Source organism: Micromys minutus (assembly GCF_963924665.1).
Source record: "Micromys minutus genome assembly, chromosome: 2".
Classification (NCBI taxonomy): domain Eukaryota; kingdom Metazoa; phylum Chordata; class Mammalia; order Rodentia; family Muridae; genus Micromys; species Micromys minutus.
The window spans coordinates 75,690,251-75,833,786 of record NC_137971.1 but is presented as its reverse complement, the minus strand read 5'-3'; the positions used below and the strand labels follow the sequence as shown (position 1 = coordinate 75,833,786).

Here is a 143,536-nt window from a genome sequence, read left to right as displayed (position 1 = left end):
CTAATGAACTAAGAACGGAACAACTCAACAGCTGTGCTTAATATTGACTTCATCCACCTTAGGACCATGTATAAAGCAAAGAATTTTTCACAATGGGCACCTTAACCAGAGAGGAAAACAGCATGGAGTTTCTTTTGATTGACTTTATAAAAGAGACAACACCTTGTTATGTAGCTCGCCTGTCCTAGAACTCACTATATAGTCTGTCTGGCCTTTGCCTCATAATCTTCTACCTCAGCCTCTTAAAGTGCTGGGGTTACAGACATGCACCACTTCTGGTTTGATTGCCCAAGAATTCTCTTTCATCAAAATGTTCTGGTTTGTACTGGCTTTAGTTTTCTGATTCTCCAATTCACTTTCTTTGTCTCTCCCTCCTCCCTCTGTCCCTGTCTCTGTCCATGTCTCTGTCTCTGTGTCTCTGTCTCTCTCTTTCTGTCTGTCTGTATGTCTCTCCTTCCCTCTCTCCTCCCTGGCTCCTCCTCCCTGTGTTTATGTGTGTGGAGACAGGGTCTCATTTAGCCCATCTCAAACTTGCTGTGTAGCCAAGGATAACCCTAAATTTTGTGGGTGTGGCTGCAGGTTCTGTGCATGTTCCTGGAGGTCAGGGAACAACCTTGGGTGTTATTATTCAAACACAAGTGTCATCTGCCCTTTTGTTTTGTTTAAGATTTATTTATTTATTTATTTATTTATTTATTTATTTATATTGAGTACGCTGTAGCTGTCTTCAGACACACCAGAAGCGGTCATCAGATCTCATTACAGATGGTTGTGAGCCACCATGTGGTTTCAGGGAATTGAACTCAGTCAGGACCTCTGAAAGAGCAGTCAGTGTGCTTAACGGCTGAGCCATCTCTCCAGCCCCCTTGTTTTTGTTTTTTTAAGATGTGGTCACAAACTGACCTAGGACCAGTATCTCTGTTTCTCTAGTGATGAATTTACAAGCATTTTCTAAAATGTTGGTTCTGGGGATCAGGTTTAATGTTTCACTATAGCAAGGAAAACACTCACTATCTTCTCAGTGTGACTGTGATCTCCTTATCCTCTTGCCTTCCTCTTCTGAGTGCTGGGATTACAGGTATGCACTACCATGTCTGGTATATGTAGTGCTGAGGTGCTAAAGCAGGACTTCATGTATGCTGGGCAAGCACTGAGTGACATTCCTAGCCATGCTCAGTTTATATTGAGGACTGCATCTTACACTTCATGCACGCTTGCCGAGATCTGTATCAGCTGAGTTACGGCTCCAACTAAGCCTCCTCCGGCCCCATTCTCCCTCAGCTCCACAGTGGGTTGCACTCACATCAAGTATGAGGAAGATCCTAGGCATAACTATAAAACAAGCCCAGATTATATGTGGCTATTTAAAAAGTGAATCAGTTTCCTTCAGAGAAGAGAGATAATTCTGTCTGATTTCTTGGTAGGTGGATTGCCCAAGTATCCTCTTTCATCAAAATGTTCTTCCTTATTTTTGACCACTTTATAGTTGTGCAAAAATAAAGCAGTGGCCTCATTCATGCCAGTGGCTATTTAGCTGCACAATGCACAAACTTTTCTAGGTAACTTTGTTTATGTACATGCATATTTGTTCTACTTGAAAATATTTAGATTTTAAAAATCTTTTAAAAGTATTCTCATGGTCCAGGGCAATGTTTTTTATGTTTCATATAAAACAGAAGTTTGAATGTTTTATAGTCACAAAATAAGGTTTTATAGTTTCAAAGTAAGTGTATCAAAATGAGGCATCATAAAGTTATATTGTGAATTGGGTGGAGAGGGAGCAATCGCTCATAAGACTAAACCCACATGTGTATGGGAGAGAGCAATTAAGAGGCCAAGCATAAGGGTTGCTTTGAAAGTGCATTTAAAAAAAAGATGAAAGAGCTCTGGACCTTTGAAAATGCCCCCAGAAACAGACAACAAGAGCTTTCTCCTTTTATCAGACTTCTGACTCATAAACTTACTTGAAAGATCCATATTTACTGCGTATGTGCATGTGTGTGTGTGCAAACCACATGTATCCCTTCAAGCTGATCACCATGAGCTACATAGTGAGACACTATCCAAAAACCAAGGCTGAGGATGTTGGCCAATGGTAGAGCACTTGCCTAGTATGCACACAACTCTGGATTTCACCTCTTGTGCTGCCAAAAGCAAGTCTCAGAAGCAGTCTCACAGGATATGGATTACATACAGATGTGGATCTTGTACTCCTGATCTTCCTGCCTCTACCTTCCAAGGACCAGGATTACAAGCTTGTACCACAATGCCTAGCTCCTTCTGAGATTAAAACAAAAACTACATAAGATGGAATAAGCTTGAAGGAATACATCTGGCATGCACTCGTGCACTCACACCCACAGCCTCACACACACACACACACACACACACACACATACACCCCCCCCCACACACACACACTGGACCTTCCAAGTGGCTAAGTACCAGGCAAATCTTTCCTTTCTTCCTGTTTCTGTCAAGCATTTTGTCATAACAATGAGCAAAATATTGTGATCTTGTACTCTTGATCATCCCTGGTACTGCTTAAGTACCTTGTCCAAGGACAGTGGGGGGGGGGGTGATTTTTAGATGTTTCAACACTAATCATCACTACCATTTGATTGCTGACTGAATGTAGGGCATGGTGCTAACATTAATGGTTTTCTTAAAAATTCTGACCATGATCTCTCACATTCTAAAAGGTTGTGGGAAACACCCCATTTCTGCTTGTGTAATCATTCAGGGTACACCTATAGTCCAGCAGGAACTTAGGCAACTTGGCAGCTTAGAGGATGTCTAAGGGAGGGCCACAAAGTCATATTTCTTTGGAGCAGCTTGCCCCGATAAGTCCCACTTCCCACTCCCACTTAGACTGTGTTTTTCTAAAGCTAACAATATACAATTCAATTTTAATATTCATTTCATAATTATCCTTTATTTCATGGTTACTGGTTGGTTCTGCCTGCACACCAGAAAGAAAACTTGAGGGATGTGAATTCCTATGCTTGTTAGAAGTTCAAGTCCTCCAGTCCAGGGTCTGACATGCTACTGTGCTCAACAAACATTACTGAGTGTGTGGACATTTCCTTTCTTTGTAGCTTCTACTGATATTGTTAATGTAAACTCAGGTAGTATCAGATTGTCATTTGGGGTGGGGGAGCTTTACCAGTTTAGAACTTTCTGGAAATAGGTGAACTATCATCCCTGCTACAGAGGCAAAAAAGATGAATTAGGTGGGAAAATTTATACAAGCCAGAGAGCAGGAGGTTTCCTCACTGAAGAGACCAGCATCTCTGAGAAGTGAGTTACTTGAGTTTGCTGCCTGAATTTGTGATGCTGTTTGAATGTTTTATGGTTTTGAATTTTGTATTTCTTATGCCCTGCCCTCATCTTCATCCCCCTAGGAGAAGATATCATAAGATTAGATATCTCAATATTTTGCTCATTGTTATGACAAAATGCTTGACAGAAACAGGAAGGGAGGAAAGGTTTGTTCTGAGTTTTGATCTTCCATCCATCACGGCAGAGAAGGCATGGCAGCTTTCCGTGAGGCGGTGACTAGCTGTTCACAGTGTGGCTGACCAGAAAACAGAAAACTAGACCTAAACGAGGGCTGGGCTCTAACCTTCAGAGATTGCCTCTGATTATACTTTTGCCAGCCAGGCCCCATCTCTCAGAGGCTCCATGGTCATCATCCCCAGTACCCCCAAGTCCTTACCACAGATAGCATCATCAACCTGACAACAAGCATTCAAATACTGGCATAGCTATGGGAACATCCTAGACATGTTAGTTAAAGAAAACAACCATTTTAGGTCTTAGGAAAATAATTCTTGAAGAGACAAAGATCACATTAGGATCATCATAGCTATGTGAGTGCTATTTTATAGCCAAAAAGGATTTCAGATCATCTGGTTATCACAGACAAATTGTAAAATTGGTCAGCTATAGGCAAGGAAAAGGCATCTGAGGGAAAGATGATTCAACCAAGCTAAAGACCATAGCAGAGCCAGTTCTTTGCACGTGTTGAAGTGTTTTAATAAGCCGTCCATATTTGAAAGAGACAGACATAGGGAGGCCAAGTGATTTGCCTCAAATCACACAAGCAAGAAGACACACTCGGACACCATGTAGTGTCTCAGGGGCACAGATGCTAAATGGTGCAAAGCCCAAGTGAGCAGGCCTGGGAGGTCTCCAGGGATGCACACTTTGACATTTTCGTTGTTCCTGTAGGCCTTCAGGTGTTTAGGTTGCTATTTTGATTTAAGTTAAATTGTATGTGCATGGGTGTTTTGCCTGCATGCAGGTGTGTACCCTCTGTCTGTTGCTGGTTGAGGTCAGGAGAGGGTGTCATATTCCCTGGAAATGGATTTATAGATATTTGTGAACCACCATGTGGACTCTGGAAATGAAACCCAGATCCTTTGGAAGAGCTGAAAATGTTCTTGACCACTGAGTCCTCTCTCTAACTCCAGCAGCTATTAAAAACCAAACCAAACCAAACAAACAAACAAACAAACAAACAAAAAAAACCAACCTGTTTTCAGTTTCACCTTGACTTTGAATTTATCCGAGATCAGAATGGTTCCACTGCAAATGACTAAAGTTTCTAGAAAATAAATAACCTGTCACATTTACTAATGAAAAGAAAGTTTGAGTATCATGTTTGTCATGGTCCCATTCTTGTGATAAAACATTGAGGACGTTAACAGAGAAAAAGGTTTGTTTTAATCCTTGGGCACTTAGTTTTGTTGTTTTGTGGCAAGAATACCACGATGGGGTGTATGGAGAGCAAAATTTCTCACCTAATCATGGCCAGGGAGAGAGGTTGGAGAAGCAGAGAGAAGGGGGAGAGAGGAAGGGAGGGGAAGAGAGAGGGAGAGAGAAAGGGAAGAAAGAAGGGGAGAAATGCACATCTCGTCCCCCCCCCCCATACTCACACATACAAAACACATACTACTGGCCTAACTTCCTCCCAGGTCTCCTCTCTAAAAGGTTCTAAAGCCTCCTGGTAGCACCAAAGGGTAGCGACAAATCCTTTTTTACATGGACCTTAGTGTAGGCATACATTTTTTGCAACTTACCTTCAATAAGGGTTCAAGCTCTCCTCTAGCCCACCACCCAGCAGAGGCAGTGGAACTGAAGAGTTGTCAGCATGTGGGGGAAGTGGACCTGTTCAGCAAAAGTTCTTTGGGGACGAGCTCCATCTTCTTTCTCAGCAGTTCAGTCCTATAGCAAACACCAAATATGACTCAGCGGCTGCAGACCAGTCCTCTAGGCAGCAGACAGCACACACGAACTGGCGGCTCCAGTCCAGTCCTTCTGGCAGGGAGACACCAAGGCAGCTGCCGTTCAATCCTGAAGAAACCGCAAGGCTTGCAATAGGGCTGAGGTGAGGCCTCAGAAGTGGCAAACTACTGCAGGAACCTCACAAGCAGTTTTTTGGTAAGTCTCTTTTAATGTAGTTGTCACCACAAGTTGATCTCAATAATGCTGTGTAAGGTGAACCAATACATTCATGTAGTTAGCAAAGAATAGTGAGGCAGAGCAAACCAAACCAAAGCTCAGTGCTAGCCTCCCACTGGCAGTGAGGTCATAGTTAAACTCTTTCAGCATGGGTCCTTTTACCTGTCTGCTCCAGCAAAACATTTTTTCACCTGTGTCTGCTTCAGGAAAACATTTTTTTCACACATCTGCTTTATTAAGGCATCCTTTCTCCTGTGTGCCCCGGCAAAGTATCATTTGACATACTAATTTTTAGAAGAAACTAGAAGTTTCCACTTCACTTTAGAGAGATCCAAATCACAAACTGGGTGGTGATGGTACACCATTAATCCCAGAATTCTGGAAGCAGAGGCAGGTAGATCTCTGAATTCTAGGGCAACCTGGTCTTTACAGACTGAATTCCAGGTTAGCCAGGTCTATACAGAAAAACCCTGTCTCAAAAACCAAAAATGAAACAAAAGTTCTGAAACATAAGAAATGATTTGCTAATCTTAGTTTTTAGAGGTGTTTGAAACCACATTTTTTCTTTGAAACAGGGTCTGTCTCAATTTAATACACATTTAATTTAATATGTTGGGCCAAACATACCTTTTTCAGAAGGTATACCAAATATTAAGAAGCTTAAAAACATTTATCTATGGGCTAGAGAAGTAGCTCTGTGGGTAAAGTGACCCTCTGCTCAAGATTAAGACCTGAATTTAGATTCCCAGCATTGGTATGCTAGAGAATGTATGTAACACTGTGTGTGTGTGTGTGTGTGTGTGTGAGTGTGTGTGTGTGTAACTCTACTGTGGGGGTGTTGGAGTATGGCAGATCACCAGAGCTTGCTGATCAGCCTGGGTTACCCAACTCATGTGTGCTGGGTTCAGTGACAAACCATGTCTTAAAAATGTTGGAGAATGACAATGGAATGTGGCTGTTCTTTCGGTTACTTTGTGAGTTTGTCTTTTACCCTTTCAACTTCCTAACAGAACCGATGAAAGAAGAAAGGGTAGAGGGGAAAGGGATGATACTATCATTAGAATACTTCCTGCTAGTTAGGGGACTCAAGTTTGATCTTCCCGTCAGGATATTTACTTTGTTCTTGTTGTTTCTTCTTTGTGCCCGGCTAATTAGAAGACTGCAACCAACAGCAACCAACCCAACAACTCATCTAGTAGGGCTCTAGCATTACAATACCCTCTGACCAGTTCTCGGAATTCCAAATGTCACACAGTCACAGAAACTATCTGTGACTAAGCTGGTAAAACCATGCCCCTGCTAGAGTACGAGGCAAATCATAGCTGCTGCGGACAGTCTGAAGCAGCCCCATATCCCACACATGGGTTTAAAACAAAACATATTTCCATAATATTTGTATTCTTTTTATAGAAACCAACATTCTCACTACAGGGGCGGACACCTGAAGTCAACCTCTTGGCTTTCACACGTGCATACACGTGCACCCACATGCATATGTACATGTACATAAAAAATTAGATAAACATTAAATTACAGGAGTTCTTTTAGACCATTAGCTCCACAAGGAGGCTACAATGATTTTAAGTCTTCTGCAAATCCATGTCTCTCTCTATATATCTTTCTGTGTTTTTTTTTTCACACTGTACTTTGAAATTGAAAAGCAAATATGAAGTTAGGAGTGGCAGCACATTCTTGTGATACCTGTGTTTGTGAGGCATAGTCAGGATGATTGTGAGTTCAAGGCCAGCTTAGCCTGTATAACAAGGTCTGAAGAAAAGGAAAGCAGGGTTAAAGAGAGGAGATGAAGGGGAGGGGGAGGTAAGGGAAGAGTTGGGGGAAGTTGCTTAAGAAACAAGACGCTTGCCTGGATATTTGTAAAGTAACCCAGCCACAATTTCTGCTAACAGAATAGAAACCCAGACAAGACACTCAAGGTCAGCAGGCACAAGATAGCAGGTATGTGACTCCTGAGTGTCACTGCCTACATTTCAAAGCCACATTGGAAAGAATATTGGCTCATATTTGGCTTTCTGTATTTGGGGTGCCTCTTGCTAGTCCCATCCCGGATAACTGAGGTTTTAATGTGCAGTAGTGACATTCTAGTAGGGCAATCTGAACTTCTGTTTAGTATATTTACTCTTGCATCTTTCCTTTCTCCCGATTTGTATTCAGGGGGCTGAGAGACGGCCAGGCTTCTTGGATGGATCAAACAGCCAGGAGCTGGGATACTACCCTCTATGAAAAGGTTTGCTATCATATTTGCTTATTTGCTTATGCTGTGCTTTGCTTTCTTCCTGTGCTTCCTAAATGTAAATCACACCTACACAAGTAGTTTGTGATTACAGAGTAGTTTGAATGTGAGGGTAATTTTTTTTTTCTATATGAGCTGCTCAGGCATAAAGCGAAATTTGGTAGCCTTTTTAGCTGTCAGTTGACCCCAAATTCTTCAGATCCTATCAGATGTATCTTTGCTTCTTGTTTAGAGGACATTTTAAGGTCTTGGAGCTGTGATTAAGCAAGCTTAATCTATAGTTAGGGTACAGCTTTCTGTATTCTTTTTCTTTAGAAATGAAATATGCCTGGTTATGCACTCTTGTTGCCTTACATCTCCTTTTTATTTTAAAAAAAATGACGACTCTGGTTTGGTACAGAAGAGCTTTATTGGAACTCAAAGAGGTGACATAATAGTCATTTGCACTCACTATTACAGCTTCCTTTAAGTATGTACTTCTAGAAAGTTGAGCACAATTTAGTAAGGTATAGTATTTGGTTTTATAGCCAACAGGGAGATGTCAGGGAATATACCAGAATGAGAGGATATAAAGTATTTTGTTATATTTTATGCACATTAGGTAAAAAAATATTCTTATAAAGGAGAGAAGACAGAGATTCTTTAATACCTAAAGAGTTTGTGGTAAAGAATGACATTTCTCATCTATGGGTCACTATTTCATAAATGGAAATCTCTTTACTGTAGTGTGATGAAATTTATGTAAAGATTTGTTTTATATTAAAGTTAATGTACAGGACTGTTGGTGCTGTCAAATGAAAATTATGTTCTAATAAACCTAGGGAGGTGTGAGTAGCTGGGCTAGGAAATATGTCATTCTCTATTTGTAGCTTAGTAGCAACAGGAAGTTGAGACACAGGAACTCCTTATGACCCTCAGTTTAGAAACATTGGGCTTCCTGCTATAAATGATCTAAGAAACATATGGCTAAATCTTCCCAGATCAAGCTTATTTTAAGAATGCCTGGTCCAACTCAAGGAAACATGGCAGCCAGGGCTAACTTGTGGCCTTTGTTGTCGAGCAGGAGCTATTTTCCATCACATTTCATTGAGCGCTCCAGCAGCATCAGCCTCCAACAAAGGCAGAGCTTTCATTCATGAGGGCTTCATTAGACCCGTGACAGCAGCTCCTCAGGCTTGGGAACGCTGGGGCTGGGAGTAGCGGTGGGATCCTTGCCCCCTAGTTTCTCAGCTACCGGGTGGCTTTTGGAGTTGGGAGTCAGGTTCACTGACCCCAGATGAAAATTATTAAATAGACAATCAAGACTGTAGCAAGAAGGGCAGCGCTGGCCTATCCAATAACCCTGGGTCTGAGTGTGTCAGGACTGGGGAAAGGGATGAGGTCACTTCTTCCTCGAGTCAGTGTGAACATTTAGGTCAAACGTGTAGTCGAGGGGCCCGCAGGGTAGTTACTACTAAGGAAAGGAAAGACCGGAAGTCCTGCAGGCCCCTCCTCGGAGCCGCAAGACTCCCATAATCCCTTTAGGAAGCCTCCCCCGATCTTCCGCCATTATGAGTCCAGGCGGAGCCACGGAGCACGTGCACGCCCTTTCTTCCACCTCCCGGGCCTCTCCGCCTCCGCTCATTGGGCAGGGAGAACGCCCCTCCTGCGTTTGTACGTCCACCGGGTGGAAACCGGAGCTGGAGTCGTTGGCGTTCCGCGCCAGGAAGGGCCCTCGGGGGACGTGAGAAGGCCGCGCGCCCGCCGCTCCTCCCACCCCCCGCCTCGGCCCCGAAGGGGGCTGCACGGGCGACTTGGCGGCGATGGCTCGAGCTCGGGCGGCGACGACGGTGGCCGGAGGCGGCGGCTCCTCCTCCTCCTGGGCTTGGGCCCGGCGGTGATCCGAGCTGGCGGCCGCGGCCCCCCGATGAGACTGTTGGCGGGCTGGCTGTGCCTGAGCCTGGCGTCCGTGTGGCTGGCGCGGAGGATGTGGACGCTGCGGAGCCCGCTCTCCCGCTCCCTGTACGTGAACATGACGAGCGGCCCTGGCGGGCCAGCGGCGGCCGCGGGCGGCGGGAAGGACACGCACCAGGTACTGGGCCGCGGCCCTGCGGAGCGGGGGCGTGGCGCTCGGCCTTCCCGCGCTCGGCCGGGCCATTGTGCGGGGCGGCGCGCGCGGGCCTCGGCCCCGGCCTCTCACAAACTTTTCCGGGCCCGGGCGCTGGCCCCGCGGCGCCTTTTGTTTGGCGGCGCGGGCCGGGGACAGCCTTTGCTGCCTGGCTCCCCAGGCCCCAGTGTGGGCTCCCCGAAGCCCTGCATTGTTCCCAAGCCGTCGGCGGCGTCCGCGCCCGGCCTCGGGACGGGAGCAACTTTGGGGCGGAGTACCGGGCTGGCACTGGGGCCCGAGCAGAAACCCGCCCCAGCCATCACCGGACTAGCCTTCCTCTACCCCCGACCCCCCCCGCGAGGAACAAAACCGAAAGCCGGTCTCTTTTTGTCTAGCCGACTCTGGATATACAAAGGGTTATAAAGACGTTTAGCTGGGCCTCGTGAACATTTCGGCTGACATTTTCCCCAAGCACTTAAAAAAATGTGTTTGACAGGTCTGGGCGCCCAGCCTAGGAACCCTCCTCCCCCTCTGCCTATGAGACGTGTCCTTTAAACTTGGGTTTAGTTAGCTGACCAGAAAGGTTGGAATGAGGAGGAAGATGATGCAAGCTTTAAAAGGAGAGGTTTTAAAAATCTGAACTTTACAGCTGTGAATTCTTGTAGTTAATGAATGGATTATGAGCCTTGGGGGAGGGGGGGTTCCTACCGGTTGAACGGGGTTGGATGGTCTTTTTATTAACTATTTCTACCACTTAAATATACATGGGGCAGCTATTGAATTAAGAAAGAGATATTTCGTATTTGACCATACGTAGTTTGTGGTTAACCTTGAAGTCACAGAAGAGTTGCTTTTGAATTTAGACAAACTTTGGTCTTCTAAAAGCCCGACTTTAGTACATCTTGCTTTTACAGAGAGATGTAAGGAATTATTCCTCATGTCATTTCGACCTCACCTTTTTAATGTGTAAAAGTAGCGTTTAGATTTTATTTGCTATTTACTGGTTTTTTTTTTTTTTTTTTTTTTTTTTTTTATGATGTTCGGATGAAACTCAGGTCCTGGAAACTGTTCTACTCTTGATGGATACTCATACCTCGTTTTCTATTCTGGAATGGATCCTAGATTTACATTATTTAAATTCCCTAGTGATTGCGGTGTTTTAGATGACCATTTGTGTGGTATTGTTAGGAGTGCATAGAAACTTAGTGTACAGCCTTAAGCTGTACACCATGCTTATTTTATGTTGGCTCAGTGTCATAGAGACAACTCTGAAGTACTACACTGTTAATTATACAGGATCAGATGCCTCATGCCCATGTGGAACAAGGACTTGGAAATGCTGAGTTTAACAAGGAGTGGATAGAAAATAAAAAGATTATTCCCTATGATGAGGAATTATGGTCGAGTCTCCCCGTTGTTGGTATTTATGATAACACTTGTGGTTACTGCAATGTCTTGATTTAAGTGCTCATAAAAATTGTGCTTATGGGATGGCTCGGTAGTTAAGAGAATGTGCTGTCCAATTTTCAGTACCCACATCAGACAGCTCACAACTCTTCACTCCACCTCCTGCAGGATTGGATCTCTCTGGACTTCTTCAGCACACGGGTGTGTGCACGTATATACACACACAACATTTTTAAAAAATCTTTTAAAATTGAACTTATTTTAAAAGCTGAAAAATTGGTTACCGTAGGGCCCAGGAAGAATGATGGCAGTGGGCACTATCAGTGATTCCCAGTGGAGAGCATTTCTAACTGCATACATTTATTTCTGTGCTGCTGAGGGTCAAACTCAGGACCTGTACGTGCTAGGCAAGTACTGTACCACTGAGCCACATCCATAGTCAGTCAGTCAGCCAGCCTGTCTGTCTGTCTGTAATTTTGAGACAGGGCCTTGTAGTTCTGGCTGTCCTAGTACTGCTATGTAGTCCAGGTTGGCTTTGAACTCAATCTTCCTGCCTCAGTTTCCAGAATGCTAGGATTACAGGTGTTCCCTGACCATGTCTGGCTTGTTCTTTGGCTGCTTGCTTATTTTATTTTTTTCTGGATAGTGTTTCTCTGTGTAGCCCTGGCTGTCCTGGAACTCAATCTGTAGATGAGGCTGATACTGAACTCAGAGATCTGCCTGCTTCTGCCTCATGTGTGCTAGGATTAAAGGCATGTACCACCTGGCTACCCTTAGTTTTTTGATACAGGGTTTGTGTAGTTGAGGATGATCTCAGATTCAGAATCCTTCTACTTTGGCCTCCTGAGTACCGGGGTTATTTTAAGTGTGCATCACTCACTATACTCTGCCAGACATCATGTTTGAGGTGAATATATTTGTTACTAAAATAAGTGTCTGTGAGTAAAGATGAAAATGACCAGGACGACAGAAGTATGTGCCTAGAAGCCACCATGAACTAACGCAGGGTGGGAGACTGACTGTCCTTCCCTTCTGCACTCCAGCAGAGTGTATGGTTTATTTTTTTATATTCTAGAATCCTGGTTTGCTGCATAACTTGCTTGTGAAGTAGCTTTAATGGCTTCCCCTTTTCAAATTAATAGTTTTATAGAGGTTTTCTGGTGTTCATTTGGGTGTGTGGGTTCCAAGGCCAGCCGCATCTGGTTCTTTTGGAGTTTCATGAAAGAAGAATTATGGGCTAAACCATACTTAAGCACAGGTTTTTTGGTAGTGTTTTATGAAGGACTTATGGTGCAGGGTTCTTTGGTTAAAAGAAAGATTTGGGGTAATGTTTACTCATTAAAAATTGCTGTGAAGTAGTTAGAGCTAGACATCAAGGCTCAAGTTAAGCTAAGGGCTGAGTACCTCAGTCCAGTTTACTAACTTCGGAACTGAATTAAGCTTTACCTTGGTAAGAAGCAAGGGCTTCTTTTGGAGAAAGGGGCATGACCAGCAGGCCAAACGAGTCTCACTGACTTGAGTAGCCTGTGAAATAAGAAGTCTCATGTTTTTAAATGGTTAACAGTGGGTGTGGAAAATAATGTTTTGTAACATGAGAATTTCACATGAAATTCAAGTGTCAGAGTTTTTGTTGAAACAGTCACCACATTGGTTCAGCTATGGTCTGTACCACTGAGTGTGTGTGCAGGGTGAAGACATAAGAGTTGAGTAATCAGTGACCAACAGTATTTTCTCTGGTCTTTTAAAAATATATAGCTCTTTAAAGTCTGTTTATTCTCCTCAAGAGAAAATTCCCAGCGTCATTGGTCACCTGTGCATTCTCAGTGGCAGGATGGGAGGACGGACTCACTTGGAGAGAGTGGCAAGAGCTGGATGTCACTCATTGTCAGTCCACAGAACACAAACAGAACAGCACACCACCTTTGGATGTAGTGCTTACAGTTAAGGAGCTATTATGGAGCCATTGAAACTTGAAAGGCTCCTCAAGACTCCAGTTACTAGATTCTTGGTAATAACAGTCATCCACAGCCTCTCAATTGATGGATCGAAAGGTTGTTATAAAACGTGCTGGCACCGAACCATTGCTGTTTCCTCAGGTGAAAAATTTCAATTTTTTTCCACATATATCATTTAATAACTGGAATTATTTAGAGGTCACTTAAAACTGCAAGTTATGTGTATACCTGGTATTCATTATTATTTTTACCTTCTTATATACGCTTTGAATGTGCTGTGGATTCATTGTAGAATTGGAATATATATATTTCTAAATTAAAAAAATACTTGAATGTCAGAGTTGGAGTCAAATGTACTAAAGGACAGATTGAGTTTCCTGTCCTTTTATTTCTCATTTACTTTGTGAGATTGGCAGAAGTCAGGCATGAGTTAACCATGCTTCAGGGTGCCAACCAGCTAGCCAGACAGACTGTGATGGATTGGTGTCTCTGCCTTCTAGTCTGGAAGCCTTTTCAACTGAATACTAAAGACTCTGGAGACGGTTTCTTTCTTCTTTGTACCCTGTGCAGATGAACACTAAGATCACTTCCTTCCCTGAATGTGCCATGGGTCATCATGTTGCCCTTTGAAAATGTTCTAGAGGACCCTGTAACCTCTACTAAAAGGTGTTGGTTGGCCCATCATAAGTTTTGTTAAAGTCTTAGGATTATAAAATACTAACCATGAGTGAACATTTGGAATGAGGACCGCCAGTTACATCTTTATTAAGTTAAAACTAAAACAACTTGTTGTAATCTGTATAAATGGTTCTTCACTATGAATAGGAGGACACCTTTCATTGTGTGGCTTGTTACTGAAATCTAATGTTTATACTGTACAGAAACCTGGATATAGAAATTGATAGAAGGACATAGGATTATTTACAAGTTTTGGCCAGTACTGGAGAGAGGGAAATCCGCACTCTTGTCTTGCCAAGTGTTGTAATTTATAGAAAAGCTGCACCAAAAGCTGGGAATCCATATGTGTATTGAATTATGGGCCTAAATTACCAGAATTGGGTGCTAAGTCTTTCTCCTAGTGCATGGGCCAGGGCTTTGGGGGCTAGCTTCTTTGACTCATTGTTGATGTATCTTGGAGAAATCCTAATTCTGGCTAAGGCTCCATTACACATCTCAAGTAAAGAGATACTGACTTGCTACAGTTTTCTAGAAAAATGTTAAGTAAAACTACAAACTAGTTTTACTCCTGAGCTTTCTTTAGGTAAAAAACAAACAAAACCATGGCAGTCATGAAATGTGAAACTGCTTAGATTATACTGTAGAATCTGGGAAGGGAATTTTTGAGTACTTAACTTCCAAGTTTATAGTTCATGGGCTTTTTCTAACCACCTCTTTAATTGGAACGACTGTGCTTAGTCATTAAATTTATGGGTACTCTTCCCCCTCCCCCTTTTCCTGAGAATGACTCGGGTGCCCAGACTGGTCTCCTTGAACTAGTCTTGTTTTGTTTTTCAGATCATTCAGCCTTTTTCTTTTGACATATGAACTAGGCTTTGACATATGAACTATGTTACTAGGCTTTTATTGTGCACCTGCATTTTAAGTTATGATTTTTAGTCCTTGTAATAGCTCTTCATAGGTGGTGCCACACCCACTTTACAGATTGAAGATTGAGCTACAAAAGACTCGTGAAAGGGCAGAGTCAGTTGTTGGGTAGAGTTGGGTTTGAATCCAGCTTTGTCTCCGTCAAAGGGCCAAACATTTCCCATTACTTCATGTAGCTCTTTCTAGGAACCATGTGTTCTCTGAAGGCTGTATGAAAGTGGACTTGCCTTCTTAATAGAAAATTGCACCCACTCCAGTGGGCCTCCGTGCAGGTACTAAAATCAGGGTAGTGTATATAAAGTAGTCAATGATTTGTGGCTTGTGGTTAGACAGTGGTAGGACCACCACTTGACGTTCTGGCTATTCAGTCTGACCATGCTTTGGTAAAGCTTAAAGCAACAAGACAGGGGTCAAGGCTTAAGTCACAGGTTTTAGGGCTGAGTCCTCCCAGGATTGCCACTTCAGAGGCCAGCAGCAAGTTCCAGGTCCCCAGGCTGTCATCACCTTTCCTCAGCTTGGCTCAATGTTCAGAGGTTTCTGCAACCCCACCCCCTAGGTTGCATAATTTGCTATAATGATTCCCAGGTTAGGCATAATGGATTGAGTTATTGGCCATAGATGACCAATCTCAATCTTTAGTTTTTTTCCCTGTTCTTAGGTACATAGGATAGGGCAGAAAGTTCCAGCTTTCTAGTCATAACTTTTCTTTCTTTCCACTTTGGAAATCATTTACAAACAAAAAACATTCTTCTTAATTTTAAAAAAGATTTATGTTTATTTTATGTGTATGAGTGCATGTGTGGGCACCATATGCATACCTAGTTCCCAAGGAGGCCAGAAGAGGGCATTGGATGCCCTAAACTGGTTGTGAGCCACCTTGTAGGTTCTGGGAATCAAGCCCTGCTTCTCTGGAAGTGCAGTAAGTGCTCTTAACTCCCGAGCCATCTCTCTGGTCCCCTAAAGACATTGTTATCACCTCGAAGGTTTTCCCGAAGTTTTAGGAGCTCTGTAGCAGAAATACGGGGTAAAGACTATTATGTCATACTATGTAAGGTCAATAAGCTGTGTTTACAAGTTTCAAGTCTACTGGTGTGCTTAATTCTGTTGTATTTGTGTTTTGAAAGAAAAGTCTATTCGTTGTGCAACATATGGTTGACTGGTGGTGAAGCTGTAAAAATAACATTAAAGAAACTTTTAACTGTGTCTCAGCCTTTGGCAGTCAGCTGTGGTTTCATAGAAGAGTTGCATTTCTTTCACTCTAAAAGTGACTCGTCAACCAAGGTTAGACAGACATTAAGAAGTGCTCATGTGACTGGTAAAGTTTTTATCTTGTGTGTGTATGCATGTGTGTATTTTATGCAGTCCCTGTGCAGGTGCAGTTGTGGAGGCTAAAAGAGGACATTGGGCATCCTCTATAGCTCTCTGTTTTATTTGCTTGAGATAGACAGGCTCTGTCACTAAACCACAAACTAATGGTTTTGGCTAGGCAGCCTGGCCAGCAAGCTTCCAGAATCCATGTGTTCCCACCCTCTGACACTGGGATAATAGTGTCATTATATCATGCCTGTCTTTTTATGTGTGTGTTTCGGATTTCAACTCAGGTTCTGATGTTTACCTAGCAAATGTTCTTACCCACTGAGCCAGTGTCCAGCCCATGAAGGAGTTTTGATAGACAATGTGACTTCATGTTCCATTACCTTGACTTAGTAATATTGTCAGAGACACTGCCATACTACTGTTACCCGCCCCATTTGGCTCTTTACTGTTTGTCTAGTTATTACTGTCCTTGGAGGCTTGTGTACAATATTGGTAGGTACTATAGTTTTAAAAGGTGTTTATCACAGCCCACTGTGCTTAGCATTGGTAGGTTGGTTGGATTTCAAAGTTTACTTAGTTAATAAGTTTACAGACTTAAAAGAGAATGATAGTGAAGTCATTAAGATGCTTTTTTAGACACTGTTGTCTCCAGCTGAAGAGCTGGCCCAGTGTGGCACTGGTGCCTAGCTCTAAGGGCTTTTCCAACAGGAAATTTAGTAAGTGTAGTATTTTGCTCTTGCCCAGTGCACCCTTGTCTCTGTAGCCTTTGAGGATCATTCATTCAAAGAACTTCTCTGCTGGAAAGTCTATAGGCAGCTTTACCTGGTGCTGTGAGCTGTTGAGCTTTCATTTAAGCCTGGTTAAATTAAGCAGAGCAGTGACTACAGGGGAACCACCCACTGTACGCAGCACTGATTGTCTCTTGTGTGGGATTCTGAGCAGATTTGCTTATTGAGGCTCTAACCAGATCATAGTCTCACTGTTACTGTTTCTTTGGGTTCAGATATTTTCCCTTCTGGAGTCCAAATTCCCTGAGACCAATGAGTCATTCCTTTGATATAATCAGTAGCAGTCTCAGACCAGAGTTAAGCCAAGATACTTAGGAAACACTACTGGCTAAATCTAATTTTTCATATAGATTCTCAAGCAGTAGCAGTTGCTCGATCACCAGGGACAATTTGTGCACTTGGGATGGTGTTACCAGCATCTGATAAGTAAAGGTAATTGATGACAAAGGATTTTCAACCCCAAGATTGAGAAACTCTGTCCTGTGGGAATTCATTGTCTAGACTGGATTATTTTTCCTCAAATGTGTCTAGACCTGTTTCATTGGAGAATAGCCCTATTTTGTTTTCAAGCAGAACTGAATAGAGTGAAGCAAGAATCCTTTAAAAGATGCTCTTGGTGTATATAGTTGCACAAATAGACTCTGGAGCCAGCTGAAGGTACTCAGAGTCAGATGGCCTCTCTGTTTAAAAAAAGAGGCTTAACCCATATGAAGTACCTCATGCCTGTACTTCTAGTACCTGGGAGGCTGAAGCAGGACGATCAGCTTTAGTCAAACCTCCATAGTGAGCTCCTAATCAAATCAGCCTGGGCTACAGGGTAAGACCCTGTCAAAAACCGAACCCAAGAAGTTATGTGGTATAATTGCAACATAAGATCTGCCAGGTGCCTGGTGCTTGCTGTCTCTTCATGTTTGTTCTGCATGGTAATGCAGTTTTGTGATAGGTAGATATCTTTAACCACTGTTTGCAAAGTTAGAGTTAAGCAAGGCCTTGTAGGAACCCTGGAGTTTGAGAATCTGACAAGCCAGTGACAGGATCTCTGTGGTTATCCTTGTTTCCTCCATGAGTTTGTTAAAGATGGCAGATTCTACCCATTTAAACCTCCTTCAGGTCTTAGCAGTGATTCTTTTGAGAGCCAGAGACAAATCATGTCTTTCTCTACCAAGTCTTTATGAATTTTCCTAGTCTTTATGAATCTTTCAGTCTGTGAGGATAGATGCCAAACATGTAATTGTGTAGTCACTATTCAGCTGGCATATATGTTGCCAAGGAGATACATGGGTTGTATGAGGTGGGGGGCTTAGTACAGGGAACCCTAAGCTACTCTGGAACTTCAGGGAAACTGAGGAAATGCTTTATTGGGGCTGTACTAACCAGGAGGGAGCACAGTGGGCAGAACAAACAGCATGTGAAATAGCCATGGGAAAGGAGCCTTTAGGAGAGAGAAAGGGTCCAGGGTCAGGTCAGGGCGGTACATGCTGTGAGGTAAAGCCTTTCGAAACCATGGTGAGCACTCTGACAGTTAGTATATTGTTATATATTACTAAATTTCACATGCTAAGAGGTTTGATGGGTCACTTGTGTTTTCAAAGTGCTTAATTTCTATAGGATCCAACTGCCCACCACATGTAGGTGTGTTTACTATGAAAACAGTGTGGCTGTATGTGTGTGCATGTTTGTGAGTGTACTCAGAATAGCTTCAGTTGTCATTTCTCAGGAGCTGTCCACTTTGTCACTGGCCTGGAACGTGCCAGATAGGTATGGTGAGGCTGGCTGTTCAGGAAGCCCTAGGACTTCATCTTTCTCTACCTTTCCAGCACTGGCCTATAAATTTAATACCACATGCCTGGCTTCTTCATTTACATGGCTCTGGACATTGAGTTAAGGCCCTCATGTTTGCATGGCAAACACTTTACCAACTGAGACATCTCCATGGTCCCCATAAAAAATCAAAATGTATAATTTGATAGATTTTAATATCTTCAGAGTTGTGCGTCACTAATACATGTTTATTAGTAGCCAGTCCCTACTGTCTCTTCGCCCAAGGCCTGTTTGAGCACTGTTCTCTTGTATGCATTCACCACACCTTTTTTACTCATCAGTTGGTTGACAGTTTGGTTTCTGCTTTTTGGTAGTGATGATTAATGCTGTTGTGGACTTGAGGCTTGTATCACATAACTGGTCAGGAGGGACATGGAAACCTTTTACTCCTTTACTCCTTTTTATTCTGCAGCATATTCCATTCCCTAATCAACTTCTGTCACTGTTCTGTTGCTGTGAAGAGACAACACAGCCAAGGCAACTATTATAAAAAAAATATTTAAGGGCTTGTTTACAGTTTCAGAGGTTAGTCCACTATTATCATGGCAGGGAGCATGGCGGCAGGCAGGCACATTATCAGTAGCTGAGAGTTATAAACCGATCTGCAGGCTGAGAGAGGGATGGCCAGGCATGGGCTTTTGAAACCTCAGAGCCCACCCCCAGAGATACACTTTTCCATTTCTGCAAGGTCACACCTAGTCCTTCTAATCCTTTAAAATAGTGCGCCTCCCTGGCAATTAAGCATTCAAATAGAAGAGCCTATGGAGGCCATTTTTATTCAGACATCCCAGAGAACTGTGGCAGAAGTTCAACCACATGTGTTAGTATTTATGAATGGAGAAATATGCTATTAAAATTGAGGGGCTTTCCCTTGGTGCTTAAAAACAATAAATCATAGCAGTTACTGATGCCACTTGTTGCTTACTTCTGGAAGTCAGAATCTATTATTATTCTTGTTGTCCATCTACCCCTGGTTTTCAGATGGATGACTTCTTGTTCATATTAATAGAATGCTCTTGATTTCCTGTTAGCAAGGTACTGGGTTTCAACTTTAGCCATTTCAGAGTATTGTGTGTGTGTGTGTGTGTGTGTGTGTGTGTGTGTGTGTGTGTGTGTGTTTGTAACTCAGTTCAGAATGTACACAAGGTCATGAGTATAATAAAAATGGTTTATGAGCTGTACTGGGGCATAGCTTCAGGCTCAGTAAGTTTTAAGGATTAGTAAATGATTAAGCAAGAGACTATGAGGTTAAGCCATCTTATAGTTTGTCACTATAGGGTAGAGGCAACAAGGAGTTCTAGGTAAAGTCCAGGCAGTTTTGGTAATGGTGGTTAAACAGCAGGTTAGTACAAAGTAGCGTTCAGTTTGGGATACATAGGGTGTATAAAGGATGAGTCATTGACATTTATTGTGATCTTTTGCGTGTTTTTGCTGGCTTATAGTTGGTTTCTTTTAAAGCCAGCGTCAGGAAGATTGATTGCACTCAGCATTTAGTAAGCATAGGTTGACTGTAAAATTGCTTCATTAATTGTGCAGGAAGTTTTGGGACACTTACTGTTGGTAAATGGCCAGGTTTATCAAGGTTAAACAAGTCCCTTGACTGACAGAGTCCTTACTTGGAAAAATTAGTATTTTCCTAACAAATAATGCATTGAGTGATTCCATTGTATTTAATGGGCTGCTTGTTATCTGACTGTGTTAATGGAACCATTACTGCTAACCGCCACAGGTGTCTCACTGTATGCTTTGTGCTGTGCTGAGGAGTTGCCTGTATTATTTTGTTTAATTCTCTACTCTACCAAGATAGGTACTGGTAGCATCAAACTTGTCTGCTAAGGAGTGATAGTCTGAGCTCTTGCTTGTCTGAACTCACATAGGAGTTATAGAGCCAGGACTTCCTCGTGGGTCTGACACTGAAGCTGCCATGCTTTTCACTTTTCTGCTACACTAATGGGAAATGCATTGGGAAGTGAGCTAAATAAATGAATGAATGAAATAAATTATTTTTATTTTATGTGTATGAGTGTTTTGCTTGCATGTATATACACGATCATGTGCATTTAGTACCCATGGAGGACAGAGGAGGGCATTGGATCTCCTAAAACTGGAGTTACAGATGGTTGTGAGGTGCTGTGTGGGTGCTCGAAAACTAATCTGGGTCCTTCGCAAGGTCAGCCAGTGCTCTTAACCACTGAGCCATGAATCTACTAGGTTAACTTTATCTGTAGTTGTGGAGCTTTGTTTTAAAAAATATGTTCTTGCTAGAGCCTATTCCTAGAAATCTTCTGTTACTGTTGGTCTAGACTGCAGAGTGAACTCAAGGCTTCAGCTTTCTTCAGCTTTCCCTGCCTCTGGGTTGCTGGTGAGCATGTTGCTAAAGCAGATCCCTAAGATGTCCAAAGGTCTCTTTCCCTTATACCTCTGAAGAAGACAGGCAACTTGGTGTATTTTCCATAGTACCAATTCATTCTTGCTCATTCTGCTGCTGATTTGGCTGGTGGTTTTGAGGTGTATTATTGGTTTATGTGACATTTTATTTAAACACTATGATACTAGCTGTTAGCTTTGTGATGCTGGGTAAATCTCAGCTAGGGAAGGTATTTTGACTTGACTGTTGTGAGTGAAGCCTTGGGTTAGGCTTCTAAGACCTGGGCTGAGGATCTGGTTCTGTTACCTGCTGTGTTGCATGGCCAGAAAAGCCTCCCTACCCCCACCCACCTAGAGAGCTGGGTGATGAGAATGAAGTGAGAGGTCATGCCTGAGGAAGAATTGTGTACTTGTTGGGTCACATGGGCAGAAAAGATGTTGATTGGCCTCAGAGTTGTGAAATTACATTAGAAGATCTTAGATTATATTTGAATTCTGTTTTTTTTTTGTTACATTTCTTAGGTATTACATCAACTATGTTTAATCTTTTTCTTTCTTTCCTAGTGGTATGTGTGCAACAGAGAGAAATTATGCGAATCACTTCAGTCTGTCTTTGTTCAGAGTTATCTTGACCAAGGAACACAGATCTTCTTAAACAACAGCATTGAGAAATCTGGCTGGCTATTTATCCAACTCTATCATTCTTTTGTATCATCTGTTTTTAGCCTGTTTATGTCTAGAACATCTATTAATGGGTAAGTGAATATGAGAACCCCCACTCCCACCTCCCCGATTTTTTATTTATTTATTTTTATTCTTAGGCTTAAAAAAGAGAAGAGGAATGGGGCCTTGTTGTAGGTGCCACGTCAGCTCCAGCATTTGTACTGTCAAAACCCTTGACAGAAGGCTCACTGTTGGAGCTCTGTGTACTTAGACTTTTAAAATTCACTGCAACCTTGCAAGTAGCTTAAATAGCCTATATTTCTGTGGTCAGAGACTTCATTTAGTGCATTTCCTGCTCTGAAGTACATGGAACCACCAGGAGATGCTATTAAAAGATAGATTATGAGTTGGCTGGTTCTGAGGGTCTGTTTTTTGTTGTTTTGTATTTTATGACAGGGCCTCACCAGGCTGGCTTCAAACTCCTAGAAATCCATGTACCCACAAGTGTACCACTCCACCCAGCTGAGCTGAGGGGTTTTGTTTGTTTGTTTTTGTTTTGTTTTCCAAGATAGGGCTTCTCTGTGTAGCTGGCACAAACTCACAGAGATCCACCCCAGAGTATTGAGATCAAAGGTGTGCACAGCCACCACTGCAACAGGCAACAAAGGTCTGCAGTTTTTACCTAATTCCTGGTAGCAGGCTGTGAGCTGTGGGCTTTGGAGTAGCAAAGACTTGAGAGTAACCCTTCAAGTGGAGATTCTTATGCTAAAGGGGAAGGCCTTGCCTTAGGCTCACATCCTACTGGTTAGGGTTTTTTTTTGGGGGGGGGGGATCGGATTATTTATCCCAACAGTAGGTAACAACTTGTTTTGAAGGGTCTAGTACTTTTAACATAATGTCTAGGAATGCTCACTAGGAAGTTTGTAACTTTAGTGTAGAATTCTCTCCCCTGAGAGTAGTTCCTTCATATACCTACAGAAAATACTTTATAAATATTATTTATTACTTCTTAGTTGAATTTTTAAACATATGCAAGGCCTAGAACGGAGAAAGCCAAATTTTGGCAACCAGTCATGATGCTTAACAGGCCTCCTTGTGCTCTTTTTTTTCTTTCCCCTTGAGGTTTGAAATCAAGTTTTTGCTAAATGTCTGGATCTCCAGTTTGTCATCTGGCCCTTAAATATGTTTTCAGGCACCATAAGCCAACCCTCAAGATTGCTTACTTGATTTCCATCCTTGTTTAAATGAGCTTGGCTTATGTTTGCTTGAGCAAACATTTGTTATTTTGTATTGGGAATTGGGTTTATACAATTTAGGTTGATGTTTTATTCCCAAAATTGGTTGTCTTGAATTTCTGTTCTTTGCCATTCATTCTTTAGAAATCAGGTGAGTCACTCCGGCAGAGATTCTTTATGAGGGTGGGTTCTCTGCCTCTGAGTAATAAAAGGTAGGAATCTTTTCTTTAGAAAGCACTTACATTCAATACTTTATATGATTGCCAGTTCTAAACTAAATTACTTCCCTTTTCTTCTACCTGTTGGAGGAAACCCACTTAAAACTCCTTGCTTTAGAATATAGTAGTTTGATCAAAGAGGCAATATAATTAGTAAGTACTGTTGGCTTCCCTTATAATTCTTCTGCCTCTACCCTTCTGTTTTGATGGAGCCTTGATATGTTGCCCAAATTGGCCTCAAACTCCTGTTTTCCTGAACTCAGTGATATACACCTCTTGCATACTGTCTGCCTTGCTCATTCTACTTTTTTTATTGTATGTGAGCCTGTGTGTGTGTGTGTGTGTGTGTGTGTGTGTGTGTGTGTGTGTGTGTATGTGTATGTGTGTGTATGCATGTGTGTGGGTGCATGTACCTGTGTATATGCCAGGACATACCAGTTGAAGGCAGTGGACAAATTGGGGGGATTGGTTTTCTCCTACCATGTGGGTTGAGGTTGAATTTAGGTAGTCAGATATGGTACCTCTGTCCACTGAGCCATCTCACTGCCTCTCCTCTCCTGTTAAATAATAGTCCTTCTGTCTGCCTTCCTTCTTGCCATATTCTCAACTCAGAACTCAGTTTTGAACACAAATATTTTCTACTATGTAGTGCTACTGACTACAATAGAAATAACTACATAGTTACCATGAAACCTTCTTGAGTTGAGATACTTTATCAAATTTCTTCCTGGAAGAAAGAAGGTCAAGTAAAGTGAGTTGTTTTTTATTCTTTGATTTTGTTTTTTATTTAGGGTCTTGCTATGTGTCTTTGGCTGATCTTGAATTTGTGGCAGCCCTCCTGCCTCTACCTCCTGATTGCTGGGATAACAGACATGTGCCACCACCTCTGGTTTAAAAATATTTTTTTCTTTTTTAAAAATTAGGTGGTACTGGGAATTTAATGCCTGGCATAATTGAGGCAAGGACTTCTATTTACCATTAAGCTATATCCTTGGAGAGACTTGATAGCTTTGTTTACCTTATTGCATAAGAAAGAGACACACTTCCTCTGTAGACTTAGGTCTAAAGAGACTTGACTAGAGAACCCAGGATGATAAAAGGACTAGAGGCAGTGGAGACCATTCTGCCTATATAGAGTGTGTTTCCCAAACCTTGACATCATATTAGGACTGTGTCTTCATATGTACTCTGTGTTTGATTCTGTTGTGCAAGCTAACATTGTAGAAAGTTTAGCTTTTCATGTCTCGCTGAACTTTTTGAAGGGCAAAGTTGTTTTTGGTTAACTAACTGGGCTTGTAGATTTTGACTCTTTATGGAGTCCCCATTGCCCATGTTCTTTGCAGATAGTGTTTTCCTCATTTCTTTTTTGTGCCTTTAAATGTGCACTTTGGTGAGTTAACTTCGTGGGCTCTGACCTCAGGTGACCCTCAGCCCTATAATTTTATAGTATTAGGTCAGGGTTCTTCACATCCCAAGGAGATGGCTTGGAAAACATGTTTTATATAGCTTGGAAAGTTTTCAGCAAAATATTTTGTGGCTTATTTTAGATCTGAACATGAAGTCAGCATCAGGCTATCTGGAGCCCTTCTACTTGATTGGATCCTGCATGGATTTTATATGTCTATTTCAGCAACCACAGTCCCTTTTCGTCCATGTGCTTGCTTTTCCAATAGCAGTGCAAACAGTGGGCATGAGTTATGTGTCTTATGAGATACTACTTTCTTTGGTAAGACGTTGTGGTGCTTAGCAACATGCTTAGCTGTTTCTGGTCTCAGTTCCTATTCCCTGGTCTCAGCATTTGTGTGAGGCAGAAGACTTACTGTAAATATATCATTAAATTTGGCCTTAATGGCAAAAGAAGAGAAGGAATTTATTACATCATCTCCATGGCTTTTGATAGTGTTCTTGAAGCTAGTCCTAATGTGAACATCTTGTTACAAGCATCTTGATAGTCATTGAACAGTAAACCTTTTTTACATTCTGGTTATTTCCAGGAAGTGACAGAATGGTACAGACTTCTGCTTCTTTTACCAGTGTTTTGCAGTCTGTTCTCTAGGATCTGAGGAGTTGCTTCAGAAGCTGCTTCAGCTTGCAGAGAAAATCTTAAAAGTGGGCTGCTGGCAGCTGCAGGTGCTCGGCCTCAGTGCAGTGTAATAGCGCCTTTGATTTGTGCTGTTTGAGTTTTACTTCATTTGAAGAGAAGTTGTTTTCCTTAATGGAAAATTCCTGCCCCAGACAAACCAGGATTTGGGAGCAAGAAGGGAGTAGGGAATATACCTTTTTATGGCTTGTTTGGGATGTACCTGCTTTATTAAGGGAGGGCTCCTTTTGGCCCCATAAAACCTCTGCCAGCTTCTTTATTTTTATTTTTTTCAGTCAACATTATCAGCTTGAAGTGTTTTAGAACCTTTAATAAAGTATAGGTAGGTCTCAGCTAAATATTAACTGACCAGAGTATGAGCCCCCTTTCTTAATGCCTCCTGGCTGATTTTAAATCCATTTTTTTTAGAGTATCTTAAGACTTTTATACTGGGCTGGAGAGATGGCTCAGATTAAGAGCACTGACTACTCTTCCAGAGGTCCTGAGTTCAAATCCCAGCAACCACATGGTGGCTCACAACCATCTGTAATGGGATCCGATGCCCTCTTCTGGTGTGTCTGAAGACAGCTACAGTGTAGTCATTAAAAACAAAACAAAATAAGACTCTTTTATACAAAATTATGTTTTCCTATCACCATTGTTGAATCTATCCTCCTAAAAGGCTTGTTTGGTTCCTGTGCCTAGTGCTACTGTCTGATTGGGTTAGCATGGCGCCTCTGCCATTCCCTCCACCTTTTCTTTGTGAATTTGTATTTTGACCATGAAAGATAAACTTTTAAAATTGTATAGTAATTTCATATAGTCAGAAAACTTTGGTGCTGTTTTCTCTGTGCATGTGGACTTTTTTTTTTTTTTTTTTGGTAGATGTTTTTTAGAGTCATAATTTTCATTACTGTCTTTTTCCCCCACCCCCAGGTTGCTAGGAAGAGGCTCCATGTTTGTGTTCTCACCAGATCAGTTTCAGAGACTGCTTAAAATTAATCCGGACTGGAAAACCCATAGACTTCTTGATTTAGGTGCTGGAGATGGAGAAGTCACAAAAATCATGAGCCCTCATTTTGAAGAAATTTATGCCACTGAGCTTTCTGAAACAATGATCTGGCAGCTCCAGAAGAAGAAATACAGGTACCAGTTCTAGAGGGGTGCTGCGGCTGCTGGGTATTTCTTGGGTTTTGGTGAATTTCTCCTTGAAAGTGTGTATATGTATGTTGTTTTGTTGTTGGTGGTTTTGTTTTTTGTTTTTGTAGCACTGGGGATTGAACACAAGGCCAAGAACTCTACCTCTACATGTATCCTAGTGATAAGAATCAAGAGCAGTTTTCCATGGTAAAGAGTTAAACACAAATCAGTGGGAAAGCAGAGAAAGGGAATTTTCCATGGTAGCATTTTTCTGTAGCAGAGGACTTGGCCTCACAGGGAAGATGGCCACAGTGAGAGACAGCGTGAAGGAGGCAGATGTGAGGACATGTCCTCATCATTGGCAGGTACAGATGTTTTATATGTAATCTAAAATGTATCACTTTAGTCATTTTTTAAGTCTGTAATTAGATCAGCAGTTGTGACATGTTCATGGTATCCATTCTTACAGCTTTTCTTCTTTCCTAACGAGAGTCTCAAATATCATCCTGCGCTCTTCCTTCCTCCAGCCTACAATTTTACAGTAACATTCACTGTTGCACTTTGTGTGTCTCTGACTCTTGTGTACCATGTCTTGGAGGAGTTGTAGGAGGACTTATGAACCCTGTTGACTTAGTGCATACACCCCACACGGTCTGTGTTATGGATGTTTGGGTTGCTTCTGACATTTGTCTTAATTTCTTTTCTTTCTTCTTTTTTTTTTTTTTTTTTTCCCCTTCCATTTCTCTTTCTTCTAAAGGGGGCCAAGATATACCAAGAGGTAGTCTTGGCTGTACTGGAACTCATTTTGTAGACCAGACTGGCCTCGAACTCACAGAGGTCTGCCTGCTTCTGCCTCCTTAGTGCTGGGAGCCATCACCAAATTGTCTTAGTTACTTTTAATTGCTGTACTACCAAGATGTCTTATACAAGAAAGAGCTTATTGGACTCACAGTTTCAGAGGATTAGCCTGTGACCATTGGCAGGGAGTATTGTAACAGGCAGGTATGACACTGGAGCAGTAGCAGAGAGTTTATGCTTTGAGACAACCATGAAGCAGAGAGAGAAGCCTCAAATCCTGTCCCCAGTGATATCACCTTAAACAAGATGTCCTACTCCCTCCTAAATAGTTTTACCAACTGGGGACCAAGTATTCAAATGTATTGGGGGCCATTCTCATTCAAACCACAACAGTCATGCCAAATGAGTAATATAAACGCCTGTTTCAGTCCCTGCTCTCACTTTGGGTTTATGGCTAAAAGTGGAATTGCTAGCTTACATGTTAAGTCTATGGTTTTTGTTTGTTTTGTGTTTTAGATATATTTTATAATTATGTTCTGCCTGCATGTATATTTGTGTACTATGTGTGTGTGTGATGCTCAGAGACTGGAAGAGGGTGTTGGGAATCCCCTATAACTGAAGTTACAGATGTTTGAGACCACCATATCAAACCAACTCTAAGTGCTCCAAACTGCTGAGCTGTCTCTTTACTCCCTTAAGTCCATGTGTAGTTATTCGTTTTTGTTTGGTTTTTATGAGAATTTACTGTACCTTCTCCATAGCACCTATATTATTTACGTCCCCACTGACCAATTTCTTTACATCCTAACTGTAGTTAGATCTTACCCCCCACACACTCAGCTGTCAGTAATGATGGGTGTAAAGGGTCAAGTTCAGGCTGCAGATTGCCTGGTGCTTGAGAGACTTACAAAGAGTATTTATTAGGTATGAAGTCTGGGTTCAGAGACTTCTGAAGAAAATGGAAGAGACATCTCTGTCTTCTTGCTCTTGTTTCCTCTTTGTTTGTAGCTAGTCTTTGCTACTTTGTGGGTTCTTCTGCCCCTCTAACCTTTTTCATCCCCCCATCACGAGGTAGGAGAGAAAGAAGGATAGAGGGGGGAAGGAGAGATCTCTGAATTTAATTTCTTGCTTTTTGTTTGTTCATTGAGCACAACTACTAACAAACCACAATCAACCAACTCCCACCCATACCCACCTATTGGGGCTCTAGTATTTATGTACCTGCTGAGAAAATCCTAGAATTCCAAACATCACATACTTGCAGAAACCATCTGCAGCTCGCAAAACTATGCCTCTGCTAGAGCACGAGGCAAATTATTGTCAATTGTTGTCAGCTGCATTGAAGGAACCCCTATATCCTCACACCTGGGATTAAAATGAAAACATCTTATTATAATATTTCTTTGTTTTTAAAAGAAACCAAAAATTCCAGAATTCTCCGTATAGACTGCTTATATTATGTGGAGGTGGAACCTGACCGTGTGGTATTTGGAAGCCTTGGACAGAGATTTTATGTCCTCACTGACTTCTGTCCGCGTGTTTTTCACTTAGACTAACCTTAGTCAAGCCATCTGTGCAGCTTTGGTGGTGCAGGATCAGATTGAACATTTGGAAAACATGGAGAGTTGTAGTCTAGGGAAGGGGCAGACCAAGGTTGGTATGGTAAGGAAAGACTGCTGTGAAGACCTGGTGAGACTTTAAATGGAAGGAAGGTGAGTGGAGACTGCTGTCAGACACAGCTGGATTCCAGAATCAACCTTTCTCACATCAGTGTAAATAACTGGGACGTTACACTGAAGAGCCTTATGTAGAATTAAGTTTGAATGACCCCATATGGTTTCACCCTCAGTTTCTGTCTTGGTAGACCTACATGGTAATAATTAAAATACATTACCCCTCCAAATAGAAGTTAGTTCGTATTAAAACTTGGAGTGCTTTAGCCTTTGTTATGACAGCTTGTAGGTTTCTAATCTGTCCCCATAGCTTTCTACTTAATTCAAACAAAACCAGGGCTAGTGAGCTGGCTTAGCGAGAAGGCTATGAAGCCTGAGTTTGATCCCGGATACCCATGTGGTGGGAGGAGAGAACTGACTTTGCACATTGTCTTCTGAGTTCCACATGTGTGCAGTGGGACAGACATACACATAAGTATAATAAAAACTAAGAGCAAGTGGCCAGGGAGGGAGGGGGCTAGTCTCTTCATCTGCTTTTCCTAATGAGAGACTCTAGAGGACGGATGTACAGATTCATGCTTAGCTGGGCAGGCTGGCCCCGCTTCTTCAAGGAGTCATCTTCAGGTTTTTCTGCACGTTCCACAGAGAGGGCCAACAGCCTTACCTGAGGAACATATGAGGAAAGGCTCCATTATTCTGAGCTACATTGTGAACTTGGACAAGCCACTCCTTTCATTTTGTCATTAAAGAAAAATTCCAGCAACTCATTAGGATTCCTGGGCAGTTTGAGCACAGCTACTAATGGATCTTGTTATTTTGTTGTCTGGTTTGTTAGGAGAGGGTTTCTCTGTGTAGCCTTGGCTGTCCTGGAACTCACTCTGTAGACCAGGCTGGCCTCAAACTCATGTACATCCACCTGCCTCTGTCTCCTGAGTGTTAGGACTAAAGGCATGTGCCACCACATCTGGCTGCTACTAATGGATCTTAAAGAAGGGACCACGTTTACTTTAGAAGTAAAGACATTAAAAAGAAAGGGTGAGATTGACCGGCTGTCAGCAAAGTTTCACTGATACAACATTAAAACTCTAAGTTTTGGTTCAGAGTGTATTTCTAGTTTCTAAAATTTCTGACACAAAAGCCACTTCCCTGCAGTTGAGTTTTAAGGCGGATTAAGTGAGAGGTTATGTAGTGAAATGTGCTGCTGCTTTGTGTCTAGCTTCTCTTCCGTTGCAGACTTAAGATTATTGTTTTGTTTAGTCAAATGCATAATTTGTGCTTTTAAATTGTTGGGCTAAAGTGTTATACAAGCATTTCTTTGATGGTTTTATTTCATTGTTTAAGAGTGGAGCTGATGACATTTTACTGTGAAAGCAGTCTGCATAGTACACTGTTCCTAAGTGCTTCTGTAAGGAACTGAGCGCAGCTTCTGAGATCGTTAGGCAGTAGTCTCACGGTGATGAAGTGCTTCTTGAAGCTAATGTTAGATCTGTTCAGGAGGCATTTAGTGCTGACAGACACCTTACAGCAAAGGAGTTGCCTGCTTTCTTGGTTTGTTATAAACAGTCAGTGCTGGGAGACAGAAGCAGGAGCTAGTTTCAGGCCAGCCAAGGTTACACAGTAATATCAAAACACAAGTTAGGGAGGGAGAAAGGGAGGGAAAATGCTATAAGGTAAAATATTATGGTCTGGGGATCTAGCTTAGTATAGTATTTGGCAAGCAAGCATGAGGACTTAAATGCAGTGCTCCAGTACCCATGTGAAAAAGTTAAGCATAGTGACATGAACTTATAATCCTAACACTATGGAGACAGATACAGGAGACTCCCTGGGGCCCACTGGCCTGCATTATTGAGTTCTAGGGCCAATTAAAGATCCTGTTTCCAATATATATATACACGCTGGCATTTGAAGAATAATATGATTGACTTCTGTCCTCTACACCTGCCATTTTTTTTCTTCCATGTCCTTTGTATATTGTAAATATACATTATAGGTGCATTTTGAATCCACATTGATTTAGAAGACAGAGCTATTAGCCTTTATTGGCATCTTAGTTTTTATTTTGTTTTTTCAAGACAAGAGTCTCACTCTGTAGTTCTGGCAGTACTGGAACTCACTATGTAGACCAGGCTGGCCTTGAACTCACGGAGATCCACCCAACTGCCTTCCAAGTGCTGGGAATAAGGCATGCACCACTGCTCCCTGCTCATCTTAGTTATTTTAAAGGCTGTCTCTAATGGGAGAAGTATTAATTAAGTTCTTTTGATTTTTTTCCAGAGTGCTTGGTATAAATGAATGGCAGAATACAGGGTTTCAGTATGATGTCATCAGCTGCTTGAATCTGCTGGATCGATGTGATCAGCCCCTGACATTGTTAAAAGATATCAGAAGTGTCTTGGAGCCCACCCAAGGCAGGGTCATTCTGGCCTTGGTTTTGCCATTTCATCCCTATGTGGAAAACGGTAAGTGTGGGCAGCTCTTCTAAGAATGACTGTTGGTATTTGTAATTTTTATCTCATGAACAACTAAACATGGTCTAGTGTTTCTTAGTTACCTGGAATTTAAGATAATACAGTTAGCTTGGTTAATGCTTATTTTTTTTAAATATTTTTTTAATTGAGTATTTTATGTATTTACATTTCAAAAATTTAACATTTGAAATGCTTCTCTTAATACAAATTTTTACAGCATTCTCTACTCCCCTGGCATGGTAATAATCCATACTCAGCTGCACCAGTGCTTCTGTTTCTCTGCCTTTCACGGGAGCTTGAATCACTTATGTAGTGGCTTAGAAGCCAAGTCAAGCAGTAATTCTATCTCTTAATCTGCCAGTAGATGTCTGCTGAATGTCATGGCTGTCTTATTTTACATTTTGTAACTCTTGTCTCAGACTCTAAAAATGATGAATGTTCTGTTTTGAAGACATTCATGTTCTAGTAAGTAACATTTCTTGAGTAACATGCTTCTTTAAACATTTATTATCATTTTTAGAATTGTTTTTGTGTGTTTGTGTATGTGAGTGCAGCATCTGCAGAGGCTGGAAGATGGCCTCTGGGATTGGAGCCCTATATGGGTGCTGGGAACAGAACTTGGGTCCTTTGAAAGACCAGTGCATCCTCTTAACCTTGAAGCCATTTATCTCTCCAACCCTTGGAATACAGTTTTGTAAATTAATGGTGCTGCTCTTCAGCAGTACTGATTGAAGAGTGTACTAGAAGAGACAGGCTCTTTCCTGACAGCTCACTCTGGACCTAACATCACAGTTATTCATGTTCTAAGCTGTAGTTGTTTGCACTTCAGGTCATCTTGAAGATTATGGCTTTAATGCTCTTCTGTATTTTGATAAATTAATGTATATTAATATAAAACTACTTGTTATACATGTTAATATTTTTAAAGTCTTTTGTCTTTTTTTTTTCCTTCCTGAGACAGTCCTTATGTAGCTTAGGCTAGCCTCAAACTTACTATGTAGCCAAAGATGACCTTGAATTTTTCATCCTTCTGCTTCCACCATTCGGTGCTAGGATTTATGTGGTGGTAGAGATTGAGCCCACAGCTTCCTGATGTTTGGCCAACAGTTTACCAATCAAGTTGTATCTGCAGCTCCTAGTGTCATTTTAAAGGAATTTCTTACTATTTTGCAAGTGTTAAGAGTCACAAAAAATATTGTGGAAGCCATATTTTAAGGAATAACGTTCCTGGTTCTTGTGATTGTGGAATACTGTGCACTGTGCAAGCATGCCTCTTCTGTTCTTGACCTTGTATGTAGTTTACCCATAGTCATAGTTCTTCCTTCCTTCTTTTATTTCTCATTTGCTTGGTTGCTTGCTTGTTTTGGAGACCGGTTCCTACAGCTTCAGCTGGTTTGAAACTCATGATCTTCCTGTTTGAGCTTCCCATGTGCTGAGATTTACAGTGGTAGGTCACCATGACAGGGCCTTCCTCTGTACTTAGGAAATTTTCTCTCTCTCTCTCTCTCTCTCTCTCTCTCTCTCTCTCTCTCTCTCTCTCTCTCTCTCTCTCTCTCTCTCTCTCTGTGTGTGTGTGTGTGTGTGAGAGAGAGAGAGTGCAGGCAGAGGTTGACATTAGTTGTCTGTCCCTGTTGCTCTTCATTTTTACTTTTTGAGACAGCATGTCTCTGAACCTGGAACTTACTGCTTTATGTTTGGAGCACCAGATAGTTAGTTGCCTGTTTCCTCCCACTGACATTACAGTTCCATGCTGTTACATCTCTTACGTGGGTGCTAGGGATCGGAAGTCTAGTCTCATGCTTGCATAGCAGTGTTACCCAGGAGTTATTTCCAGAGTCATCTTCTCTGATTTTGTTTTGTTTTGTTTTGTTTCTGTTCTTTGAGGGAGGGCCTCATGTAACCTGATCCTGCTATGTAACTCGGGATGGCTTCAATTCCTGATCTTCTGCTTCTGCCTCTCAAGAAGTGGGTTACAGGTGCTTATTGCCATGCTAGGCTTGAAGATGGAAATCTGTAGGCATGGGAGGGCAGGGAGAAAATGGATGGAATAAGCATCCTCTTCTCCTTGCAGTACATTCCTATTGTTGAATGGCTTTTCACACTGCTCTAAGTGTGAGTGCAATGTATCATATGTGTTTCATGTGTGTGTTACACAGTGAAAAGACTCAGTAAGTGTCCTCTGATCCAACCTTGCTACAGTGCCAGTCTCTGTGATAAAGACTGGACTTCATCTCTGCATTGTACTTACTAGTCATTGAATTGTAAGGTTCTGGCTTCCCATGTCTTGTTGGGCAACCACATGATAGAACTTTAATGCTACTTCCTGGCAGAACAGGAGGTGGAAAAGCAGGAAAAAGAAACATTAATCTAATCACAAATTTCACTTCCTTGTTCTAAGAAAAACTGAAAGGAAGTGAAGCTCTACAAAAGAGAGTCCTTCACTTAGGACTGAGAACAAGTTCCTTGATTGTGGGTGTCAGAGTTGCCTGTGGACTCTGAGGAGTCCGGCCTGTGGCACTGGACAAACTTGAGACAAAGTCCTGTTGCTAGGGATGACCTTTATTGACCTGTAACTTCTTCAGATTGTTTGAAGCACACTGTTACTATGTTACTGCTTCCTTTCTTCCAGGCTCTAGTTAGATGCTGATGATCTCCATGGGATTGGAGAGTGAGCTTCGTCTGCTTGGCCTAATTAATTATTTAACAAAAAGCAGTTATAGGTGAAGTGATTACTTTTGTTTGTTGTTTGTCTTTTGGGCAGGGAGTCAGTGCATTTAACTATAATTTTGTTGTTTAGGCTAACTTAGAAAAAGACTAGTGTGTATCTTTTTAATTGGTTTACTTGGTTCCCTCACCTATGATTTCTTAAGGGTTAGTTATCAGGTGAGACCTATTTAGAGAAAAGGATGTAATTAAGGAGAATTATGTTGTGTCATTGAACATTTAATCATGTGATTAATTTGTTAAAATCATAATTTTATGCAAAATCATTTGTGGTAAAAATTGGGCTGCTTGAAAAAGGGTATGTAATGAAAAATTTTAGGTCACCTTTAACATGCTTCAAATGTTTCTCTACCTGTATGAAGGTAGAAGCCATTAGGTATACTTTAGATGCCTTTCCCCTTAAATATATCTGGGAACACACCTTAGTCATTACCTGGATATCAGCAGTGGCATGATGAGCTGTCTTGGACTGACTCGGATTGCTACATGGAGTGGATTCAGGGAGTGAGCTGTCAAATAGGATTGTTACTGCTTTAGTTCACTGCTTGGTTGGCACACTTGAAAATTCCATTTTATTAAGAGTTCACAAATTGAGGAGTTAGTATTGGGTTTCATATCTGAGTGCTGAGCATCTCTGGAGATGATCACATGGAAAATGCTCTCTTTGGACTGGGGGCCACTCTGGTCTCCCATCTCTACTAAGTGCAGCACTAACCTGTATTTGTGACATCCTAAATTCAAGTGTCAGGAGTGTTAATATTCTTCTTCTTCTTCTTCTTCTTTTTTTGCAGTGCTGGGGATTAGACCCATAGTCTTACATGTGTTACACAGTACTCTTTTCTGAAGTATATCTTCAGCCCTTTACATTTCTTTAAATGTGTTTGTTTGTATGTGTGTTGGGAGGTGTGGTGGTCATAGGACAGCTTGTAGGACCTGGCTCTTTCACTGTGTGGGTCCCAGGAATTGAGGCCTTCAAGCTTGACAACAAGTACCTTTACCTTCTGAACCATATTGCTGGCTCCTAATTTTTAAAAATTGGTTCATGTACAATTTTTTATGTACAATGTATGAATATAGGTTTGTACAGAAGCCAAATATTCCCAAGGAGCGGAGTTATATGGGTGCTGAGAACAAAACTCCTTGTTAGAACAATAACTACTTTTAACATCTTTCCAGTCACACCACATGCCTCTTCATTTTTATTTGAGTTAGGGTCTTACTAGGTTAGCCTTAAACTTAGGATATCCTGCCTTAACCTGAGGAACTAAGATTACAAAGGTGACCACTGTAATTCATAGATAACATTAATATTATTGATAAAGTAATTACCTACAGTTGACCTCTATGTTATTCTGGTTTTATATCATTGTCCTGCTGATTTTGTAGAAAATAATTGGCAAAGTGATTTTCTGTTTTATTCCTTGAATAGCTGTTGATAGAATTATTATTTGAAACTATTTAGGCCTGCGCTTTTGAGGACTAGCCTGTTAGTGACTGTCTTATAAGGTGCTGGTCTGATTAAATTGGACTACTGCTGCTGCTATTGTTGTCTTAGTGTCCTGCTATGTAGTCGTGGTTGGTCTGGAACTTGATATGTAGCTTGGGTTGGCCTCCAATTTATGTTGGTCTTCCTACCTCTGCCTCCCAAATGCTAGTCTTAACCATTATGCCTGGGTAGACATTTAGTCTAAAACTCTCAGGCAGATAGAAAGGAGTTGGACTCATTCAGTTTTGTGGAAGCTGCTTAGTGTCAGAGGGCTAACCCCTGTTTGAATTTGAAATATTGATTAGCATGGCCTCTGATGAATGAGTTTCACCTGCCCAGAGGGGCTAATACCCACCTTGTTGTTTGTTATGAGGGTTAAATCACTCATTGAACAGTGGCCAACTGTAGGGGACTGGATCTTGGTATTTGATCCATGCTAGATTTATTCTAGTCTACCTTACTCTTTCACTGTGTTTTTATTTGTGACTTTATTGGTTATACTTGTTTACAGTTTGTCAGACAGAAGTATTCAAGCTTGTCTTTTCGTCTGCCTTAAACTGCCTTAAACAAAAGCAGTCAGAATCCAAGCTTCATTCTGTTCTTTAACTGCCTCAGAGTATACTCTCTGTTGGTGTGTGTGACTCAACAGCTATATTGCTATTGGTCACAGGTTTGAGATTCTTTACAAAGGTGAAAAAAGGAATGAATTCTTCTTGAAAAACCTATTGTCATGTCTAGGCAGACAGATCTAGGTAGAGGACATAGATAAAGACTTCTGAGTCCATTTGCCTCTTCTGTGTTAAGCCTCTCTACCGTTGTGCTGGATCTAGGAGGTAGGCCCTTTGGGAGGTGATAGGGTTCATGAGGTCTGCCTACTTTGCTACAGGTTTCAGAGCCTGCCCTCCACCATCAGCCGTTTGGAGGAGGTACCGTATTAGAATCCATCATGTGGCATTCTGATTCCACTTCAGCCTCCAGAACTGTGAAAGACATTCCTTCTGTTTCTACAATACTTTGTCATGGCAACGGCAGACTACTAATATGCATCTCATCATTTCCTCATCAATGGTGTGAGAGATTACAGGCATCTTAAATGATTCTAGTCTTAATGGGGGGTTACAGTTTAATCTTTAATAGAGAAAATTCTTTGGATGCCCAGAGAATAAGAAAGGATTTAGCCAGTAGTCTCTGGAAAAGGCCCAGTATGTGTGTGGGGGCTGTTTCTCTTCTCAGTTGAAATGTAAGACATTTTAAAATAGAATTATTGTTCAGTTGTGTTCACACAAAGGTCTTTGAAGGCCTACAATGTGCCAGGAAAAGCCAGGCACTGCAAATACAAAGATACATGAGCCCTTAAGCTTCTGGTTGTGATTCTTGTACAGATTGTAGCTATAACAGGCAATGTTGGGACAGCGGAATAAAAGATGGGGCAAAGTACTGCAGGGACAGAGAAGGAAAGATCATTAATTGGGACTTAGGGAAGGCTTTTGTGTGCATGTCACTGAGCTGTTGTGTTTGTTGTCTTGTTTTTACAGTCTGGGGTTGAACTCAGGGCCTTGCTCATTCTCTTGAGCTGTGTCTTTATAGTATGCTGCAAACTCATACAAGAATGTATGTAAAAGCATGAAGATGTGGACATGGTAGGGTTAGGATAGGGCAGGTTCATCGTAAGCCAAGGACAGAGTACAAGGCAGGCCTTGCAGAGTTGCCAAGTACTCAGGGAGCATTGGGTCCTCTTGCATGTGATATCAGAGATAAAAGGTCCAAATTTCACTTTAAAATCCATCTTTGAGATAGTTCTGCATTTACTTGGAAAACACATTAGAATTCAATCCAATCTCGGGAACAATACTAGAGCACAATCACTAGCAGAAATAAATGGTACATGGACCCAATACTCTGCTCTCCTAAATGCAGTTAGTACTTGCTCCTTTCTGCTATCTGGTTCAAAGTTTATTTTGCCTAAGCTGGTAGTTTCAAAATTAGGGATTTGCCTCCTGGAGTTTCTAGGAGGTTCATTTGGAGTATGGAGCACAAAGATGATGATGAGTTCATAGGCTCCATGAGGCCATGTGTTCAACAGGGAGGGGAGGGGAACTAGAGAGAGGATGGTGGCTAAGAGTGCTGTTCCTTCCCGTCATCTACTCTAGACAGATCACGGTGACCTGTCATTCCAGCTTCAGAGAATCTGAATCCTCATTTGATTTCCATGGCTTTCTGTGAGCACTTATATACAGACCCAGACAAAAGCACATTCATGAATTAACAATAAGATAAAATTTCAAACAACAAATTATCCGACCAAAACACTGCTGTGTATGCCACTGTTTTATTCCTTTTGTGCATGTAAATTGCAAACACACACACACACACACATCTCACATTATGTGTGTGCGTGTATGGAAATAAAACGAGGTTATCACTTCTTCCTCTCCAGTTTTTGGGACACATGCTATCAGGTTAGCAGTGATTTGAGCCACAAGTTTCAGGCTCTTCCAAAGAGACCTTGAAGTGTGTGAAGACTGTATCTGTGTTTTAAGAGCACATGCCATTTACATTTAGTACCTGTGTATAAGCAACTGCACTGATTATACACTGTGCTCGAGTTAGTGAGTAGTGTGTGCTTGTTGGTACTTATATTCAAAGAACAATCGCCCCTCTCCACCCTTCTTTTTTTCTGAGACTTTTTCTGTTTAACAACCCTGGCTGTTCTGAAACTGGATCTATAGACCAGGCTGGCCTTGAACTCAGAGATCCACTTGCCTCTGCCTCCTTAGTGTTAGTATTAAAGGCCTGTGCCATCATGCCTGGCTCAGGTCACCTTAGTGAGACAGTGACTACCTTGCTGGGTCAGGCCCTCCTTTCAAGCTCCCTAGTTCTGCAGTTCTTTGGCACACACTGACATCTAGAGTCAGTTGTCTGCTTTCCTGAGGCATTTTCTCATAGGCTTTGGGTTTTCTCTGTTCATTGTCTTTCTCTAGTCTCTTTTGGTATTGTTCTGTTCTTGGTGCAACCTAAGCTGTTTGTATGCCTCAGCTGGAGAATGTTCATTGCCTGCTGTTCCAAGATACTGTTTGCAATGAGTTTCTCTTATTTAAAAGTTGCTCTTGTCCTCTCTCCTTTTGCCCTTCTCACTTGATTCTAACTGTTCCATCATTTCTACAACTCAGGAACCCCCTCAAAATTGAGATCTGGGGTTTAACTTGAAGCCTTCTTCCAGTCAATGGCCATCACACATCTAGTGTTGGGTGGACTGACAAGACACACGGCATAACAGTATTAAAAACTGTAAGATGAAGGTTTTCTTTAAAATGAGGTTCCTCAGACTGTTCCTGGAAAATGAGAAAAATGGTCTTGCAGTTGAGTTTCCTTGAGGTTTTCATATTCTGTAGTTACCATTAGTGACAGCTACTTCCGCTCTGCTTTCTGCTGTGGCTGGCTGTTGTCCCCCTTGTCCTTTTCTTCTGGTGGTGGCAGTTGTTTTTGAGACAAGATAACGTGTCTCTGACCTCAGGTTTATCCTATCCTCAGGGATGACCTTGAACTTTGGATTCTCTTTATACTTTTTCACTATGGTGGGAATGCAGGCTTGAGTCACTTTGCTGAGTTTATATTGCTGGGGATCAAAGCAGGGACGTTGTGCCTACCAGGCAAGCACTTTGCCAGTTGAGCTACACCCCAGCTCTCTTTGATGTTGTTTTGATTGCTGTATGTCCATTCACACTGCCATAGATTCTGGAGTTGCACTGTCAGTGGTTCAAGTAAAAAGTACCTCTATGGTCTTCCAGGGCCGGGGAGTGCTTTTCTGTTTTCATAAGTGCCATCTTGCTCCTGTGACAGTAAAGGGAGCTGTGTAAGTTACCAGTGGTGTTATCGTACAGCCACATAGGAGCTACTTTGTAATGATGCAGACTTGGTCTTTTTCATGTGTTATATGTGTGTGCACCACGTGCATGCCTGAGCATATATGTGTTTCTGTTTGAATTTTCAGTTTTGTGTAAGCATCTGCACTCCTGCCCTTGGCTTCACTGTTGTGTGTCTTTTGACACAGAATGTCATATAGCCCCCCCTTTGAACTTGCTGGGTAGCTCAGAACCACATTGAGCTTTAGAGTTTTTGCTTTCATTCAGTAAGAACTGAGATTCCAGGTACATGTTACCATGCTCATCTTGATTTTGTTTCTGAAATAAGAAAAAATAAGCCCTAGCTTCAATGGGAAAAATTGTGACTAGGTAGTTTTTGTCTTTCTGCTTTTTTGTACCACAGGAGGCTGAATTTAGTATGTGGATGGTATTCTCTGTGGTTAAAAAGAGGTTAGATTTTATTTTTAAAAACTGAATCTGGGGATAAAACCCAGGGCCTTAATGAAGATTGGGCAGATGCTCTGCCACTGAGCTAAATCCCTGGCTTGTGAATAATTCTCCCTGCTATCCACCCCCTTTAAAAAGGACAAAGAAAATCACACTTTGTAATCATTATCCTGTTGTATTTACCTCTTTTCTAGTCACCAGTTCTTTGTGTACATTGTCATAGAAGGCTTAGCGTTCCTGCCATGCATTGCGGAACAGGTCTACTTAAAGTAGCCTGCCCTGGGGGTTCTGACTGTGGCTAAGAATCACTGTCGGGAACTTATCCAGTCCCAAAGCTTAGCAAGATGCTCCTTTTGTAATACTGGCAAATTAATTTTTCCTTACTGGTAACAAGTGACTTAAAAATACTATTTGATCTATGCAGATATGTAGCACTGACTTAGGGTCTACTGCTTGCAGGGTGCAGTATGAAATGGTTCTTAGTCTGAAAGCCCCTTGCCTGTATTGAAAATGCTGTTTCCATATCACTAACTGTTGAATGTTGTATCAAATGTTCTTTGTCATGCTCTGAGAAAGAGTCTACTGAAGGAGAACTTGATTATCGATAGCTTGTTTGCAGCACTTTTTTCAGGGATACATGCTGGTTTATACTTACTGGTTGAGGCCTTGTTTCCACATATCTCTTATGGTATAATTCTTGAGCAATTTCCTGAAAGATACGCCGAGCACTCTTCTGTAAAATCAAAGTGAAACATTTGTCTTTCAGGAGCCTGAGTTGTCTTCATTGCAGGGGGTTTAGCAGTGGGACTTCTCTACAGCCACACAGTTAGCTCCTTAGCTCTGAGTACATTTAGTAGAATTTATGGCTGAGAACTGTCAGGTTAGGACGGCAGCTTCCTGTCCAGATGATGGCTGAGGATCCCTAACCAGGAATAGGAGCCTCCAGAGTGGAAGTTCTTAACTGTTGTTTTCTGGGTTTTTTAACACAGTTTACCATTGAGCTGGATCCCGCCCGTCACAGTATAAAAACACAAGTACTCTCAGTACCTTTTTTGAGTCTTCCTTGGTTTCTCTGCTTCTCGGACTGTTAGATTTTGACTGCCAAGAACAAGAAAATCTGTGAGCATTTTGTGGTTTGATGCTGAAAGAGGACTGAACTGTCGCAGTGTTTGAGTGACACACCTTAGGTAACTTTCATAACATTTTAGGTGCTTCTAGTTAACAAATGAATTTGACAACTTAAATGGATGTATGTTATAGCATATGAACAAATTTCAATAAATATTTATACCCAGCCTTTTAACATATGCAGACCAAAGATACTCTTGGTACATTTAGTTTTAAATATTTTAAGGCAACTTCTAGTTAATTTCTCATTAACTTTTTCTGCTCTTAAAGATTGCCCTTCAGGTTTTCCCAGATAATAGAAGCCCATCTCCTCCCAAGTCCTCACCCTTGCAGTAAAAATTGACACAGGTTCTTAATCCTCTAGTTCTGGAGTTTAAAGAAGGAATACTATAAATGTTGTCTCTGACTAATAGTTTCATCGATGAAGGAACAAGGTGTCTGTAGCTTTTCTCTGAGGTGGAGGTCCCTGAAGTTGTGAGCCAGGTGTTTGCTGGGCCAGCTATTTCTGAGGTGGACAGATGAAAATAACCTCTTTATGCCAACATTGGAGGTGAGGGTATTTGACTTACTTTGAAGATGGCTATGAAGATCACACACACACCGGTGACGAAGAGTGAGAGCAGTGCTGAGAGCACTATCAGGAGATTGTACACTTCCCTGCTGACAAGTCTTTCTTCATGATGGAAACAAAAAGGGACAGTCCCTGTTGAAACATGTTTCTGCAGATGCCTGTGAAGCATCACTTAAACAACAATCACAGGTGGAGCCTGAACTTGGTGTGCTCGCCCCTCCCAGCAATATCTCCCTGGGGTCCTGTGAGTAAAAGGTGCTCAAGAATATGACAGAATCATTGGTCTTTAAATGTGTTAGACCAGAAATGCTTCTTCATAAAATAAAAATGTTAAGAAGATTAAGTTGAAGAGCAAGGTATAGCGGCCCGCTCTAATGTCAGCACTGGCATGGCAGAAGCAGGTGGGCTCTGAGTTTGAGGCAGGCTGCTTTACATGGTAGGTTCCAGTGTAGCCAGGACTGCATAGTGAGACGGTCTCAAACACAAATTGAGTTGGACGTCTATTGTAATGCTAAGAATCACCTATTGTGTTTTGAATTTTTTCCTTCCTTTCTCATAGTACCATACTGCTGATTGAACCTCACACATGCTTCCACCTTCTACCACTGAGCTACATCAGCCCAGGAGTTGCTTTTTATAAACATTACTTAAATACACGGACATTGAAATTTCCTTTTGTTAGAAGTGATGAACAAGAATCACCAACTCTTTTGGTACAGTGCAGCTATTTTCTTGTGTATTTGTTGGTGCAACTGTTAAAAGCTAACTTGTGCTGTCTGGTAAAAACTCGAAGAGCCCATCCATTGAGGATTATAGAGCCAGCTCCTTGCTTTAAAGGCAGTTGCACTGTGTGACATGTGCTTTTCTTTGTGAAACCCTCCAAGGAGAAATACTGAACCTGTTTTCATATTCTGAATTCTCTCTTTGGGCAGGAAGTAACCTGTGTTCAAAGAGAGGATTAAGTAACATGTGTGCCTTTTAGTACTGATTATGTGAATCATAAAAATACGGTTAGATAGAAAATTATTTTCCATCAACCAATAGTTCTAGCTAAATATCCCATAGTTCCTGTCCCATGGGTTCAGTTTATACAATGCACTTAAAAAATTGTAAAACACTGCAAAATTTTGCTCAGATCTTTAAACCTATATCTCACAAGCATAAATTATGATATAAATCTGGTATTATAATACGTTAACCCCGGCATTGTCTTGATACAAGCTGCTGGTTTTTAGATCCTTCCTAATCGACTCTATCTGGTATCCACAGACACAGAGGCAGTAGTGGGCCTTCTCAGTTTTTTCTCCATCCCCAGCCTTGCTCCTGAGAGCTGAGCCAGCACTCTTCTTTCCTGTGCTGCAGTGTCTAGGCATAACACGGGGAGACCTGTGCGTGCAGCATGTAGCTGGCTATAACACGGGGAGACTGGTGCCGTAGTGTCAGTGCAACACAGGGAGGTGTGTGTGGTATCTAGGTGTAGGGAGACACGTGTGTGCTGTTTTAAAGTGTAAACACAAGAGAACTGTTTATGCAGTATGTGGGTGTAACACAGGGAAACTTATGTGTCTTACTGCTTTCTTAGAAACTGGCTTAGCATTGAACCAGCTAGAAAGATCACTATAAGAGAAGCAGAAATGACCAGTGAAATTTGACTCTGAAAAGATAAACACAAATTTGGAGAGAAAGCATTAGTAGATACTTGGCCATTATCATTCTGCCTGGATATGAGAAGAAAAACTGTTGGCTCTGGCTTCCTGAAAAGATTCCTGACAATCCCTCACTCAAACCCGCCTAAATGCCAGCAGTCATGTCATGAAGCCAACCCTGAGTAGTCTGAGAAAGACATTTCAAAGAGACACATGCCTATGGTGTCAGCTCCTTGGGATACTGAGGCAAGAGGAGCACTTGGGCCAAGAGTTCAAAGCCAGCCTAGAACAGTATAGCAAGAATTGATTTAAAGGTAAAAAATAGTGAATAACAACAAAATTAGAGAAAAGGCTTCACACAATTATGAAACTAACAACTACATACATCTTAACAGATATGATGTAACCCTGTGGACTGACCTCTCACCACCAGTGTAGTCCCGTTTCCAGTCTGTTTGGCTCTTGGTGTCTTTTCGTTGGGAAATGCTATTCCACAGATGTAAATTGCACTGTCATTTGGCGACAGTCTGTTAACAGTGAGGGAGACTCGGTTCTGGTCCAGGGTTTCTTTCACCGTGAACTTGCCTTCCTCACTTCTGCATCCGTCCAGACACAGGGCTTCGGGCTGCTGAGTGCCACAGCGAAACCACAAGCTTTTTGGTTGCACTGGAGCGCATTCAGTTGTAGAAAAGGTACACTCCATGGTGACAGCCTGAGACGTGTGTTCCACTTCTAGGTAACCGGGCTGTAGCACAGACACAGTGCAGGCACCAAGCACACCTGTGAGGAAGCACATGGGCGCTGAGGGGCTGTATACACAGCAGGTGTCCTTGCCTGTGTTAACTCATTGTTGCATTACCTCCTCATGCTCAGAGGTACTCCTGTGATCAGTGTGGCTACTGGAAGGTAGTGTGCCTGAAGCCAGAAGTGCACATAGTGCTGACAAGCGTTCCCTTGATCCCAGGCCACTCTTTAAATCTTGAAGTCTGTCTCCTCCTCTGCGCCCCTTGCTGTGGTATGTGACTGAGCACATGAGCCCTGACAGGTTTTTTGCCTGTTGGGGGCTGGGCTGCCTAGAGATGAATCTGGTATCCATTTGGGAATTAGGGTAACAGGAGGATGTACCTGTGAAAAAATGCAGCTCTGGCTTAGCCCATGGCCGCCCCAACTACCGTAGAGCTGAGGCCAGAGTGTCCCCTGTGCATTGGTTGTACTTATTATATAGTAACAAGGAGATCACAGACTGGAGTTAGAACCACCTCTGTGACTGGGGTTCCTATCATGGTGAGTGGGGATGTTACTCCCCTGTGCAGTTAATGCAGAGTTTAAATGTGTGAGGCCCAAGCCACAGTTTCTAATAGAAAGCAGCTGCTATTGCTGCCTCTGCCTTTCTAAAACTCGCCATTCTGTGGAGGTGCTTGGAGCTTGAGTTTGCATGTTGACCTTCTAGCCCAAGACAGGATGAAAAACCACTCAGGCTTCCTAATGGGAAATCTCCTTAGGCCCTTTTTGGGGCAAGGGACACCACAGGAATAGTGGTATTGGTTGAAGCAGATGTGAGTTTTTAGTTCAACTTCTGCCTAGTTGTATAGGTCAAATGGTCTCAAAAGTAATGGGCCAAATGGTCTTACTTATCCTGAGAATGGGAGAAAATCCATATTCTCTGATGCTTGTATTCATTTAGCAGTGGTTCTCAACCTTCCTAATGAGGCCCTTTGATACAGTTCCTCACGTTGTGCTGATCCCAACCATGAAAATATTTCATTGTAATCTTACTACTGTTAGGAACTGTAATGTAAATATCTGATGCAGGGCATCTGATACTCGATTCCTGTAACCCACAAGTTGAGAACTGCTGATTTAGGGGCCATGGTTCTTTTTCACTTAACATGTTGTCTTGTAGGTTCCCAGCCAGAGCAACAGAGGTAGTAAAGTTAGTCACAGTATTGAGAGTCTGTTCTCACATTTCTCCTTGAGCATTGTGTGCCTTGAGGTAAGCTGAGGCACTGAGCTGACTGGCTGTGAGGAGTTAGGAGTTGTGTGCCAGGAGGTCCAGCCGTGGGGAGTGAACTCACAATAGCCTGTGGACTGTAGCCCTGTTCTGCCCAGGCACAGTTCACTAGAAGTCCAGGGACTGCTCTGCAGACTTGAAGTGGATTGGTCCTGTTGTCCCTACATGCAGACAGAGCCCCAGTCTAAGAGAAAATCAACCTTTAACACAATAAGAAATACTTGCAACTTGGGAATTTCCTCTCACGGTCTCTGTTGGGGAAACTGAACAGGCCAGGGGAGGGGACAGCGTTGTCCCTTCCCCCTCCAGTTGAGCAACATTAGTCAAAAAGAGAAGTCTGGATAGTGTCTCACTAAAGCTCTCTCCTGTGAACTTTTTCTTTTAGAAATTCCTAGGTCCTATAGTTTTTTGTCTTAAATCAATTTCTACTGAAAATGTTGAAAGTTGAGCTCAATGGAGGAAATAAAATCATCCTATTCCTTTTAAAAACTGTTAGGAAATAAGTAGAGAACTTACTTTGGATACCTTGAGCTTATTTTGTATGTGCGCATGTCAGCCTGTTCAAGTGTGTGCACTTAAGTCTGGGCATGCCGGCATGGATGTACAGATGTGTGTGGAGGCCAGAGAACAACCTCACTTGTGTTCTTTGGAATTTACTTTTGTCTGCCCAGCTCTGTCTCCCCACCACTGAGATTACACTGAGATTACCAGGCCTGACTTTATTCATTGTTCTAGTAATCACACGTAGGTCCCTCTGCTTGCATAGCAAGCACTTAACTGAGTTTATCTTCCAACATCTACTATTATTACTGTTAGCATCAGAAGCTAACAATTACTGTTAGTAGTATTAGTATTAGTATAAGTATTATTTGTTCTTTTGAGACAGGGTTTCTCTGTGTAGCCCTGGCTGTCCTGGAACTTGTTCTGCAGACCAGGCTAGCTTCAAACTTACAATCCTCCTGCCTCTGCCTCCCAAGTGCTGGTTTGCAGCACCACTGCCCTGCCCAGTGTTTACTATTATAGAAAATGCCAAACATATGCAAAAAACCCAGCATAGTAGTCCCACCCGGGTCTGGCTTTTCTTTAGGTTTGTTTCTGGTCTCTACACTGTCTCATCTGTTCACTCTGTTGTTACTGTATCTGCAAATATTTCATAACAGCTGGAAAAATAAAGCTTTTCTCTAAGGCCAACAAAGCACTGTTCGAAAATGGTGTATGCTCATGCGGACAGTAGAACAGTTTAAGACATCACCATGGGACCTTAGCCAGAAGAGCCACTGTTAACATTTAGGTATAATTCATTCACTCCTCCTCCCCTTGCCCTTCTCCCCTTCCTGTGCATTTCTCCTTTCCTTTTCTTGTGTGTGCTGGAGACTGAACCCAGAACCTTGCATATGCTAGTCAAGTGGCCCACCACTAGGCCACTTTACCATGTGTTTCTCTACAGATGAGGAAAAAAAATAATTTCAATAATGTTTGCTCCATTTCTTGCCCTGCAGTCCAGATTTTTGTGGGCAAATCTTAGATTATTTAAACTATGATAAAAGAAGTAACTTTTATAGAGCTGGAACAGGTACAGAAAGAATTTAAAGATTAATTATATTATCAGGTGGCTTTTCTCTAGGACAATTTACAGCTTTAAAACCAAGTTCTTTTCAGCCTTTAGAAACCTCATCCTATGAACGTATTAAGCTAACATTGTGCAGTGCACAGTAGTCCGGAGCTCGCCTGTGTGGGAATTGACTGAGTGGTGAGCACACGTGGTCCTGAGCGGACTCCGGTGAGATGGGCTGAGAGGAAACCTTCAGCCATGCTTTAGTGCCCAGTTCTGTGGGGAGAAGAGGCCATCGCCTTACTGTAGTGCTGCCCCCTCCGTAAGAGCTGAAAGCATAGCTGAGGTGGGAAGCAGCGTTTGCTTAATGAAATAGAGAAAAGGAAAGGTCAACCTCCTTACCGACATGAACAAGGATCAGGCTGATTTCTAGCCGGAGGCCCCTCCTGCTCGTGCTCACAGGGCCCATCTCTGGTGCATGTGCCTTCTTTTCCACTTTTCTCTTTTCAGAAAGGAAGAAGTAAAGAGAGGAACTCATATTAAGGAAGCACAAGCAGGAACTTTTAGAAATTGTGTAAGCATGGTTTGTAATAAGTTTCACCATTTAAAGTTGAGATTTCAGTCTAAGCACCCGTGTACATTAGAAATTGTCACGGACATTTGATATTCTTTGTGGAGGTTGCAGGAAGTCATGTGCTTTTCAAGCAGTGCCTGACATTTTAGAGTGCTCTTACTGATGTGCTCTGCTGTTTAGTGCCTCTCAGGGCCAGAAACTGCTAGACACGAGCAGCAGCAAGAGGCCATGTTTCCTGTGGGCCTGGGAGAAAAACCAGAGTGACCAGTGCATCCGGTATGGTGAAGAAGCACAGAGCTCTGCTAAGCCTGTGCGCCTGGCTTGAATTCAAACATTCTTAGTGTTGACAAGTGAAGTGGGTATGTCCCTTGGTGCTTGTTTTGGATCTGAGGCACACACAGCACACCCTCTTCTCCAGCCTCTACCAGTAGGTGGTTCTTTGTAAGTAGCAGGAACTCAGGCTGATAAAGCAAAAGAGACTTGTTAACAGGACTTGAGGTGGCTCCTAGAGCTTTAGAAGTCCTGGAGAACCACGGGAGCTCCAAGTCAGGAGGAGCTTGAGTCACACTGAGAAACCAGTCTGAAGCAGTGGGTGCTGCAGATTCTGCCGTTAGCACCCATTCATCAGTCCACCCCCCCAGCCACTTGATCCGAGTTCCTGCTCTTGGCAAAAGGCCTCATTTTATTCTGGGTCACCAGCTTGTTCCAATCTTGGCAACAGGCCAAGGTGTGGCACCAGTCCCCTGCTGACAGGGAGCTAATGCAGTGCTGGCCACTGAAAAGTATGCAGCCATTACATTTTCTGTGTGCTCTATTACCTGCGGGTGGTGTGTCACTTAGCATCAGAAGCTTCACTATGAATTTAGTGGCATGTCACCACAGCCTCTAAGAGCACTCCATATCCAAGTGTACTTTTGATTTTGTCTGCTTGTAGTCAGGGTGTGGCTTGTAGGGAAGGAAACCTTGGCTGCTTCCCACATCCCAGGCTCCTAATATGCATAGGCTTGGAAGTGATTGGCAGATGACTTAGGGAATGGATCAGGTTCTCTTGAAAAGACGTGTGTTTCTGTGATTTGAAATTCCTCATGAGTTTACTTTTAATTTTCAGCCAGGGAACTTTAGACAGGAAGTTGAGTAAGTATTCTATGTACATGACTCTTGTATGTCCAAACTTCATTTCAAATACTAGTGGTTACTCTGTGACCCTCATATTCAATATTCACTGACTAGTTTTCTGAACCACAAAGGCAGCTCAATCAGTGTAGGCTCTGGATACGGCTGCCTGAGAGCATCACTTTGGGTAATTTCTATCACTCCTTCCAGGTTCCGTCCTTGCCTTGAAGAGAGTGGCTCGTTCAGAGCTGGTGCATCCAGGGTATCAAGTACCTGGCTCACCAGCTCTCCCTGCACTTCCCTCTTTAGTGAGTCAATGTTCAAAAATTTAACTTAATGTTTTCATTTGTTCTAGTAGGTGGCAAGTGGGAAAAACCATCAGAAATTCTGGAAATCAAGGGACAGAACTGGGAAGAGCAAGTGAATAGCCTGCCTGAGGTGTTCAGGAAAGCTGGCTTTGTCATCGAAGCTTTCACTAGACTGCCATACCTGTGTGAAGGCGACATGTACAATGACTACTATGTTCTGGACGACGCTGTCTTTGTTCTCAGACCAGTATAAACATGTGGAGGCCCAAGTCTTCAGAGTCACCCCTGGAATCTGCCCTCCAGAAGAGGAGATGCATCCTGTGATGTGAGGGGGACCTCTGGGGACTGTCATTCTCAGTATCATGTAGGAATTTAAAAAGCCAAAATACTAATTCTTTCTTTGTAGTGTGTAAGGGAGTGTTTTTAAAAACAAAACCCAGCTCTTTGTGTATTTTTAATCAACTCTTTCCTCAGAATCACACTCCAATGCAGGTTGCTCTCCAGTTATGATGGAAGATATTTTTTATACTTAATTGCTGTAGGGACTCATTCCCAGACAAAGCAATAGTCATGATGTCATGGAACCGATAAATGGATTGTTTTTAATAAATGAAGACTGGCAATAAAGCTGTCCATTCAATTCCAAATATTGGTTATAAAGTAGGACCATTGATAACTTTCATGTTTAGAAACTCCTTCTCTTACTATTCAAAAAAATGTTTTTAATCATGCTAATAAACGTTTTTGGAGATGACTCTGGCATTGTGTTTGAGTTTCTCTCAGACTCTGCAGCTTTGGTTTCAGGAATGCTCAGCAGGAGCATGATGTGAGACACTCAGGCTGAGCCCGGAAGGCAGGTTTCAGCTTGTGTGTAGAGGAGAAGCCCAGGGAGCTCTGACATCCCTAGAATGACCAGCCTTACTCAGATAGTGCTCTAGGAAGCACCTGTCAGTGTTGTAAAACACCTGATTCTGGCCACAAAGCAGCTTTGTTTTCCTAGACTTCCTTAGTTCCTCAGAATTGAAGCATTCCATTGCTTTGACTGATGGGTCTTCAGCCTAAATAGACATTCAGCTTCTTTCTCTTCCTCGAATGTCATCTTCCCAGAACTTGGCTTATCCCCAGGTCCTTAACTGAAGACCATATCAGACACCTGCTAGAATCCAAGAGTGCTTCCAATAAAGCCAGAGCAGAAGCACAGTGATAGAGGAGACCTCATTAGCAAGATTAATAATCATTGTGGACACTAGTCCAGAACCTGAAGATCCAGAAGTCACAGCGGTGACAGTGTGAGGTAGTCACATTTGTTATCCAGATGTTCATTACCTGTGACTTTACACATAGACAACTACAACCCAGGGCATAAGGGCCACAGTGCTCATTAGGAATAGTCTCTACAGCCTCTGCTCTGTTACTGTGTAGTCAGATGAAGGGGTCACACGGTTGGAGTGGTGTGGTTTTGTTTTGTTTTGTTTTTTAACCAGGACTCGGTAAATGAAGTACAGACAGCGAGATAGTGAGCAGAGGAATGCAGCCCTAACATACTTGTTTTGCAGTGGAAACTTGGTTCTTTACCATCAGAAGGGGCTGCTGTTTTATCCCATCAAAACCAGGGAAGGTTAAGAGCCAGGTGGCTTCAAAGCAGCTCCTGTCTTTGAAGTTGGGGGTCTATTGGAAAAAGACCACAGAGGGCACGTGTTTATGCGTTTTAAAGACAAATTCTCAAGAAAATCCGAGGTTCTTTGAAAACCAGTTTATTAAAAATGCCATTGTGTGGCTTGGAAATCAGATGCAGATGTATTCCTATGTCCTATCTGATCTGGGACGTCTTAGTGTCTTGTCACTTTTGGCCACTAGATGGCGATGTTTACCGAGTGGCAGTGGTTCACCTCCCGTGGAATCCTACTTTTCTCCCCAGGTATAATAGTGCTGCTCTGTGTGCACCATTCCTGGCATATGTTCTTAAAACCCACTGAAGGATGCGTTCGAGAAACCAAGAAGCGCTCCACCTGTGCTCAAGCAGGCTTGCCAGCTGACCCTAAAGAGCGCAGAAAGGGAACACGACTTGCACCTGGGATTCCTAGCGTCCCACACCTGCATTCAAAATCCCTGGAGTGTTGAGAACTGGGGCAGGAGAACACAATGCCCCTAGTCATCTCCCCCTTGGCTGAGATCATTAAGACCGCTTCTGTATTTCCCACCTTTCCATTAGAATTGTCAGCAAGCAGCAAGTTTTCTGTTTGTTGTTTGTTTTGTGTAGCCCAGCTTGCAGTAAGCTGGGCTGGGAAAGAAGTAAACCGTAGGTGTTTCCAGCTTCCCCCTGAAGCTCTCTCCATGAGCACTGCACAGAAGTCAGCCCCTGGCCCCTACAGCACAAAGCTGGGCTGCTCACAAACTTAGGGCTCCTATGTCAAAGATACATCAGAGTTGGCTGGAGGCTGAGTTGTTAAGCAAGCAGGAGAGCTGGAATTTAGATCCCTAGGAGGTCTTGGAGAGCTTGGAATCCCAGCATGTAGGAGTCAAACGTCACTGGAACAAGGTGAATACCCAGCTTAGCTAAAACCACAAGCTGCAAGTTCTGTAAAAGACCCTGCCTCAGTATACAGTGGAGTGCAACTGAAGAAGCTACCAGAAGCCAGGCTTGGACCACAGCACACATATCCACACATGTACCCTCACATGAATGTGCATGAGTGCCCCCCCCCACAACAACATAATGGAAGAAGTTCACATTTTCGTTCACCTGAAGAAGTATTTGTGATGTAAATGGGAATGTAATACACCCTATAATTAAACAGTACTGCAACATGAGATTCTAAGGTCCTGCACCTAGTGGATAACGAGACACTGGCTGAAAAAGGCTGCGAGCAGTGGTTAAAGATCCAGACTGCAGGCGTACACATCCGCACTTGGCTTCATCTGTTCGGTGTGTGGTGCTGTCTACCTTCTAGACAGGAAGTCTAAAATTCAAGTAGTGTCTTAATTTTGAACTATTTTTAAAGTAAGCTGACTTGGGACTAATTCTGGGTTTCTAAAAAATTAGAGTTATATTTTGTATTTTATAAAATTATAAGAAGAGAAGGAATATGGTGGATGTGTAGTCAGGTATAGGGGAAGAGGGTGCCTCCTCGGGCTTATGCTGCGGGACCAGCCACACGGATGGTATAGTATAGAATAGTTTATTCAGGGTATGGGGAGGGAAGTTGAGAAGGCAGTACAGACAGAGAAAGGCAGAGAGGGGGAAAGAGAGGGAGAGAGAGAGAGAAAGAGAGAGAGAGAGAGGAGAGAGACTTATATCACTTAGCATCTGAAGTTGCAGCCATATGTAAAGCATGTTCCAGCATTTCCTTTTTAGGACTGAATGCTATTCCATTGTATGGGCGTACCACATTTTGCTTATCCATTTCTCCACTGATAGACACTCAGAGTGCTTCCTCATGTTAGCTGTTGTGAACTATGTTGCTGTGAATATGAATGTATAAGTATTTCTTCAACACTGCTTTCATTTTTAGGGATCAGACACTCAAAGTGGAACGACTGGGTCATTTTGTAATTCATTCTAGTTCTACTTTTTTTTAAAGGAACTACAATGATGAAAACATTTAATATTCCCACCAACAATATACAAGAGTCCCTGTTTTTCTTACATATTTTAGATAGTAGCTGCTGAACGTGTATGAGGTGATACTATTTTGATTCTCATTCCCTAATGACTCGTTCCCTTCATACTTTCATAGTTCAGTTTGGGGCATTTGGCTTCATTTTCTGGTAAAGTGCACTTTGTAAATACCTACTGGTACCCCCAAACAACAGATCCCTTTTTCTCTATGAAATCAAGACTTCCCTGGAAAATTGGGAGAGTATTATTACATAACTAGAATTTAAGACTCCCTCTGGGCTTGAAAGTCACTATGCCCTATTCAAGATGAATTAATGCTTCCATTATAAAGTCATTTTTAAATTCCTTTCAGTGCCTGTAGAATGGTGGTGTAACATTGGCTGTCTGCACGTCAGTTCTAGAACATAAATAACAGATGTCCAAACACTGTTATTAGATACTCTGTTTAGGATCCGACATAGCACTGATGTATTTTTTGAGATGCAGTCTTGCTGTGTTTCCAGGCTGGTCTCAAACTCAAAGAGTTTGGAGTGATCCTTCTATTCCAGCTTCTTGAGTGGAGGGGACTACAGCTTTGGGCCACGGCCTTTGCTGGAGTATTATGTTTAAGCCTGGGGTGACTTGAGTGGCCGGGACTATGCAACCATCCTCTTAAACTCTGGTTTCTCAGCACTTGGGTTTGACATTCTGATGGCTGTTACTGGCCACAAAGCCCCGCTGGGCTTTTGCATCCCAGATATCACACTAACTAGAGAAAATAAAAACAGGCAAACAAGTGAGAAAGAGCCTCACTTGTCTGGCCTGTAGCGGAGTGCAGGACTGTTGACTGTTTTGGTAGGTCCTAGCAGGGCTCCCCGTGCCTGTGTATGCACAGGTTCATGTGTTTCTTCGTGTGGTGATGCTTTTATTTCCCTAGGAGAAATCATGTAGAGCTCACAGGCACCTGGCTTCTAGTTAGAAGCTGATGTTTCCTATCATTCAGGGCTTGAGGACAGATTAATCCAAGGCCCGGGGACAGAAGGATATGTTGAAGATGTTAGAGACAGAATCTAAAAATTCATTGATGGGCATCCAAACACCTCAGTGGGTCTTTTCTGAAAAGAATGTTTAATGTTATAACAAAATAAGAATTAGGATGATTGAGATGTTTCATTAAATGGGAGAGTTGTAAGAGAGCCTTCCGGGTCCAAAATTGTGTTTTCACTGGGAAGATGAAAAACAGGTATGCATAATCTCACTGATACAAACCCATTATTTTATTTTATTTTTTTAAAGTTTTATTTATTTATTACATATAAGTACACTGTCGCTGTCTTCAGACACACCAGAAGAGGGCATCAGATCCAATTACAGATGGTTGTGAGCCACCATGTGGTTGCTGGGATTTGGACGCAGGACCTCTGGAAGAGCAGTCAGTGCTCTTAACCACTGAGCCATCTCTCCAGCCCCAAACCCATTATTTTAATGTATTTGTCCCATTTTAATAAAAGCACATATATTAGTAGTTGGCTTTTTTTTTTTTTTTTTTTTTTTTTGGGGGGGGGATAAAATAATTTTCTTGTGTTCTTATTATATGATCTTTCTTAAAAGACTGTTGTTGTGGGGATGGGACCCTTGGCCTGGCATGTGCTAGGCTCAGTCTCCACCTAGAGACAAAGGTAGTCTATAAAGTGTAATCTGTGCAGTTGATGGGTGGTCGTCCAGTTGCAGGCTTGCTGCTGAATACCTAAGATGGTTCTCTCCCTGCTATCTCTAATAAGTGTGCTTTTCTGGAAAGTTCCAAATATGTTTTTTTTTTTTTTAAATGCATGGTGTGCTGTCTAGTCATGTCTGCTTGATACACAAACTAGTTACATGAAAGGAGGAACCTCAGTTGAGAAAAATGCCTTCATAAGATCCAGCTATGAGACATTTTCTTAATTAGTAATTGATTGGGGAGGGCCCAGGCCATTTTGAGTAGTGCCATTCCTGGGTTGGCGGTCCTGGGCTCTCTAAGAATGCAAGCTGAGCAAGCCATGAGGAACAAGCCAGTGAGCAGCCAGGTTCCTGATCTGTTTGAGTTCCTGTCCTGACTTCCTTTGATAATAAACAGTAATGTGGAAGTGTAAGCCAATAAACGCTTTCCTCCCCAGCTTGCTTGTGGTCACGGTGCTCCATTGCAGCAATAGAAACCCTGACTAAGACACATGGCGATAAAGTAAAACCTTTCTCACCCAGCTTCCGCAGCTACGACTCTGATCTCCTCCCCTCCCCCATTTCCTGCCGATTTGTCTGCGCTCGCTCGCTCCTCACTCCGGTCTCCATGCTCACCTCAGCCTGCCTTTCAGTTTCTAAGTGTGGTTATAAAACGCTTTGTTGATGTTGGTAGTTTTAAAGATAGGGTTCACCGTGTTGTCCTAGCTGGCCCAGAACTTGTTTTGTAGGCTAGGGTGGCCTTGAACTCACAAAGATCTGTGTTCACCACAGCTGGGAAGATGGGATTTTAAAAGTGCCTGCTACAGTGAGCTTGTCTTTAAACAGCCTGACTACTAAGTGTCTAATGGCCACAGGACTCCAACTGTAAGTTTGCTTTTTTGTTCCTTGAGTCTGGGTCCTTACCTTGTAGCCCCTTCTGGCCTTGAATTCACAGTCGTCTGGTCTCAGCTTCCCACATGCTGCAGTGACAGGTGTGCCATCACCCCACCCAGCTTGACTTTTAGTTTTCAATGGTGTCTTTGAATCTGGATCCAAACAAATTCCCTGCATTTTCATTGGCTGCTGTCTTTCAGCAAAGCTAACCGCCCCTGTCTGGCTGCTGTCCTGGAGGGAGGGTTCATAGGGAGACCCCAGGCAATCTGGCCTTGGCAGGGAAGGGGGTGGAGGAGTGCATGCCAAGCCTTGCTGTCCTGAGAGGTGTGGCCCTGGGCCCACAGTGTCCAGACTCAGCAGGAGAGCCTGCAGCTCAGCGAGTGAGGACCCGTGGGTCAGGCGCTGGGGACTGGAGTGGACAGACAGAAGGACGGTAGGCGGAAAGAGGGTACACAGCCTTATGGGCTCCTAGGTATCCGTAGGATGGTGGGAGGACGTGTGTGTGGGATGACACTTCTTAGAACCTGCTTAATAATATATCAGTAACAGAGACCCTTTGCAAGGACACCTGCATCAACGGTAGCACCAGTCACACCAGTCACACGTAATAGCTACTGCTGTGTGAATCTGGAAAGCCAGGCGGAGCTGGGAGCTTCAGGAGGGTTAAGGGTGAGGTGATATTTAATGCTTGCCTGGCTCTTGTGAGGAATTGTGAAAAGATGGGCCCAGAACCCATCTTAGTTTATTTTGCACTGCAAAGTAGATGCAATCTCCACACACATGCTAGGTCGGAAAGCTCTTCCATTGAGCTATGCAAACCCTGCCACAATACATTTATGAATGCCTAAAAATATGTTTACATGTCATCCTTAGATGAAAAGATGGAAAAGGCCAGAGAGGTTAAGGGACTAGCTCAGTAACATACAGCTAGGAACTGGCAGTCCAAGTTAAAGCTGTGATCCTATTCCTGGGTTGTTGCTACATCCCTGGGTTTGGGATTTGGGACTGTTGAGCCTGTCAACGTTGGCGGTTCCTTAGCCCAGACGTGGCTCTGTCACCTATTAGCTGCATAGCCTTGGTCGGCTCACTCGACTTCTGAGGGACAGTTTTCTCATCTGTGAAGTTGGCACAATGGTGGTTTACCTCAAAGTTTCTGCAAGAATTTAGTGTGGCGGGTGCATGCCCAGGGCACATCCCTGGCTGCCTCACTGGGGGGTTTCTTCGGAAACCTTGGGGATCCTGCAGCCGTGTCTTAGAGTGTGCACTGCCCTTTGGTTGCCCTGTGAGCTTCTCAAGTGCAGGGACTCATTTGTGAGACACAGCAGAGGACACACGGGGAGGCACTCAGTATGGGGGACCCCTGGGGAAGAGGGTGCCAGGATCCTGCTGCTCCTCTCCTTCCTTGCACTATGGAAGCCAGAGCCTTTCAATGATGAACAAGGCAGACATGGCTGGGAGTTTGTGTTCTGGGTAGAGGGGGATGGGTAGAGCCCCAAGCACCTCCCTACAAACTCCAACCCTCCTCCCCAACCCCCATCTCTGCAGCCCTAAGCTGGGCTGCGGGCACCTGAAGCACTGAAATCAAATGGAAATGCATTAAATGCGGGCAAGTTTTCATTTGCCTCAGTCATGAAACGTCTTTCCTTGTCTTTTTCTTGTTTTCGAGAAAGGGTTTTATTATGTAGCCCAGGCTATCCAGGAACTGTATTCAAACATTAGGCTAACCTTGAACTGGCAGTGGTCCTCCTGCCTCTTGACATTCTCCAGAGTAGGATTACAGGCACATGTCAGCCTGTCACACCCAACTGCGAAATAATATCTTCTGTGTATTCGTGTGTGTGTGTGTGTGTGTGTGTGTGTGTGTGTGTGTGTGTGTGAACTCTTGCAGATAGTGTCCATAGGCCCATAAGTGGCGCTCATGCCTCACAACAGTGATAAACCGTTGGTAGATGTCCAGTGGCATGTCTCAGCTTGAAGGAACCTCCGGTGCTTCACTTCTCCCTCCACAGGGGAATAACTGCCTGGTCCACAGCCTGAATGGCTTCTTTCTGACTTGCCTGTGACTTGCTGCTTTTGAGATGTTAAGTTGGAAGCCAGTCTGTTCCAGTTGGCAGGACAGCTGACCACTCCCTCAAGTAAGACTCCCTCTGAAGTCTGTACTGACTGCTGCTGTCTTTATCTGAGGTTCTGCAAGTGGTTTGGCGGAGAAGGGCAGGGCCACAGAGAACGCTATCAGCTGTCCACCACCAAATGGCCCAAGCCATTTTAAGATCCTCCATTTTCAATCTTTTGACCAGCCCTCTAAAAAACGAGTACCCCAAAGGGCCTTTAATTAAAACCAAATCCCTAATTGACAGTGGTCTGGGGTTTCACCAGGACGAAGACATTCTGTGCCCAGAAAGAGGAGTGTTTATTTCGTAATCTTAAACCTCTCACAGAGGTAACAGGATCTGCACAAGAAGCCTTATTGTCTGGGAAAGTAGAGGACTGTGAATGGGGCCTGATGGCCCAGGGACATGTGACTAAAGAGAAGAGGGAAAAAGGCAGAAGGCTCCTTAACCACCAAATGCAGGTCATTGTTGGAGCTCAGCATAGCAATGCCCATGGTGGGCAGAATGCGGGTGGGTTTTAGTGTCTGGAGGTTTTGAAAGTGATGTCATAGTCTGCTTTGCCCTGGAAAGTCAAACGAGCACACTTGTTTTATGATGTTTGCTATGGAGATTCCCTGGGGGCACAAAACAAGCCACTAAGGTAACAAGTTAGGCAACACTGAGGAGGGTTGGACTAGGGAATGCTGGGGTGCCTATAATTGTTAGATATCACCACACGTATGTTCCTGCCAATACTGAAAGAGGTGCTGTTGCTACCTCAGTACTGGAAAAGGGAAACAAACAATTTATACAGGGATTCAGAAAGAAGGTTGAAAACAATTTTATTGGAGTTTTAAGAGAAAAACATAAAAAAGGGAAGGTGACAATCCCAGCAGCCACCAGGAGGAGAAACGGAGAAAGTCAGTCCTTTAAGGTGTAGATAGCTTACCAGAAGGGGACAGGCACTTCTGAGAGTTCTTTCCCGTTAGTCTTGTCTAGTTTTTTCCAGGCTTTCCCTCACATTATCACCTCTCCGAGGGTGTGGCCTGCCTGGGAGTCAGCAGAAGCAATGTGTAATTAGTTTCCTGTCTTCATCCTACTTGACAACCTTAAGCATCCTTGTGGGTGCCTCCTCCTGGTACGAAAATGTAAATTTCATATGTAGAATGGTTTTTTTTCTACTTTTTTTTTCCTTTTTACACATTTAAACAAACATCTGTGGTCACTACTATCAAAATACCCAAACGCCTGAGTCAATAAGCTTACAAAGAGGAAAGGTTTATTTTAGCTCACGGTTTGGAGGCTCCTCCCTGACAGGTTGGTGGTGCCTGAGATATGTCAGCACATTGTGTCTGGACTGTTTAGTGGATTATAACTGCTCACCCCATCTGCCAGAAAGCAGGAGAGGAAGAGGGAGGCTCTGGAATGCCACAATCCCCTCTGAGCACATAGCCTTAGTGACCCAACCAAGAACATTTCCACAAAGGTTCCTCTCCAAGGCTCCACTACCTCGTATGGAAGGTGTGTCATTCTGAGAACTCATGTTAAAGGCTTTTAACACAAGCTTTGGGGGTGGGGGAGGTGGGGCATCGTTGGCCATCCAAACCACTGTTCCTTTCTTCATTCATGAGCTGAGCAAACTGGGCAGCAATCTAAAATGACCAAAGGTGTAACTTGCTGACCCCTCCATTAAAATATCAAATGGCTCAGCAAAGGTGCTTGCTGCCAGGTCTAATGACTTGACTTCTATCCATGAGATCCACATGGTGGAAGGAGAGAAGCAACGTCTACAAGTTGTCCTCTGACTGACACACAAACCCTACTGCATGCCCGTCAAGATAAATAAATACATGTACAATTATTTGAAAAGATGAGAGCTCTTTATAAAATGGGATAACACGGTTTCATCCCTAGAGTTAAAAATAGTAATAATTATTTTATGAAATATGCACACATGGCTCAAATTTCTGTTTTTTTTGTTCTTCTTTTTCTTTTTTCCTCCTCTTCCTCTTATTTTTTTTTTCTTCTTCATATTTTTTAATGCCCAGATTAGCCTTAAACTAGCTATGTAGTCAAGGAAGACTTGAACTTTGGCCTTCTGTCTCTGTCTCCCAAGAGCTAGGATTCCAGGTGTGTGCCAGCATGCTTGGCTTCTGGGTGCTGGGAATTTAGCACATGGCTTTGAGTGTGCAAGACAAATGGATAGTGTTCACAACCATAATTATTCTCTTGATGTTATATTTGAGTCAGAATTCAAATTAGGCACCTACAGGTTGATGGGTGTATCTCTGAGGCCCACCCCTCCCACTTGCATTGCTGACGGAGCTAGCTTTTTTGTTCTTTCCAAATCTTGGCTGTTCTTGGGCAGCCTGACATCTTGATGACCCAATCTTGCCCTCCTCTGGCCCTACCATGTGTCATTCCTTAAGAATCTCCTTTCTCTCTGTGCTTGTCTCTCTGTGATCTCAGCTGGGTCTGGAGTTTGAAAGTGTGCTGGCTTCTGTGTGTGGATAGCTTCTGTGTGAACCCTCCCTCACACTGCAGACCCAAGTCCCACCTTTCACAATACCACCCATACCATATATTCAGTAGGCCCCTCAAAATTAGAATTCTCAAAATGGAGTTCCAGGGATTCTTCCATAACTGGTATTTGTGTACTTTCCCAAACTCCTCCTATTTTTTTAAAAACATGCTTAGACCCCCAAATCCTTGGGGTCATCTGTGGTGTCTACATCTGAATATTTGGGCTTCGCTTTTGAATATGTCTGGAACCAGCTGAGTTTCCTGGCGCTCACTGCGTGGGGCTGTGTCCTCAGCTCCTCTCTCATCTAGGCTGCTTTCCCTGATACTGCCACGGTCCCATCCAAGGAGTTCCACATGTTCAGGATCCAGTAAAAAGCCAGAGTAAGATGTTTCTGTGCTGAGCAACAACAGGATGTCTGAGAGGAGTCCGGGTGAGCATCCAGTATTGATGGTGTAACAGAACCCAGAGGCCTCACACCAGACCAATGACTCACTGCAATAAACCTTTGCAAGCATAGAAGTGTGGACAAAAGGGCGACACACTGTGACACAGTACAGTTTCCACAATAATATATATATATATGTATATGTATGTGTATGTGTATATGTATATGATGTGTATGTATATGATGTATATGTATATGTGTATGTGTATATGTACATGTATATGATGTATATGATGTGTATGTATATGATGTATATGTGTATGTGTATGTATATATGTATATGTATATGATGTATATGTGTATGTGTATGTGTATATGTATATGATGTGTATGTATATGATGTGTATGTATATGATGTTTATGTATATGATGTGTATGTATATGATGTGTATGTATATGATGTATATGTGTATGTGTATATGTATATGTACATGTATATGATGTATATGATGTATATGATGTGTATGTATATGATGTATATGTGTATGTGTATGTGTATATGTATATGTACATGTATATGATGTATGTGATGTGTATGTATATGATGTATATGTGTATGTGTATATATATTTTTTGCAGGGTAGGATGCAAGGTGGAGGGTGAACATGGAGGGACAGGGAGATGAGTGGGATCAGGGCACATTATGTGAAATTCTCAAAGAATCAATGAAAAGTTAAAAACCAGTTTCTGTGCCAATGCCCTTCCAGGGGCTCTGCCCTGTTTCACAGCCGAGGGTAAGTCCAGCAGCCCCCAGCTGCCTTGCCGTCCGTCCTTTCTCATTCTTGTGTGGTCTATGGGACAAGGTGCTAATAAATCAAGCTCCCAACTCCCAATACCTCTGTGTTTCCTTTCTTCTTTCTGGAACTTTCTTTTCCCAGACATTGCTGTAACCGTTCCCTTGCGTTACTGTGGCTCCTATCCCTTTGTTGCTTCCTTTCCCTCTGTCGTATCCATCACTGCCTGACGTTAACCGAGTTACTCTTTTGCCTATTTATTTTATTTTGTGCTCCCCAACACGTCAGCCGGGATATGGCTCTGCACACTGCCGTGTCCTCGGAGTGTAGAGGAAAGCCTGGCCCACAGTGATGCTTGATGAGCATTTAATAAATGGATGCATGAAATAAACTCACAGCCATAAATATGTACCTTAGCCATGCCTGGTGCTCTTACAGAGAGGTATCGGCTTTCTCTCCCGGCTCACTGTCTGTCTCAGAAAAGTCACAGAGGGCTGCCTCGAAGACTTGGGACTTATAATGAATTGGGTGAGCCAGGCCAAAAGGGAGGAGGGATCTTTACAAAGGACCTTGACCTGGGAAATGTGACAACTCAGACAGACACAGGAAGTGGGTGCTGTGACCACTAGCGGGCTTTCTCTGAGAGAGCGACACTGACAGGCGTGAGCTGACACTCAGGAAACTGCAGTCTGACCTCCTCCGTTATTAAAACTCAAGCTCAGAACCTGTTCCGACCAAAAGCTCCATTTCAAACATGAGGAATTCATTTATCAAAGGGCGCTATCCGGTGGGCACCTGTGCTGGTTAGTCTTGGTCACAAACTAGAGTCACCTGGGAAGAGAGAACCTCAGCTGAGGCACTGCCTCCATCATGTTGGCCCCTAGGCACAGCTCTGGGGCATTTTCTGGGCTAATGAAGTGGGGGAGTCCAGCTCTCTGTGGGCCGGGCCATCCCTGGGCTGTCTGAGGAAGCAGCAAGGCAGTAAGTAGCACTCCCCCTTGGCTTCCCTGTGTGAGGAACCATAAAAAAGTTAACCCTTTCCTCCCCATGTTGGTGTTGGTTAGTACTTTATTACAGCAACAGAAAGCAAGCCAGGGCAGTGCCACTTGATACCCCATTTTATAGCTGAGACAATTGGAGTACAGAGAGGTGAAGAAGTTGCCTGACATCACACAGGTAGTGAGTGGGCAGAGGTGAGGTAGAAACCAGACCATGTGACTCCTTGGTTTCCTCCTTTGGAAGGTCTGACTTGGACATAATGACATCCAGCAGTTTAAAGCACACACTTCAGTGAGACTGGTAAGTGTGGCTCCATGCAATGCCCACTGCCGTCTAGATATGGAAACCCCGTCTTTGGGACTGGAGAGACAACTCAGCAGTTCAGAGTGGAACGCTGCTCTTCCAGAGGACCCAGTGTGAGTCCCAGCAGGCACGTGGCAGTTCCCAACTGTCTAGAACTCCAGGTCCAGGAGGATCTGATGCCCTCTCCTGGCCACTGCATACACGGCACACATACAGATGTGGGCAAACACTCAAAACCACAAACCAAAACTAAATAAAAGAAATCTCCATTGTCCTTCCTAAAATTCTCTTGTGCTCTTTTGCACCCTGGTTTCCTACCATGCCCATGTGACTCCTGACTTTGTCACAGTAGATGAGTTTTACCTGTCTTGGCATTTCACATACAAGAAACTGTCGTATATCTTTATATTTTATTTTATTTTTTTAATGTGTGGGTGTGGACCTGCACACAGGGCGTGGCCAGAAATTGCGGTTGACATCAGGTTCCTTCCTCAGGCTTTCTTCTTACTGTCAAGACAGGCTCTCCCACTTTCTTTGAACCCGGAACTTGCCAAGTCAGCAAAATTGCTTGGCCAGCAAACCTGAGGGATCTTCTGTCTCTACCTCCCTAACACGGGGATTACAGGAATGTACCACTGCTTCTGGCTCTTACCTGGGCTCTGGGGATCTGAACTCAGCTTCTTGTGCTTGTACGGCAAGCACTTACCCACAGCCACCATCCCTAGTCCAATGTCTTGTTTTTTTTTTTTTTTCCCCACTCTGTATGTTATACATATCTGTCCTTTTTTTCCCCCCCGAGGACTATATGATTTCCTTTCATTTGTGTGATTAAAATTGTTTTATGTCTTGAAATACATACAGATTGATAAGAAATTAAGAATGTGGAATGAAGTCTCACACAGTCTTTGCCTAGTCTACTCCCACAGGTCCTCTTGCGTAAGTAACACAGCCTCAATCCAGGAGGTGTTGCGGCTTCCAGTGGCCATTCTGAGGCAGCTCTTCCCTGAGGCAGCTCTGCTTGGTGTATCAAGAACATTGTCTGCTCCAGCTGTGGGATTTCCCCTGCTCCTGGATAAGTCCGAAGGACTGTTCCACCTTCTGTGGTTTCACTCCTCTTGTCTCGGAAGGCATTTCCATCCTCTGTGTCTTGAGAAAGAAACCCTTCCTCAGACTTCTTTGCAGCTTACTCCTCTGCAGGTGCTCTTCCCTGGACGTCAGCTGCCTTGGTTTTCCTGAGCTCTCAGTCTGCCTCCCCAGCTTGCACTGTGGGCTGGAGACCCAGGAGGTTAACAGGAGGGTGTCTGGGCTCAGCTTCTCTGCATCTCCTCTCCCAGGGACCTCGGGTTCTGATTCCTGCTTTCAGTATCCTGAAACCATTTGTCACATATTTTGGTTGGTCTTCTAATTCCCTAAGGTGGTAGGTTTAACTTTTGTTTTGTTTTGGTTTTTTGAGACAGGGTTTCTCTGTATAGCCCTGGCATCCTGGAACTCGTTCTGTAAACCAGGCTGACCTTGAACTCACAGAGAGAAAGATCCACCTGCCTTTGCTAAGTGCTGGAATTGAAACCACCATCGCCTTGCTAGGTTTAACGTTTTTATTGCTGACTAGTAATCTGTTGGTTCTTTTGAATAGATATGCTGTCCTGAACCTTCCACCTGTTGAACACATGGTTGTTCTCATATTTGGCTGTTACTAATAAGGCTGATCCCATCTTTGTATCTACATGTTTTCATTTCCCTTGGCAAAACCCCAGATTGGAATTCCCTTTTCTTTTCCTTTCTTTCTTCTTCATTGTTTTTCTTCCTTTCTTTCTGTCTGTCTTCCTTCTGTTCATCTTTTCTTCCTTCTTTTGTTCCTTCATTCCCTCATTTCTTTGTTCTTTCTTTCATTCACTCTTTCTTTTTTGGAGACAGGCTGCCCTTGAACTTACTAGGTAGCTGAAGACAACCCTGAGTCTCTGATTTTCTAGCCTTTCTTTCCTGAGTGCTGGGATTATAGGCGTGTACCTCCAATGCCAAGTTTATGGTGCTTGGGATAGAACTTAGATCTTTAGGCATACTATGCAAACTCTGCCAACAAAGCTGCATCCACAGCCCCTGAAATTCCTTGATCACAGAGTGCCAAGTGTGTAATGTTATAAAACTCTGGCAAACAGTTTTCCAGCCACAACATGGCCAACATTCGATGTTGCTAGTCCACCTCTTTTAGTCACTTTAATGACCGTGTGAGTGTGTGTGTGTGTGTGTGTGTGTGTGTATGTGTCACATTGTGAGTTTATTTTATGCTATGTTTTATTCTGGGGATAATAGGAAGGAAGGTGACATGCATGGATTTAAATACTGAAAACCATCTGTCTTGCCTGCTTATTAAAAACCCACAAATGGCGCTTGTTTTGAGCAGAGCCCTGTTGAAAGTGACTCACGTTTTGTGTGTACATTGGACATTTTTATATCTATTTTAAGAAGTTCAACTCTGTTTTCCCACTGACCTGTCTTCTTACCAGATTGTAAGACCTCTTACATTCTGCATCTGGAGCTCACGTGAGAGATGGTGGAGTGAATGCTTTGAAACACTCTTCTCTTCTGGGAGCTGTGGAACAGGGGTGGTGGTAAGCATAGAAATGGGGTGTTGAGATCACTGGGAGAATGATGACCGTGTCTTAGACACTCCCTGGAATCATTACATTATTTAAAATGCTTTTGAGGAATTTGGTGTCTGCATGTTCCTTTTGCTCCTGGATACTCTTCAATATATTTTTAAAAAAGAAAATGAAACCTGAATTACCTCTGTGCTTGACTTACCCACAGGAGGATGTCTCGGGGACCTGGGATGTACTCCCTTCTCCTGGTCCTCTTTCTGAGCCACGGAGGTGTATGTCAGAGAGAGTCAAGTTCCAGGCAGGGTAAGTCCAGAGAGGGGAGAGAGAGAAAGAGAGAGAGAGAGAGAGAGAGAGAGAGAGAGAGAGAGAGAGAACTTTCACAGCTTGTTAGGGGATGTAGCTGGATATGTCTGCAGGGTTATGATGCATTCTGGTGGGGGGTGTTGAGCAATTGCCTGTGAGTATGTGTAGGGTTTTGGGGGATATTATACATGGTTTGTTTAATTTCTCTATGAATGTGTATTTGTCCAGATAACTTCATTATAACATTTTCATACATGCACACAATATACCTCAGTGGAATTCACCCCCAGCACCCTCTCTTTCCCCCATTCCCCACCAGTCCAGTAGATCCCACACAAGGAAAACTTGCAGCGCCTGTCTTCCCCAGTCTGTCTCATGTTGATTAATGTGATGATCTCCAGTTCCAACGTTTCACTTGCAAATGACATAATTTCATTCTTTATGGTCAAATAATACTCCACCGGGTGGATAGAGCACCCTTTCTTCATTAGTATTTTGTTGATAGACTTCTGGGCTGGCCCCATATCCCGGTAACAGTGACTATCACCACAGTGAACACATATGCACATATAGCTCTGTGGTACGCTGCCTTAGCTGCCTCTGTGTGACACAGGAGTTCTTGGGACATACAGGTTTTTGGGACATGTCTTTCCTGATTTCTACAGTGGCTGGACAAACACTTCCAGTGGTGGTGTGTAAAGGTTCTCAGTGTGGGGTGGTAAACCAAGGTTTGCTCACACTAGCCACAGTTATTGCAGTGATTACAGCACGTGGAAAACCTGAGTGGTCTTTGTTGGGTTCCCGTGGTAGCTCCATTCACCTCCTTGAAGGTCATACAGTTCGGGTCTAGTCACGTATCCCTCGGCTTTCTTGCAGATTTACACCCATTGTTGCAGAAAATGGCGGTGAGTGTTCCAGCTTTATTTTAATCAAAATCCCCTCCACCGGCTCGGCCCAATTTGCATGTCATACTTGATGTTATCTCTCTGCCTTTTAGGAAGAAATAATAGAAGGAAGCTATCTGAATGGTAATGTCCCCGGTCTGTCCCCATGTGTCCCTTCTGAGATCTTCAAACAGAATACGGATGTGGTGTCTGTAGAGTGATTCTGTTTAAAGCTTTCTCTCCATTCTGTTCCCGCTGTAGCGTTCCTGGATCTCACACTGTTTGAAAGGTAATCTGCCTTGGGAGGTGAGGGAGGAGGTTGGAAGGGATGGAGGTTTTTCCTAATAGGTTAGAAAGTAGTCGATACATTTGCTCCTGGAACACTATTCTTTCAGTGACAATGCTTAAGACCAAGGTGCCTGAGGGCTCCTGAGGAGGTGACATTATTCCCAGTGCTGGGGCATAGGAACACATCTGTGTTTACCACACCCCTCAGGCTGCGGCTGCTTATTACCCTTTCCGGTAGAATAATGAAGCCGAGGCTTGGGGAAGGTGATGGAGGCCACACAGCTGGGGGGTGACAGAGCTAGTGTGACCCTTGCACCTGGCTTCAGGGTCAGCTGCCACCATTGTCCTGTTCTGTGCTGCTCAGGCTTGTGTGAGAGACTGGAGAGATGGGGAACTGTGGCAGTGTGGCAGAAAGAAAGTTGTCAACATTAAATCTTAATATGCGTTCTATAAAGAAGAGAAAATGGGGTCTCTGGTCCTTTGCAGAGACAATCAGCCACACCAAGGTGAAAGGCCCTGAAACATCCCTCCCTCATGAGAACTCCAAGGGAGGTTTTTATTATGTTCTCTCGGGCTACAGTTTTATTTATTTACTTATTCTATACCCATCCATTCATCTGTTTATCTACAACAACAACAAAAGAGGTTATAAAAAAGCTGTTTGTAAGAGATGGTGGTGGTGTGTGTCTTTAATCCCAGTGCTCAGGAGGCAGAGGCAGGTGAGTCTCTGAGTTTGAGGCCAGCCTGGTCTACAGAGTGAGTTCCAGAACAACCAAGGCTATACAAAGAAACCCTGTCTTGAAAACCAAAACAAAGACAAAGCTCTTCATAGGGGCTGGGAGATGGCTCAGGCAGTAACGAGCTTGTCTCGAAGCACGAGAACCCGAGTTTGACTCCCAGAACCTGCATAAACGTTTGGACATGGTGGCACATGCTTGTAATTCCAGTGCTAAGGCAGTACACTCCTGACATTCCAAGGATTCGCTGGCCAGCCAGTCTAGCTGAACCAGTGAACTCTTGGCCAATGAGAGATCATGTCTCAATGATACTTGAGGTTGTCTTCAAGCATTTATATGCATTCGAGCACACACACACACACACACACACACACACACACAAACACCCCTCTATACACACAATACATATCTGTATACACATACATACACACCAGTGTACACACATACCTATTTATATATGTACACACACACCTGTATACCCATATACACACACATACACACATACATACCTGTATACACATACATACCTCTGAACATACACATCCATGTATACACATGTACCTACACCTGTATACATACACATGCATAGTCATACTCCCCTGTATACACACATACCCCCACCTGTATATACACACATGCATTCATATACACACACCTGTATAAACACCCCCCCCCATGTATTCATATTTATGAACACACCTCCTCTCATGTTGCCAGGTGATGGCACATCTTACTTTTCAATCTAAAGTTCCCTAGCATCCTGGCCCATTCCCACTCCTCTCTGAGCCCCAGGGCACACAGCCAGCCCAAGAATGTTTGCAGAGGATGTGGACATTGACCTATCACCCATCTGTTTTTGCTTGAAGCTCCCATGTCTGGACTGCAGACATGTCCCACCGAATCCTTGCCTATCTGAACTCACGGAATGTGGCCTTCACCATCCCTAGCCTGCAGGTGTGTATGTGACACGTGTTCCTCTGTTCTGCTATTGGTCACGTTAGCGTACATCAGTTGTGCACTGAGTGGAAACTGGAGGGACTTTACTGATAAAAGAACAGCAGGAGGGTATTAGTAACTTTCCTATGACTATAGCAACAGCCACAGACAGGAGAGAGTTTTGGGTTGAAGGGATGGGTCAGTAGTTAAGAGTGCTTGCTGCTCGGTCATGAGAACACGAGTTCAGATCCCAGCAGCTGTGTTGGTGATTCACAGATACCTGCAACTCCATATCCAAGGGATCTGATGTCCTCTTCTGACCTCTGCAGGCATCTCTACACACATGTGCGCATATGCTCACACAGACACACACACACACACACATATACACATAAAATCGATCTTTTTTTTAAAGAAGGATTTTTATCTACTTCATAGTTTAGAGGCTAACAGTCCCTCGGCGTAATGCTGGTTCCTGCAAAGGCGCAGGTGTATAACCTTGATAAATGACATCCTAACGGTGTGAACACGGAAGGATCACATGGGGACACAGGAGTCTGGGGCAGAGCTCATGGTCAAGTTCACTTTATTCCTCTCCTAAGAACTAACCAGTGTCTCCCAGGCAGTACTTTCGTTCTTTCCAAAGGCAACATTCCTATCACCTCCCAGCAGGTTCCATCTCTTAAAGATGGCGTCACCTCTTAATGTCACCTCCCTGAGAACTGAACTCCTGATCAATGAGCCTTTGGAGATGAACCGCACCCAGCATGCATGTGCTTGGTGGTGACAGCAGTGGACATTTGGCTAGGGCACCAGAAGGGTACAGTGTGTGTGTTCGTGTGTGTGAGGTGACTGGGGTGTTTGGGCGTGGCTGGTAGCTCAGGGCGATACCTTGAGAACAGTGTGTGAGACCCAGGCTGTTACTTCATGAGTTCACCATTGCTCTGTTTAAAAGAAGTCACGCCACGGGCTAACGAGTTAATGAACAGCACAGGCAATCCTTTGCCATTTCTCGTTTTAATAAAAAACAGAAGTATTAACAGGCATTCACACCGGAGCTGCACCCAGAGGGCTTCGTGATCACTATCTGCTTGCTCACCTACCAGCTGGAGGGGCTGTTGGGCCCACATCTCTCCTAGCAATGTGCTTAGCAGTAAGGAGCAACCCCTTCCTCTCTGACAGTAAGGTTTCCCATAGTGGTCCTTGTTGCTGCTACATTCACATCTTCACTCAGCATCTCTACCGTCCTGGCAGAGTCGGCACAGCTGTAGACACTGAGAATGGTGGGGGACTAGACATTACTCCCACCGTTCTGAGGTAGAGACAGACATCAAGTAAATAACTCATCAGGAGTAGAGGAACATTGTGGGTTCTATTGAGCACTTCTGTGCTAGGCACCATTGAGAAAGCCGGAGACATTTCATCCTCAGCGCCCCACATGGTGGGCACTGTCCTGGGCTCTGTTTTCCAGACATGAATTCTGAGGCCCAGACTGTAGGATCGCTAACTTAGCAAATACAAACACAGGATGTTCAGACGTCAATCAAGCTCTGAGCTTGACCCGGAACGGCAGGAAATGGGCACGGCACACACCCACCATCTCAGCGCTAGGGAGGTGGAGGCAGAAGAACCCCAAGTTCAAAATCATCCTTGGCTGCACAGTGATTTTTGGAAGCAGCCTGGGCTACGTGAAACCCAGGGCCTCAAAAGACAAAGCACAACACTTAAATATAGGGTCTCTAATGAAATGGAAGCTCCGGTAAGTGTGAACCTGAAGATTTGCACACCTGCCGTCTGTCTTTTTTATATGCAGTGTTTGCCCCCAGGTATCATTTCACACTGCCCTCCCTGAGCATATCTGTGTAAGGGATATTTAAGAAACTGAGGCCGGGCAGACAACTGTCACTCCAGTACCTGGGAAACTGAGGCCAGAGGACTGTGGACTTTGGGCCAGCCTGGATTACATAGTGAGGTTGCAGTCCTGAAAGCTGAACAACGGCAGCAACGAAATCCCAAAGCTCCTAAATCATAAAGAAAACAAGTCCAAAAATGGCCGAGGAGAGGCTTGCAGGAGAGGCTGGCGGTCTGCCGCGGCACTGCGGACTTCCTGGGTTTCCTCCAGTGCTCTGCACAGGGGTTTGAGTGGTACGAAACCAGAGACACTCAGCTCCTTGCAGAGGCAGAGCTGTGAAATCAGGCTGACCCGCACGCCCAGTGTTGTCCTTTTTTTGCATTTTCTAATGGAAATGTGGACTTTGTAAGGCGTCCTCCTGGCTTTATAGCGTTAGCACCCACTAGACCCCCTCACCCCCAACACAAGCTGCCCGGTAGCTGGTAGCTGCTGGGCTTTGCAGGGCGACAAGGGAAACCCACTGAGCACTCCCCAGTCTTCTGTCCTCAATGACCGAATCTCCCATGCCCAGGCAGTCATGGAAACCCACCTGGAACAGTATCTGTACCGGCCTCAGAAGCTGCTGGAGGATCTGAGAGCCACTGATGCTCAGCAGTTCCACACCGCCATGAAGGGCCTTCTGGAAGACAAATGGGGCCACCTGGTAAGCCACGCCTGGCAACCCCCCTCCCCCCACGAGGAGTAGCGGGAACCACCAGGTAAGGTATGCCTGGCAACATCCCCCTCCCATGAATTGTAGTGGGGCAGTTGACATTGGCTGGGCTATTTTCCACTCGTCCCTCTTTTCTCCATCATCACCCCAGCTTGGGACTCTAGTTCCTGGCTTTTTTCTTCTTCAGTTTCCCCATGTTACATTGTTTCTACCCTTAAGGGCACTGAGGATACTAAGTAGCGTTTGTCTTGGTAAGTGTCTGAGGGCGATTGCTGTCTGCAGTGGGTGTCTACAGAGGGAAAGAATTGTCCCTGCCTTAAGGTTACCCAGCACCCCTGACGCTCAAGTTTGAAACCTAACACTACCAAAATAATTAAGTAAAAAATAAGTATCCAACCATTAAAATGTTTAAGTCCTCCCCTAGACCCGTGTGAATTAAAACGAATAAGAATCTTAACATTTCGAAGCTGGAGAGGTGGCTCAGTCGGGACCTGGCTCAGGAGGAAGGCCAGCAACAGCTGACAATGACCACAAAGCAAATTTAGTGACATGCACAAGGCTCAGAGAGCAAGATCCCCAGGCCCCAGAATGCCCAGAGGCTCCGAAGCTGAGGGCTAGAGCCATTTATTTTAGAGAGCTGCATGAGAATCGCTGTTCCAGAATGGGGTTGACAACCGTGCTAAGCCTCTGCTTCCATATGTGAACTCAGGATAGATTCTTTTTTGCTTCTAATTTTTTCTCTTCCTCCTCTTCTTCCTCTCCTCCTCCTCCTCCTTCTTCTAAACGTTAGTCTGTTTTTATTTTAATGTATATAAATTTTTTGTCTGTGTCTATGTATGTGCCTGATGCCCATGGAGGTCAGAAGAGGGCATGGGGTTGTCTGGAACTGGAGGCTCTGGTAGATGTAAGCTGTCCTATGCGGGTGCTGGGAATTGAACTCAGGTCTTCAGCAAACGCAGCACACATTCTTCACCGATGAGCCACTTCTCTGGCTCTGAAACGTCAAGATTTTTATTATTTTAATTCACACAAGTTTTGGAAGGATTTAAACACTTTCATGGCTGTATACTTATTTTTTTATTTAATTATTTTGGTAGTGTTAGGTATCAGACCTAGGGCTTCAGGAGTGCTAAGCAAAAAATATCCCTGAATCCTAATCAGTCTTACTTTAATATTAGTTATAAAAACATAATAGCCACTAATTCAGTATGAATAGATTTCATTTAGAAAAGAATTTCAGGTTTTAAAGAAGATTTAGTTTAAAATCTTATAAAAATAAGTGTTTATTGAGGTTTTTTTACATCTGAGATATTTTTCTAAGGGAATGACCAGCAAGAGACTAGTGGGAAAAAATGTAAGGTTTGTAGGTCACACGCACCTCAGTCACAATTAATTAATTCTGACATTAGGTATGAAGGGGTATGTGCCAATAAAACTTTATTCACAAAACCAAGTGCTGGGCCAGATCACCTATTTGTCACTGTTTGAAGGCTTTAGTGTTCCTGGATTAATTTAATCTTCTCCACAGCATTCTTAAACAAGGTTAAGAAGAATATTACCATTTAAAGCCAGGATGGTTGGCTCATGCCTGCGATCCCAGAACTCAGGAGGCTGAGGCAGGAAGAGATTTTGACATCATTCTGGGCTACATAGGAAGTTTCAATCTAGTCTGGACTATAGAAGCTCATATTCTCTCTCTCTCTCTCTCTCTCTCTCTCTCTCTCTCTCTCTCTCTTCTCTCTCTCTCTCTCTCTCCCAAACACACACACACACACACACACACACACACACACACACACACACAGCATATGCATACATGGATGGACAGACTGAAAGTTTAACATAATGGTTAAATGCTGGCTTAGGCCACACAACTTTTAAATTTCATGGGTAGCACCAGCAAACAAAATAAAAAATAAGAAATAATTTTGCGTTTTAATAATCAGGCAAGTCCTGCAGCACATGATAGCCCCTAGTGGCACAGCTCAGAAATACTGAATCTGAGGTTGGAAAATGGATTCCTACCTGGAGAGATGTTTTAAACAACCTGTAAAACAAATCACGGGTCACAAAAGAAGTCAGTTCTCTTGAAGAGAATTTCTCTTGAAGAGAATTTACAGAAAGGCCCAGTACAAGCACAGAGGTGAACTGTGTGTTTCTTTAACATATCCACTAATAGAACTCAATAGCAGGTCTAGTGACTTCTGGAACTTTCAACAAGTATTGCCTGGAAAGATCTCAAGATGTCTGCAGTGACTGTAGTGCATTGTGAAAATGCCCATGATTACTGTCATGACAAAAGCCCTGCTCTGGCTGCAGAGCCCAGTGCTTATGGTCACCCCTGGAGTGAACACCACAAGTCACTTCTATGCTAATGAAAGTGAAGATGTGACAGTCATGTGACAATCATGATGCTCACCCAGAAGATGCAAAGCCACTTAGCATAGGAAGAGCAGGCGAAAGCCTTATCTTTAAACCTAAGGTGATAGAAACTTCTAGAAGTCTCCACCTAGCAGCATGGTATGAAACTCTGACCCTGAATTTCTTCATGCTCCCAGTGCTGTTGAGTCAAGAGGTAGCTCTCACGTGGCCTTCGTGGTCTGACTATGGAATGTGCTGCATAAGCTTATGGTCCCCAGATGATGGTTCTATTTTGGGAGATGTGGTAGAAATTCTAGGAGATGGGGCCTAAATGAGATAGTCGGTCTTAAGGAGCAGGTTTTGAAGATTATAAATGGTTACTCCATTTCCCTGCATCCTGTCAACAATGCTGTGAACAACCCCCTCTACAAGCCCCCCCAATCATGTTCTGCACCCCCTCTACAAGCCCCTCCCCCAATCATGTTCTGCTCCAGCACATGGGACTGAGTGACTATCAACCAATCCCCCTGAAACCAGGACACCATAAAAACATTTCTCCTTCATGTTGTCTTCTTGTGTGTACTTTGGCCACACAGCTATGGCGACTCTAATTTCTCTCATTCCTTCAGGACCTGGAGGACATCATCATCAACTTGGGTGACATTCGGGACCATGCTCTTCAGAGCCCTGGTGTGAACCGCAGCCTGTTTTTCATCACGCTGGAACGGTGTTTTCAGGTGCTGAACGCCTTGGAGTGTGTAGAGGTCCTGGGCAGGATGCTCAGAGGGTCCTCCGGCAGCTTCCTGCAGCCAGACATCATAGACAGGCTACCTCAGGACCTGCATGAAGATGCCTTTAAGAACCTGTAAGTTGTTTCCTTTGAACTCTTAATTTCATAGGCTGCTTAGGGGCTGCTGTGAGGATTTAGGGTGGTTAGTATCCAGTAAGGGGAAGATGGAGGCACAGGTAGACAGACATCTTCTGAAGCAGAGCAGAGAGACACTTCGATTAAAGCTGTCTTCTCTCTCAGTTGTAGTCATCTGGAAAGTGTTCTAGCTTTTGTTACATCTATTTACCACCCACCCTGTGGGCTGTTCTGTGATCTTCTTTACAATTCTTTGCCATTTCCACTTGAGAAAGCTTGGGGAATGGCTCGGTGGTAAAGTATTTGTGGGTTTGTCAGCTCGCCCGTCATTGCAGCCTGGGAAGGCAAAGACAGGGTATCTCCAGAACAGACCAGCTAGGGAGCCTTATCAACAGCCTCTGGGCTTGACTGAGTGACTCTACCTTGATGAGGAAAGTGGGAAAGCAAGCAACGAAGATTCCCAGCATCAGCATTAGCCTCCACAGGCATGGGCACACATGTGCACCCACACACATGCAAACAGACATGTGCAACACACAGAAATACATGGACAAGAAAAAAATTAAAGCAAAATTGAATAAATGGAAAAATCAGTATTTTTGTTTTAAGTAAAAAAAAAAAATCTTAAAACACTCTGGAAACCAGTGCCTCAGTATCTGCACTGCCTCAGTATCCGCACTGCCTCAGTCAGTGCCTCAGTATCTGCACTGCCTCAGTATCCGCACTGCCCACATTGCTCTCCTGAGCGTCTTAGTTAGCAGTTGGCTGGGTACCTTGGACAACAGACACTTATTTCTGGTGGCTGGGACTTCCAAGGTCAAAGCATGGCAGGTTTGGTATCTTTCTTCTTTCTGATTCATGGGAATATCTTCTTGCCATGTTCTCTCATGACAGAAGGGTTGCAAGAGCTCTCTGGAGTCTCTTAGACAGGGACACTAGTTCCAGTCATGAGGGCTCTGTCTCTTGATTCTGAGGGCTCCATCTCCTGATCCTGAGCTGACTTGCCCCAGGTTTTCTCTCTCCATCTTACTCTAACTACCTACCTACCTACTTACCTACCTACTTACCTACCTACCTACCTACCTACTTACTTACCTACTTACCTACCTACCTACCTACCTACCTACTTACCTATCTACCTACCTACCTACTTACCTACCTACCTACCTACTTACCTACCTACCTACCTACCTACCTACCTACCTACCATCCTTTTTCTCTTCTTTATGGTTGAGGAACTTTAAGGGCAGAGATTAACTGACTCCCCCTAGGGCAGTAGCATTCTATGGGGAAATGGTAAACAGTATTTTGCTGTTGACGACATGTTGACAGTGGGAAAAACTTTCCCTTAAATGATGCTTATCACTTTGTAGGCTTATATGTTTGTGTGTGTGTGTCCTATTTTTCTCCTTTTCAACTATCCTTGCTCTTAAAAAACACAACAAGGTGCTGGAGACAGGGCCTGGCTGCTCTTGCAGAAGACCAGAGTTTGGTTCCCAGGCTCTGCATCCAGTGGCTCACAGCCACCCCTGACTCCAAGTTGAGGGGACCCAAAGCCCTCTTCTGGCCTCTGCTGCCAGTGCACACGTGTGATGCATATGGTTAAGCAGTCACACACATAAGAAAAAAAAAAAATAGAAACAAAAAGCCATTATGGAAAGGAAAGAGAGAAAAATACAGACGACATTATGTGGGGGTTAATGGAAAACTTGCTTTTTTTTTTTTTTTTTTTTTTTTTTTTTTTTTTTTTTTTTTTGTAGATAGAATGACTGGAAAGGGGGCTGGCGGGAATGCTCCTTAGGAAAGGTGGATGGATTGTTGACATGGTGGGTTGTACTCATGGCGTGAGTAGGGGAAGGCTCCGAGGACACTGCAGCCATCAGACTCCAGTGGCTTAGAAAGTGACAAGACCACTTCCCACCAGCAGGAGGTTATTTGTCAAGGCACCAGAGATGGACAGGTGCTGACAACAATTGGAGAAACCAGAGATGGGCTGTGGAGATGTGGGGAACACACTGTGGGGCAGCTGCTGCAGAGACAATTAGCAACTCCTTAAGGAGCTAAACAGGAGGAGGGGGCGTGCAGCTCACTGGTACAGCATGCACATTGCATATGTGAGCTTTAGGTTCAATTACAAGCAGCAGCAAAGAAACAAGGCAAAAGATGAACACAATCTAAATGCCCATTGGCCGATGACTGGACAACCAAGATGTAGTCTACCCATATATGGAATATTGTTTCATAAAAAGGAATGAAGGCCTGGTCCATGGTCCATATGCCAGCCTTGAAAACATCACGTGAGTGCAAGAAGACACAGAAATGACGTACGGCATGACTCCATTTATATACAGTATCCAGAACAGGCAAATGCATAAAGAGGAAGTGGATTGGTGGCTTCCCACTCCCCAGGAGCTGGGGATCCAGGGGTTGAGGGGTGGCAGCTAAGGGGAGGAGTCCCTTTGTAAGCTGCTGGAGATGCTGATGATGGTGGGTTTTAGTGAATTCCAGATGTAATCAAGTTGACAACCAAGAGCAGCCGTCACACACCCATTCTCACACAACACATATGTCACAGTCAGAAGCTAAGCTCTGTGCATGCTGTGTTTGGAGCCTGAGTTACCTCACATAAGACAATACTTCCTAATTTCATCCATTTTCTTGAAAGTATCATGACTTCATTTTCTTGAGACATGGTCTTATGCAGCCAAAACTAGCCTCAAAATTGCTGTGAATCCAAGGCTTACCTTGAATGGGCTCTTGATTCGGCTTTTGGAAGTGCTGGTGAATTACATTCTTTAAATAGGTGCATTATATAGGTCATGCAACCTACATCTCAAAAAAGCTATCACACACACACACACAAAGAACTAAGAGCCAAGGAAGCAGTGGCAGGAACCCACGGGATGCTCTTTGGAAAACAGTCAATACCACAAAGGCATGTGGACGGTTCCAGTGTGGCAGCCCTGGGCACAGTGCTCTCGTGGTTCCTTCAGGGTGGGCGGGTGTCCTCTGCATTGCTAGTGGACACCCATGTCCCTGTGTCTTAGATCTGCAGTGTTCAAAGACCTCTATGACCAGACTTCGGCTCACACCCAGAGAGCCCTCTACTCATGGATGGCGGGGATCCTGAGGACACCTTCCAACGTCACTGGTGAGACCTGCCTTCCTGGAATGGGGGTTTGGTTGGAGTAACTTCTAGAGGAATTCTACCCTCCAGAAGGTGCTCCATGTCCCCAATTTGGGTTGTTTTCATTGCTTTTATGAGTTTCACTCCATCCCCACCCCCCGCCACACTTCCAGAACCACATCCCATGGCGTCAGTGATGCTCAAATATTCACATTTCTGAAGTGAGATGTGTCTGTCTTTCAAGTAGCTGTTGCAGGTCTTCATTCTGTGGTTGACAGCTTACATCTGACTAGAGCCTTCAGAGCAGGCTCTCTATGTGTAAAATGTTCAAAATCTGTGTAAAATGTATGCATTAATGTGAGATAAGATAGTTTTGGTTAGAAAATCTTCTGTTGGTTCTTGGCAGCCAAGGCAAAGGTTTCTTGGGGTGCGTTGGGGTGCTTTTATTTGTCAGACATGCACTAAAATCTTGCTTATGACTCACAGCGGCCAAGGCATGGATGGAAAAGCTGTAGAGCTTCAGGTATTTCTTTTATTCTTTGTGTGTTTGTGTGTGTGTGTGTGTGTACATGTATATGTCTCTGTATGTGTGAGTGTATACGTGTTTGTGTGCAGAGATCAGAGGACAACCTAAGCTGTTACTCCCGAGGTGATCACCATCCATTTTGAGGCAGGTTCTTTCACTAAGACCTGGGGCTTGCTGGCTAGGTGAGCTAGCTGGCCAGAAAACCCCAGGGATCTGTCTGTCCCCATAGACCAGGCTGCCCTCATACTCACGGAGCTCTGTCTTCCTCTACCCCTCCAGTGCTGGGCTTAAAGGCTTATACAACCATGCTTGGCCAGTTGTTTTTTAAAAAAATGTGTTCTGAGTATTAAACAGATTTCTCGTTTGGTTGAGGAGCACTTTACTAATGTGCAATCTGTTGTGCGCGCTGAGCATTTGTAGACTTTTCACTTGTGTTTGCTCCCTGGACAACATAATACAACTTAGCATAACATGCCCACTGTGTTCACCATTAAAAATGCTATAGAGGTGATTTAAAGTGTTGGAGGGGTGTGTGTGTTCATCACATGCAAATGCTGACCAATTTATATAAGGTGCTAGAATAATCAAGGAGTTGGGTATCTTCATGGGGTCCTAGGCTAATGGCTCTAGGGTTGTTACAGTTCATGCTACTGCATAGAGGGAAAGAAGAAAGGGAGAGAGAAAGACAGGGCATCCTAGAGGAAGCTGGTTAGCTTGACTAGTCAAATTTGTGAGTCCTGGGTTTGGGTGAGAACCCAGTGTCTCACAATATAAGATGGATATCAACCAAGGAAGATACATTCAACTTGAGCTGCTAACCTCCACACACACAAACCCATGCCAAAAACAAGTAAATATTTCAGCTTATTAAACCTGTAGTCAGACACTGACTCTTGAAAGCAGGCATGGGTGATGGATGAACAAGGGGCTCGCATCCCAGTAAAGTCTGTATAGATATTGGTTTTTGAAGTAATACACTATCCATGGTTTACCAAGCATTAGTGTTTCTTATTTTTTTTCAACCATATAAAAACTGTTCTTGCTTTTCAGATTACATAGAAACTGGGTGGCCCGGGTCCATCCTGTGGGCCCGGGTCCTTAGTTTCTAAACTAAGAAATCAGGGAAGGCTTCTCCAATGGATGCCATTTGGATTAAGTCTAAGATGAAGGGATTGACCCTGTCCTGTGAGGTTCAGGGAGGGGAGACATTTGATGGTAGGTGACAGCAGACACATTCGAGTGATTTGGAATGAGAATGAACTCAGTGCATTGGGAAGACACAGAGGAAGCCAACAGAGTAGGAGCACGGGGTGTGCCTTCCTGGAATCAATCGCTGAGACTCCCGTGGGAGCAACTTAATCAATGTCTTAAATGCATGGGTGGATTCCCTCAGCCTGGCTTCAGTCAGGGCTTCCTGTAGCCTGCGCCTCACACCATGGAACTGTGAGGAGGCCACTCAAGTCTTTATTGTCAGTTTAATTAGGAACCAATTTTTCTTCTAGAATCTCTATGGATCCCAAGATCTATTATTAAATTACAGTGAATTAAAGTTCATTTTATTTGGGTCCTATATTCTTTTAATTCATGAACTCCCCAGAGTTAATGGGCTAAACTTTGACTATTAAAATACTGTATGCTTGGAGACCATGGCTCTGTAGAACTGTAGTTCCTCCTTTGCAACTGGATAGGGAAAGGCCAGTTCAGCTTGGATCTTGGTGAATGTGGTGGCACTTGTGGCCACAGTTCCCTTCAACAGGCACCATAGATGTTATCAGTAACATCTACACACTTCAGCTGAAAAATGTGTGTGTGTGTGTGTGTGTGTGTGTGTGTGTGTATGGGATGTGGGTGCATGTGCCTGGGTGTGATAGCTAGAGGTAGTAGACGTCAGATGTCTTCCTCAATTCCTTTCCACTTTATTACTGTAAGACAGGGTTGCTGAACCTGGAGCTCACTGATTGGCTAGATTAGCTGGCCAGTAAGCACTGGGGATCCTCCTACATCCTCACTGCTACCGCTGGAGTGCTGGGTTACAGATGTATGCTTCCGTGGGTGCTACCGATCCAAACTGGTGTTTCTGAGGCAGCACTTTACCGACAGAGTCATCTCCCGAGCCCACAGCCCCCACCTGGCTAATCCCTAGCTTGAGGAGATAACAGGGTTTTGTTTATTTTTTATTTTATGTATCAGCCGATGAAAATGCTGACGTGTACCCCGAGAGTGTACACAGCTCCTAAACAGTTCTTGGTGACAGATGTTATTTATAATGGTATCACTTCTTCCTTTTCCTCAGATGCCACCAATACAAGGCTGTGTATAAAGATCTGTACCCAAGGCCTAGGGGCTGGGCAACCTCTGCCAGTTCCAGCTCATTGAAACTTGAATTTGGATCCTGGCTGTGATGGTTCTTAAAGTCCTACTAATATGTCACAGGTGGGGGGTTTGAAAGGCCAGTGCACAGTGACAGAGTCTCCTCTGGAAATTGCCAAGTGAAAGGTTATTTTTAGTTAAGGAGATAAAATACAGTGCAAGCTAGGTTTGATAGCACAATTCCAGATATATGGGAGGCTCAGCACAAGGGTAGCAAATTCAAGACCGGCCTGGGCAATGGAGTGAGAGCTTATAACTTAGGGAAGAGAAGATGGAGAGTTTCTTAGTGGCTGAGCCCTTGCCTGACATGTGTGAAGCCTTGGGTTCAACCCTCAGAGTCCATGCAAAAAGTCAGGCAAAGTGGTGTATGTTTATGATTTCAGTGTTGGAGAGGGAGAGACATTCCCAAGGATACTAGTCTGCTCAGTGAGTGCTAGGGAAGTGAGAGATTATTTCAAAAAACAAACAAGCAAACAATCCACAAGACAAAAAAAAAAAAGTTGAATAGCACATGAGAAATTGCAAGTTGCTCTTTGGCTTAAACACACACACACACACACACACACACACACACACACACACACAAACACCAAAAGGCTTCAAGGAAGAAGAAAATTTGAACCCAAGGAAGAAGAAAAATTTGAAGGTAGATAAAAATTAAGGAAAGACATCCCAGGTAAACAGAGATTCTGGGAACTTGGGGTCCAAGGGTAAGCTTGGTTTCATTCAAATATATTACACTGTGGGAATAAACATGACAATCTGATAGTCCTTATTACTAACAAGATTAAAATGAAGGTAGTAATAAGAGAATCAAACATACTTCACGCTGTCAGATTATTGACTAGAGAATTGAACTCAAAGTAAATCACTATGTTTTTGAGTCTCAATTATTAAAACATCATCTGAGTGCCTAACACATTCCAGGTAATGATGATGTTGATCTGCAGACCACACAGTCAAGTAGCAAGTCTCAGATGGTGGCTATCTGTGTCTCGTGGGGTCTCACAGGCAAGACTCAAAAGATGGTAGTTGAATGAATTAAGGAATGCAGAGTCCTGACATCAAAGATACCTTTGGATCACCACATAGCATGTGGTACAAATGCATGTGCATGTTGGTGGGGGCCAGAGCCAGTGATGGGAGGCTTCCCCAATCACTTTCCACCACATCTATTTATTTAAGTGTGTGTGTGTGTGCATGTGTGTACATGTGCACACCTGTGGAGGCCAGAAGACCATGTCAAATCCCCTGGAGCTAGAGTTCTAGATGGTTGTGAGCTGCCCAACCCAGGTGCTAGTACTGAACTTGGGCTCTCTACAAAGAGCATTTAGGGCTCCCAACTGTTGAGCTGTCTCTATAGCTCTTCCAGCTTATTTTTTGAGGGAAAAATCTTTCATTGAACCTGGAGCACACTAATTTGGTGAGGCTGTCTGTCTAGCAAGGCTCATGAATTGTCCAATTTCTACTTCCCCAGTGCTGGGATTATACAGGTATTAATGAAAGGCCACTCTCCTTGTTTGTTTTTTAGCGTGGGCTCAGAGGCATCACATCCAGGTACTGATGCTTGTAAGGCAGCCCCTTCACTACCTGTCCTCCCTCCATTTAGAAGCTGTTACTTGTGTATTTACTTATTCTTTTTTTTCCTCTTTGTAGATGTCTCAGTCTCATGGGTCAGTGCAGAAAAACTATGGATTTTGGGCAGATACATGGTTCACCTATCATTTGAAGAAATTATGAACATTAGTCCTATAGAAGTAAGTCGGAAAAGTATATTTTTATGTCCTTATTGCTAATACTCCTCCAGTGACGTGTGCTATAAATTTCCAGTGTTTGTTAAGCCGAGATGTCCTGGGAACTGTATACCTTAGCCAGATATATCTCTATCTTTTAGACAAAACTCTAGGAACAAAGTCTCAAGGAGTCAATGGTGGGGTTGTGTTCCAGCGCAGAAGAGCTAAGAGGAAAAAGAATTGTGACAACTAAGGGCGTCGGTATGACCAGCATGAGATGGAGGGGACACTGGCTATGACCTAAGACTCATGGGAGGGGATTGTGTGTGTGTGTGTGTGTCTGCTTTAGAAAAGCCAAGGACAATAGCTATTGGGTTTGCAGTCTCTGTGCTCAAGCCAAGTAGCATGGATTAATGGCTGCTTCTATAAATAGTGACTTCTATTAATAGCTACTTCAACATGAGCAATGATTGGATCTGAGCTTGGAGTTCACAGCGGAGAAATGTGTGTGGCTCATGTTGCTTAACTCGCCAGTCCATTTGTCTCTTTCTTTCTGATGTTGACTCAATGACATTAAGATCCTTTGGGTATTGTGACTTTGAAATGTGGCCTCGGAGGAATGCTCCAACAGAGGTTCCTAAAGAGCTGGGCTCCATTACAACAAAAACAAAAGCAAAATGCTCATGTGTTGTGCCCTTCCCATCATCACACAGTGGCCTCCTTCAGAGAGCTCTCCTCCCAACAGTGTGTGATTGTTGTAAAACCCAAGGTGAGACTTGGTTCCTCTTGCATCTTACATACACACTGTGCACAGGTGAGGGTACATGTTACCAAGTGAAGTTTGCACGCTAAGCACCTTTACCTGCTAAGCCCTCTGGCCAGCCCTGGTTCCTCTCTTTTTCCTAGGAGGCCAGGAGCACCTCACACGTCTTTGCTGTTTTACAACCTTTCAGTGTTTAGAAGTTAGGGCATTTCTAAGATCAGGCACATATGGACAACTTCTCATGATCTACAAATATGGGGGGGGGGCGTTGATTTGTATATGGTCAAAGGATATAACCCTCGAAGGAGAATTTTATGATCACCTTCTTTCCCATGTGGGGTATATGTGTGTATATGCATAAGTGTGAAACTTAGGCATATTTGAATATGTGGGCAATAGTGTATGTAGGCCCAAGGTCAATGTCAGGTGACTTTCTTGATTGCATCCCGCTTTAAAAAAATTATTGCTTTGTTGTTTTTATGTGTATGAATGTTTTGTCTGCTTGTATGTCTGTGTACCACTTGAGTGCCGGGAACTCATGGAGGCCAGAAAAGAGCATAGAATCTCCTGGAAGTGAAGTTACAGATGGTTGTGAGCCCCTCTGTGGGTGCTGGGATCCTCTGGAAGAGCAGCCAGTGCTCTCAACTGCTGAGCATTCTCTTCAGCCCCTGCTCCCCACTTGGTTTATTTGGGCAGGATCTCCAGCAGAGCCCAGAGCCCATCCATTCTGGCTAGTGTAGCCAACCAGCTTGGCCTACAGATATCTTGTCTCTACCTCTGTAGTGCTGGAATACAGGGCCTGCCACTCCTGTCTGCCACTCCTGTCTGACTCTTTGTGTGGCTTCTGAGGATCTAAACTCTTTCCCTCATGTTTGGAATTTGGCCCCTGAGCTATTTCCCAAGTCCATTGAACACTTTGTAACAGACAGAATTAGAGTGTATAGAATAAGTTCACTAGAAATAGGAAGTAAAGCCACAGTGAGTCCTAGTGTCATATAAGATGTCAGTGTGATACCCTTGGGCATGTAGGCAAAATGGAGCAGGAATATAGAGTCTGAACAATACACTTAGTACTCTGTGTAATATATTTTCTATCTTGCAACGAGGACATACCTTTGTCCATCATCACAGGGTTAGCTATAAATTTGTTCATCTGTTAAAAAAAGTAATTTTTATTCTTTATAGCAAAACAACAACAACAACAACAACAACAACAACAACAAAACGTGAATTGCATTGTCTGACCTCAGCAATGACAAATCTAGGAATACATGTGCACAGGTTAGCTTTAAAAAAAAAAACCTTCAACCACTGGAATGTTAAAAACGTAACACCTTCCTGCCCAGCCTGATAGTGTGCAACTGCAATTCCTTCCCCAGATCTCCCTGCTCCAAATGCTGGTGAAGATATAGACAAGAGGGGATCCTTAAAGCCAGGCATGGTTGGGGCATGCCTTTAATCCCTGCACTTGGGAGGTGTCATAGTTTCGGCTTTATTGCCGTGAAGAGACACCATGACCAAGGCAACTCTTATGAGGGACAGCATTTGTTTGGGGTTGGCTTACAGGTTAAGAGGTTCAGTCCATTGTTATCACGGCAGGAACTGTGGCAGTGTACAGGCAGACATGGAACTGGGAGTTCTATATCTTGATCTGCAGGCAACCAGGAGGAAACTTTCTTTTCACACTGGGTGGAGCTTTAGCATAGAGACCTCAAAGCCTGCCCCCACAGAGACACACTTCCTCCAACAAAGCGACAACTACCCCAACAAGGCCACACCTTCTAATAGTGCCACTCTCCATGGACCAAGCATGTTCAGACACCACAGGAGGCAAAGGCAGGTGAAGCTATGTGAGTTTTGGGCTAGCCTGGTCTACATAGCAAGATCCTGTTTCAAAAACAAACAAACAACCCCCAAACTAGATCTCTCATATGACTCAGATGCACTACTACTGGGTATTTGTACGAAAGCTTCAAAGTCAGGCCTCACAGAGGCTCTTGCCCATCAGTGTTCACTGCAGTAAATCTACAGCAGCTAAGCAACGGAACCAACTAGATGCCCAAGAAGAAAGGAGTGGATGAGGAAAACATTGTCTATGTGCACAATGGACCTTTTTTCATCATTTCATCTTTGTCATTAATTTATGATCATATATCTTTATCATTTTTTTTGACCACAGAGAATGAAGTTATGTTGTTTTCAAGAGATGGATACACCCGGAGATGATCATACCAAGCTAATTAAGTCAGTCTCAGAAAGACATATGCTTTCTCTCACTCCTGGTTCACAAATTTCATACAGATACAAAAAAGTGTGTGTGTGTGTGTGTGTAAGACATGGAAGTAAGAGTGAAATGTTTAGGGGAGCAAATGAGGCTAACAGGAAGAGGAGAGGTGAGAAAGTCAGGAGGAAGGGGCTACGGGACGAATAAGCTCAACATACAATATGTACATTACGTACTCACATAAACATCTTTGTGTGCCATATACATTAAGTATGTACACTGAACTTTAAAAAATAACAATGAAAGGAAAGAAATTAAGTAATCTGAGAACCGGTGGTATAACCATATAGCTGAGATGGGTGCACATGAGCCACCAGGATGGGTCCCCGCTGGGCCACTTAACCCTCCTCACCAATCTCACCCATCTTCCCATCCCTGTCTACCAGATTGGGCTGTTTATCAGCTATGACAATGCCACCAAGCAGCTGGACATGGTATATGATGTCACCCCTGAACTGGCCCAGGCATTTCTGGAGAGGATCCGCTGCTCCAGCTTTGACATGAGGAACATCTCCACCATCCACAGGCAAGGGTGGCCCTAGGCCCTTCCAATATCTGGGAAGACGGCACACTTAGTAAAGTGCATGGCAAAGGAGTGTGAGGATGAGTTAGAATCCCCAGCACTCAGGTAAGAAGGTAGGCATGTCAGCACGTGCCTGGAGCCCATCACTGAGGGAGGATATTAGATAGAGACAAGAGGATTCTGGGAGCTGCCAAGCCAGCCAGACTAGGTAAGTGATGAACTCTCCATTCACCAAGAGACCTGTCTCCAGTAAATAAGGTAAATGGCGATTGGGGAAGACACTGGATGTTGATGTCATTCTCTGGCCTCTACACAGATACACACACACGTGGATGCATACTTAGACACATGCTCACATGCACGCAGTCTAAGTATTCCCTGAGAACAACCCCCACTTCTCTATGCATTTGAGGAGAAGGATTTGTTCCTAAGGGCTTATCATCCTCCAAAAAATGTTCCAAAAGGAAAAGGGGACAAATCTTTGGGTGTCTCCTGGAGCTCAGGCATTTTTTGTCACCTCTCCTAGTGCTTCTTCCAACCCTGAGCTGGAGCTAGGCCACCCTCATTACCTAGGGCGCTATTGCAAGTTGAACATGTCATTTCCATTGGGTTGGGGCAAGTGTTGGAGGCAGCTGGGGGTTCCCATGAGAAAATCCCTTGTTATCAGGCTGTCAGCAGGGGAGCCCCTGACATTCTAGAGGTCAACTCTAAAATTGAGTTCTTGCACCTCATCTCTAGCCATTTCTAGTCAGGGATACCTAAGCCAAAAGGAAAGGAATGGGTCAAGTAGGGGAGGAGTTGTTGAGACTATTTGTTCTAGTTTGATTTTTGTTCTTTGATAACACACTATGACCAAGAACAAGTCGGGGGTTTATTGCAACTTACAGGTTGTAGAACATCATTGAAGGAAGCCAGGGCAGGGACTCAAGACAGGAACCTGGAGGCAGGAACTAACGCAGAGACAGGGTAGAGAGCTCTTTATTGGCTTCTCCCTATGGCTTGTTCAGCCTGCTTTCATATAGAACTCAGGACTATCTGCCTAAGGTTGGTACATCTCATAGTAGGTTGGACCCTCCTACATCAAGCCACAGGCACTTAGTTGATGTTTCCTCTACAGAGCTCACCCCAAGCTTGTGTCAAGTTGTCAAAAACCAGAACCAGCGTACCATCTCCTGTCTGTCCTCTCAGGGTCTTGGCCGTCATATCTTACCTTAAGATCTTTCAGATGAATCCTTCTACAGTGAGTGTGCATTTGGAACTATGCCACAGTTGTTGACATCCGTAATAAATTTCACTCATCAGAAAGGGTCCCGCCTTACTATTCCACACACTTGCTGATTAAATAGATTGTATACCAGGTAATAAAAAAGAACCTGCTAATTAAGGACACGGACCCAGAGAAAGCTTCTCGGGTTTAATTCCAGTTCTGCTACTTGTGAGCTGTGAGCTTGGCCACATCTTGTCTCCTTCCTGAGCCTTTCTTTACCCACATGTAAAATGGGAGACAGGAATCACACTGCCTTTCAAGGACTCTTCTCTGACACATAGCATGTGCTCAATAAATAGCTTTTTTTTTCCCTAAAATTGATTTGCAAATAAAGCTGTGTTTATTTATGGTGTATAGTATATAGTGCTAGTTATTTTTTTTTGTCCCCGTGACAAAATACTCGAGAGAACAAGCTGAATGCAGCAAAGGAGTCTCACGGAGATTTCAGTCCATGGTTTGCTTGGCCCTGCAGCTTTTAGACTTGGTGGAGGTGACACATTGACACATCACAGAGGAAGCAAGTGACAGAGCAAAGCTGTTCACCTCATGGCTCCAAGGAAGCAGAGAGGTGAGGTGGAGGAAGTGTATCAGGACGAAATATGCCCTTCCCAATTACCTACTTCTAGCAAGGCCCTGCCTCCTAATGTCTTCACTGCCTCCCATACCCGTGAAGCTGTCACAAAGGGCTAACATGTAGAGGGGATTCAAGCCCTTGTGGTTTAATCACCTCCCCAGAGATTCTACCTCTAACACTGCCGTGCAGAGGACCAGCAACCTCTGAAAGACATTCAAGACCGAGGCTACAAGGTTGGAGAGATGGCTCAGTAGGGAAAGGCACTAGCTACGGAAGGGTGAAGGCCTGTGTTCAAATAGTGTGAGCAGCTAACACTAGCTCTTCTATGGATGGATGGGGATCAGGGGAGGTTGGAGACAGGAGACTCCTCAGAAGCTTGTGAGCCAGTGAGTCTGGGATACGCATCTGTGAACAAGAAGAGAGACCCTGTCCTTAGCAAGGTGGCAGGTGAGAGGCAGCCCTGGAGGTTGTGCTCCTGCCTTCTCATTCTGTGGCACTCACATGATTCACAAGTGTGCCCAACCCATGCACACACATGCCCCTCCCCATGGATAAAAGATCCCATAATATATATCTAGATTGTATAATGGCTAAACCGAGTAACTAACATGCCATTACTTTGTACACATGATCTGCTCTGAGCTCTTGTTAATTATAGTCACCATAGGCTTTAGAACTTACCCTTCTTACCTAATTGAAACTTTGTATCTGTTGACATTCCTCCCCTGAGTCCTTGGTAACCACCATCCTACTCTTTCTATAGCTTAATGATATCCTGTGTCTGTGCCCGAATATGCCAGTGTTGGTTCTGAGAGGATTGAACCAGAATGCTTGCAGTCAAAGCTGGTCTGGCCTTGTTGAGCTGGTTAGTCTTCCTATGACCCCTGAGAACATTCACTAGTGAGCAAGTGCTTAGTATCCACTGGGAAGACTCATCCCTGCATCTGTTTATTCTTTATTCTCAATCACCCTCTTTCCTTGACCATCATATTTCCCATGATGCACCACGATGAATAAAGTGAACCTAGTTACTAACAGTTGAGAGAGACAGGCTCATCCTGTACCATAGCCCACAACATGCACGTACCGTGAAGTACAGCTACCTCAAAGAGGAGTCGACTAATTTACCAGCAGCAAGTATCTCCACTTGGCCTGAGTCTCTGCTCACAACCACTAGATAGATTGCTTTTAGCTCAACAGAGTTTGAGTATCTCTGCTCCCGAGTTGTCCCACCATATTTTTTTTCTTCTGAAGTCTTAGTATCATCTTGGTGGGTAGGTGGCAAGAAATCCTGGGAATAGAGCTATCACCGAGGGTGGATAAGCCTATATTTCCACATAGAAATGAGAGAGGAGTTTGGTATCCCCCTTTCTCTTCATCTCCCCTCTGACGGACGGTTTCAGAGGAAAACATGGTGGTGGTGGGGTTGGAGGGGGGTCATTAGACTCAAAGGTCTGCTTCTAGGGAGCTGCCTCCTGTAGCCATGGTTACCACCAGCTGGGGAATCAGGTATTCAAAGGCACGAGCCTGGGGCTGTCATTTCACAGCCAACCCATGCTGTTCGTTGTTTTCTAATGGAAACGACTTTGTTGAGAGCCGATGGTCCAGGTAGATGGTGCAGGATGAAGCGGGCGGTGCCGCCCCCCCCCCCACCCGCTACCCGCCACTCTGCTGGCGTGGCTTTCATGTTTGGATTGCCGAGAAAGATTGTGAGGCTCTCCGCTCTGAGCAGCCCACACCAGCCTCCCTCATCTTCCCACACAGGTTGGGGCTGTTGGTTTGTTTCTATGATGGTCTGGAGCTGCTGGATGCCACGCTAGCCCAAGTCCTTCTCCACCAGATGCTGAAGTGCAGCCGCCTCCGGGGCTTCCAGGCTGGTATCCGGAAGGTACAGATGCGATGCAGGCCACTGGGTTCTCGGCCTCAGTTTCCCTGGTTTGCCTGGCCTTTTGAGAGCACGTTATTAAGCACTTCAACCTAGCAGACGGTGTCTTTAATCCAGGAGGTAGAAGCATGGGGAAGGAATTAGAAAAGGCACTGTACAGAGAACAGCCATGGCCAATTGGAATGAGTCGTAGGGATGGGTGGTTGGAGAACCTTAGCATCTGTATTGAGCACAGACTGGGGGTGATCCTAAGTGCAGTTCCACTCAGGGGTCTGGGGTGAGGCCGGCAATCATAGACCAAGGGGATCCACAGGAGTAAAGGCTCTGCCAGACTCCATCCCAGGCACCGGTGAAACAGGAGGGTGACAAATTCAGGGTCACACACACACACACACACACACACACACACACACACACACAGACGAGATGTAGCTCAATGGTAGAATTTTTTTTTCATAAATTGAATTGGAGGGGTAAAAACAGTCGCTAGGGCAGGGGCTAAGCTGACAACCCACATTTGACCCCCAGAACCCATATGGTAGCAGGAGAGAACTGGCTCCTGGAAGTAGCCCCCTGACTGTGGGCACACGAGCGACCCAGTTCTCCATGAATGGATGGAAGGATGAATGTAAAACGAAGTCTTCAGCTGATCCCAGCATAGGCAGGATGGAGGAGCCCTGGGTGAATGTCTGCTTTTAACCGAGCTCCTAGACTTGTTTCCGGTCAAATTAGCAAATACAGATGGCTGCCCTCATCCCTTTCTCTCTCAGTTTATTTTAGTTTTTGAGTAAAGTCCAGTTATGCATTGCTGGCTGGCCTCCAATTTGCAATCCTCCTGCCTTAGTCACCCGAGTGCTGGGATTTCAAGCATGCGTTACTGTACCTAGCCTTGTTATTTCTATTTTTTCCCCCTCATTCAAGTTTCAGGTCATTTTCTTAATTAAAAAATTAGAACCATAATATTAGAATGTTAGTAAAAGAAAATCTTGGTAAGGCTTTTCTTGGCAATTTCACAGCAGGTTTTCATGTGGAATTTGAAACACCCGGTTATATTTTGTGTCTCCTATTTTTATGTTCAAGGAAAAAAAAACCATGGAGGATACCTTCTGGTTACTGGGAACCCCGTTAGGGTCGTAGACCTCTGGCTTGAGGGCTCTGTGGGTTCAGTCCTTACAATGCCTTTCACTGGGTTTTGCGCTACCAGCTCTGGTCGCTCAGATCTGGTTGTGGCTGGAATTGTATATTTCTAGTCATCATGTGCTTCGAGTGTGAGTGACCAGGCGATGAGACCCGCCACCTTAGTCCTCACTTCCTTGGCGCAGGGTGGGGGTGGGGGGGAACTCTGGGGGAGCCTGAAGAAGAGAACCGGAAACGATTTCTTCCACTTAGCTTTGCTGCCCCCCAGTGGCAACATCGAGATCGCATGTGTGAAAGTTATATGTGCCTGAAATTTCATACAAATTTATGTGTTAAAACAGGTTACGATCCTCATTTTTCAACATTTATTATTATTTTTACTTATTTCTTTATTGTGTTTGCTTGTGTGTGTGTGTGCACATGTTTATGTGTGTATATATGTGCACATGACTCCTGTGGAGGCCAGGGAGCAACATTTGAGAGTCAGTTCTTTGTATCTGCCTTGTGGGGTCTAGGATCCAGCTGAGGTCATGAGGTTTGGTGGCCAGGTAACTCCACATGCCTCTTGTTTTTTTTTTTTTTTTTTTTTTTTTTTTAAGATTTATTTATTTATGATATAATCTGTAGCTGTCTTCAGACACACCAGAAGGGGGCATCGGATCCCATTACAGATGGTTGTGAGACACCATGTGGTTGCTGGGATTTGAACTCAGGACCTTTTGAAGAATAGTCAGTGTTCTTAACCACTGAGCCATCTCTCTAGCCCCATGTTCTTTGTTTTTATTTTTCGTACAGAGGCTATGGTACAGTTGGTGAGTTTATTACCTTCCTTACCAAAATCAGATGGGAATTGTTGACTGTAATTAGGGAAGTGTATTCCAACAAAGATAATTGTTAAGACAGTCTTAGAAACATGCAGGCATGTAAAAGATGTGAGTTAAGTGAAAATAGAGTTCACATTATAAATCTGTAAGAACTTCATACTGTATATTTCTAAAGGCATAGAACCAATTGGAAAGATATACACCATCTTTCTACCTTCTTCCCTCCTTCTTCCTTCCCTCCCTCTCTCCTTCCTTCCTTTCTTCCTTCCACCTCCTTCTTTTCCTCCCTTCTTCCTCCTCCCACTTACCTTTCTTCCTTCTTTCATTCCTTCGTTCCTTCGTTTATTTCTTCTCTCTTCTTCATTCCCCCTTCTTCCTCCTCCCCACTTGCCTTTCCTTCCTTCCTTCCTTCTTTCTTTTTCTTTATTTCTTCCTTTCTTCCTTTCCTCCTCCCTGCCTTCCTTCTTCCTTCTGTCCTTTCTTCCTTCCCTTCCTCCTCCTCCCTGCCTTCCTTCTTCCTTCTGTCCTTCCTTCCTTCCTTCTTTTTCTTTTTCTTTATTTCTTCCTTTCTTCCTTTCCTCCTCCCTGCCTGCCTTCTTCCTTCTGTCCTTCCTTCCTTCTCTTCCTCCTCCTCCCTGCCTTCCTTCTTCCTTCTGTCCTTCCTTCCTTCCTTCTTTTTCTTTTTCTTTATTTCTTCCTTTCTTCCTTTCCTCCTCCCTGCCTGCCTTCTTCCTTCTGTCCTTCCTTCCTTCTCTTCCTCCTCCTCCCTGCCTTCCTTCCTTCCTTCCTTCCTTCCTTCCTTTCATCCCTTTTCCCCTCCTTTGGAAAGTGTTCTATGACTAAGCCCTGTGCTCATTGGATCATTTCCATAGTTACTTTCATGAGTTTGGATTTTCACTTTATTTTTCTTGTACTGCTGAGAATTATTTTTTATGCAGATTGCATATTACCATGAAAAGGCCCCTGGATAGTTCACAAAAGGAAAACAACCAAATATATGGATATAGAGTTCAAGATCACAACAGGAAAATAGACGCTACAAAATGCGGCGGAGTCACCAGGGAATAAAATTCTTCCTGCCATGCTTGAAGGTTGATTTAACAACACATTAATATTTAAATAAAACCCAAAGTGAATTTTCAGCACATGAAAGCCAGGCCTGGAGGATGTATTCTCAGGGAGCCCGTCACTGTCTGACCATGACCAAGAATACCTTGCTGTGCAATGCCTGGACCATGTCTGTGGGGGGGAGGGGCAGTATGGAGTCCTTCCACCCAGGAGGTGGTTGGAGGGAGCCACTGCCTTGCTTTCTTTCAAGGCTCATGCCAGTTTCTTATCCTTCCAGCTCAAGGCCAACCTCCTGGACATTGCTACGGAGAACCAGACCCTCAACGAGACCCTAGGCTCTCTATCAGATGCGGTTGTAGGTCTGACCAGCACTCAGCTAGAATCCCTGTCCTCCGAGGCAGTGCACCGCGCCATCTCTACCCTTAACCAGGTTACGGGCTGGGGCAGAAGCCAGATCGTCATCTTGGCTGCCAAATACTTGGCTCAGGGACAGGTCAGCTGGAACTTTAACTTTCTCGAAGTGCCCAAGGGCTGGTGTAGTGTTAATTGCATAGCTGTGACAGAATATCATGGAGTTAGTGGTTTAAATAACAGAGACCTCCTCCTCCTCGCGGTTATTCGTAGCTTCGTCTCGAAGTCCGTTGTTGTGCTGTGGACCATAGTCATCTTTCCACGTCCTTATGGGGCACTCCAGGATAGCAAGCTCCCCCCTCTCTCTGTCTCTCTGTCTCTGTCTCTTGGTGTGTATATGTGTGCTCATTTCTGAAGATATGTGTGGCAGCCAGAGGGAGGTTGAAATACCTTCTTCAAGCATGCCTCAAATTTGTTTTATAGAGACAGGGTCTCTCATTGAACTTAGAGGTTATACCTGTCTGGGCCTCTCACCCCAAATTCTTTTTATGTGGGGTCCTGAGATCCAAAGTTAGGGTCCTCATGCTTGTGCAGACAGCCCTCTGCCCACTGAGAGCCATCTCTCTTGTTTTAGTTTTTCTTCTGGTAAAGGCATTCCTTCTGTTAGTTCAGGGCCCTGTCTAACTCTAATTATCTCACGACTTAGGGTTTCTATTCCTGTGGTAAATCACGTCACCAGAAGCCACTTGGGAGGGAAAGGTTTATCTGGTTTACAGGCAACATTAGGGGAGGCCAGGACAGGAACCTGGAGACAGGAACTGAAGTAGATCTGTTGAAGAATGCTTCTCACCGGCTTGTTCCCCATAGCTTGCTAACAACCAGCTACGTGTACATACAGTAGAAGCAACGCACAGAGGGTGTGTTGAGGACAGGACAGGCATTTGAATCTCTACTCTGTCATCTACTTGTGTGACACGAGGTGATTACTTAATGTCTCTTTGCTCCGGTCTCCCTGTTTGTAAAATGGCTAAGAAGAGCTCCTCTCCTCAGATCTGGTGCAGATTACTTGAGCAGTCCACAGGGAGGTGATTGAGCACAGGGAAGAAGAGACAAGCTGTGAGCTCTTCAAAGAGACGTGCTGCCGAGCCGTAGACACTTGCTGGATACACCCCCAGGATTTTCTTCTTTGTTCTTACCGCTCCCCGACACACTAACCTGAATTTTCATGACTGCAACAGCTACCTGAGAGAAATCAAGGACGAAAGATTTACTTTGTTCTGTGGAGTCAGAAATTTTGCTCTGTGGTCAGCTAGCTCTGTTGTGTTGAGTATGAGGTCACACAAAGTGTTACAGTTGGAAGACTATGTGGAAGAGTAATCTATTCATCTTAAGGTGGCCAAGAAGCTAAAATGTCTCTGAAAATGTTCTAAAAGGTGTGCCCAGAGCATGCTTTATTAATCTCTTGGGTATCTCTTGATACATGTTGGCAGGCAGGATCACCCATTACATGTGTCAGCAGTGATGGGCGATGGTATTTGTCTTGGCGTTGGGCGTGGAGAGGGAGCCATATTGTAAGACACTCCCATTTGGAGGGCAGGAGCCTTGGTTCCTAAACATCAGGTGTCCTACTCTTTCTGCTCCCACTCTTAGACACCCCTACTATGTCAACTGGCTCTTGACAGTTGGGTTGGAGCCAGTTTCAGTATGACACTAATAACAAACATTTATGAAGTGATGTGTATGCCAGAACCTGTTCTAAGTGGATTAACCATTCAGTTTTCTGATCAACCTAATGATCTCATGGTCTTAACAGTCTTCACTTCTGAGGTTATTTACATGGGACACAGAGAATGTGAGGGACCAAACTGTCAACATCACCATGGAAGGGAAAAATAGAGGGCAGAGCCCAAGGCATCTGCTGCAGAGTCGGCTTATGAATGTCATCTCCACCATGGCATCATGGCTGTTGAACTGGCTAGTTTTAGTTTTATGTCAACTTGACACACGCTACATTCATCAGATAAGAGAAAGCCTCACTTGAGAAAATGCCTGTGTAAGGTATGGCTATAGGCAAGCCCGTAGGGCATTTTTTTAAATTAGTGATTGACGGGAGAGGCCCCTGGGCTGGTGTCTTGGGTTCTGTAAGAAGAAGGCTGAGCAAGCTATGAGGAGCAAGCCAGTAAGTAGCACCCCTTCATGGCTTCTGCATCAATTCCTGCTTCCAGGTTCCTGCCCTGTTTGAGTTCCTGTCCTGACTTCCTCCCTAAGCCAAATAACCCCTTTCTTCCCCAGCTTGATTTTTAGTTACGGTGTTTTATCATAGCAATAGTAGCCCTGACTAAGAGAACCATGGACCACTTGGGTTTGTTCATTTTTGTACTGGAGGTCAAGGCCAGCTCTTACTTTGTTCCTCTAGATTTATGGTGACTTCATTTTGAGGCACCGAAGACCTTGTGTTGCAGTAAATATTAAAAAATAAAATAATGCTTATCTCTGTATTGGCCCAGTGGTTTCACTCCGTGGGCCCGCTTCTAGTATGGAGCCTAGTGCACCTCTGTCACGGTTTGAGCCGCCACCACTCTGTCACAGTTTGAGCCGCCGCCACTGTCTCACTCTGCATTTTCCTTCCCAGGCGGTTTGACTCTGCCTGTTTACAGCCTCCGTCCCAGGGTGTTTCTTTACTCCAAATCCCAACACAAACACAACTCTAATGCCCGATAGCTTTTCATACAAGTTTATACATCAAACTCTCAATCCACAAACCCTCTACACAATAAGATTACATCAAATAGACAACTATACAAACTGCCCTTCTATATGAGATATAAGACCTATAAAATCCTTATGATGTTCATAATTACTTATTGTCAATAAGGCCCACCTGGATCTAGCTCGTCTTTCTCGACCTCCATCTTGGAACTCCCCTCGGTTCTTTCCTCTCCTCTGACCTCTGACTTTCTCCCTTCACTTTCCTTACCTGCCCAGTCACCGGGTCTCCTTTATTTTACTAATTAAAATGGGAAGGTTCACATGAAGTCACCTCATGAGTATATGACTAGGCAGCCCTTCTTGGAGAAATGGAATTAGCATTAAAACATGAACAGCTTTAGGATAATCTACAACCTTGGATTTTCTGGACTTTGATTGAGGCTCTGGGAACCCATGGTGACATTTTCTATGAAAATACTTCCAGGAAGCAGAGGGAGATTGTTGCAGTTCCTCCCTGTCTTGGACAAAGAGGCTTGTCTCTTCCCTAGTGTCAACTACTAACCCCTACAGGTCTATGAGGTCTATCTTCCTTGCTCCCCATTTGGTCCCTTGGCTGTCACTCATCTGGGTACCTGCATCAAGTTGGCCTAGTAAATATCTGAGAGAGCATCCTCATGGCTGTTTCTCTGCTAGGTGCTGTCCTTCTACAATGCCAGCCAGATGGGTGTACTGCTGGCAGGAGTGGGCACACAAGCCTTCTACAGTATGGACCACAAGGATCTCTGGCAGGTGCTGAGAAGCCCTCTTTCCCAGGATATGTCTGATTTGTCACCTGTCCAGCAGCAAGGTGTCCTCGGCAAGGTGAGAGGTAGATGTTCAGTCCTTAGCCCCAATGGCTTACAGAGGATGTGGTTTTCAGAGTCTATGAATAAATTATGACCATGGGCCAATTGTTTTATCTGGCATTATCTTGGCAGTTGGTGTGTGGGGTGTTCAGAATCCAGAACATGTGACACCAGGAGTACTGCCTTCTAGACATAGTTTCTTCTACCATGTTACATTTCTCTCAGACACCATTGTTTTCCCGTATGGTCCAATATAAAAGACTTTTCTCAAACCAAGCTTCTTAACTGAATTTCAGCCGATGATGACGATTATTTCTTTTTATTTTTTTATTGGTTCTCTGTGAATTTCACATCATGCACCCCAGTCATTCATCTCCCCCTCTCCTCATACCTGCCTCCCACCCTTGCTACCTCTTCCCCCACAGCAGAGAAAAAAAAAATCTCATGGTGGAAGCTAAAGTATGTCACAGTGTGTCCCACAGTATACTCTGTAGCTCACAGTTACTACTTGCAAATGTTCACTTCAGTGACCTGTTGGTCTGCTCCGCCATCAATACTGACCCTCGCTGGGCCCCTCTCAGACATCCTGCTGTTGCCCTGTGTCTTGGAGATCCTGCAGCCTTGGATCTGTAGGACCGGCTCCTTTGCATGTTCTAGCAGTTCATTGATGGGGTGGCTGTTGGGCTGGGCCAACTCAAAGCCTTGGATCTGGGCCCGAGAGAGATTATATAATCATTATTTTAAAAGTATGATCAAATTGTGGAGCCCCGAATGGCCTTGGATTATCTATTCTTCTGCCATACAGAGAGGCAACCTCCATCACAGTTGGCTCTTAAAATATTTTAAGAATTTGATTGGATCCTGAATTTCCCAGAGTGCTTTGGAGTATGTTGATCATTTGGACATTTTTCTCACCATGCGCTGTGTTCAATTACAAAACCTGCTGAGAAAACAAACCCAAGGTGCTTGTTTGAAAACACCAAGGCTTTGTGAACAACAGTAGTGTATATTGTTAATAAAGACTATGGGTCTATTAGTCACTATTATTTTTTGTCATTTTGAGCCAAGTACCTGACATAGACAAGTTGAGGGAGAAAGGACTGATCAGGCCTCATGGGTTTAGGGTGTCAGTTCTCAGTTGCTTGGCCCCATATGCTTGGACAGAGTGTCATGGAGGTGAAAGTGTGGCTTAGAAGAGCTGTTCACTTCATGGCTGATCAGGAAGTAGAGAGCAAGACAGGAAGTGGCCAGGGATAGTGTATCTCCAAATGCCAGTTTCCTATAGACCTACTTCCTCTAGGTGTGCCACACTCGTAACGTTTTGCTGAAATTGTGCTACCATCTGGGGAAGCTGTTTTTCAAAACGGGAGCATTGTGGGGGCAATCCATATTCCATCTCTAACAGTGGGCTTTAGACTATACAGATCCAGGCATGATCATTGACCAGCTTTCAACACACTGCTTTAGGCCACAGTTCGCTTACCTATAAAATGGGTGTAGCAACAGTTTCTGCTTGCTGCAGTTGCTAAGCAGATCAAATGCATCTTATGGTCCAGGAAGCAGTGTCCAAATGCAATCAGAACTCAATGACCCCTTAATGAGGCGGTTACTGTCTTTCTTCTCAATTTCGGCAGCTGATGGAATCAGAAGATGCTCCTTCGGGCATCGTAGAGGTACCGAGAGCTCTCTTTAAGGAGGTGTCTCTCTATGATTTATGGAGAGCATCTCGACTCAATGCTACAGTCCTGAAGGAAAAGGAGCTTCGAAGGAGCCAGGTAGGCCTGAAGTGCTCACATATCAACCCTGAGTTTCTTTCTGTGGTGCTCAGAACAGAACCCAGGCCTCTTCCACGGCAGGTGAGCGCGTTTCCTTTGAGTTACAGCATCAACTCTGGGCAGGTACTTCTCATTATTTTTTTTTGACCTGTTTAGGATCAGTTTGATAAAGATGCTTTATTTCTTTGTTAATAAGCCTGGGAAACAGGGTCGTGTGTGGTTAAGAAGCTAGACGAGGCATAAGGGTGAATTCTGCCTGCTGTTTGTTGGCTGTGGAGAAATGAAATCTCCTTACATGGCCTCCGCTGTCTTATGAGCAGAATGAGGGTGATTACAGGCAGCAGTTGTGATGTAGGATGCAGCCTGAAAGCAGCATGCTGTGTTACTTGCCACTCTACTTATGGTTAGATCTGTTTGGGAAGGACAGTGCTGCTGAGACTGATCCTCACCCATGTTGAGTCAGCCACTTTCATTCTCTTTTAAAATTGTGTGTGTGTGTGTGTGTGTGTGTGTGTATGTGTGTGTGTGTGTGTGTCTGTACATGTGTGTAGGGGTCAGAGGTCAACCTCAGGTGCCTTCCTCAGTCACCCTTTACCTTGTTTTTTGAGACAGAGTCTCTCAGCTCTTATCTAGAACTTGCTGACTAGGTTGGATTGTCAGGGAGTCCCAGGTCTTTCTATCACCAGAAACCAAGTCTTGCTTCTTTTTGTGGGTTCTGGAGACCAAACCTATGTTGTCATGTTTGGTCCTCAGTCCTTACTAACTGAGCACAGCCATTACTCCTAAAATGTGTGTGCGTGTGTGTATGTGTGTGTGTGTGTGTGTGTCTGTCTGTCTGTCTGTCTGTCTGTCTGTCAGAAGACAACTTTGAATATCAGTCCTCATCTTTCATCTTGCTTGAGACAAGGTCTCTTGTTGTTCACTGAGGCAAACTTCCAACTAGCCAGCCTAGGAATTTCTAGGGATTCCCAGTCTCTGCCTTCCATCTCCCCGTAGAGAACCTGGGGTTATATATGTGCTACTATATTTGGCTTTTACATAGGCCTGGGAGATACAAATTTAGGGCCTCATGCTTGTGTGAAAAGTGCTTTACCCATTGAGCCATCTCTCTTTCTCTGGAAATGTTTACTGAGCACAGCACCACTTAGGAACCAGGAAAGCAGACGTAACAAGCACCTTGGCACCTCTGTGGGGGTCTTTTATGAGGCTGGATGGTGTTACAGCAACTCCGTTGCCATGTGACAAACCACTGCCAAGTCCAGCAGCTTGAAAACCCATCCTTCCATAGACAACTTTAAGGTAGTTTTGTCTGAGCAGCTGGGCTGATGGGGTTTTCATTTCCTAAGATTGGGAAGCCGGGTGGGGGTTGGGGGAGAAGGTTCTCAAGTCTGCTGTCCCTAGAACCTCTGGGGCTGTACTCTGGGAACTTCCTTCCATTCCAGCTCTTTCTGCCCAGGCCTTTATGAGACTTTGAGGCCCTCAGCTGTCACATCCCAGAAGCCCCTGTCTAACTCTGGCTCATAATTTACTGCGTTTGGGGAATTACGTTCAAAGTTTTAGAGTCTATAAAATAGACAAATGTCGCACTCGATTGCTTCTGCAAGTTAGGTATTCTGTAAAATTTCATTCCTTAAAACAAATGGCTCCCTTGCCTATACTGTAGCATTCTGGAGTGCTCATCTGGGAGGGGTTGAAGGGACTGTGTGCTGTGGGCATGACTCCTTTATTGATGGTACTTTCTGGGCTGTGCTGGTCCCATCATTGCCGCCATGTGGGTTCAGGACTAGCAGGTGTGCACACAAAGAGGGACCACACAGGGGCCTTCACAGGCACCCAGCCTTCAGAGCAGTGGCTCTCAACCCTCCTAATGTAGCAACCTGTTAATACGATTTCTCGTGTTGTGGTGACACTGCCCCCCTTCCCCATAAAATTATTTTGTTGCCACGTCATGACTGTAGTTTTGCTACTGTTCTGAGTTGTAGTGTAAAGTATCTGATGTGCAGATGGTCTTAGGTGACCCCTGTGACAAAGTTATCTGACCTCTAAGGGCTTGAGACCCACAGGTTGAGAAACGCTGCTTTTGAGAGTGGAGAGCCACCTGGAATGTGGCAGGCTGTGCTCTGAGATCCCCCCTGACATGATTTCAAATTCTGGATAAGCCACTAAGTGGTTGGAGAGCCTTGGGTTAGCAACATTCTGGATTCAGCCTCTGTTTCCCCATCTGTGAGATGAGGTCACAGTGCACTTTCCTTAGGGCCTCTGTTTGCTGGGCTCTACCATTAATGCTCATCTCTCTTCCCTCAGGCCCTGTTCCTGTATGAGCTTCTGGAAAAGACCACTGAAAGGCCTGAGGAGCTCCTGAGGTAGGACACTTTGGCAGCCTGGTCTGAACGGCTCTTTGATGCCGTCTGAAGAAAAGCCTAATTTCGCAGCAGGATCAGCTGAGCTGTGGGAAAATTCCAAAACCCAAGTGAGGGCCGGTGAGATGGCTCAGTGGGCTAAGGTGCTTGCTGCTAAGACTTGAGTTCAAGTCACAGAACCATGTGGTAGAAGAAGAGAATCAACTCCTGCAAGCTGTCCTCTGACCGCCATATGCTTGCCACACACACACACACACACACACACACACACACATACATACACATGCAGTGAAAAATATTCCAACATTCATAAAAAAACTGGACTCTTTTGAATTTCTATTTATTTAATGTACATGAGTGCTCTGCTGCATGTACACCTGCATGCCAGAAGAGGGCAGCAGATCCTTTTATAGATGGTCCTGGGCCACTATATAGGTGCTGGGAATTGAACTCAAGACCTCTGGAAGAGCAGCCAGTGCTCTTGACTGCTGAGCCATCTCTCCAGCCCCACAGGTATGAATGTATGTATGCATGCATGTATGTATGTGTGTGTGTGTGTATGTATATATGTATGTATGTATGTATGTATGTATTTAATGTTTATGGGTGTTTTGACAGCATGTGTGGCTGTGAACCACATACATGCAGTACCTAAGATGGCCAGAAGAGGGCATAAGATCCCTGGGACGAGAGGTAGAGATGGTTGTTAGCAACCATGAGGGTGCTGCGAATAAAACCTGGGTTCTCTAGAAGAAGACTCAGTGCTCTTAACTGTGGAGCCATCTCTCCAGCCCCATAATTAAAAAAAAAATAAAAGCAACTTAAAGAAGGAAAACGTTTGTCTGGCTTACAGTTTCAAAGGCCTCAGTCCCTCAATGGCAGGGAGGGCAGAGTGAAACTCAGCAGTTCACATCATGGCGGGCCAGAAAACAGAGAGGGAAACAAGAAGTAGCCACATTCCCAAAGACCTGCCCCCAGTGACCTACTTCCTCTATCTCTGCCCTACTTCCTGTTTCTAGAATCTCCCCCAAATAACACTCTGAGGCTCAAACATGGAAGTCCAGAGTCTGTAGGGACATTATAAAATCCCATCACGACTTAGTGTTACTTAGCGCTCAGCCTGTGATGGGTGGAACACGCGTTCTTTGGCCGCTTCCGTCCTCTCCCCTCCTTACCTCCGTTTCAGCGGTCCTCGTTTTGTTTCCCAGTGCCGGGCAGCTGGTGAAGGGTATACAGTGCTCACACATCGAGTCCATGAGTGCCCGCGTCTTCCTAGCCCTCTTCCAGCATTTTGAGAATAACTTCTCCCTGCTTTCTCCGGATCAGGTACCATGGGGGGGGGGGGGGGCGTTTCCCCGCTTCTAGCTCTCTCCTGATGCCAGGGCTGGTGTCTTAAGACATTTACAACAAAATTTCACAGCTAGGATATTGAACTGCCTAGGACCAGATATAGATAGTAAATTTGCTCCGAGGTGATTATTTTTTTTTTGAGGTTGCTAAAAGGTTCACTTAATTCTGTTTTTTTTTTTTTTTTTTTTTTTTTTTTTTTTTTTTTTTTTGAGACAGGGTTTCTCTGTGTAGCGCTGGATGTCCTAGAATTCACTCTGTAGACCAGGCTGGCCTTGAACTCAGAGACCCACCTGCTTCTGCTTCCTGAGTGCTGGGATTAAAGATGTGAACTGATACCACCTAGTTCATCTCTTAGTTCTTATGTGTGAGCACCAAGACCTCTATGTCCCCTAAAATACATGTAAACACAAAAACACATGAACTCACACCTTCCTCTCTCTGTGTGTACAAGCATCATGGTACTATATAAATCTTTAATACTAAATCAAAACAGTTGCATACGGGCCAGAAAGATGGCTTAGCAGGAAAAGGTGCTTGGTGTCAGGCTCAGAAACCTGCGTTCAAAATTCTGGGAGACACACGACAGAAGGAGAGAACCGGCTTCTGAAACTGTCTCCTGGCCTCTAAATGCATTCCGTGGCACACACATCTGCTCACACACATAAACGAATAGATATCATGAAAAATCAAACCAGTCACACTCTGTTCTATTCGAAAGCCAGGTGTTTGCCTTCCAGTCGAGGGGAGTAGATACATCTCACTCTTTTGTACCCATAAATAAGAGTGCGCTCACACCTAAATGTGTGTGTTCATCTTACTGTCTCAGTTTCCCAAGCCATTAGTGTTGAGTGGAGTGATACCATGGGGCTGTCTGTCACAGAGAGGGACATTTACAAAGCACCGTCTGTGCATTTGCTTTGATTTTATTGTTGCTGCTTATCCTGCAGGTCAGTTGCTTGGCATGGAAATACTGGGAAGTTTCAAGGTCCTCCATGCCAGCCTTCCTCTTGGCCACCCTCCCGTAAGTGAACGTTGAGTCCCCTTCTGACTCAGCCACCAGATGTGGAGGGGTCTCCAGGATGTGTGGTTCTTTCCCCCTGGGTGAAGCAGGCAGGGTGGAGAATGCCTCAGACACTCCAGGACCTGAGAATCTGGGGTACTCCGAATAGGCAGCGTTCCACATCGACTCTGAATTAGGACATGGGTAGGAGACTTGCTTTCAGACACAAGGTGCATTGCTGGGAGAGCCCGTGCTCACAGGATGCTCCTGTGGAGATGTCTGGTGCTGATGTTGCCTCTGGTCTCTGGGCCAGTGCAGAACACATAGTGCTTTTTGCCATCCTCTGGTCTCTCTGTAGGTCCCGATTCCTGGCTTCAGTTACCCCCTCTCGCTGTGTTCATTTTCTGATCAGCCTGGGTATGAGACCCTTGGACAACTTGGTTTTAGATTCTGACAAAAGGAGTTTGGTCATCAGGAAGGTGCAACAGTGTTTGGTAAGAGAACTTCCTGGGAGACACTTCCTTAGTGCCCTGTTTGTTCTGTGTGTTTGTGATAGTCTCAGAGAGGTGTGTGTGTGTGTGTGTGTGTGTGTGTGTGTGTGTGAGAGAGAGAGAGAGAGAGAGAGAGAGAAACAGAGAGACAGAGAGACAGAGAGACAGAGAGAGACAGACAGAGAGAGACAGAAAGATGGAGAAGGAGAGAGGGAGGGAGAGAGAGAGAGAGAGAGAAACAGAGAGACAGAGAGACAGAGAGAGACAGACAGAGAGAGACAGAGAAAGATGGAGAAGGAGAGAGGGAGGGAGAGAGAGAAAGGGAGGGAGGGAGGGAGAGTCTCAGGGAGCAGCTGTGGAGTGTGCACACTTGTGTGAGTCTCAGGGATCTGTGGAGGGGAATTTAATGGGATCTTGAGCCTGCAGTGATGGTTACAAGCCTGACATATGAGTCTTAGAGCTTTCTCTGTAACCTTGGCTATTGGCTCTGTTGACTTCAATCCCAGAGAGAAAATGCTGGAGGACTGGGTTCTTTCCAAGCCTTGCCAGCAACTCTAGCAAACCCTTCCTTCCCTGTGCTCTCTGCCCTCCTGTGGGAGACAGATGTAGGAGGCCATCATTCTGTAGCTCTTTCGGTCACACAGTGGGTAACGCATGGCTGAATTTCAGGGTCCCGGACAGAATGTTTGGGACCCTAGAAATTTCTTTACTGTTGCAAAGCACAAACGACTGGTATTTGCAGTTTCTATGATGATGGAACGGATTGAAACCAGTGACACTTAGCACAGTGCTCGGCTCACAGCAAACGAACTGCGCATGCTCCTTGGCGTTTTGAGAAAGAGCTCTGCGGGCGCAAGCGATGCTCTGCCTGTCACACCATGATTATTTTATTGCTGATGACAGGGCCCATGGCCTTGAGCATTCTGGGCGAGCGCTCTACCACTGAGCTTGTGCCCTGTCCTTTGTTGTCAAACTCCGCGGTATCCCTAGAACAGTAACACCGCCAACAAGTTTCCATTTTACTGTGTGCCGAGCACGTGGTAAGCTGGGGGTTCCCAAGCACCTAAGGTCTGTTTCCCTGAGAGGGGAACTGAACTCAGCACCATCATTGGTGGTCTATAAGAAGGTAGGCCATTCTGATCCAGAAAGCGTCGTGGGGTGTGGAAATGGGGAGGGTTCTCACCAGCCACGAGTTCGATCCCAGCTGGGTCTCCTGTCAGCAATACTTGCTGGTTTCAGGGTGGTTTCATTGCTGATGAATACACCGTGGACATCGTGGGAAACCTCCTGTGCCACTTGCCAGCCACCTTCATTGAGAGAGGGATCTCACCCAGAGCCTGGGCCACGGCTCTGCATGGTCTCAGAAGCTGTACTGTTCTCAGCTTTGAGCAGAAGGCTGCGGTGAGGTTCAGGCTCCTGGAACAGTTGGGGTAAGAGGGGTACCCTGGGCTGTGGGGTGTGGCAGGTTGGGTGAGAACGGCCCGGCTCTGCTGTTTCCTCTTCTCTGCAGAGAAGACCACCAGGGTAGAGAGAGAAATCTCTACTGGCTCCGACCCTCCTCCTTTTGGCCTCAGACACCTTGCCAAGTGGGAACAGTTGAAGCTGGCAGCTGGCCCATGTAGTCATCAACTCATCTTGGTGTTTGAGAGGCGGGGTTAGGGTTAGAGTTTTGAAAAGATGGCACTCTAGGGGCCGGAGAGATGGTTTATTGGTAGAACGCTTGTTGCATAAGAATGGGACCTGAGTCTGGTCTCTAGAAAACATGTAAAAACACCATGCGTGGTGACACATGCTGTAGTCCCAGTACTGGAAAGTGGGGCTTGCTGGCCATCCCTCCTTGCTCACTGCCAAGCAACAGGCACTTACACACATGCACACACACTCACCAAGATATGGCACTTCAGTTGCGAGATATCGGCATTACATTGGAGATTCCTTTTGGATTCCTTTCTGAATGCTAGGGACAGAACTCAGTGCCTTGTTCATGTTAGGCAGGTGCTCTCCCACTGGGCTGCAACCCCAGCCTTATTATTTTGAGATAGGCTTCTTCTATGTAGTTCTAGCTGGCCTTTAGTTATGTAACTCAGGCTAGTCTTACATTGTGATTCTCCCGTGTCTATCTCCTGAGCACCAAGATTATAGGCGTGTGTCACTATACTTGGCAAGAAGTAGTTTTTGGTTCATAGAAAAGTTGAGAGGAAGGTAGCGACTCCTGTGTGTCTCTGCCCACCAACTGCTCATGCACAGTTTCCCTATTACATCATTCCACACCACAACCGTGCATATATTTTAATCCATGAGCTTCTGGTTTATTTTAATCAAATTAACATCATTGTTGACATTAGCATCCAAGGTCCAGAGTTTACATGAGAGTTTACAAATGTGTGATACCATATTCCCCATTAAAATATCATACTTAATATGATATAATCATATCATATTAAGCCTTTAATCTTAGCACTCAGGAGGCAGAGGCAGGTGGATCTCTGAGAATGAGGCCAGCCTGGTCTACAGAGTGAGTTCCAGAACAGTCAAGGCTACGTAGGGAAATCCTGTTCTGAAAAGCCAACACACACACACACACACACACACACACACACACACACACACACACACACAAACACACACACACACACACACACACACACACACACAGACACTGAGGCTAGCTCAGTGGAGAAAGCCATTTGTAGCCAAGTCAGATGACCTGAATTCAGTCTCTGGAGCCCAGACGGTGGAGAGAGATAATGGGTTACTTACTATAAGTTCTTTTAGAACCTTCGCACATGTGCCATGGCACGTGCTCCCCCACAACGTAAAAAGAGCAAAATAAAAATAAACATATTTAATATTTTCTACTCTTACTGGCTTCTGTCTGTCTAGTCGGCCCTCCAACCCGTATCTCTCGTCAACACCGATAGCTTTGTCTTCTCTGATGGTCATGTGGTGGGAGCATGCGGTCCTTCGCCTTTCCAAATAGGCTTCTTTCACCTAGTAATATTCATTTAAATTTTCTTCCTGTCTTCTCATGGCTTGATGGTTCACTTCATTAGCCCTGAATAATACCGCACTGTCTGGTGGTGTCTGGGATGATTTATCCTCCCACTATCCGGAGGGCATCTCCATGCCTTCCAAGTTTTGGCCGTTAAACTTAAACCTGCTGTAAACATTTGTCTGCAGATATTTTATGGACATAAGATTTCATACCCCGTGTAAATGCAGAAGTGTGCAGTTGCTGGGTCATATATGGTTTTGTAAGAAACCATCCAAATGCCTTCTACAGAGGCTGCCCCATCTTGCACTTTTACCATCAGTGGGTAAGAATCTCTCCTCCATTACTATTTTTGTTCAGATACTGATGAGATGGCTTATGGAGTAAAAGTGCTTGTTGCTAAGATCTGCGTCCAGTTTCCTGGATCATGTGTGGAAGGAGAGAATTGACTCCTTCAAATTGTCCTTTTCTGCAGCACATCCCCCACAATAAATAAATAAACAAATTTAAAAAAGATATTGAGGCTGGACAGTGGTGACACATGCCTTTAACTCCAGCATTCAGGAGGTAGAGGCAGGGGGATCTCTGAGTTGCAGGCTAGCCTGATCTACAGAGTGAGTTTCAACATAGCCAGAGGCACACCGAGAAACCCTGTCTCAAAAAACAAACAAATAAAACGCCTTTAAAAAGAAATTGATGATGATGGTGGTGGTGATGGTGATGTCGATGTCTGGATCCAGGTGAATGTCAGCTCTCTCGTTCCAATGGGAATTGTCATTTCCCATGTCGAATTTCCTGTTATGGATTAGACATTTTAGCAGTACCTTGCTGTCAGTTAGTGCTGAGATGAAAACTTTAAACAAATATTTATTTTTAGCTTTAGGTACGGATCCCTTGGAGCTGGAGTTACAGGTGATTGTGTACCTTCTGATATGGATGCTGGGACCCGAGCTCTAGTCCTCAAGAACAGGAAGCTGATTTGTCTCTCTAGCACCTTTTCCCATTTGCTGTCAGTGTTTCTTTTTTTTTTTTTGAGACAGGATTTTGCTCTACAGCCTACACTGGCTGGAACTAACTCACTGTGTAGCTTAGGCTGGCCTCAAGCTGATAATCTCCTGCCTCAATTTCTGAGTGCTGGGAACAAATACAGTGGCAGTCCTCATTTGCCACAGGCATTTTGTTATTACCTAGGGTGTGAACCACTCTTCTTGAAGTGTTTGTTCTTATAGCTTTCTGGTATGGTCTGGGAAAAGTTGCTTTATCTCTTTGCAGTTTTAATATTCGCGTCTGTGAAATGGGCACAGACACGGTTAGATAAGTGAAGAGCCCGTGACAGTGGATGCATGCAATGAGTGTGCAGAGCTTTCTTCTGAAAGGACTGAAGATGACAGTGGCTCTTTAGACAGGTGTGGCTCCTCATGGAACTCAGTCTCGGGAGGGGATGCTTTGGTGAAAGGGGTTAGGAGCCAGTGCAGCCTTTGGAGCTGAGAGATCAAGAGTTCAAGTCCAGGCTAGGCTACAGTAAACTCACACATACTACCACACACACACACACACATACACATAAACACACACATACACACACATACACACACATACACACATACACACACACATACACACACACACACATACACACACACATACACACATACACACACACACATACACACACACACACACACAGAGAGAGAGAGAGAGAGAGAGAGAGAGAGAGAGAGAGAGAGAGAGAGTGACCAGCTTAAGGGGACTACCAGTGTCAATTTGATTGCTCTATTTTAGAGATACCATCAAAGATAAAAAATTTTTTGGTTGTAGATTTGAGATTTCTGTGTTTTTTTCTCTTTCTTTCTTTCTTTCTTTCTTTCTTTCTTTCTTTCTTTCTTCTCTCTCTTTCTCTTTTTTTTCTTCATTAACTTTACATCTCGATTGCAGTGTCCCCTCTCCTCTCAGTCCCACCCTAACAAACCCCTCCTCCATCACTCCCTTCTTTTTTCCTCAGAGAAGGGGAAGCCCTCCTTGGGTACCATCCCGCTATGGAACATCAATCACAGCAGGACTAGGCACATCCTCTCCCACTGAAGCTGGACAAGGCAATTCAGCTAGGGGAAGTGGATCCAATGGCAGGCAAGAGTCAGAGACAGCCCCTGCTCCACTTGTTAGGGGACCAAATAAAGAGCAAGCTGCACATCTGCTACAAAGGTGTAGGGGCCCTAGGTCCAGCCCCTACATCCTCTTTAGTTGGTGGTTTAGTTGGGGTTTCAGTGAGACCCCGCGGGCCCAGGTTAGTTGATTCTGTAGGTTTTCTTGTAGTGTCCTTGACTTCTCAGCCTTCTTCAATCCCATCCTCCACTCTTCCACAAGGATCCCGGAGCTCCACCTGGTGTTTGGCTCTGGGTCTCTGCATCCATCCGCTGCTGGATGAAGTCTCTCAGAAGACAGTTATGCTAGGCTTCTGTCTGCAAGTGTAGCAGAGTGTCATAGTGTCAGGGGTTAGTTCTCTCCCATGGGATGGGTCTCAAGTTGGGCCATTGTAGATATCTGTGATCTATCTAAGTGGATTCTGGGTCAGTGCCAAGTTCAAGAGATTTTAATTTGCATTTGTGTAAGGCAGGGCAGTTATGGTGATTTAGTTATTTGTTGAGGAATGGAATGAGGACACATTGTGTTATGTGGCAGAAACTAGAGTTCAGTTCACACTAATGAAGCAGGGATTCTTTGGGTTCAGGAACAGAACGGGCTGAGAACTCCGGAGAACTCCATGGGTAGGCTTCAGATATAGCTGGATGCATGGTCTCAGGTGTCATTAAGGGTGTGTTCCTCCCACCCCTCAGCTCAGTGGGCCTTGGTGTGCACCTCATTTTCTCTGTGTGATGATAAGATTGGACTCTGCTATCTTCTTTTATGGGAGAGATACCAGAGCAAAGAGAGAACTTCCTGGTAATTCCAGCAAAAGTCCCAGGCATGGCTCCCATTGGTCAGTCTGCACCAAATACCTATTGTTTTTCGGTTTGTTTGTTTTTGGTTGGAGAAGGGAGAAGACTTGATTGACCACCTTTCTAAATATGAGAGACTGTGGGATACAAGGGTATCAGATATCCACCGTGGCTGCTTTTTCATCTTGTTTCTTCTATCTCTTCCTAGACCTCCTCAGAACTGGACAGCAGAGACAACCAAGGACTTGGCACCTTTCTTAACATTTTTCTCAGGAGAAGAACTGCACACTGTTGCCACAAAGGTATTCACTCTGCCTTATGTTAAGAAGGTGGGAGGAGTCTGAAAGGAAGAGAGAGAATGTGTGGTTGGTTGCTTATAACCTTTCAGTCTGCTGATGAAGTCTGCGATTCTCGAAACTTCTACCAAACCTCAGACACCTCGGATATTACACAGCTTCATCCCAAATTATCCAAGGCTCTAGGAAAGTGACCGAGTTTGCAGCTAGATGAACCCTAGACCTTCCCTAAGCAGATGTGGCTGGTGCCGCCACCATTTGTCATCTGGCGATCTGCTGTCTGTGAGCATGCGCACACATGCCCATCCTCCATCATCTACCCAAGGGAACAGCCACAGGAACAAACACGCATGTTAAAACAATGGCTCTTTACCGTGTGGACTTTAGATACAGTGTACAGAGTCAAAGTCAAGCAGCACGGGAAACGAGCGCTAGCCTGTCCTTCCTCGGCTGCTGTGTGTCCCCGTGGCTGTGAACAGGGTACACGGAAGCACAGCATAAAAGGAGGAAGTTATCGGACTTAGGGTTTTGGAGGGTTGGACAGTTGGACCACTGTGCATGGGCAGGATCTCACAGAGGTGGGAGAGTGTGGGTGCGGCTGCTCTTCATGCCTGGCACAGAGAAAGCAGGGTAAAATAAATATAGGAAGAGACCACGGCAAGATATAACCTTCAAGGTTCTGCCTTCAGGGACTTACTCCCTCCAATTAGACCCTGCTTCCTTCCTTTTCACCAAGTCCCAATAAGACTGTCATAACATGAACCCATCAAGGGAGTGAGATATTGATTAGGCCAAGCCCTTATGATCTAATCACTTCTGGAACCTCACAGACACACAAAGGTGAGCTTCACTCATCTGGACGATTCTTAGCCTTGTCAAGGACACAGTCAAGGTTAATCACCCCAGGGACGGCTGAACTGCACGTTCTTGCTGGGGTTGTTTCTCTCTGTCTGCATCCTAAGTTGGCTTCTGGGGCTGTAAATGGCTCTTCACATAAGGCAAGGCTCACACATTAGAAAAAAGGAAGCACATTCTTCCGAAGGCTTCGGTTAGACAGCATCACACCACCAGCAAGGGCAAACTCCCTTCTGTGGGGGTGGAGGCTAACAGTCAGCTCCAGGAAAGATCAAACACTATGTTCTCAGTCCATGCTTGTACACACAAAGTGCACAGTGTGTGTGCTTGGTGAGGCGTGAGCAAGGGCCTGCCACCCAATGCCACGCACTCACAGCAAGCCTGTCCAGCCACAGGAAAAAAAATTGCTGTCTAAGCATGTAATCATAGGACTAGATATGCAAGTATTATTTGCAGATCTGATGTTTTTTTTAAAAATCACTTGTGAGGTTGTAAAAGTCTTCTATCAACATGGCAAGACCTCAGAAACGGCATGGGATTATAAAAATCTCTGCACCGTGAATGATTATGATGTAGGATACTCAGTACACGAGTAAAAATTAGCTGAATTAATTTTGAGCATGTGCAAACCAAGAGTGGTTCAGACATGTACACAAGAATGGTTAATGCTAACATCAGGGTCATTGTTACATCTAGGACAGAGCGAGGTGGGTAGAGGAGGAATGAGCCTGTCAGCTGTGTCTGTGATGTTTTATTTCTGAAGCTGCAGGCAGTGTGGGGATGTGACTGCTTTGTTGGATTATTCTCCTTGCTTTTAAAAATAAAACAAGATATACATACTTCTGGTTAAACAGATCCCAAATGTCCCAGAGGCTCTTGGATGAAAAGCATCCCCACTCCCTATTAGAGGCAGGCTCCACTCCCAGATTCCCAGTTTCTTTTCAGAAAGCCCCACACACACACACGTGTGTGTGTGTGTGTGTGTGTGTGTGTGTGTGTGTGTGTGTATGCCACTCTTAAAACAGAAAGTGAAAAATCCCTGGCACTTGGCTATGAACTTTGCATAAGAAAACCAAAACAACAGCAGCAGCAGCAGCAGCAACAACAGCAGCAGCAACAACAGCAGCAGCAGCAACAACAGCAGCAGCAACAACAACAGCAGCAGCAACAACAGCAGCAGCAACAACAGCAGCAGCAACAGCAGCAGCAGCAACAACAGCAGCAGCAACAACAGCAGCAGCAACAACAGCAGCAGCAACAACAGCAGCAGCAACAACAGCAGCAGCAACAACAGCAGCAGCAACAACAGCAGCAGCAGCAACAACAACAGCAGCAGCAACAACAGCAGCAGCAACAACAGCAGCAGCACCCTTCAAGGGTCATGGGGAAGACTCTGTGGCCAAAGACACTTTTTACAAAGCCTAAAGACCAGAGTTTGAGCCCAGAGACCTACATGGTAGAACGTGAGAACTGACCCCCCCCCCCACAGCTGTCTGCTGACCTCTACAAATGTGCCATTGCATGAACATCTCCTAAATATTTAAAAGTAGCAATAACTATTAGTACAGCCACACGGGATGGGGAAGCACGGGAGAAGTATGTTCTTAGGTGATTTCCTTTTTGAGCAAACACTGTAGAGCAGAACCGTACCTAATCACTGTAGAATGTATCATACAAACTGAGAGCAACGAGTGGCATCCTCTCTTGGGCTCACGGTTGCTATGAGTAACAAGTGGCATCCTCTCCTGGGCTCACGGTTGCTATGAGTAACAAGTGGCATCCTCTCCTGGGCTCACGGCTGCTATGTGGCCCACTGGCTAAGAAATTATGAAGCAGGACCTAGATTGCCTTTCAAAACACATCCTTTCTTTCTTTCTTCCTTCTACCCTCCCTCCCTTCATTTTTTTTCTTGTGCACATACATACACATGCATGTGCATGTGGAGGTCAGAGAATAGGGGAATCAGTTCATCTTCCATCATGTGGATCCCGAGGATGGAATTCAGGTTTGTAGCCTTGGCAATAAATGTCTTTACACGTGGAGTTTTCTTGCTAACCCTTGGTTGTCATTTACACAACTGCTCAACAATAGCATTACCATACACGTGTGGAGCCATTATTGTACCTGTGTTCCATCCTTGACTATGCAGTGTGTGAGTGTTGCATAACCTTAGTAAACATTAGAATGAGCTAGGGGGAGCTGGCTTGTTGGCACAGGCTTGTGATCCCAGCACTCAGGAGGTCAAGGCAGGAGCATCTAGGTTCCAGGTCAGCTTGAGCTATGTAGGGAGACCCTGTGAAGCGGCAACAGGAAGGGAGGAAGGTAGATATGTGGAGAGCACGGAGGAGACTCTGGAGGGGTCACCACACTGGACTCTGAGCATCTACAGAGTTCAGGCCTGTTTGTATAATTTGTAGGTATTCCTTCCATCCAGGTGTGCCTTGTGATTCTAGTTGTGAAAGGGAAGGTGACTCGGCACCTTTGTTTCCCTTTGGTGGTGCTGCTGCTGCTGGTGCTGGGTAACAGTGAGGCAGGGCCTTGTATGAGAGCTGATGCATTTTCTGGGCTCATGTTCAAAATATCCCAAAACTCAACAAAGTAGACTGCTTCAGCATGAGAAATGATACCGTCTTCACTGTCACCAAAGCTCCCCTGTCACCAGCCTCTACCTAGAATCTATGTGTAACCCTCCTCTGCCTATTTATTTCATGTGTTTGAGTGTTTTCTCTGGGTTATGCACCACATGCGTGCCTGGTACCCGAGGGGATCAGAAGAGCGCGCTGCAGCCCCTGGAACTGGAATTTTTACAGATAGTTGTGAGTTATTATGTGGGTGTTGGGAATAGAACCTGGGTCTTCTGCAAAAGCAGCAAGTGCTCGTAAACACTGGGCCATTTCCTAACCCACAAGTTTGCCCCCTTTAATAAAACAATTAAGTATAAAGCTAAAAATTAAAATAATACCAAACCTAAAAAGATGTAGGCAAACTTACGCTTTTCATAGATATTATCAGATTGTTTGGTGATAGTGCCCCGCACGTTCAACAGTCCCAGAAAACCGCACACATGCGGTCTTCTACACCCGGTCCAGTACTAATTATTATTGCTTTATTTTTGGCAGTCTGATGGGTGGAACGTGATGCATGCCTGTTACTTAGCATTTATCGTATTGCTGTGGAAGTCAAATATTGTTTTGGTAGGATTCATTATTAGAGACATTAGTTGGATGAGAGACTCAATTTATACAACAGGCTATTATGAAGAAAAAACTCACCTTGAGGCATTAAGCAGTAATAGAGTTTAAACTCAGATTTAAATGCATCTCACATTTTTTTTTCTTCTTTTTTCTTTTAACCACAGTTTCCTGAAACCCTTCAACAAACAGCTTCCAAGATGGTTGGTATGTTGCTTCCTAAGGAATTTCTCTGGGCTGTCTTTGAGTCTGTCCGGAATAGCAGTAATGAGAGCCCCAGCTTTGACCCCACCTTGGGTGAGTGTTTTTAGGGTGTCTGACCTTGCTGGCCCTGCATCTAGGGTGGCAAAACAGAATTTCCTTTTCAGATGGCGATACCCATAGGCCAAATAATGGCAGTTCTGTAACATGATTTGAAATCAGGTGCCAGGCTTGATAAGTGAGCATGTGACAAGCATTTCAATAGGTGTGGCTTATGTTTTTTAAAAAAGATTTATTCATTTTTATTTTATGTATCTGGGGAGTTTGGTCTGCATGTCCACATGTACACGCACATGCAGTGCCTCCAGAGACCAGAAGAGGGCGCTGGCACATTGGAACTAGCATCACAGATGGTTGTAAGTCACCACGTGGGTGCTGAAAATTGAGCCCAGATCCTCTGAAAGAGTTAGTGCTCTTAACAGCCGAGCCATTCTCGACAGCCTTAATTTGGTTTATTTTACAGGCTCAAACTAGCTTAGCAGCTAAATGGTGCAGGTCAGTAGGGCTTGAGGTCACTTTGTGACCATGTGACTTTCCTCTAAGTTCTTCAGGTTTCCCGTCCTGTTTTTCTTTAACAGTCCGAAGTTCTCCTTGTCACCTAGTGGCTTGGAACTCATGGTGTAGTCCGGGGTGACCTCAAATTCATATTCCTCCTGCAGCAGCCTCTCTAGGGCTGGGATTACAGGTGGGAACCACCACGTCTTGCTGTACCTCAGGTTTCACTCTCTAAAGTGGGGCCATGTGGTCTGGACTGCAGTGGTCATTGTGAGGGTTAACACATGTAAACACACTCAGTTTCCAAAGGGCGTAGCATGTAGGGACTTATCAGAAAGTATTTCTTCCTTATCTGAGACAATCTGGCTATGTAGCCCAGGTTGGGCTTGAACTTTCAATCCTCCTGCCTCAGTCTCCTGAGTATCAGAACTACCAGGTGTATCACCATTTTTATAATCTGTACTGAGTGCCTGGTAAATATTGACTCTTACTGGCATGAGGTGGGCGGGATTAATCAGAACTGCCACTGACAGTGATTGGGACAGTGATGGCCGTTGTTACTTACTTGCTTGTTCAGAGTGAGACTTCATTGTGATATGGTTGTCTTAGGGTCACCCATGCTCTGGGAAGGACCTTACCCATACTCTGTAAGTAAGCCCAATAAACTCATTGTTTCCCCAAGTTAGACCTGGCTGGAATTGCACAGCAGTTTGTGCTGGAGCCTTATAAGGAAGGGTAGACATTTGTCTGAGTCGTTCAGCCAAGTGCTCCTGCAACACAGGCTCTCTCAGTGACCCTATGGCTCACAGATTTGGCAAGACTAGGTGTTGGCAAGACAAGCCCTGGGGACACTTCACTGCAATGCAGTGAAGCCTCTTGGTGGATGTGCACAGCCAGGTCTTTGCCGTTCAGTGGCAGAGGTGGGAGCCCCTGGCTCCCTGCTGTCAGCTTTTATATCTCCCTGCCTCTTGTGAATGAATCTGACTAGTGAAGAGTATTAAGAAATCATCAAACACTTCCTGCAACTCTCTTTCCTCTGTTCCGTCCTCACATTTGTACATGTTCCCCAGGTTGTCATGGAGTTATGACTCCCTCTTCAGATGATATCTTCAAGTTAGGTGAAGCCAATGCCTGCTGGGACCCCGAGGTCCTTCTCTGCATGGAGGAAGACACTTTCATCAGGAATGTGGAGCTGCTGGGGGCTGTGAAGGGCTTCAGCCGGCCTCAGCTGATGGCCCTGAAGGAGAAGGCAATTCAGGTAAGCCCACTCTGGGGGGGGGGTTCATCAGAAACCCAAATGCCCCAGCATCTCTGTACTTACAAACCCCTTGAGGGCCTGCACCCATATCATTTTGTTGAAATTCAGTAGTGTGGGTCATGATTTCTGAAATGGGTACACTGTTGGTACCTCTGTCCTAGGGCAGAGGCAGAACACAGATGATGCATGTCTGGACCAATCAAATTCTCTGCATATTCTGACCTAAACTGCTTGCAAGAATGCTACCTGTGTTTCCTCCTCTTGGAGAACCCTACCAGCTGCTGCAGAAGGTGTAGTTTGTCATTCTTTTACAAAGTTCCCTTTGAGGGGTTGGGGAGATGGCTCAGTGGTTAAATCACTTTCCTTGAAGGTGTGAGGACCAGGGTTTGGAATCGCAGCACCCACATAAAAGCAGTGGTTGGGGGCCATTATTCCACTGTAATTTCAACCCTTTGGAGGTAAAAATTGGGGATGCCTGGAGTATGTTGGCTTAGCCCAAAGAGCCAAACCAGTGAGCTCTGGATCCAAGTGAGAGGCTCTGTCTCTCCTTTAACAGTGGCTCTCAACAGTTCCTTATGTCATGACCACCCAGACCAAAAATTATTACAATGCCATAATTTTGTTACTGTGTTGATTCATAACGTAAATATCTTTCTGGGTTGTTGTACCTGCAGCTCTCAGAGCATGCAGATATGGGATATCTTGGTTCACATTATTTGTTACAAAATGATATTGAACTCATTATTCAGTAATGTGTCTTCCACAGGCAGTGTGTTTTCTGTACCAAAAAGATAAATATACATCAGTGTTTTGTGACTTGTCTTTATTTAGCTAGCCTTAAGCTTTGGATCCTTTGGGATTTTTATAAGTGCTTCATGACAGCCAGCTTTCCATTGCTGTGACAAGGTACCTACATAAAGACAGCTTAAAAGGAGGAAAGGTTTATTTTGGCTCATGGTTTCAGAGCCTTCAGACCATGGGCAGCTGGCTCTTGGTTTGGGTCTGAGGTTAAAAAGACTATTGTGGTAGAGAGGGCATGATGAGGCATAGGTGCTCACACATGGCTGCTAGGTGAGGAGAATGATGACAGACAGACAGACAGACAGGCTCTGCAGTATCCTTCAAAGGCTTGTGCCCACATGACGTTTTTCTTGTCCTCACATCCTAATATTTCATTTAGTTGTAAACTTACCAGTGGATTGATCTCTCAATGGGGTTATTGCCCCCACAGCCCAACTACCTCTTCATAGCAACCACCAGCTCGAAACTAAGCCCTCAACAAGCTTTGGGGGAGTGCTTCATGTTGAACCCTAAATAAGCCTTTGTATATGTTTGAGCATATGTTTTTTTAAAAGGTACAATTATTTATTTTATGTATATGAGTACACTGTCACTGTCTTCAGACACACCAGAAGAGGGCATCAGGTCCCATTACAGATGCTTGTGAGACACCATGTGGTTTCTGGGAATTGAACTCAGGACTTCTGGAAGAGCAGACAGTGCTCTTACACACTGAGCCATCTCTCCAGCCCTATATGGTTTTGAGCACTTGTCTCATAATTTTCTAAAGCGAATTTCCCAGAAGTGGAACACTCCCTCCAGAAAGACTATCAACCTTTAAAAGGATGTTGGCATGAACTGGTTCAAAAGTTGTGTGTGTGTGTACACGCGTGTGTGTATGTGTATGTGTGTGTGTAATTCACTCTATGTCTGGACTTCCATAAAATACCTTATACTGGTTAACTTATAAACAACAGACATTTATTTCTAACAGCTCTGGTAGCTGGGAAGTCCATGATTAATGCTATGACAGACTCAATGTCCAGTGAGCGTGATTTCTCTTAGGTGATGGTTACAAGCATCTTGCCCTTATACAGTGGAAGTGGGTTGGGAGCTCTCAAGATCTCTTTTATAAGGGCAGGAATTCCATTTATGAGAGTGGAGTGATTTTCTAGTACCACCATATTCGGGATTAGGTCTCAGTGATGGATTTTGGGAGGATATTGAGCAGAGACCACAGAAGGTGCTGTCACTAATGTTTGCTCTGCTCTGTTTTTCTCTTACCTAAAGGTTTGGGATCTGCCCTCCCACTGGAAAGAACACCAGATCGCCTCTCTGGGGCATATTGCTTTGGCTCTTAACGAGAGCGAGTTGGAGCAGTTGGACCTCAGCTCCATAGACACTGTGGCATCCCTGGGCCAGCAGACAGAATGGACCGCAGGACAGGTGGGTAGATGTTCCTGGCTCCTTTAAAGATCCATTAATTGCTTTGACTTTTCCCTCCTGAATAGATTTATAGCACTTAAAATAGCTTCTTTTATGTCCTTGCTAAGGTTCCAACATCACTGTCATTTCTCAGTCTGCTCCTTTCCTTTTTTTTAAAAAGACAGTTATTTTTATTGTTAAACATTTATGTCGTGTGTGTGAAGATAACTCTTGAAGGACAGAAGAGGGCACCAGCTTCCCTGGAGCTGGCATTATAGGGAGTTATTGACTGCCTGATGTATGTGGCTGGAATTGAACTCTGGTCTTCCGGAGGGGCAGCAAGCACTCTCAACTACTGAGATGCTCTCCAGCTCCTCTCAGTCTGTATCTATGGACCGGTTTTCTTCTAATTAAAAGTTATACTTATTTGAAAACCTCGTAATTTTTCACTTGCTCTGAGCCAAAGGCAGGGAAACAAGAACACGTAGTAATGTTGTCTAATTGATGAACATTATGAACTTCACATCGCTAAGAGTACCATGTAGGTGCCCGACAGTGGTGGTGCGTGCCTGTAATTCCAGCAATTGGCAGGGAGAGGCAGGTGGATCTCTGAGTTCTAGAACAGCCAGGGCTATACAGAAAACAAAACAAAACCCTGTCGTGAAAAACCCCAAAACTAGGCTTTACTTTGCCCTGAAATCTATGTGTTTGCTAGTAATTTTATCTTTTTGTTTCATTCTCTTGAGCTTTATTGTGGGAGTGGGTGATCCGTGGCTTCGTTGAGAAATGGTTCTGCAGAATATTCCTATTATCCATGTATTGCAAGGTCTCTCCACTCCGGCTGGAGGGAGAGAAAACTTCTTTCCAACCCCAGATGAACTTTACTATCTGCCGAGCCTGCCCCTTCTCCTGACTCTCACCCTCTGAGTGGCTTCATCTCTGACACCAAGACATGTGGAAATGGGGACTCAGTGCTCAGGAGGACATCTTTGCTGATCTCTAGGACTCTCTACATTTCCTCCTCTTTCTTTGCCCCTGAAGTGAGGGTGCTTTGGCCTTCCTGAACTTGGACTTCTCTCTCATCTTTTTGCGTAACCATTTATAGAAAAATCCAGATTGTCACTTCTGTGAGGACGCTTTTATGGGAGGAAAACATTCTAAGAATTTGGTTTCATCGCTCTGGGACTATGCATGATATTTATACTGGGTGAGGCTAGATCCTGGGCACAGACATTGTATCCATAAAAGATGACTAGCATATATTTTTTTCTTTAAAAATATATGGTCACACATGCATGCTTCATCATATAATGTATTGAATAAGTGAATGCAAAGATACCCTCGTCTTCTAGAGGTCAGCAGAAGTGGGCTACTTGGTAAGTGCTGAGATTTGAACTGCTGGCTGGTAGGGACAGTAGCCAAGGTTGGCCTTTTTAAAAAAAAATACTTATTTTATATGAGTACCAGAAGATGAAACAGATCCCATTACAGATGGTTGTGAGCCACCATGTGGTTGCTGGGAATTGAACTCAGGACCTTTGGAAGAGTGGTCAGTGCTCTTAACCTCTGAGCCATCTCTCCAGCCCAAAGGTTGGCTTTTTGACCAACCTTTGTTTGGTTGCTAAGTTGGCATTTTGACCTCAGATCTCTGTCTTCAGTGCAGCTAGACCACTGGGCTCCTTTGGTTTCTCCTGATTTATGAAGAAAGTGCCTCTGTGGAACAATTTTAGGGCCCACCTTTTGTTTACCTATTTCATGATCACTCTTACATGCTCCTTGGTTTTCAATATTTTAGTGTTATTACTTTCTATATTCTGTTTGGTTTTCTAGTTATTGAGATGGGTTGAAAGTTTGGTTGTTGATATCTTGTGGGTTTAAAGACATCCTCCCACCTTTTAGTTTTGGTTGGGTGAGGTGTTTGAGGTATTTTGTTACAATTGCCCCATGTGAGCTTCATTTTTGATCAGCCAGCCCTCAGTGGCTATTTCCAGCATTACAAGCAGCTCCGTCAAAGTGTGTCTCCACTTCACTTACTGTAGCAGAAAGTCCTGCTGTCAACTCCATTCATATGGTTGTTCAGCTCTGAGCAGTCACTCCTCTCTAGGGTAGAGTATGTTGGTTGGTTATGTCTGCTACAGTAGTGGAGTCTCTCTGTATGAATACATGGGGAAGATCTGAGAGTGGGAAAGGGTGCGTGGAAGATAGATTAAACCCTTCCTACAAAGATCTTCAATTTCAGTTCCTAGAACCTATAAATACAATTTGTTTCATTGGAGGAAGGGGCTTTATAGACATAAGCCATTTAAAGGTCTTGAGATGGGCGCTGGGCAGATGGGTCAGTGCTTAAGAACACTTGTGGCTCTTGCAGATGACCTAGGCCCAGTTCCCAGAGTTGACAATGTATGGCTCACAGCTGCACCTTACTCCAATTCCAGGGGGTCTGATGCTTTCTCGTGGCATTCACAGGTACTTGCACACATGTGGTACAACACATACAGTCAGGCACATACTTATACATGTAAAAAGGAGGTGTAAAATTACCCCGGTGGGTCCAATGTGATCCCAAGGAGCCTTATATGAGGGAGCCAAGATGCTGCAGCCATAGAGGGGTATTCAGTGGTGAAAGTGGGGGTGAGGGGAAGCAGGAGGGAAATGGGCTTGTAATGATAGGCTGATGGCTTTGAAGATATAAGAAGTGATCATGGAAGATCTAACCAAGGGAAGAACCAACAAGGAGTTAGAAAAAGCACAGAAACGCAGTCTCCCTAAAGCTCTCAAATGGAACACATCTTCCTGATTCATATCAGAATTGTAAGTGAATTCGCCCATTTTACCACCAGGAGGTAATTTGTAACAGTAACAAGAGAACAAAAGCAGTGCAGCAGCTAGAAGGAAAAGTAGGGTGTTGTTGAACCAATGGGGATGGGCATTGGGCAAGACCAAGGTGTGGGCTCTTCTCACACTAGGTTTATATAATCACAGTTGGGATGTCCCACACTTCTGAGTGGCATCTTTCAAATATAGCAAGGTGTGAATCCTGTCTTTTCCGGAACAGGGTAATATGGAGAGCCGGGCCATGAGAATTCATTGAGTTAAAAATAAAATGTGTTGAACAGCAATAATGTAAAGGTCAGTAAACTTTTTTTAGCTACTGCTGTGTCAGCTACTTTTCTCATGGTTGTGACAAAGGGCCTGAGAAGGAGTGATTTAAGGAAGGTGAGTATGTCCTGGCTCACAGTTTGAGGGGACACATTCTATTCTGGTGGGGAAGGTGTGGCTTCAGGCAAGGAAAGTGTGGCTGCATGGTAGGAAGGCCAGCTGGTCACACCGAATGGGCTGTCAGGAAGCAGAAAGCGAACAGGAAGTCAGGTCAGGCTAACAGGATGTCAGGTCAGGCTCACTTCCCAGTGACTCATTCCTCCTGCAAGGCTCCACCTTTTGTAGGTTCCGAACACTTCCCAAACAGTGCTATAGCTTAGGGACCAAGTGGTCAAACAGGTGACCTATGGGAGATGTTTCACGTTCTTCTTTTGAACCATTGTCCTCAGCATCTGGTGTCACCAGCATCACAGTCACCCCCGCCTCTGAGCTGGTTTCCTTGTTTGAAGAATGAAAAGGATTAAACTCAATAAACTGAAGTTCCCTTCTGCTAACATTCTGCAATCCCATGGTTCTCCGGCTCTAAAACTGGTTTCGACTAGTTTGGGAAGTGCCACACTCCATTCCTGATATTAAAATGATTTTATTTGCAGCCTGGAAGAAACCGAAAAATAGATCTAAGTTAGAAGCTAGAGCATCCCTTTCCCCGCCTGCCAGTTCCAATTCTCTCCCATGGCAGCGAGATATATCAATATGTTTGAAAGGGATATGAAAACGTAACATTTGCATATATCATTTGCAGTCAGTTCTTCTACTGCAGGCTCCAATCAAACCTTTAAACGCATGCTTCTAGATTAATAGTCAGACCTGGAGGAACTACATTAGCAGATAGTTCAGCTTAAAACCTAATGTGAGGGAGGAAAAACCATTATAGAAGCCAGAGGGATGAACAGGGAGACTGAAGTTTTACAGCTACTCATTTTTCTGTGCTTAATACTGCCTACAGTGTTGGTATTAATTGTCTCAGAATCATTACATATACACTGGCCCAGTCATTCAAGGAAGTGTATTTTAACTTATCACCTTGCAGGCTGAGCTTGCGTTTTTCTGGGTCCCGGGTGCAAGGACACTTTAATACCACATCTTCAGAGCAATTTTATCTGAATTGTAATTTTGCACTTTCATTTTTAAAAACGAGCAGCCACGTTTGAGAAGCACACATTGCCATCAGTCAACTAGTAAAACCTGATTGTGAAGACTTAATAAGAAAAATTCAGCCCAGAGCTATGCCATCCTGAGCTAGCGGGTCTTGTCTGGTCTCGGAGGCTCGGCAGGGTGGGCCCTATCTAGTACTTGACTGTCTGTGGATACTGGGTGCTGTTAAGGTTCCATTTTTTTTTAATCCTCCAGAGGCAAACATCTTTGTTGGCTAAGATGACTGTGGTGTCTCATTGTCTGAGTTTTAAATTTTTGAGCGTGTGTGTGTGTGTGTGTGTGTGTGTGTGTGTGTGTGTGTGTGCACCCTAGGTTGCACTGGGCGTCTTCTTCATTCTCTCTCTCCACTTTATTCAGAGTTTCTCAATTGAGCCCAGACCCTACTGTTTTGGATAGTCTAGCTAGCCAGTCTAGCCAGCTTGCTCCTGGAATCCCTGTCTGTGGCATCGGACTGCTAAAATTACAGGTGGGCTTCCATGCTGACCGTAGTCAATGCCATGTTGACTTTATTGTGGGCTCATCTTCACACTTGCATGGCAGGTCCTATGAGCCATGTCCCCAGCCTCTGTCTGGATTTTAGCTGCAGAATCATTAGTCCGTAGCAGGGTATTATTGTTTTAGGCTCTTCATATCCCAGTGGTGAAAGAGGAATATCAATATCTGATCAATAGGGTTGTGCTGAGAAGTAGATTAGGCAGTGTAGGTAAAGTTGTCTGAAGGGAGTTGCAAATGCAGAGTACCCCAAGTGCCAGCTTTTGTTGCTCTGTGTGCATATTACCATACAGTCCAATGCATGCAAACTGCAGCTGGCATTCTGAACTCGTTTATAGCAGATAGTAGCTATGTACAATCGAGGTAACTCATCGGTGGCCAGTCTGTGAATTTCTTGTTGCTGTAACAAAATACCCAATGCAAGTAACTTAAAAAAAAAAGAGGAAAGATTTACCTCATTCATGGTTTCAGAGGGGTTGGGCCATGGTCACGGGGCTTCATGTGCTTGGGCAGGATACCATGGTGACAGGAGCAGTGGTGGAGGATGGTGCTTCACTTCATGGTGGACTGGATGTACCGAATAAGGAAGGCACTGGGACCAGGGAGAACCTTGAAAGGCAAGTCACAGTAGTCTGATTTCTATGAAGCCTACCTTCTAAAGTTTCCTCAACCTTCCAAACGTGTGCCTCTAACTGGAGGTCAAGTGTTTGGCAAGTGAACACTTCATATCCACGAGTCTGTGTTGTGATGGTATAAAACCGACACCTTTCCAGAGAAGCTATGTCTTTCTCTATGATGTCTGTGGCTCACACATGGGAATGGTCATTTATGCACTCAATCAATCGCAAAGTGCGCAGCAGACTTTGGGCTAGATACTTGGAACACAGTGACAAGCTAGACGTGATCCTTTGGGGATCCGCCAGTGAGACGGACAAACAACTGATCCAGGGGAAACTTTTGAAAAACTGTGATAAGTGATACAGAAAACGGGTGGGAGGAGTGGTGAGAGGGGATGCCGTTGGAGGTGCGGGAGTCCAGGGGGACAGTTGTAGAATGTAGACACTAAGTAGACTTAGTGCGGGACAGCGGCAGCCACATGGGAAGTGGAACTCCACTGTAGCATTTATACATTTAGTATTTCTCGGAATTTCTCTCAACAGTGGAACTATTTTACTGTGTGATGCAGGTGGCCGATGTAAAGGAACATGACCTTTACATGTTCTCTGCTCCATGACCTATATGCTCCCACCGAGATGCGTGATGGTCCTGCTTCAGTACCTTCTCCTCACCTTTGTCTTCTGACCTCTTGGAATCAATCTTATCTGCTCTTTTTTTTTTTTTTACGTTTTTATTTGAATATTTTATTTGTTTACATTTCAAATGTTATCCCCTTTCCTGGTTTTCCTTCTAGAAACCCCCTATCCTGCCCATTCTCTCCCTGCTTGTATGAGGGTGCTCCTCCCCACCTCTACTCCTGTCTCTCTGCCCTGGCATGACCCTACACTGGAGCACTGAGCCTTCCCAGGACCAAAGGCCTTTCCTCCCATCGATGTCTGACAAGGCCATCCTCTGCTGCATATGTGGCTGGAGCCATGGGTCCCTCCATGTGTACTCTTTGGATGGAAGTTTAGTCCCTGTGAGCTCTGGTTGGTTAATAATTTTGTTCTTATGGGGTTACAACCCCCTTCAGCTCCTTCAGTCTTTTCTCTAGCTCCTCCATTGGGGACCCTGTGCTTAGTCCAATGGTTGGCTGAGAGCATCTACCTCTGTCTTTGTCAAGCTCTGGCAGAGCCTATCAGGAGACAGCTATATCAGGCACCTGTCAGCATGCACTTCTTGGCATCTACAATAGTGTCTGGGTTTGGTATCTGTATATGGAATGGATCCCCAGGTGGGGCAGTTTCTGGATGGCCTTTCCTTTAGTCTCTGCTCCACACTTTGTTTCCATGTTTTCTCCCTTTAGTATTTTGTGTTCCCTTCTAAGAAGGACTGAAACATTCATGCTTTGGTATTCCTTCTTCTTGAACTTCCCGTGGTCTGTGAATTGTATTTTGGGTATTCTGAGCTTTTGGGCTAATATCCCCTTATCAGTGAGTGAATACCATGTGCGTTATTTTGTGTCTGGGTTACCTCACTCAGACGATATGTTCTAGATTCATCCATTTGCCTATGAATTTCCTGAAGTCATTGTTTTTAATAGCTGAGTACTCTATTGTGTAAATGTACCACATTTTCTGTATCCATTCCTCTGTTGAAGGACATCTGGGTTCTTTTCAGCTTCTGGCTATTATAAATAAGGCTGCTATGAACATGGTGAAGCATGTGTCCTTGTTATATGTTGGAGCATCTTTTGGGTAGATGCCCAGGAGTGATATTGCTGGGTTCTCAGGTAGTACTATGTCCAATTTGCTGAGGAACCTTCAGGCTGATTTCCAGAGTGGTTGTATCAGCTTGCAACCCCACCAACAATGGAGGAGTGTTCCTCTTTCTCCACATCCTTGCCAGCATCTGCTGTCATCTGGGATTTTGATCTTAGCCATTCTGACTGGTATGAGGTGGACTCTCAGGGTTGTTTGGATTTGCATTTCCCTGATGACTAAGGATATTGAATATTTCTTTAGGTGCTTCTCAGCCATTTGTTATTTCTCAGTCTTATCTGCTCTTATCAACACTGAAGGATCTACATACACATTATTATACACATTATTATGGAGCTCAGCCCAAAGCAATTTGACTTGGATTCTTTTCATGTCTATGTAGGTAAATCAAGTGACCCCAGGGCCCATTTATTTATAAGAAGCCACAAACCCAACATAAGGAAGGCTGAGTGAAGAAAAGAATTCATTGATGTTTTTCTTAGTTGCTATTCTATTGTCATGACAAAACAACCAAGGAAACTTATAAAAGAAAGTATTTAATTTGGGAGCTCACAGTTTCAGAGGGCGAGGGCAAGACTATCATGGTGGGGAACATGGCAGCAAACAGGTCCGCATGGTTCTGCTGCAGTATCTGAGAACGTACATTTGATCCACAAGCACAAGGCAGGGAGTTGGGGGGGTGCTAACTGGAAATGGTGTGGGCTTTTGAAACCTCAAAGTCCACCCCAGTGATAGATGTATCTACTTTAACAAGGCCGCCCACTCCTAATCCTTCCCAATCAGTTCCACCAATGGGGGACCAAGCACTCAAGCAGATGAGCCTGTGGGGCCACTCTCATTCAGACAACCACATCGCTGATAATAGAAAAGTTCGAGTTCAGAGCTCAGGTGCATCTTCATCCAGGAGCTTCATCACCATTGCTGGGAATCTAATTCTCTCCATATTGAGGAGTTCTGCTTTCTTTTGTATTTGCTTTATTCTGAGGTTGGTGGGACTTCTCAGTGTAGAAGGTTCTAGAAGCTAACTGTGTATACCATTAAAAGGGTCCCTATGTGTTTCTCTGAGTTCAAGGGGGAAAAAAACCCCAGAAACTCTTCTAATTAATATAGCCAAAATTTTGATTCATTCTGGCTAGAACACATGCTTAATCTGGAGCCAGTCACTGTGGCCAGGAAGAGAAATGACATGATTAGGAGAGGACTGGGCTGTGTCTTTACCTATGGATCTCATGATGCAGTTGGCTTCAGCTAAACCACATAGCAGATAATAGCAGAGAGTGACTTTCCATGGGATAAGTCATGAGGTTTGAATAGCCTCTCAGCTGCAATTATGCAAGACCCTATAATCACACAAATTTCATTGGAGACACCCGTGTAATTTTTATTTAGCACCCAAATCATTTATATTCTCTGAAACTAAAGACTGAGGGAAAGATACAGTTCTGGAGAAAAGAGAGAAAAGAAAAATCATTCTAACTTGAGCTTTTCATGCAGCAATGACATTCGAATTGGGCTAAAACACAGAGGATGTCTGGGGTTTATTGGTTGGATATGCAGAAGCACATTTCATATGGAGGGGATGGTTTGAGCCGAGGCAGGGAGGCAGAACACAGGAAGTTTTACTGGAGAGTTGTGGAGACAGATGCTGGAAATATTCAGCTCTGGATGTCCAAGAATCTGAACAGTCAAGCCACCTGGAAGTCAAAATTATTTCCAAAGGAAAGAAACTAACAGATTTCTTTAAAACTTTTTTATAGGCTAAGTCCATTCTGCAGTCATTCCTTGAAGATTCAGGCTATGGTATCCAAGATCTGAAGAGCTTCCATTTGGTTGGGCTTGGTTCTACTCTATGTGCTATGGACCCTACTGAAATACCACTTATAAAGACCTCAGAATTCAGGTAACCAAAATACTAGAATGCAAAGTGAAAAATGCTCCACTCAGACATTCATCTACTCATCCATCCATCCATCCATCCATCCATCCATCCATCCATCCATCCATCCATCCATCCACCCATCCATCCAACCTCCCTGTCATCTGTATGCTCAACTATCTATGATCTGTGTATACATGCACCCACCCTCATATACCCATTTATCTACCTCTCCTGCCTGTCCATCGATCTATTCACTAACCACTTATCCATCCACCCACACATCTATATACTACTAACCTATCCATCTATGTACTCATCTATGTTCTTATCCATCCATCCATCCATCCATCCATCCACCCATCCATCCATCCACACCAACCATCCATCTACCCAGTTTATCCATCCATCCACCTAGCTACCCATCTATATACCCACCCACCCATCCATCCATCCATCCATCCATCCATCCATCCATCCATCCAGATGCTCTCCACTTTTCAATCTTTGTACCTTTCTGGGCTAAAGTATGCAGTGGTATTTGCTGGGTCCTGTCTAGGTGCCGAGATTATTTATCCTCTGTACATTGCTTGATGATGGGAGAATCCTCCACACTCATCAGACCCCTCCTCTCTAACCAGGATAGTGGTAGCCAGAATTGGGACACTGCTCTGTAGCACCCCTGTCTTGGCTGGATTTAAGAAGAAAGCAGAAGTTGTATTTGGGAGACCCACCGAATGGAACAGCTCCATTTTGCAGGAGCTTGGGACCATCACAGGTAAGAGGCTCCTGGCATGTCCTTACACTTTAAATGTAAAATTGGGACTAAATTAAAGCATAACAAAACAAAGTAGTAATCCTCAGCCACATGAAGCAAACATGAAGGAATTCTAATAGAATATGGATGTTGAGACTTAAGTTGCAAGGGACATTGTTCACAAGTCTGCCTTTTAAATGAGACATCTTGGGGGTTCTTGTACACATTATCGTCTCAAAATCATTGATCTAGAATGTGATTCAATTGGCTCCTAAATAGATTTATACCCAGTCTTAAAGTGTGTAAACGAACCTTCCTCTGGGTATACATGCCACGGTAGGAGGCCAATCAGGGCTAATGTGACCCACATATTTTCCTGAGTTGATTAAGGGATTGGATTCCCTAGTTGGCTGTCCTGTGAGGTAAGGAATAGTGCTTCCCTGGGACTCACTGCTCTGTTCATTATGCAGAACCATTAACAACACTGTGGAGTTCCCTAGCTTGAGGGACACACTCACGATTCTCTCTCCCTAGCTGGGGTAACGAAGGCAGAGCTCCGGATGCTTCCCAAAGAACTGATGCCGTATTTCCAGCCATCAGCCATAAGATGCCTGCCTGCTGAGGTCTTCAAAGTAAGTGCTTGTTTCTTCAGGGAGAGATGGGAGCTGAACCTCACTTCAGATCATACAGGGACACAGGTGGCAGGCGTGGCTCCTTGGGGCTTCCAACCAGCCCTTTGCTTTTAGGGCCAGAGAAGATCTACATGCCAGTGATGGATGTCCAAATAATTTCAAGTGTGTTTTTTAAAAAGAAGCTTTTTTTTTTTAAAGTTTTTATTTTATCTTATTGTTCTTTTTAGCCCCGTTCCCTTCTAGTCTATGGTACTGATTGTGTATGTCTGGAGGGATGGTAACCTCATACCCTGTGTAAAAGCCCCTGGGGTTTTCAAGTTTTGTAAAATTCATGGTATGTGCCTTAACACCTCTGTCAGTGATGGAGGGAGCGTTCATAAGCAAACATATTCATTTTTTGGGGGGGGGGAAGAAAACCTGACAACTCACACTAAATACACTGTAAATAGCCTCCTGCCTATTCAGGTCCAACTTCTATTGGCTTGTTGTAAACTTTGGGAAAAAACTTTCAGTTTTCAGAGCCCACTGATTTTGGTGTTGCAGACAGGCATCACAGGGTTTGAGAGGACGGGATGATCTGATGGGTGGGACTGACCTTGTGTCTTTATGTGTGTGTGTTTGTATGTACATTCGTGTAGAGGCCAGAGGACAACCTTGGGTGTTGCTCCTTTGTTACTGTCCACTGTTTTCTTTACTTATAAAATTAAAATGAATCATTTAATGTGTGCATGTGTGAGCCATAGTGTATGTGTAGAGGCCAGAAGGCAGCTTGGAATGTTTGGTTTCTCCTTCTACCATGTTTGTCCTGCGAATCTAAGTCCAGTTCAGGCTTGGTGGCAGGCACCTTTACCCTACTGAACTATCTTATTGACCTCACCTTCTTCTTTTTAAACTTCTACCTTAGATGTCTTAGAGTATTTTGCCAGCACGTATGCCTGAGCACCAGGTATGTGTAATGCCTGAAGAACCCAGAAGAGGACACTGTATTCCCCGAGACTGGAGTCTGTGAATTCACTCCCTTTGTTCAGACTCACTGAACTCCAGTCTCAGTCATGTATTCTCCAAGACTGAGGCTGTGAACCTCCTTGTGGGTGCTGGGAATGGAGAATTAAACCTAAGTCCTTTGGGAGAGCAAGCAGTAAATGCTCTTAACTGCCAATCCCTCCCCCACCCTGTGCACACCTTGAGACAACATTCTTCATTGATCTAGAGCTCAATCAAGGGCTTAGGTTGACTGATGAACAAGGGACTTGGCTGGCCCTGTCTCCCCAGTGCTGGGATACTGACTGAGGTATCTCCCCACCCGTTTCTGTTTTTGAGATAATGACTTAACATATTGTTCGGTTTGTTTAAGCTTGGTATGTAGCCCAGGCTGGCCTCAAACACCATCCTGTCTTGGCCTCCTGAGTGCTAGGATTATTAGTTTGTGCTGTCACTCTTGGCTCAGTTTTGGTGTTGTTGCTTCCTGAGTGACATGGGGACACGTCCTGTCTACCTCACTGGGATGCCGGACACCTACAGTACTTCTGCACTATGGGCAAATATTTGTGGGAAATAAACAGCTGGCCTTTAGGCCCCTACATTAGTTACTTACCTGTTGCCGTGACAAGCAACAACAACGACAAAAGACAGAAGCATCTTAAGGAAGGAGGGGTTTATTTCAGCTCAGGTGTAGTGGGTGTGGTCCAGCAGGGCAGTTGGGCCACTAGGTCTGTGTCAGACACAGAGCAGAGAGGGGACGAGAGGCAAGACCAGGTTGTAATCCTCAAGGCCCACTGGTGCTATACACCCCGTGGCCTGCTTGTGGAAAACGGATCCACAACCTGCCAAGTGCTATCAACTGAACACTAACTGCTCAAACACAGAAACCAGAGAGGGGCATCTCTGACTCAAACCATTACAGCTACTGAGCAAAATTCCTTCTTCCTCTCTGGGTGTGCCACACTGGGAGGCAGTGAGTCACCTCTGGAGCACTTTCCTCTGGTCATGTTTAGAGTAGAGTTCGTTCAGGCAGTTGCCTGACATCTCTATTTCATCTACAGCAGGATGGCTCTAGGTTAGACACATTTGGAGTCCGGAGAGTCTCTGGTGAACAGATTATATAGCATAATGACTTCAGGGGCCAGGGAGGTGATGTCAAAGATGCAGCAGGCTGGGTGTGGCCTGAACTGAGCTGGAGAGCCCAGGATGTGTGTGTGTGTGTGTGTGTGTGTGTGACCACATGGGTCTTGTGTTGCTGGATCTTCTTTGTTTTTGTTTTTGTTTTTTTTTTTTTTTTCAGGGGCAACCAGAAACTGTCATTTTTAAGTGAAATCTGATTTTACATCTTGGTAGCTGATTTGAATTTGTTTTTGAAAACACTAAAGGCCCAGGGAGTCAATTTGGTTTGTGGGGCCCAAGTCAGCAGCAGCAGAGAAACAGATAACGTTTGTAATGCAGACTCTGCTAATGATAGGTGTGAGTCATCCTGTCCACAGAGGGAAGGACAGCGACCCAGACAAGAGGAAGGGCACAAAGAGCTGCTTCCTGTGCGGGAGAATGCACAGCATTGTTCAGCCTGGAGGGAAGGTCGGGAGGAGAGGCAGGCAGGACTGAAGGTGCCATCCAGTCATGTTGAGGATCCTGAGCTCCTGGTGTGGTGGTAGAGATGCGAAGGGTTGTAATCAAGAGAATTACATTTCAAGAGGCATCTGCTTAGACAGGACGGAAGTGAGGGCCGATAGGCAAGGGAGGGATAAAGGAACAGAACTATGTGGATCCCTGGCTTTGGAGGATGCTTTAAAACAGTGAAGAGATGGCAGGGGCTCTTCTGACATGACATCTCATCCTAGTCTCCCTGGAGATAGCAAGTCCTTTTAAAGCTGCGTGACTTCAGACAATGTCCTTCCTGTACACTGAGAACCATGCTGTGCCCAGCCGAGCCCCCCACATCTGCTGTCCTTGGCAGCATTAGCAGACAGACAAACAAACAATCATGACCTCCACCGAGCTACCAGGATTCATCAGTCAGGGTTCCCGTAGTCATACTAAAGGGGCGGAATTAGCCTTGGGGGTGAGGTCTCAGAGTCACCTTAAAGTAAGTCCAAAAGCCTAGAGAGGTGACACAGCTGGTGTGTGGGCAGGTTCAGGCTGGCATTTTGGCTGGAGCATGCTTCTTCGGAGTTTCTCTGGCGCAGAGTAAGTAAGCTCACACGGAAAGCCAAGAGTTCAGCTGCTGTTGGTGGACAAATCAAACAGGGGTTCAAATATAGTTTCTTTCAGCCTCTCTTTGATGCTTACAGTCGTGGTGCAAAGGTATGACAAAGTTCTGAAGCTTTGAGCAGGTCAAGGAGGAAAATCTGGAGGGGGTATACTGATCCCCTCCCCCCTGACTTTCCTGCCTGCAGGAGCTGTCCATTGAGCAGATCGCTTCCCTGGGTCCTCAGAATGCAGCCTTTGTAACCCACTCCCAGCGCCTGCAGCTCAGCTCGGAACAACTGCAGAGCCTCCAGAGGGCACTAGATGGCGCCAAGACTCACTTCTGGCAGATGGATACTGTGAGTTCCAGCCCTACCTGGCCAGCCTCCACTGGGTCCCCAACAGGTGAGCAGAGCAACACCTGCCTCAGCCTCACCCCCTCACCCCCATTCCCCTTCTCTGAACCTTAGTCCACCCTGCAAGGTAGGGAGGGCCCCATAATTCAGGGCTTGATAGACATTAGGTGTCTGCTCTCAAAGATACACCTTAAGTTCCCACCAAGTTTCCTTCAAACACCATCAGCTCCTGCATCTTTAAAACCACCTCGGGGATCTTTAAAAGACTTCACGTTTCCTGGGTGTGACCCAGAGTCAGAATCTCTCAGGACTAAGTTCATTCCAACGACTCCTTCATCTACCTACTTGCTGCTCAGTATTAATCACTGTATATCTTTGATACCTCTTATCTAGGGACCAAGACTATGGGATAAAAGTAGGGCAGGTGATGCCTTGTCGTCAGTAAGTCTCAAAGCCATAAGACAAGGGAGGCATTAGGCAGGGGCAGGTGATGCTGACTGAGGGCTAAGCAAGATGGGGAGGAAGGACGAAGGGAGGGGTGAGGGAACGTAGGAGGGAGAGAGAGAGGGCAGTCCCCCAGAGCAGATGCCATTACCCATGGTGCCATGGCTTCCTCTTCTTTGTTGACTCCTCTCCTCTGCCTCTCACCCTTTCATATCTTCCTGACACCGAGTGGGCACTAGCTCTGGACCAGGCATGGGTCTGTACTTCTGGGCAGACAGTTTAGAGGACGTCAGATGCATCACCCTTGACCTCACAAATTCAGTCATGGAAGGGTGAGAGAAGACAGTGTAGGCATGACTCTGAGGCCCGTGGTAGAGAGAGGGGATGGTGGAGGTGGGCTGATCCTGAGCAGGGGATCACCTGGAAATACCCAGACTAGAAAGAGAACTTCCAGCCTAACTGGGAACCCCCTCCTGTTCTTTATCTCCCTGTCTCCCTCCCCTTCTTTCCTTAATTAACGACCCCCCATATTCACTCCCCTCCTTCTTCTGAGGATGTCGAATCAAGGACCTGACAGTTTCTGTGGCCACAGTGGCACCGACAAATAGGAACCATGTTCTTTTAATACGCCTTTGCAAATTTTCATTGAAACATAGAATTCATATGGTGTTTTGTATGGGGATACAAAAATGGATAGCACATATAACTTTAAGCACACGTGGCTTTAAACATATAAGGCCTGAACGTTGTGTGATAAACCTTCCCCCTTTGTCCCCAGTCTCTCAGGTTTTCAGTTCTTCTCTCCAGGGGTAACCACTGTCAGTACCTGGTGTATTTATCTACACAATCTGTACATGCACGAAAAAGTCGTCTACACAAGCCCTGCCCTTTTCTAAGGGCTTATTGTATTCTTGTCCTGCATCCTGCGTTTTGGCTCTGTGGATCTGACGATACCCCTCAGAGGCATTCCTTGCCCTCTGTGGGAACAGAACAATAGCTGGTTATAGGGTTGAGCCTTAAGTGTGCAGCTAGACTTGTAGGTATAGATTCTCAGTTGGGTTACCATGTTTTCTGTTACAAACAGCACAGATGTGCAATCTTGCCAGTAGCAAGTACTGTCTTAAGAGAGACAGGGATCAGTTTTCTCTTGAAACAGCAATGTCAGAAACAGGCAAGGCAAGACCCTACATATCCTTCCTCCGTTTACCCTTCAGCCCCCCAGCCCCCAGGCCATCCAGTCAACCCTTTTTTTGGGAGCCCGACCCTTTCTACTTTCCTTGTTTCTTAAACACCAGGGAGTGATGTTTAAATGCAGATTCCCAGGCCTCCCCCAAGAGTTCCTGAAGGAGCAATGCACCCGGGCATCTGAAACTTGGGCACACTCTGCTCTCCGACTCCTTTCCATTAAGGCAGGTCTGGTGCATGCTGAGTCACACAATCTGCTTTTGTTCCAGCTCCTCCATCACCCCCATTTAAGGGATGAGGAAATGGAGGTGTGCAGGGATCTGGCCATGATGCACCCACCCTCTGCAGTCTCTAGCAAAGCCACCAGCTTTCTTGCCCTGTGTTTGCTTTCAGGAGAGCACACCTCCCAGGCTCTTTGGCTTGGCTGTTCCCTGCTGCTTCTGATGGCGAAGTCCTGATGCTGTTTAATGTTGCAAGAAGCTGGTGAAGGTGTGGAGAGACAGAAGCTGCTTTCGGACTGGGGGAGACCTTTCCTGGAGGAGCCTCAGGGAGGGCAGGGAGATCATGGGGCCTTGGAAAAATAATTATTAAAAACCATCTTGCATTCTTAAGCCAGCCTGTCTCCCTAGTGGGTACTTTTGTTCCATCCCATATTGACTTGGAGACAGAGAGACTATGGTAATGGAAGGATAAGGAGAGAGAGAGAGAGAGAGAGAGAGAGAGAGAGAGAGAGAGAGAGAGAGAGAGAGAGAGAGAGAGCGAGAGAGAGCATGTCCTTTTACCAAGTGGGTGATTTTGTTTCCAGTCTAGCTTGATTTCCCTTCCCTGGAGCACCAGGTAGCGTTAGATTTCTCCTTCGACACTTAGCAGGGCAGAAATAAATGAATCTCTCAACAGAAGCCAATATTCCTGCCCGATTGCTGCAACTAATTGATGTTTTGGTGGGTATCACATTGCTTGGAAATTAAAACATTTAACATGGCTCAACATTAAATCAATTTTTAAATACATTTTCCAGATGTTTCCGTTTCCTTGGGAATCAGTGGAGTTATAAGTTAACCTTTCTAAACATTTTTAGTTTTAGTAGAGGGTGTGGCTTTAATCCGCTCTGGGCTTTGGTGAATGGGCTGGAATAAAAAGATATAAAAAGATATTGGATATGTCAATCATTGAAGGGACTTCTGACCAGTGCAGGAAACTCAGCCCCCTCCCCTCACCCCACTTGATCCTTCTGGGATGAACTTATTTCTAGAAACTGTGAAGTTCTTTTGGTCTCAGCAATAAGAAGAAAGAGCAATGGAAAGGGTGGGGCAGGATTGACCTTTGCCACCTACTGGATGCTCTCTCATCTCCAAGGTGACCAATGTGCCTCCTGACCTTCCTCATGTGGTACGTGAGGGTGTCTTGAGTCTCTTGCTCTTTAAAAATTATTTTTCTTTTATGTGTGTGGATGATTTGCCTGTGTGTGTGTTTGTGTTCCGTATGTGTGGCGAGTGTTCATGGTAGGCCAGAAGGGGGAGCTGGATCTTTTGGAATGGGAGTCACAGATGGCTGTGAGCCACTGTGGTGCTTTTAATACAAACGCTCGGATAAGGGGAAGTGGCATTGTTGTGGGTGTGGTCTCGTTGGAGGAAATGTGTCAGAAGGGGTGGGCTTTAAGGCTTCAGAAGCTTAAGCCGGGTCTAATGGCTCACGCTCTCTTTTGGCTGCCTGCTGATCTGGAAGTAGACTTCTCAGCTCCCTCTCCAGAACCAGGTCTGCCTGTGCACTGCCCTGCTTCCTGCTATGACAAAAATGGACTAAGCCTCTGAAACTGTCAGCCAGCCCTCATGAACTGTCTTACTTATTAAGAGTTGCCGCAGTCATGGCATCCCTTCACAGCAATAGAAAACCCAACAGAGACAGCCACCCTGTGGATCCTCTGCAAAGAACAGCAAGTGCCCTAACCACTGAGCAGTCTCTCCGGTCTCCATCCTGGGTTACTCAGTGAGTCCTTACTAGGCATTGCCATTTGAAGAGGAAGATGGGAAGGGGAGCCGGTGTGTGCCTTCCCAAACCTGTGGTTGTTTCCTAAGAGGCTGCTGTTGTAGGGGCTGGTGACTGTCATCTATCGTTCCCTGGAAAAGGAAAGACTGCCATGTGTCAGAGGTGCTCTTAGGCCATTTGTGATCCTGCTTGCTTTTCTTCTATCTCGGTAAGGAAGTGCAGCAAACGCTGCTCTCCAAGCACAGATTGCTTTTTCCATAGACAGCAGCGGCCCCTGCTTTCAGTGCGTCAGACCCGCTGTGTGGACGAACATGATCATGCAGCTGAGCAGAGTCCCTTCAGAAAGGTTCACTGGTCCCTCAGGTGCAAAGTCTAGCAGACCCCAGAGGAGCGAGGATGAGGGTAAGAAAGACGGAAAAGCAGACTCAGAGACAAAGGGTGGAAATCAGGAGGGCTGTCTAGTGAATTCTGTGGCAACCTTGAGTTTAACTTTCTTGGGCTTTATACACTTTACAGTGATGTGGGAAACAAAGTCACAAGCCAGCAGAGACAGTGGATGACATACATTGGATATGTATTCCATTCTGGAGGCCCCCCTATTCCTCTCTGTTCCTTCCTCCAAGATTTACAGAACACTCAGCCCCTCGCCTGGAGCTTCTAGTGTCCCCTCTTATCCTTCCATGCACTGGCAGGTCAGGAAATCGCTGGCGGACCCTGGCCTGGCTTGACTGCTTGATAGGCAGGCTTTCACAGAAGCAGGCAAAATGGCTCTCGACACCTTGGTATTTCGCTATCTCTACTTCCTATGGCCTTGTCTATCCTGGAAATCTAAAGACAAACAATAAGAAGCTCTCTCTTGGCGTGTCTCTGCGTGTGAGCCTGCATTATGTGTGCATGTGCATTCATCTGTGTGAACCCGTGTGTGCATCTGGAGGCTGGAGGCTAGCCTTGGGTGTCTTCCACTGCCAACTGTGTGGTTGTACAGCCTGTCTTGTTAGAACTTGGCCAGGCTGGGGAGGGGGTCAGCAAACTCTGCCATTTCTTCTTCCTCAGAACTCAGTTACACGCTTGAGACACCACGCCTGAACTTTATTTTTATTATTTTTATTTTTTGCAACTTTTTTTCATTAAAAAAACGTAAAGTTACAATATAATATCTTCACTCCACCTTTCCTTTCCTCCCTGTTTTTGGTTCTGGGAATTGAATTCAGATAAGACATGGCCAGCAGTGTCCTGACTGAGCTGTCTAGCACACTCCATTTGTGTGTGTGTGTGTGTGTGTAGGGGGGAGCTCACAGGTATACTCTATCACACCTGCCCACAAAACTCTAACAGAGTTCTGCTTACTTTGGGACTTTTGCGAGTCATCTTCTGTTTTGATCACTGATTTCTGACCTTCCTGGTCACCCCTCCCTTCAGGATAATCATAATGGCTCTCCATCATAATAATGGCTATCTGACCTCGTCAGGCTGTTCAAGGGCTGTCACTGTATGGTTAGCTCATTTCACGGTCATCAGGACCTAGCTGGGTGGGTCCTGAGATGATTCCTCTTTGCAACACAAGGAGACTGAGCCCTAGAGAGGATAAGGAGCTCTGTGGAAGGCCTTCTGCTTAGTAGGGGACCAAATCCTGACTTCTTCACCTCTGTGCAGTGCTACCTCCTGAATGGGTGACTTTAACTTCTCTAATAAGTTAGATCAGAGAAAGATTCTGTAAATCCCTTCACCTCCTCTTCTGGCAGGAGGCCAGCTTGCCTCCCAGCACAGATAATTGGTGATGGCCTCAGGCAGAAAGACAAATCTGGCTTGTGCCCTGCAGGACCCCTGGGGGTGTCAGGCTGAAAAGCTTCCCTTGCATGCTGGAAAGCAGCAGGTCACACTGGCAGGTGCTGTCCCATTCACCTTTCAATGTCAGTCCTCCCAGTGGATTCCCAGCCTCCACCTCCTTGCAGGCTTGTAGAAGGATGCAGGGATGGAGGTCATTTGGGCTGCATTAAGGTTGTGCTGCTGACCATGGTCCTGGCTGGGCGGGACGTTGATTATCATCCAGTAGATCTTTTGGAGGGGCACCCCACTTTTAGGCTACTCGGATGCGGGGCCTGGATTGCTGAGGGCTGGGAATCTTTTCTGCACCCTTAGCCTGCTAGCTAATGGAAGCTGAACTCAGTTTGCTCTAGTTCTGGTACCCAGAGGGTCAGCCGTAGTAAGTGGTGATGGGTTGCATGTGTGAGAGGTGCTTGGGGAGGAGAGAGTATACTTGGCTCCGCCAAAGAAATACTGTCATGGGTAAGAGTGACATGTTCATATCAAACGGTTGTTGCTTTGACCTTAAAAACTTTGTTGTCCTTGGGGCTGGAGAGATGGCTCAGAGGATAAGAGACACTTTGGCTTTGGCAGAGGACCCAGGTGCAATTCTCAGCACCTATATGGTGGCTCTGTGACTCCATTTCCATGGGACTGAACATTCTGTGACATCCAAAGACACTAGGCCCACATGTAGTTTACAGCTATAACTCATACACATAAAATAAAGTTACAAATTAAAAAAAAATTTGTTCAGCCTTTCCTCTTGAGGCACCTCAATTGTCTGTCTGTCTGTCTGTCTGTCTATTTATCTATCTATCTATCTATCTATCTATCTATCTATCTATCTATCTATCTATCTATCTATCTATCTCTATCTGCTAAAGTCTGACCTAAGGAAAAGTTTTCTGGCCTAGGTGTGGTATGAAGCACTTGTAACCTCAGTACTCCAGAGGCTAAGGGAAAGACTTGTGAGTTCAAGGTCAGCCCTGGCTCTATAGTGAGATTCTATTTCCAAAGATCAATATGTGCTGAAAGGGTGAGAACTGCAAGGCCACACAGCGCACTCAGCAGGGATATCTACAGAGGGTGGCCTGGAAATAATTCTCCTTTGCAAATCCATTCTGGATGTCTGGTGACTGGGGAGATTCTCCAGCCTTCGTGCAGTTTGCTATGTGCTCTCTGCCTTCACTGCCTCAGGCACTGTGACTCAGAAAAGGAGACGAGTCTTTCCAACCTGTGGGCCTATCGACAACCAATGGTAAGTGGGTCGTAATTACATTAGCCCCCTTCCTGGGCTGTACTGGGGTAAGCCAAGACACCAGTGACGTAAGGAACACAGTGGAGCTGTCAAGAGAGATCGGCTGTGGGGAATTTCAGCTAGTCTCTGAGATCTTCTGGCACATTCCTCTGTGTAGTGGATTACATAGCACACTCAACAATTCCACCTATTCCCTTTGCTAGGACTACATACACAAACCGTTTGCCCCGGAATTTGATTTTGTGAGACAATAGCGTCTCATTAGATGAGTCTACATCTCTACCCAGTTAAACTTAAGATTTGATCTCTGCAGTGTGAGTAGACCTGACACAATCTAATAGATCTTTTGAATGTGCACACCAGAGGTTGCTTGCCTCTTCATGGGAAGGGGCGCCTGAAATGAACTTAGTCCCTACCATGGAGGCATGTTTAACTCCGCTAACCTCGGCCATGCCTGGTGAAGCCTCGGTAAAGCCAAACACTCCACCAAGTGGTTAACATTGGCTCTTTGCATAGGGAGGGTCTTTTGTATTATGAGGTAGATGACACACCTCATCTCTTGAATTTCCCTTCCCATCATCCACTCGGTACATTCATTCAGCTCCTCTGTTTCTAAAAGGTGCTATACTACTCGATAGCAGATAATGGTCCCTCACCACCTCCCACACCCAATTATTTCCTGTCTCTAAGCCTAGGAACCCTAGAAATCAGGTCCCAGAGGGAAGTTGGGTTGGAGCTCATGCTTGTACCATGAAAATTCTGCACACTTTACCAGGACAGACTTTGTATCTAAAACCTCACTGAATTAGTCCACTTGGGGCACTCAGTGTTCCAACAACCAGTCCTTCAGCCTCTACAGATAAATTTTTATTCAGCTATTGGAACAGAGAAGGAACTTTCCTTTCCTCTGGGAAATAAAGTGGCTAGCCATCTTACAATAATGAAGAGAATCTGTATGAAGGAGAGGAAATGAGCTCACAGGGTTTGCTAGATGGCTCAGTAAGTAAAGTCTTAGCTCTGCAAACATAAGACCTGGGTCTAATCCCCAGAATCCACGTAAAAAGGCTGAATGTACGCCCGCAGTTCCAGATACATATAGGGAGGCAGATACACACAGTCGCAGGATCTTGCTGGCAAGCAAACTTACTCTACCAGGTCAGTGAGAGACCCTGTTTCACAAAGAAAACTCTTAGGTAAACAGTACCAGAGGAGGAACTAAACTTGACGTTGTTTTCCTCTAGCCACAGCATGCAAGTGCACACATTATAAACACACACACACACACACACACATACACACAAAGGAGAGAAAGGGAGAGAGGGGGAGGGAGGGAAGAAAGAGGGAGGGAGGGAGGGAGGGAGGGAGGGAGAGAGAGAGAGAGAGAGAGAGAGAGAGAGAGAGAGAGAGAGAGAGAGAGAGAGAGAGAGAGAGAAACACAGACACAAACACAGACACGGACACACAGACAGAGAGAGAGAGGGGCAAACTGAGAATATACAGTTGAGAAATGGTATTAGCGGGACTGGAACTGTGCCTCTGCAGTTAAGAGCATTTGCTGTTCTGTTCTTCCAGAGAATCCAAGCACCTGTGTCAGACACTCACCAACAACAGCCTATAATTTCAGGGAATCCAAAAACCTTCTCTGATATCTGCAAGCACCTTGAATTCTTGTGCACTTAAACAAACACACACAGACATATAAATAAAATGGTATTAATACTAGGGCTCATCTGCATATCTGCAAAACTAATCTCTCTTCCTCCCTTCCTTCTCTCCCTCCCCTCTCTGTCTTCCCTTCATATACCAGGCACGTGATTTGTTACTGAGCTTCCCCCTCAGCCCTTCCAAACAGCTTTTTACTGTGGATGGCTCCGAACAGCTTCACAGGGTGATACACACAGAAATCTTGGCCTTGAATTTGGACCTCTCGTGTACCTGAAGCTCTGATAAGTTAACAGGGCCAAGACTTTATTTTCACACCAATGACAAAGTAGCAAATAATGCCTGAGCCTGTGAGCCCTGGGCCTGTTTAGGAGACTCTTGTGAGTCTCTGCCCCTGCCCTGGGCCGTTCTTCCCTGAGAACTGGGTCTTAGGGGTGTGAGTCATCCATACACACATTTGGATTGTGGTCCGCTATTTTAACTGGACAGATTCTTTCAGTCCCCCGGGGCAGCCAATGTCATCTTTTTTCACCTTTCTCCTGATTTAGCATCATCAAGGACAAGTATTCTGGGTGTCCAGAAGAGGCCTATATTCTCATGTGGTAGTATTTGCTCACGGCAGCCTGCTGTCATTAAGTCTGATTTGGTAGCTGGCATTCAGCAGTGCCCTGTTTTGGCTTGTCAGGAAGACCTCTCCTGCCTTTACACTTTGTGGGAAGAAGGAAAAAAACACAGGGGCATGACTTTTCTTTTACTGTGTTTCTCTAATTGTTCTGGTATATTGGTATTGATTAATTAATCTCATATCAAGTCTAACTTTATGATCCAAGCTGGTGACATAGGTAGGTATGCATAGGCAACATTAACCTTGTAGGGTTTGTTTAGCTTCATCTTTGTGTATAGTACAGCTGCAGGCATCGCCTGGGGGAATCTCTCCTTCCTAGGCTCTGAGGAGTTCTGTCTTGGTAGATGTGGAAGGGCAGATATTTGGAGTGGGGACTTGCTGTAGTTTACAGTTTTGGTGACCTTACAAGAGACCTGGTAGAGGAAGGTAGATCAATGGGGATATGCCCTTGAAGAGATTAGGACCTTGGCTGGTTCTGTCTGTCTCCTGGCCACTGTGTGCTGAGCAGGTTTGCATTGCCATGGGTTTCCTAACATGATATACTGTCTGTCATAGGTTCAAAGACAACAGAGTCAAGTGTCCATGAACTGAAACCTCGGCATCCAGGAACCCAAACAAAGCTTTGTTCCTATGATTTGTCTGATTAATTTTGTCACACTAATAAAAACCTGACTTACACAGGACAGTGATTTCCCCCTAAAGTACATTGCTGGGAACCATTTTACTTTTTCCAGGGAAGATTGTCATGCCAAAAGCTGTTTGTATAGAGGTTGGAGCTGTCTGTATAGAGCTGTTTGTATAGAGGTTGTCCAGCATAGGCAATCATGGAGACCTAAATTCGGACCTTCAGTGCTCATATAAAAAGCCAGGCATGGCGTGTGCCTTAATATCAGTTTGGGGGGGGGGCGGCAGAGACAGGCGGATCTCTACAGCTTGTGGGTCAGCTGGCTCAGGTGAATTGATAAACTCCAGGATTAGTGAGAGACCTAGTCTCAAAAAACTAATGTGCAACACATATGGACACTGACATGCATGTGCACACATGGGCACACACACAGACACATATGCCTCATCATGCAAATGCAGACATATATTTATGCCCCCCATGCAAACACATAGACACATATGTGTGGCCCCAACCCCAAAGTGCTACTGAGTTTCTCCATGCAAGTCTGAATACCAGATTTTGGAAGTTGGTAGTGTCTGTTCCTTCCTTGGAGAGTTTTTATGACTTTTACCATTTTAAAAAGCCTTGACCACATTGTCTGGCTTTTTATGTGCATTTTGGACAATTTCTGACTTACATTTCTAAATTTTTCTGCTCTCTTTCACCTCGTTTGCTTGTCTAGGGAGTCCGGTTAAGCTACTTAGTCTCTGCTGTCTGGCTGGGATGCACTGGGTCCCAGCAGCAGGTTGAAGGGTAGAAGGAGGCATCAGGGTCTTTGCTCCTTCAGCTCCCTCCTGATAGAATGAGAGGGGGTACAGCCTTGGATTCCCTTAAAGGCCACTGCCCCCGCTAGGCAGCTCTTTTTATATAAGTGATTTCTTTCTGCGTCTCAGGACCTGGATCTTCTCCAGTCCTTTCCCTTTCAGACCTGGTTGTGCAAGAACTCCCTGTTGTTAATTCCAGGGCTCCTCACACCCTCTGTTTCTCTTAACCTCACCCATAGTCTTGTAAATAGTTTCTCTCCTAAAACTGTTCTCAATTACCCAATTTGGGGTGAGACACCCATTTCTTTCTGGAAGACTGCTTCATTTTTCACATCTACTATTAAAGAATTAAACCTTAAAGGCTACAAGGGGACACTATGGAAATTTTCCCTGCTTCCTAACCTCAATATCGGCAGAATCAGGTCAATGGATATTGCCTATCTTACTTGATCAAGTTTGTCTTTGATGCTACAGAGATGCAAATGTCTTACTACTAAGTAGGGACAGCTGAATGCTGTCCTTGTAGCTAATGATTCTGGATACAATTGTCAAATTAATTGGGTGTTTTCCTTAACAGATCCAGCCTGGGAACAATCCAGTTCCCCAAACAAAACCTCACCAGGATGTCTGCAAATGACCGCCTCTGGGCGCCTCCTAATTGCAGGTTATTTATGCGCCTCATTGTGCTAGGCATGAGTTCTTTCATAGTCCATTCATACGGAAGCACTAGTGAGTAATTGTGGCAGACAGCCTTGAAGATGATCCCAGATAATTCTCCCTTCCTGGTATTCAGGCCCTTGTGTAACTCTGGCCCCACTGGAGGCTGGATCTAAGGGCTTGCTTTTAATCAGCGGGCTGTGGGAAAGTGATGGAACGTCACTTTTGAGATAAGGTTACTAATGACTGGGACTTCTGTCTTGCTGGTATCAATCTGTCTTGCTTCCTTGCTCTGATAAATCAGTTCCCACGTGGCAAAGGGTTCTGACAGACCCCCCCCCAGTTGAATCCTGCTGTGGATCCTTCCCCAGTAGAGATGTTTGATGGGGGATTTTATCAAAAGACCCACGAGAGACCCTGAAGCAGAGGACAGGGCTGACCCATGCTCCAAGTCTCTGGCCCACAGAGACGGAAGTGATAAGCTGGTGTTTGAGCTGCTAAGTGTTTGGATCATTTTTTTTTTTTTTTTTAAATATACAGAAACAGGCAGCTGACACCCCAGTGCAGCCCAATCTGTGGTAGGAGCCAAAGGATAATTTACATTGCATTCCTTACAACAAATAGACAATCGGTCAACCCGTGAGGGTTCTGCGTGTCCTTAGCTCTTTTATTGTGGACGAATTTTTTTCTTTTGTTCCTTTCTCTGAAACTGTAGAGAGAAAATATCCAGTAAAGCTGAACATGGCTAAATTGAAGATTGCTTTTCCTTTTCTCCCTCTCCAGAGTCTCTGTATGCATGTAGTAGGGTTCTGCTGGGACCTCCCGAGCAGCTGCACTTACAGCTATGTACTATCATGCCCAACTTTCATCTTGTAGTGGTGAATTCTACTTTTCTCAACACTTGGAAGAAACCCAGGACCTTATGGAATGTAGGCAAGTGTTCTACATGGGATACAACCCCAGCCAAAGAATGATATTCTCTCTCTTTTTTTATTTTCTTCTTTGTCCACTTGGCAGAAAATTTTAATTCCTTTTGACGTTTACCCCCCCAAAGCTGCTGCCGAACTTTTTAAGTGAAGGAACATCCTCTGTGTTACCATAACCCACCTTTTCCGGACAGAACAGTCAATAGGGGTGTGTAATTGTGATCGACGGAAAATCTTCAAGACAAAGGCCTCTCTCAGCTTATTGTGTTTCTCACTACTCAATGGCGTAAAGGTATACACACAAAGTCCAACCCAAATGCCCTTATGTTGTTCAAGTCGAGTCACCCTGTTGTGTGTGATACAACCACCGTAAAAAGCTTCTGGGCTTTAGATGAGGTTTCTGCAGAAGCAGAGTTAGTTAGGCAAACATTGGCTAGAGATCCAATAATATGTATCTGCTGAGCCTGATGAGATTATTTTAGAGGCTAAGGCTGTGAAATCGTTCCAGCGAAACAGTGGGGTTGCCGTGAAGTGTGTCT

General features: G+C 44.5%; 3 protein-coding genes across 8 annotated transcripts; 2 read left to right on the top strand and 1 right to left on the bottom strand.

The window, feature by feature from the left end:
* The first annotated feature begins 9,426 nt into the window (after positions 1 to 9,426).
* Positions 9,427 to 49,518, top strand: METTL9 (methyltransferase 9, His-X-His N1(pi)-histidine). Of its 5 annotated transcripts, none has more exons than XM_080912698.1 (5): positions 9,427 to 9,788; positions 21,628 to 21,818; positions 26,196 to 26,405; positions 31,148 to 31,332; positions 48,815 to 49,518. In XM_080912698.1, exons 1-5 carry the CDS (start codon positions 9,624 to 9,626, stop codon positions 49,015 to 49,017), a joined length of 954 nt encoding a protein of 317 aa, XP_080768824.1. In that variant the 5' UTR covers positions 9,427 to 9,623; the 3' UTR covers positions 49,018 to 49,518. The 5 variants fall into 5 exon arrangements, with proteins under 5 accessions (XP_080768824.1, XP_080768823.1, XP_080768826.1 ...); XM_080912697.1 differs by having other exon boundaries at positions 48,812 to 49,518; XM_080912700.1 differs by lacking the exon at positions 31,148 to 31,332 and having other exon boundaries at positions 48,812 to 49,518.
* Positions 38,780 to 47,252, bottom strand: IGSF6 (immunoglobulin superfamily member 6). 2 transcript variants are annotated; one of them, XM_080911534.1, is made up of 6 exons: positions 47,172 to 47,252; positions 43,627 to 43,986; positions 41,559 to 41,662; positions 40,909 to 40,959; positions 40,517 to 40,594; positions 38,780 to 39,400 (listed from the first exon to the last, which is right to left on the bottom strand). In XM_080911534.1, the coding sequence occupies exons 1-6, from the start codon at positions 47,236 to 47,238 to the stop codon at positions 39,326 to 39,328; spliced, it is 735 nt and encodes a 244-aa protein (XP_080767660.1). In that variant the 5' UTR covers positions 47,239 to 47,252; the 3' UTR covers positions 38,780 to 39,325. The 2 variants fall into 2 exon arrangements, with proteins under 2 accessions (XP_080767660.1, XP_080767661.1); XM_080911535.1 differs by having other exon boundaries at positions 38,780 to 39,382.
* Positions 49,519 to 64,858: 15,340 nt separating the features above from the next.
* On the top strand, positions 64,859 to 133,104 carry OTOA (otoancorin; the record flags this gene model as incomplete). The annotated part of the gene is made up of 28 exons (XM_080911520.1): positions 64,859 to 64,949; positions 65,826 to 65,854; positions 65,947 to 65,977; positions 66,095 to 66,122; positions 67,725 to 67,812; positions 70,218 to 70,349; positions 73,349 to 73,584; positions 76,632 to 76,735; positions 81,264 to 81,364; positions 84,774 to 84,919; positions 88,516 to 88,639; positions 91,943 to 92,158; positions 95,419 to 95,586; positions 97,205 to 97,345; positions 99,650 to 99,708; positions 100,914 to 101,031; positions 102,003 to 102,076; positions 102,414 to 102,549; positions 103,786 to 103,976; positions 108,683 to 108,776; positions 112,984 to 113,113; positions 114,643 to 114,830; positions 116,901 to 117,056; positions 125,977 to 126,119; positions 126,737 to 126,873; positions 127,387 to 127,484; positions 130,871 to 131,066; positions 133,040 to 133,104. 28 exons carry the CDS (start codon positions 64,859 to 64,861, stop codon positions 133,102 to 133,104), a joined length of 3,420 nt encoding a protein of 1,139 aa, XP_080767646.1.
* Between the last annotated feature and the right edge of the window lie 10,432 nt (positions 133,105 to 143,536).

Bases quoted from the DNA above. Each gene is read 5' to 3' on its own strand.
- METTL9 (XM_080912697.1), top strand. From the start codon at position 9,624: ATGAGACTGTTGGCGGGCTGGCTGTGCCTGAGCCTGGCGTCCGTGTGG. The intron at 9,789-21,627 runs GTACTGGGCCGC...TTTCTTTCCTAG, and splicing joins GCGGGAAGGACACGCACCAG to TGGTATGTGTGCAACAGAGA. The intron at 26,406-31,147 runs GTACCAGTTCTA...ATTTTTTTCCAG, and splicing joins CTCCAGAAGAAGAAATACAG to AGTGCTTGGTATAAATGAAT.
- IGSF6 (XM_080911534.1), bottom strand. From the start codon at position 47,238: ATGGGCCCTGTGAGCACGAGCAGGAGGGGCCTCCGGCTAGAAATCAGC. The intron at 40,960-41,558 runs GTAAGTCAAATA...TGTTCTTGGCAG, and splicing joins TCTTCATAGCCATCTTCAAA to TCAAAATCTAACAGTCCGAG. The intron at 40,595-40,908 runs GTACTGAGAGTA...TTGATTTTACAG, and splicing joins CCAAGGAAGACTCAAAAAAG to AAGAGTGCTCGGCGTATCTT.